Raw genomic sequence first — 144179 nt, forward strand, 5'->3', positions numbered from 1 at the left:
AAGAAGAAGAGGGAAAGTGAAATATGATATTATTTTCTGATGTCAAATTGATTCTTTTTTGTGATAAAAATGTCAAAATTTTTGCTCTCTCGCTTTGTTTTTTCTCAACTTAAAAACAAAAATATCTATAAATTTTGCCCGGTATGCCATAACTGACCCCCTCAAAAATTTTGGTTTAATGCGCCACTGATGTTTAGACAGGTCCCTGAGACAGGTAAGGTCTTTGACGACTGTTACTAGTGATTTATTTGCGTCGATACCACAGTTTTATAATTTTCTTGAATAATTTGTGTTTGTACATACACCATACTACAGGAAACTATTATTTTTTACTCGGGCTTAATTTGGTATAATTTCCATCAACTTTATGAGATCTTTGCCATCGCTGTCTACCTGATAAAGCAGAATATCAGCTCTTTGAACTCTTCAGAATCATTCGATACTACCTAGTTTTTATTAATGATGACTGCATCCATGTAAAAACTGTATTAACAATGGTAAAGTAGACCTCTAAAAATGATAATTTCACTTTCAGTTCAGTCCGATGTATTCAAATGTGTGTCATGTTTTTTGTTGTTGTTGGGCCTTTAATTAAAATATCTAGAATGATCTAGGCCTAAATAGATATGAGCAAAGAAATTGTTGACTAGTGAGCTTTTGAGAAGAAATGAGAAATCAAGTGTTGTTTATTTTATTGACCGTTTATTGTTAATCTAATAGAGGAGAGAGAAAGTCTAAATTATTTAGGCCTAGGCCTAAATAAAACAAAAAAAATCTTGATCAAATTAAATTTTGTGTGATGATGATGAGTGATGTGGAAAAAATGTTGCCTCGACTCGAGTCTCTCAGTGAGTATGCATACATATTTATTTGGTACTAAATACAATTGGTCTTTTTTTATCAGATAGCCTAATAGCACATGGGCTAAATCAATAGACTAAGTAAAGTTAGGGTAGCCATTGCACGGCACTCTAGGCGACACCCCAATACTTACCCGTGCTAATAAACTGGGACTCCACTCACGCGCATTTGGGCCGCCCTAGCTTAGAACTAAGCAATATTATCTAGAAATTGTTACATTGTAGTCATTAAATATGTTCTATTAAATAAATTGATAATGTTTAATCGGTACTCACCGGTTCTTTTGTTGCATTTTCAGACCATTTCTCACAATTCTTCGTAAATATTTGCGGCAAATTTTGTCGCCATAGACAGCTTAGCATCCATCTTTATTGATAAATGGAGCGCCCTTTACGATAGTTGTTAATGCCGCGGAGAAATCGTTAGGCATTTTGGCCTGTGTTCAAGGCGTTCTTTCTGTTTTATTTTTTATATTGAAGATTGTGCATTTGTTGAATAGCGCCGTCTACGTCAGGTATGAGATCGAGTGTATAAATAAACTCTTCCAAAATAATTATGATTCCGACCTGGCGCTGTTTAACTTCAATCTCTTTCACCTAAATTAGCGATGAATGCTAGCATTATAAAATATATATTATTAACGTCTGACGAAAAGAATAACCAACCGATCAGCTGACGAGAACGCGAATCACGTGATCTTCATATCAGCTTCGATCGCGAGTCAGAAGAGAAGAGCAGCTGCCCAGAAAATCAGGAAAAAGCCGTGAAAATGTAAGTTCCCCTTCATTTCTTTCATTTTTTGTTGTTGCTAACGATGCATTTACACTATAAAATTATAATTTAAATAAGAGAAAGGAATATAGCTTGTACTTGTGATATAATATATAAATATCCTGTTCTCAGAGATTTCTAACCAAAAATACTACTGATGTCGCCTATGAGGTCCATACATGTAATGTTGGACCTCATTGGTACTAGGAGTGTTGCACGGTAACCATTGGTAACTAAAGTCTATAGAGGATGTTCTTACAGACAAAGTTCTTCTAATTCCGTTGAGTATGGTAGTGGATCGTATTCGTATTACCAAACACTTTTCATGAATTCAATAAAATCAAACACATAATTGTCATAAAATTCACTAAACTTTCACCATAAATACAGATAGGCCTACCTACAAAATATAAATATGTAAAAAAATTTGCCGAAATCGTTTTTCTTTTTTATGATATCATGCGGACCCCTCTTCGCATGTGAAATATTTTAGTCACTTGAAAAAGGTATCGTATTACCGAATGAGTTGAGAAAACAACAAAATCACTGATGAGCTATTTTGACCATATTTTTTTATTTTGAGAATATAAAGACTTTAAAATGTGTTTTGACCATTTTCATATTTCTATCTAAGTTCCCTTTGGAAGGATGTTACAAAGTTTTTAATGTATGAAATTATTTTCTGATGCGTATGATGCGCGTGTTTGGTAATACAATCACTCACTATACAGTCCTCTTTATAGATATGGTCGTACTTGACTGAGGCTGCAATCACAAAACACATGATATTTGGTACAAGTAAAAATATGAAAGTTGGTTTAAAAGCAGAATATTGGTGATAGTTTGGTGAAAATCTGTCTAAGAAAAACAGAGAACAATGTATTTTTAAGTCTTGGTTTTATGCAATCACATACATACGATCATCTCCATGTGAGATAAATTGTCCCAAAAAAAGTAATTAAAAACATGATAGTGATTTCATCTGTGGGTTGGATATATCATCGAGACACATCATTTCATACCCTCTTCTAGAAAAAAAAATTGTATTCATCATTTTCCATAAAAAAATGAATTTATATTACTTGATATATGGGGCATCTTCTTGTACATGACACAAAATGAAAAACTTGAAAACTTAATATGTCTTTTATTTTATTTTTTCTAATTTATCTACTTTTAGTAAAACCAACTCAACTGCCTTGACAACGTACATTATTGTGTGGAAGCTAAGAATTTTTTGCTTAGTAAAAAAACAAAAAAACAAACTAATTTATGGATTAGTCCTAAGACCATGTTAAAATTAATTTATTTTTAAAGATCAGACAATGTCAGATAGTTATTACATGATGTTCATTCACTTTTGGCTGTACATAAGACACCTAACTCAGCATTAAAAACATGCTGTATTGTCATGAAATTGCGTCCACCACTAAGAAGATCTTGCTAGAACACAGTTTCAGTGCAGTGCTTGTTTGTTTTCAATTTAATCAAATATGGAAGTGCATATTTTGAGTAAATTCAAATCATGATTTTTTAAAGTGAATTTCAAATGTCAAATTCTATTTCATTTCCAACAAAACAGAAGTATAATACAGATTAATTTCATACATTTATAAATTCCACTACTGAATTTAGTTGATTTGGGTTTAGATTATTGAATTTTCACATCTTATTGACTGCATCCATTTCATGATTCCAGATGACTTCCCTAGAATACACTGGGCTTGACACCCGTAAGGCCCTGGGGAAACTGAAGGCTGACATCACCAAGGAGCTACAGATCTACGAGGAAGTCACTTGGAAGAGGCAGAGCTGCATTTCGGCCCTCGGCCACCAGTCGGGATGGAAGCTAGACCCGAGGGCCGCTTTCCACTGGACCAGTGGGGTGGCCATCGTGATAGCCATTGTCCTGTTGCTGCTGTCGAGTGTCTTCCGCTGGGATCCGAGCCTCCTGGTGGAGAGTGCGGTCCTCTTCATGTTCCTCTGTTTCAATGCCTACCTGTCGGGCTGGGACTGCAGGCTTCAACACCGAGAGATGGTCGACAGGACGAAGGAGTTGATCAAACAATTAGAAGGTAGAATTTATTTTTCTGTTTCTGTTTGTTTCTGTTGAAGTAACTCCCTTAGGAACTCGGCAAAGCACCTTTCCACCACATCAATGCCAAGCTGGTATATAACCAATGACATCTGAAACATTTTACTCGGCATAGCCGCTTTTCACCACATCACTGCCAAGTTGGTATTAACCTATTATGTATGACATATTTTTTGTCTAAATCAATCAGTTGTTGTGGCTGACCTTATAGACGACAGAAATTATGGAAGATGATCTTAAGCAGAGTACCGTATAAACGTTTAATCTTCATGGTATAAATCCAAATATTTTTGGTCTTTATAATCAGGAATGATATCACAAGAGGTATCATGGACATCAGATGACTACCTGCCTCTCTTCAGTCCACATACCAACTCTATCATGCTACAGTGGACATTGAGAGATGGTCAGCTGGTCAACCTTCCCTGGACACTGTTGGTCACCGATGACATCATCCTGATGAGACCGGGAAAGATAGCACCAACGAACATCAGAATTCTATCGGTGAGTTAAAGTCAGTGAAAAGATGATCAATACGATATGTTACAAGGGTGAAAGGGGTACTCCAGGCTTACAAAGATATGATTTGAACAGGTGAAGAAAAATCAGACAAACAAAACACTGAAAATTTGATCAAAATTGTGCAAGGAGTTTTCAAAATTTGAATGTTAAAGACTTTATTCTGGTGAAACAGTTCTGCGCATGTCCACATGAATATTCAATGCATAAACTGATGATGTCATATCCCCACTTGTTCTTTTGTATTTATTATATGAAATTATGTTTATTCAAATTTTTTCCCCAAGAAATAAAAAAGTTAAATTGACAACTAATCTAATGCATTATTTGATATTCATTGCTGCAACTTGTTTTGTAATAAGGGAGACATACCATTCACACATGTATGAAAAAAAGAAACATTTATGATTACATGTAATAACATAAGAAAAAGGAAAGTGGGTGTGTGACATCATCCGCCCACCTAATGAATATTCATTGGACGGGCATATCACTGTTTTCACAAAATATTGCTAAAATTAAAGATTCAATAACTTTGTTCTCAGATTTTGATGAAAATTTTCAGCATTTTGCTCTGCGAATTTTACTCTAGTTATATATAAATATTTTCAGCTTTTTCAGCTTGGAGTAGGCCTACCCCTTTAAAGGAGAGAAAGAGAGAGGAAAAAAATGAAGTGAGAGATTCTGAGAAAGAGAGAGGGGGTGACAGAGAAAGATGGAGAGAGAGAGAGAGAGAGAGACAGCGAGATGTGGGGGCATGGGTTGAGAGAGGGAGAGAGATATAAAAAATACAATATCAATATCTACCAAAGGAAATAATTATTCCTTTCCGGGGGGGGGGGGGGGGGGGGGGTCTTGTTGCGTCTAATGTACCCTTAGCCATGAAAGAAAACATAAATTTTATTTTGTATGTGTTAATTCACCTTGATATTAATTGCTCTATTATACAGTTCAATTTTTTGATTTTATATATAATTAATTGCATGTAGGATGAGAGTAATCTCGAGTTACAAGCAGGAGAGGTGTACCATCCCATCATTCCAGAGCCTCAATCAGAACCAACGGCGCGCCATCCGCTGAAACCTGCGAAATTCCAAGTCATGGACACTCCATTCATTCCACATCTCAGGTGAGTTAACTCATAGATGCACATAGCGTTCAAATGGGCAACAATCACTAATATTATATTCATATTCATACTTAAAAAAAGGAGAATATTTAAGTTTTAAGTTTCATTTATTTCTCTGTAAGAGATGAATGGATAAAAATACATAATACAGATAATCCATACAATTTTTGTGTACATCAATGAATTAAAGAAAGTGAGGATGGTAATGACCAAAAGGGACGGAACCTTGTAGGTGGCCAACTCACAACCAAAACAAAATATGTATGAATAAAGTATACCATGATATCAGAATTACAGGTTACAAAATATTTTGAAATATAAGAAAGAAAAAAGGAAAAAAATATGGATATAACACAAGTCAACTTAAAAACTTAAATAAGCATTGTTTGAATGAAAATTGCTGATTTGAATTTTTCATCAGGTATTTTGTAGTTTTCACTGTGTTGTCAATTGAAAGTGTGTAATGATTACCCTGACACATTAAACATCTTGTATTCCACAAATTACCCAGAAAAATTCATTTGGATGTAAAAAGAGTCAAATTGAATGATAAAAGCAATATGTTAATGAAATTACCGATTTGAGTTTTTCAGGAGTTATTTTGTAGTTTCGACTGTGTTGTCAATGTAGATTTTGTAATGACTATCTTTAATAGATTAGACATCTTTTATTCAACAAATTGCACTAGAAATTGGTATCAATATTTTAGTAAATTATTCTCGTTTTAATCATATGAGTGAGTGATTGTGGATATTCAGGACAAAGAGGAACTGCAAAAGTGTCTACAAAAAGAGACACTGTACACTTTATTGACATGTGTGAACAATAATAATTATAATGCCACTTATTAAGCACTTACTTGTATATCCATTCTACAGAGTGCTTTAAGTGCTAATTCATAATATTTCTCTTGCTGTAGCTGATATACATTTCAAGATAGGAATCTTCCCCCATTTTTTACACCTGGGCCATGTGTAGCACAAAGTGGATGATGAACAAGGAAGTTAGAAATCCTTATTACCTAATTCATAACAGAGTGGTTGTTTCTTAAAGCTGTCCTTGAGTTATGAGTGACTTAAAAAACAACTAATGACCCTTTCTTGTGGTAAATGATGTACACCAGTTTTTCATGGATGTTGATTTAGTTTCAAAGTCGTTTTTTATGTTGCTCGTAGCTTTATGAACAGCAAGACAAAATACCCTCCAGGGTCGCGTAACACAAAGGTTAGCGATTAATCGTACGCTTGATTTTCACGACTGATTGTTCATTGTAGTCAATGCAGTCAATCGTAGAAAAATGTTTGTCGATCATTGCAAAGCTGTGTGTTACAGGCCACAGGTATTTACAGTGCAATAGCAATAGCTTCAATGTGGGCGCGTCGCGGTCTAGTGGTTCTGACTCTCGCCTTTCAAAACAGAGGGTCGTGGGTTCGAATCCTCAGCTGTGGTGTGTTTTCCTTCAGCAAGAAATTTATCCACACTGAGCTGCACTCAACCCAGGTGAGTTAAATGGGTACCGGCAGGAAATAATTCCTCAAAAAGCTGTGTGCACCTGAATCGGTAGCCTTGCTTAGCTGGGTAATAATAATAGCAGGGCCCGCTGGGAGAACAGTTTTCGGAACTGAAATGGCTACCCTGGGTAAATATGCCGTTATTACTATTATGCAGACAGAAATGCTCTCATTTTTTTTTGTCCTCTCAGGACCTGTTTAAAAGGAGCCCAGAAGAAGCCCCTGTCATCATTTGATAACAAAAGAATCAACTGCACTGCTGCGTTTGAACGATGGCTAACTCCAGCTGCATTGGTGAGCATCATTTTCAAATTTGATCTAGGCCCTACTTGTTTAAAATTATATCCATGGCAAATGTTCGAAGGGTTTATATAATAGCCGCAATCAGACAACACAACATGGCCGTGTCCACTCAATGAGATTAAAAATTCATGCAAGAAAAGTAAGATGTCCTGCTAGGTACTCCTATTTCCAAAGCTTAATAATAAACATGAATATTATGCGTGCTCAATATTGGATGTTTCTCAATGAATTAAGCACAGATACTGCATGAAATCTACCTACGGTAAACCATGATTTCAAATCACAGATTCAAAACCACTTTTGAGAATTTCGGCATTTGAGAATATTTTTTGCTGCAGTTCAATCTGATGACCCACAATTATCTTTGCCTTTTGATGTATGTATACAGATTATTTCTTTTGTCATCAATATGATTCGCTATCTGATCTTTGAGCCTGACATGGGTCACTGGGCAGAGGTCTTCATTGCCATACCGGTAAGTAGGTTTAGACCTTTTCCTGAACTCCAACAAAAGTTTTAAAAGACAGCTCTTTACTGTCTGTCATATACCTCCTTAGTTCAGTCTCTGACCTGTTAGAAAGCTGATGTTTTGTTTTTTTAATATATGTACATATCTTTTTGTAAAAAATATTGTCAAATTTATTATTTTATTTAAAACTTGTGTAGGTCTACAAGTTTCTTGATGTATAATATTGAACTCTCTATATTTATTTATTCCCAGATTTAAACATACCGGTAAATGAAACCTAAGCCCCTGTATTTGTTGCATGATCAAGCTTGCTCACACTTGAAAGTAACTTGTTCATTATATAATCCTTAAGATAAATGCCAGTTGTGGTAACGATTTTGAAATAAATTCAAACAGAATCCAATGAAATGAACACCCAAGTGCGAGTATGAAATATGTGGCAAATGGCTCTGGAAGAAAATGTGTAAATGCTGAGAAATGAGCAATATATACACAGAATTCCATCAAATGTCTGGTATTTTTCCAAGCAATATTGATAAACTACCCCACATATGCTTTTCTGTGTTAGTGATCGTAAGTGTTGTCAGTTTTTAGCTGAGATCCATGATTTTCACCAAAAAAAGTTGATGTTAATGTTCCAGATCTAAATCTACTATAATAATGGGGCAGTTCATCTTTATTTTAAACACTCATGAAATAATTGTTTGATGCAACTATATTCTTTTACCTTTACATGATGATAAAGTAGTAATGTTGTTTATTTGTAATCCAAACCTTGTTTTTGCTTCTGATATGTAGGTTCACACTGTCCTACCACTGCTTCCGTTGTGTCTACCATTAATCTGGATCTCACTCAATCACTTTGGTTGTGCAAGGATTGTCACCCTCTTTCACAAGTCAAAACATCTTAAGGTACATTTTTCCCAATTGTTCCTTTACACTATAAATAATGCCATTCACACACGTGGCCAAAGGCCAAATTTGAAATGAATTTTTGAATCATTATTAAAAAGTTGATTCTGACTGCAATTCAAATGGCAGTTCTTCTTTCATTTTGATGATTATGATATTATTTACTTCAGCGACAATTGCTCCAGGCTATAGGGTTAGGGTTGCAATAGGGTTTTATGCTAGGTTTAGGATAGGGTATAGTGTTACACCCAGGGTTGAAGTTGGTCATTCCATATTGTGTGTGGTATCTATAGCGTGTTCATATTGTGTTTTGTAAGTTATCTTTATATATATATATATATATATATATATATATATATACTGTAATTATATTCCAATTGCAAAATTGCATGTTGTAACAACACCACAAAACAAGTCAAAACTGGTTGCTTACATTCATGTTTTCTTAATAGTAATCAAGTAAAAAAAAAAAACACCATATTAAGATAGATTTGTTCATGTGATCAATCTTTTTTTGTAGGTTCCGGAGTCTGATCGTGAGTTTCAGGACAGTGATGAAGACACACCAATCATTGTAAGTGTCATCTTATAGGGGCATTGTAACAAAATTGCAATCAATTGCAATTCAATTTTAGATGAGAACAAATCAATCATAAATCTTGTAATTAAGTGCAAGTATGCAATTGAGTTATGATTTTTCTCTTGCAATGAAAATGAAAATGAAAATTTATTTTTAATAGTTGAAATTGATAAAATGTCAATTGGCAACAGAAAAAAAAAGTTTCTTGCAACACTCCCTCATCCAAGTCAATGCCAGGAATATCTGACCATTCAGACTGAGGATGGTAAAGACAGTCTAAGGTGTCTTTGAAGTTCAAATTGTTTGATTTTTTTAATTTCATTTCATTCATTTCCATCTCCAACAAATACAATTTGTCAGTGAGTGTTGTACATTTTGATATATGTATGAAAACATAAACATATTGTAAAACAACATATTGTACATCATAGTCAAAATAATTGTTCAGCAGGTTGTTTATTTGTTCTTATTTCGAAATGCTTTTAATGTGATAATTTTATGAATTTCTTCTTCATCGTCTTTCATGAAAGTGGACTGAGCCTGAAATCAATACCCATTTCTTTATTTCCTTAGCAAAATATCAAACTTTTTGAAAATATACTTGAAATATAGCATATATGCTATTTTTTAAGTCCAAGTCCTTTGGAAGCGCATAAGGATGTTATATCATAATTTGATGGGCTTTACGAGAACTGTGTTGTTATCATTTTCTTGTTTCAAATTTTGATATGGTAATTTCATAAAGTATGAACAAGCCCAACAATTATTTGAACATCTGTCTCATTGTAGAGAAATATTAGAACAATATGTTTTGTTATCTTGTACATGTAGGATGAAAATTTGCCATGGTTACCAGTATGGTGGAGTTTCAAATCCAGCTTTCTGGGTACCTCGGCTCATCTACCAAGAACGGGCAATTTGCTTCAGGGATTAGGATCAGTTACTGTGAGTATACTATCAGCTGCATAATTTGTTTAACTGTGACAATTATTCTTTTTTCTATTTTGTTCTCAAATGTTTCCCTTTGTTGTGGTAATGATATCTGAATAGGAAACTGGTCGGATTCTCTTATTTCTTTTCTGTTTTCTAATGGTGTTTGGTTCATTTAAACAAATACCAGTATTTGTACTTGTTACACTGTTAATTATTGAAGTCACATCTCCACAATTTGCTGTAATTCTTACAATAGGCATTAATACATGTCTTACATTAGATTTGTGTCACAATTGGCTATCCATAGTTCAATCACAACTTGAGACCAGACTTTAAAGGTCAAGTCCACCCCAGAAAAATGTTGATTTTAATCAATAGAGAAAATCAAATCGCTGAAAATTTCATCAAAATCAGATGTAAAAATAAGAAAGTTACGACAATTTAAAGTTTCGCTTATTTTTCACAAAACAGTTATATGCACAACTCAGTGACATGCAAATGAGAGAGTCGATGATGTCACCCACTCACTATTTCTTTTTTTTTGTTTTTTGTTTGCATTATACAATATTTCAATTTTTACAGATTTGACAATAAGGGCCAACTTGACTGAACCATAAAATGTTATAACAATGGCAATACCACATGTTTAGGGAGGAATAAAACTTTGTTACACAGGAAAACAGGGAGAAAATTATAATATTTTATATTTCATATAATAAAATTCAAAAGAAATAGTGAGTGAGTGATGTCATCAGTCCGCTTATTTGCATACTGACCAGGATGTGAATGTAACTGTTTTGTGAAATTAAGCGAAACTTAAAAGTGTCATAACTTTCTTATTTTACATCTGATTTTCAGTGTTATGCTTGCTGCGTTTTTCTCTTTTTTTTCAAATCAACTTTTTGTTGAGGTGGACTTGTCCTTTAATCATTAAACCCTGGTTCAAATAGATGCGTTATATATGTTTTTATACTCATTTTTTTTAATGAATCCATGGATATTATGATTCATCCAGTGTTCTTGAACAATGTTAGTCAGTTTTGAATCTTTTACTGGAAATGGTAAAAATCTATAGATGTATCCTGCGCCTAGAAACGATGTGTATCAAGCGCTTTATAAATGTTGTTTTTTAAATTATTTATACTGGTACTCCTTTGATATGGTTTTCTTGCACACTCAGTCACTGTGCTGCGTTGACAAGAGAGGGATACTCTCGACCCCTGACCCCAACCCCGAGAAGGTGTTCTTCATGAGTAGTCTATCCGATGATGATTCAGACAGTGTTTGCAGTGAGGACTCGGTGTTCGGTGCCGAAGACCGAGCAGAGAAAGGGAAGAAAAGACAAAAATCCAAGCTGCTGAATGAAGGTATGATATCAGTCACACGACATATGCTCAGGATTTATTTTGTATAAATTTAGAGTTGCTATAGCGTTTTAGGGGGTTTATTTATTGTAAAAATCAAACATGCGATCAATCGTTATGCTTTGTATTAAGGAGCCCAGGTCATACATCTTGCTCTACTCAGGGTGATTTATTTCTGAATGGTGTCGAATTCTCCATGAAAACATAACAATAATCTCCATTGGAGATGCTAGATTGACTGTTTAGTGTGATTTGTGTTTACCTCAATTAACCCATTGCCTCCTGGAACCATTTGTTTCCTGTATAGAACCTATGGGGATCACAGCATCCAGTAGTCAACTGGTTAACCGATTGCATACTGGAACCAGGTGACCCATGTACAAAGCATATGGGAATCACAGAATTAAGTAGTCAACAGGTTAACCCATTGCATACTGGAACCAGGTGACCCATGTACAAAGCATATGGGAATCACAGAATTAAGTAGTCAACAGGTTAACCCATTGCATACTGGAACCAGGTGACCCATGTACAAAGCATATGGGAATCACAGAATTAAGTAGTCAACAGGTTAACCCATTGCATACTGGAACCAGGTGACCCATGTACAAAGCATATGGGAATCACAGAATTAAGTAGTCAACAGGTTAACCCATTGCATACTGGAACCAGGTGACCCATGTACAAAGCATATGGGAATCACAGAATTAAGTAGTCAACAGGTTAACCCATTGCATACTGGAACCAGGTGACCCATGTACAAAGCCTATGGGAATCACAGAATTAAGTAGTCAACAGGTTAACCCATTGCATACTGGAACCAGGTGACCCATGTACAAAGCCAATGGGAATCACAGAATTAAGTAGTCAACAGGTTAACCCATTGCATACTGGAACCAGGTGACCCATGTACAAAGCCTATGGGAATCACAGAATTAAGTAGTCAACAGGTTAACCCATTGCATACTGGAACCAGGTGACCCATGTACAAAGCATATGGGAATCACAGAATTAAGTAGTCAACAGGTTAACCGATTGCATACTGGAACCAGGTGACCCATGTACAAAGCATATGGGAATCACAGAATTAAGTAGTCAACAGGTTAACCCATTGCATACTGGAACCAGGTGACCCATGTACAAAGCATATGGGAATCACAGAATTAAGTAGTCAACAGGTTAACCCATTGCATACTGGAACCAGGTGACCCATGTACAAAGCCTATGGGAATCACAGAATTAAGTAGTCAACAGGTTAACCCATTGCATACTGGAACCAGGTGACCCATGTACAAAGCCTATGGGAATCACAGAATTAAGTAGTCAACAGGTTAACCCATTGCATACTGGAACCAGGTGACCCATGTACAAAGCATATGGGAATCACAGAATTAAGTAGTCAACAGGTTAACCCATTGCATACTGGAACCAGGTGACCCATGTACAAAGCATATGGGAATCACAGAATTAAGTAGTCAACAGGTTAACCCATTGCATACTGGAACCAGGTGACCCATGTACAAAGCCTATGGGAATCACAGAATTAAGTAGTCAACAGGTTAACCCATTGCATACTGGAACCAGGTGACCCATGTACAAAGCATATGGGAATCACAGAATTAAGTAGTCAACAGGTTAACCCATTGCATACTGGAACCAGGTGACCCATGTACAAATCCTATGGGAATCACAGAATTTAGTAGTCAACGGGTTAACCCATTGCCTACTGGAACCTGGTGATCCCTGTACAAAGTCTATGGGAATCACAGAATTAAGTATTCAACAGGTTAACCCATTGCCTACTGGAACTGGGTGATCCCTGTACAAGGCCTATGGGAATTTCAGAATTCAGTAGTTAATTGGTTAAATCAAATATCAACCACTTTTCTGTGTTTGACAGATCACTTTCCTGAACACCATGCTGAAGTGCTTACCCTCTCTCAAGATCCATCGGTAAGTCCAATGACCAAACCTGGGATGTGTTTCACAAACATTTAAGCGTGACTAAAAATCAAACTTTGATTCGCAATATGGATTATGGATAAACACATGTGGGGACAGTGTAGTATTATTTCTTGTAAAAAGACCCAACATTTGGCTAGAATACTATTCTATATTTTGACAATTTCTCAGCAATTACATGTTTTTTGCCAGAATCATTTGAGACATAAATTTGTTCATGCATACAAACTCATCAATGGTCATATTATTGGATTTTGTACAAACTAATTTTGAGATCGTTACCACAACTGGCATGTATCCATGGAAATAATTATTCAAGGACTCAAGGCTAATTTGCTCCCAAAATGCCCCAGGAGCCCTAAAAAACTGAAAAATATCCCATAAAGTTTCCAAGGGGTTCAAAGAAAACTGTAATGCAATGTATCAAATTTTGGCTATTGGGCTCAAAAAGTTTTATTAATGTTTTGCCTGCCTTTATCTTTAAGCAATATTGTCTTTATTTGTTTTCCTAGTTACTTTGGTTATGTGTACATGTCTTTTATTGAAAACTGTAGTGCAATGTAGCAAATTGTGGCCAGTGGGCTCAAAAAATAAGTACCGGAATGTTCTTTATTAAATCTTCACCTGCATTCATCTTTAAGCAATATTGTCTTCATTTGTTTTCTTAGTTACTCTGGTTATGTATACATGTCTTTTATTTCTTCACAGGGTGTGCATGGTGTTGAGTTTGATGAAACAAACTGGGATAGACACATCAGCTCATTAAAACCAATGGTAAGAAAATTGAGTTGTCTGTTATCCTTTCTCTGTGCTACATCCCTTTCTTCTCTTCATTAGATGACATAGCAGTATCCTTACTAGAAATGAACAAGAGTGGTTATGGTTAAGTGGCAATGAAACTAAATGATTATTAGGTGAACTGGTTTAGATGAAATGCAATAAAAACATTTGGGATGAATTACAAAAAGAGGAATTAGTCCATGTTGAAATTGACATAGCTTTTAAAATTTCACTCAAAAGCCACAGCTGCCAAGTAGTCCTGATTTCAGTAATTCGTACTGAAAAATTAGAAGAAAACTGATGGTTTCATGCAAAATACCGATTTCTTAGATCTCAGTTTTATGTATTGTCCTATGGTATATCTTTGAAAATACTGATTTCCTCACCAATATACTGATTTTCTGCTTTTAAAATTCTGAAATGATCTCGTTCATGTTGACAGCTCTGAAAAGTGTTTCTTGTCTTGTCGAAGACGCCCACAATCAATAGGTTGATTACTAACACTTTGCCACTATTAAAAGATAAAGACTAATCTTGACCTGTCTTGTATAATTGCCCCGTTTAGTTGATATTTACAATGATTTCTTTCTTTTAAAAAGCTTTAAACCCCTGTCTATTTTTATCTTTCATTTCTCTTGTTACGAAGGGTCTGACTATACTGATGAATACCTGTAATTCTAACACAGTCGAGACGTACTGCTCTTTCATGGATCATGTCTCATCGAGCGTCAACAATGAAGAGAGCAAACACTATATGCATGTCTCACAAAGAAGGTAATTATTACGACTTATTTGTTTGTGAAGTTAGATTGGCATTTTGCTTTTTTTTTTAACATTGATGTATTTTTTTTGGTGATAATACTGTCAGGTTATCTGACAGTGCTATTAGTTTGTATTCATTCTCATCATTAGATACATGTATGCCTCTCTGCTCTCTTTTTGTGTCTCATTTCCATTTCAATTTCTCTTCTCCTTCTCTTTCCTTCTTTCCCAATCTCTCTCCTTCTCTCTTTATTTCTTCCTCCCTGTCTCTCCCTCTCCAAATTCCTCTCGCTTCCAGTTCAGACCTCCTTTCTTTTTCTTTCTTTCTTTCTTCCTTTTTTTCTTTCTTTCATTCTTTCTTTCGTTCGTTCGTTCGTTCTTTCTTTCTTTCTTTCTTTCTTTCTTGCTCTCTTTCTTTCTTGCTTTCTTGCTTTCTTTCTTGCTTTCTTTCTTTCTTTCTCTCTTTCTTTCTTTCTTTCTTGCTCTCTTTCTTTCTTTCTTTCTTGCTCTCTTTTTATTTCTTTCTTCCTTCCTTCCTTCCTTCCTTCCGTCCGTCCTCCCTCCCTCCCTCCCTCCCTCCCTTTCTTTCTCATTTTGTGACTGTCTCTGTCTATGTCTATTCTCTGTCTCTCCCTTTCTCTATCTCTTTCTCTTACCCTCCCATCTAACTTATTCCACTTTTCTCCATATTATTAACCATGTTCTCTCACTCTTGTGCAGGTGTCTCTGTCAAATAGCTCTGGTGCTGGGTTTCACTGACCAAGCAACCGAGGCCTTTGAACTGAAACAGAAGTTGGCACTTTACAAATTACCAGTAAGCTCTTATTGGCTTAAACTTGATAGCATCTTTGCTGATAATAATGGAGTGATAGTGTGATTTGTGGATAGTGACGATGATAACGATGGTGACAATTGATTATTCTTAATGGCAACGATAGTCATGGTGATAGTGCCATTAGAAGGTAAATTATTATTGCGATGGTGGTTGTGGTGATGATATTGGTGGAGAACGAAAAGAGGGAGAATGAGAGAAGAGGAAGGAAAGAAGAGAAAGAAGGATATGAAGAGTCAGCAGAAGAAGAAGAAGAAATTTTTTACTTTTTTTACTTTTCAAAGTAAAAACTTTATGTAAAATCAAAATTTGACAAATAAAAAAGATGTAATCAATTGATGCACTTAACACTTACAGTGATTGCATTTCAATTATTAATATAGACATAACATGTAAACCAGCAAGCATTTTTAAAAACAAAGTAAGCATAATATAACAACACTAGTTACAAGCATTGAAGTGTTTTCCGAAGGAGTGATATCGGGAGATTGCTTCCTTTTTGCAACAACGTCTGAGAAAAGTCTCAATGGGGCTGGTGGTGAGTCCCAAATGGGGCTACCTGTGGGGGTTGAGATAGGGAAGTTTCTTCAAGGGGGCATTCTTCCCAAATAACTTGAGTGCCTTGAGAGGGGGATTTTTTTCTCACGGTATTCACGGCACTGGTCTGGCGCGGAGAGGTGGGCTCAGACCCACGGTCGGCACCACGAAGACTTGCATTTGAAACTTGGTCCCTATGTGGGGGTTCGGTTGTGGGTTTAGAAACTTTTGGAGGATGTCTCTCAATCGTCAGATTTACCTTTATTGTGCTTACTGTGTGCCAACAAGGGGGTGGGTTCCGTGGATACATTGTTAACTGCCTTTTTGCAATTTGTGCTCAGATGACCCGCCTTCCCGCATACAAAGCAGCGAGCTGCCTCCGTGGAAATGAAAACACGGCAGCTAATTCTATTGTGAATGAAATAAGTAAAATCAGGAGGAGTGACTTGAACTTGTCTACGAGAAAGACATGATGCGTGCAAATTCTTTGTCTTTTTAACCAATCGGTATGGGGCAAATTTGTGAAACAACTTTACAGATTGAACTTAAATGTGTAACTAGTAATGTATTCGGAATATCAGTATAAACATTTGACAAAGTGATTCTCGTCGTGGGTAGTACAAGAGGGGAAACCAAGATGAATGCTCCCCTGAAAGTAAAACCATTGCCCACAGCACTCACGACATACAGCCTCCCTTGATTTTAAATAGATTGCAATTCATTGGTTGCTGATGCGGGACGCAGAGATAAAGCTCTGAGCAGGTGTTGTTTCCGCAAAAGCCTTTACATGATCCCTAATTTGAATTTCATTCTCGGCGTAGAGAGAAATTCCATTATTCCTATTCACTCTATTAAACGGCTCAGAAGCCACAGGAGCTACTCCAGGAGTCTGAACCATACTTGGCCCCGGCGGGTCCCGGTAAGCCGTTACACTGACCATGATGGCAAGACACCATACAAAAAGAATCAGCAGCAATAACAGAAAATCACATATAAAACACGTTTAAGGTGGACTTGGATTGATAACCGAAAATGTGAATAATTATAATGTGTATATAGAAACTTTATATATACTGTCTAAAACACTACAAAAACTCACATAAAACTGGAGCCAGATGACCACATGTCCTTCTGCAAGGAAGAAGCAGAAGAAGAACTAAGAAGAAAAAGAAGAAGAAGAACGAGGAGGAGGAGGAAGAAGAGAAGGAGGAGGAGGAAGAAAAGGAGGAGGAGAAGGAGTAGGAGGAAGAAAGGTAGGGAGAAGAAGGAGGAAAAGGCAGAGGAAGAAATAAAGAAGAAAAGGGGGAGGATTAGACAAAACAAAATTGTCATATTAGTCACCATTTTTTATTTACCACACAGAGTGATGGTGATGAGAATGATGTAGGAGGCAGGAGATTTGCCAGGTCACGATCTTTCATCAAGAAGCGCATCCCAGCTCCACACACATTGTCTGTCCTTGTTGAACAACCATCTACAGGTACGTAACAACGAAATAACGTCTCCTATACAGAGTGTCCCATAAAACAAGGAAACCATTGTTCTCTGTCTTTTTTTTCCAACAGAAACAAATGGTTTGTGATATTTTACTTAACATCATTAGAAAGTTTATGTTTTCTGCTTTATATGGATACCAATATCATACGTAAGGTTAACGCTTTGACGAGCAAGAAGAGTTTGAAATTTCAAAGTCAGAGTCAAGTTGCAAAAAAAAATTGGTAAAGATTTATATAGCGTATGACAATCTGTTGTAAGAATGGTTTAGCATTTTTTTGGGGGTGTTCTTTGTTGTTTCTAACACTGAGAAAGATTCAAACATCCTTCCAGTGCGTTGGTTGTGATCATGTCTCGCTCTCTCTGTTTCACAGATTATCAGCAGCTTTTGACCCAAGGAAGTGCTAGCCTCCTCCTTGACCTGTGCTCGGAATTCTGGGATGGCTCTGACCTGTACACCTTGACAGAAAATGAAAGGTAATGGTTATTTCCCAAACCATGTATAGCCTCCCCTACAATATTCAGCTCTAAAAGATATAAGCTCATATTCTTAACTTTTGTTTGATTTAAACTCTGGTCTACAGTTGTGATTTAATTATGGTAAGCCAACTGTGACCCAAACAGTACAGGTTTGATTATATTAGCTCATCCGTAACTCAGAACATTTAAAACTGTTTGGGATAACTAAGGTAGTTTTCTTTGCCTTTATAGCATGATGAAGTATCACAGTCAACGTAAAGAAACATACATTGTAAACAAGATTTTGACATTTTTGGCTTCCCATAATTTTAGCACAGAGCTAGACCATTGCCCAAAAAGAAAGTAGTTGCAGCAAACAATTATTTCATGAGAAAGTCTTTAAAATTCATGGTTAATTGCCACCATATTATCATGGGTCTAGATCTGGTACATTGAAATAAGCTTATCTTTGTGAAATCTTGAATACCAATAATTCTGATGATCACTGACACAAAAAGCATATGTGGGACAGTGTAATAATATTACTTGGAATAATACTCAACGTTTTATGGAATTCTATGCTTATTTTGCTCATTTCTCAGCAATTACACAGTTTTTCCCAGAGCCCTTTGGCACATTAAAAAAAAATGTATACATACAAACACTTGGCTGGTCATTCTAAATGATTCTGTTCGAACTCATTTTGAGATCGTTGCCACAAATGGCATTTATCTTTAAACCCGACTTCAGAATATGGGTTTACATCTTCTTCAAACTGAAAAGCTAGTCAATTAGCAGATGTGATATCTCAAAAACATTTTGATTCTTTTCAATTTCAGAATCAAGTATGAAAAATACTTCTTTCATCTTATAAAAAGATTATTTTATATATTGTTATGCTTACAGGAAGAAAATTCTAGATTTTTATCAGCGAGCCACCCTATCATCCTATTGCACTGCATTTGCCTATCAACCCATGGCAGAGACCATTGATAATCGTCTTGGTGATTATTACATCGAGCTTCCAGCCAATCATAAACATACAGATGATCATTATATGAATGAGATACCAGGATTAGCCAGGTAAGAGTTAGTAAAGGAGAATGAAACCGTTCTAACCAGTTAGATTTCATAGAAGATGTGTTTTTCACACAAGGAAAATTTTCCTTCATCCCACAGACCTGCCAACCAGTACGTTTTTGGCATATCTAGTACATTTTTGCAATCAAAATACGGCAGTACGTTTCTTTAAAAAATATGTTTTTGTAAAAAAAATATTTAAAAAATTATTATTATGATTTTTTTTTTTAAATCGTAATATATTTAGAAAAATTATCTCTATATGTCTCTATTTCATAAAACTTACACAAATATGGTTATTAATTCAATGTAATTTCAGGTAATTTGTTTTTTTTTTCAATCATTTTGTTAAAACCAGGTTGAGATACACATGTTTAAATGTTTTTTTTTTCATCTGCAAGAGCAGTGCGCATTTTAGCTTGCATGCAGCTTGAGCGCCGCTATGAGCGAGTGCACCACGCATTTTATTATGAAATACACTTTTTTGGGGAAAATACACTTTTTTTATCACAGAATACAAATTTTCATTCCCAGAGGTTGGCAGGTCTGATCCCATAATATTGGTGGGGGTCAAGGGCCAGTTAGCTCCACGTATAGTGCGGGGTTTAGCTTAGCCCACTTTACTTTTCTCAAAGCGTTTTTGCAAAGTGGGCTACCACTAGTCCAGGATTACTGAATTTGTGTGAGAAAAGCAAAGCATTTTCGTAGTCGGTGTTAGGCAGAAAATTTGGCCTGTGAGAAAAGGAAAAGTCATAGTACATAAGCGAATGTGAAAAAAACATTGTTAGAAAAGCCTAAAAGAGAAAAAAATCAAAGAAACTGATCATTCAAAGTGTGAGAAAAATTGATTGAGTAACAAGAAAGTTATGAGCATTAGAAAATTGAGATTACTATTAAATGCTATGTTGATTCTCCTCATTAGCAATGTGACCAAGATCTGTGATGTCACACTTGTAAAGCCCCCCCCCCTCCCTTTACTTTTGTACCTATTTCCGCTCCTTCAAATAATTGTGTTGTATTTTATTTCATTTAATTTCATTTACTAGTAAAAGGACCTAAACATGTAAAAGATTCCTATTGTACATATTACAGTTATTTAGTGTTTGACACAAGTGCATTGATATTCATAAAACTTATACAAATTTGAAGCATGTGATTGATATTATATGTCAATATCGGAGATGTGTTTTCATATGAAGCACAAAGGGGATGCAATACATTTCAGGAAGGTCTAACATGAAGGGGGTCCGGTAAATTATGAAATAGTCCAAATAATGATTGTACTTCAAAGAATGTTTAGATTTACTCGAGTTATGACTTCAGCAGTGTAGGAAATACATAAGGACGCATGATGAATTCATCCACATCACAGCCCAAATCACCCCTAGAATTTCTTAAGACAAACACACTTTGGGCGACTGTCTTTCTAGGATTTGCCCTAAAATCTGCCTCAAAAACATATTCAAGAATATTTAGAAAATAAGTATTCTACATATTGCAAAATAATATGTGCATAATTGTTTGTTGCACCAAAAAAAGGTCCTTGAAATGAAACAAATGCCCCCCCCTCCATTTAAGTAATCTCCTCTATGTGAAAAATAGGCCCTGAGAAATGATATTTATTTCTGACTCTGAAATTTGTTTAGATCGTCTTGGGATATGGAGAGCAGTCGAGACCCTAATACAGATATCCATCGCACCAGAAAGTACCATAGTCTTGACTCTACTATGAACAAACATGGCAAGATTACAAATGCTGAAGAATGCTACAAGTAAGTGATAATGATGATGATGATGTTGCTGATGATGATGATGTTGTTGATGATGATGATGATGTTGATGATGATGATGATGATGATGATGTTGATGATGATGATGATGATAATATTTTGCTTTTATATAGTGCTTTATAAATTGGAATGTGGTCTCTAAGTGGGTTACAGATATATTATTACCCCGGTCAACGGATTCTGACATGCCCGCATACAGTGTATGCATTTCCTCCACTCCCTGGGGAGCATTCCAACAAGAGTTCCAAGACTCAATGGCTAATCATACTACATTGGCTTTTACTTTCTACTGGGTATCTATTTAGCACCTGGATGGAGAGTGATGTTGATGATGATGATGATGATGGTGGTGATGATGATGATGATGATGATGATGATGATGATGATGATGATGATGATGATGATGATGATGATGATGATGATGATGATGATGATGATGATGATGGTGATGATGATGATGATGATGATGATGATGATGATGATGATGCTGCTGCTGATGATGATGATGACGATGGTGGTAATGATGATGATGGTGATGATGATGATGATGATGACATTGATGAGATGATGTTGATGTTGAAGATGATGATGATGATGATAATGATGATGAATGATGATGATGATGATGTTGATGTCGATGCTGATGATGATGATGATAATGATGATGATGTTGATGATGATGATAATATTTTGCTTTTATATAGCGCTTTATAAATTGGAATGTGGTCTCTAAGCGGGTTACAGATATTTTATTACCCCGGTCAACAGATTCTGACATGCCTGCATACAATGTGCGCACTTCCTCTACTCCCTGGGGAGAATTCCATCAAGAGTTCCAAGACTCAATTGGCTTTTACATTCTACTGGGTATATATTTAGCACCTGGGTGGAGAGTGATGTTGTTGATGATGATGATAGTATTTCATATGCACGATAATAATAGCCCCCTGGTCCAGTATAGATATAACCAAAACAAAATATTCTTATAATTCCTTATGCCCATAACACCAAATGTCGTCTTATAGGCTATTTACTTTATTCTCTGTCTCTGAAACTTTACTAGTCTTCATAGACTTGCCTCCATCATTAACCATGGAAGTGTAATGATAACTTTTCTCTGACTCTCATTTATCTAGATCTCAGTGTGGTCAGATCTTCATCGGCATGGTAACGAGTAATTACCAAGCAAAAGCAGACATTGTGGCACTCATCGAGCAGCTGGACAATGCGTGTATACGATTCGTCCACTTCTCTAGAGACCAAGAACTTCGGAGCAGGGTAAATATATTTATGGAATCATTTGTAATTTCACTACTATATTGCAACAGTCCAAAATTTAGTTTGAACCCATGCCAAAGACTGCATAGCTGTCAGTTGAACATTAAAAAAAAATTGCATCTATCTAAAGCCATTGGCATGTCCACTATCCACCTGGTCAGAATAAGTTAGAAAGTTCAGAATACACTGTCTCAGAAGTCAGTGCATCATAGTTTACCTATTATATGGAATTCCCTCCCAAGTAATGTTATCGAATGTAAAACGTTATTACAGGTTAAGAGGGCATCGAAAAAATATATTTTATCTCTTCACATTTGAGTATTGTTACAATGTTTACCATTTATCAATTTACATTAATATATATACCTAACTTTACCTTGGCATCTAATTCCTCTGATAGCTGATGGATGTGTCATGTGGGGTGAGTGTGTTTTGTGTGTTATGGTGTGCGTGTGATGTACATGATATACCCATGTAAGACTATTCCGATATGTTTTTTAAAGGGGGGGGTATAACAAATTGAAAATTCTGATATGCCTGTAATGCAATGTAGAATGTAGTACATGTATTTGAGGCAACTTTTACCCACAAAGCCTTAAAGGCCTCTCTGTAAGTTCTCTTATTTCATTTCATATTTTCATGTATTTGTATATTGGCATATTATGTGATAATCGTGTATGTTATACTTTGTAAATATCTTTTTATCGAAATGAACTAAATGGATTCAATAAATCAATCAACCATTTCATCCAACAATCACTTGGTATAATAGCCATTTAGTCTGTATACAATTTGGTTTAATTGGACTAAGTGTTAATCGGGCGAAATGAATGAAAAGAAAATGGGTATTACACCAACTGGTTATGAGACGAACTGGTGATTAGACAAAGTGATGACTGGACCAAATGGTTATTGGACTAAATGGTTGTTAGACGAAATGTTGCTGGACGGAATTACATTAGACTTAATGAAGGTAGACCATGTGATGAGTGGACGAGTTGGCAATAGATGAATTGGCAATTTACTGATGGAATATGACATCTTTTTCCTGGACCAGGACTCTTCGTCCTCCAGCTCCTCTCACCTCCCCCATGATGATGGCCGTATCCCGGCATTTCTCCATTCACAGCAGCAGTGGACTTGATAGCACTGTGTTAAGCTCATTTTCATTGATTTTCTTCCAGGTTTTCTCTGAGAAACTTGGTCTTGAGGCTGGATGGAACTGCCACATATCTCTCCTGGACCAGGACTCCTCGTCCTCCAGCTCCTCTCACCTCCCTCACACCGGGGACGTATCCCGGCAGTTCTCCAGTCATAGCAGCAGTGGACATGATAACACCATCACCGATGGCGAGATGAGTAATAGACACAGTGATACCGGGGAACCCAAGTCAGACGGGACAGAGACCTCTCCTCACACAGCTGACGAGGAACAGGTGGGTGTATAACCAGGGGGTTGGATGATGGCAACGATGAAGATGATGATGACAATGATGATGAAGACAATGATGATGAAGATGATGATGACGAAGATGATGATGAAGAAGAAGATGATGATGATGATGATGGTGATGATGATGATGATGATGAAGATTATGATGACAGTGAATGATGATGATGATGATGATGATGACAGTGATCATGGTGATGACAGTGATTATGATGTTGATGACGAGTATGATTTTATTTTCCCATGTCATCTCTTTCATTCTTAGGTCCAAATTGAAGTGGAAGCCCAACGGGTTCGCTTCGACCCCGTGGAAGCCGTTGTCGTGGTTGACATGGAGAGCTTGATAGAGGATGAGGACATAGAAAAGGGTGATGTTGTTGCTAAACAACAGACAAGTGATGCAAGCCAACCTTGTGAAAGTGTTGAACTTTCTATGAGAGGATCTGAAGTTCCTAACTTATCAAGACCATGTAGTAGAGATGCAGACACAGAGGATGTGGATAATGATGATGAAGAAGAGGAGAAAGATGAAACAGATGGACTTCAGAAGCTTTCATCATCATCGTTCGAAAAAAGTAGGACAACATCGTATCCTCTTCCAGACACTTCTTGTGTGGTAAAGGCAGAACCGAAGGAGGAGGATGCGTTGCTAGGCGACCGACATCGGAATGTGGCATCATCAAATCTATCATCTCCATCATCAACAAACTCTCAATCAATTCCTGCATCTCCTCCTCCTCAAACAGAGGAAGCCAACGCCAACAACTCAGAAGATACCAAAGAGACCGACGCCCTCCTGAGTCAGCCGTCAACCAAGCCGTTTGATCTTTCTAACAGACATCGTCAGATCTCAGAGACTCAGACGTTTAATAGTGATGTTTCAGCCGCTGAGACGGATACGCTTAGCCATCACACGGAGAGTGAAACAGCTGGAGGGTTTGATATATCCAACAGGGTAAGTGCTGAGGCCTCTGTTTACTATGTTTTGTTTTTTTTGTCTTGCCTGCATAGCAGTGCAAGACTATAGGCCGCGCTTTTCCGATGGTGGCGTCAACATCAAATCTTAACTTAAGGTAAAGTTTTTGAAATGACATTATGAATTAGAAAGTATATGGACCTAGTTCATGAAACTTGGACATAAGGGTAATCAAGTATTACTGAACATTATGCCTAGGTTTTAGGTCACATGACCAAGGTCAAAGGTCCCTTAGGGTATATGAACTTAGACCATGTTGGGGGATTCAATATCGAAATCTTAACCCAAGGTTAAGTTTTTGAAATATCATCATAACTTAGAAAGTATATGGACCTAGTTCATGAAACTTACACATAAGGGTAGTGAAGTATTACTAAACATCCTGCCCGAGTTTCAGGTCACATGACCAAGGTCAAAGGTCATTTAGGGTCAATGAACTTTGGGCATGTTAGGGGTATTTGTTTAATTTCCATCGTAACTTTGAATGTTTATGGATCTGGTTCATGAAACTTAGACATAAGAGTAATCAAGTATCGCTGAACATCCTGTGCAAGTTTCAGGTTGCATGATCATGGTCAAATGTCATTTAGGGTCAACAAACTTTGATAATGTTGGGGGTATTTGTGGAATTGTCATCATAACTTTAAAAGTTTATGGATGTAGTTCATGAAACTTGGACATAAGGGTAACCATGTATTCCTGAATATGCTGTGCGCATTTCAGGTCACATGACCAATATCAAAGGTCATTTAAGGTCAATGAACTTTGACAGTGTTGGGGGTATTTGTTGAACTGGCATCATAACTTAGAAAGTTTATGGATGTACACATATAGTTCATGAAGTATAGACATATGGGTAATCAAGTATGTTTTGCACATGTCTTAAGTCACATGATCATGGTCAAAGGTCATGTTGGGTCAATGGACATAGTATTTTATTATCATTTGAGTGTTTTCTTTCGTGAATAATTATTCAATAGCTGTTTTCAAAGTTAGCACTGCTGCTATATCGAATTCCGTAATGCAGGCGAGACTGCCAGAGGCGTCCACTTGTTGAATATATTCAACCAGTTGAAATAATTATTCTCAATTGTTGTATTAAAAGTATTTCTGATAATCTGTCCACTGGAATGAACAATGTGAGGTTTACTTGGTTATGTTTTCTTTCACCAGGCTAAATTACCTCGAGGTATAGCAAACATCAGACCACACATAGAGAGGATTGATAATGTACCCCTCCTCGTACCCCTCTTTACCGATGTCACTCCAGAGAGTAAGTTATGTCGTTAAAAAGAATGTGAAAAGTTTGTTGTGTTATTATTATTATTATTATTTATTCGGCAAATAATATACAGAAATACATTTCAGTGTAAACAATACAAAATAAGAAATATCTACCATTGGAACGCCAGGGACAGAAAAAGTTAACTTAATTACTGTGGCATGAAGCCTCCTGTCCCAATTCCAATGGTTGATTTACAATATATGTTAATAACTAAACAATAATAAAATACTCGTAATTATAAAGGGGTGTAGCATGCGATTAATAAATATATAAATAAATTTAGTTACTTGTAACTGAAAATTAGTGGAAATGATGGGGGAAAGAGAAGAAAGCTGAAGGTGACAAAGAGAAAGGAAAGGAGAGAGTGGGAGAGAGAGAGAGAGGGGTGGGAAAGGAAATGAAAGTGACACAGGCAAAGGAATTGTGAACACACCCAAAATGGTACAATAGTACTTAAAATAAGACTTATTAAGACTTAACTTCTAAGGGATTAAACACTAAACAACTCATTTAAATTGGGCGCTGGCGGAGGTAACGCCCAAGCGCTACAAGCCATCTCGATAAGGAAGTCTCGACCACCCCGTGTGCAAGGACTCGGGGAGCTCATCCCAGTAATGGGGAAATGCATTGATTGCCGAACCATGCAACCGCTGAGTCCGCGCACGGAGGTGGACGAACCTCACCTCATCAGTTGGCGAGTATTTACCGAAATGGCACACCCAACAGTAGTACATTCAATTACACGAAACAATGACTTCATAACATAAGAGATAAGGCAATATTTACGGCAAGAATGTAGACATTGACAATTTAAGAGCTGCAGTCGGTCATCATAGCACATTTGTTGGCGCCTTTGCTTGAGTGCAATTCTGGTAGCTCGATGCTGTATTGATTCAATTTTATTTATCAGAAGTTGTGTATGCAGATGCCAGACTGGCTGACCGTATTCTAGTATCGGGACTACAAGGATTTATAAATAGAAAATATTGTGTGGGGTGCTAGTGATTTGGTAACCGAAAAAACAAAGCCTAGCATACGATTTGCTTTACGATATAATTTGACGTGGTTATGCCAAGTCAGCTTATTGTTCAAAACGACACCTAGATGTTTGAATTCAGACACTGGTTTGATTATAGTATCGTTAAGGGTATAAGTGGGAATTACCGTATACCTCCTCACTGGCATATATACACTATGCCTTCAACTGTGATTTATCAGTTTCATTACATTTTTTTCTGTTTGGAATAAAGGATAATCTGATATGTTAAGATCATGTTCTAAATTGAGGTATATATATTGTATCAACATTGTTGCTAAATTATTTTTAGGTTAGGGCAATTCTTAATTTTTATGTTGAATGACAAGATCTTTGTATTTAAAAGAACAGGGTCTAATTCAAGCATTGCTGATTCCAGGCCTTTCTCCCCTATTGCTCTTTGAACCTGAATATAATCTTGATAGTTCCAAAGTTCTTGATATTTTTTAGATAAAACAATTGCCTTTCGTGATTTTTAATGCCTGATGTTTAAAACGAGATGCAATTTTTCTTTTCATCTATGCTTTGGTTTAAATATCTCATGGATTGTTTTATATGCCGATTGTTGCTTTGTTACCATAGCAACCCGTGAGATGGTTGAGATCATGCAGGAGAATGGAGAGGTGGTGTGCTGTCTTGGGAGCAGTCTCAATATTACCAATGCACCAATCTTTGCTCAAGCAGATATCAGGTACAGTATACAAATATACCAGGGTTTGAGAAGTTCAGAGGGAAATTATCATCCTAGGTTTTACTGGCAAATACTATTTCTTTCCAGGTGGCAAATTTGTTACAGTCAAGCCTGTCTTATTGACCACTTGCAGACATGCCAACCATTCCCTTTTTAGAGTATTTGTTCCTCTTATGTGCTATGAATACGCCAATACTTTTTATTGTATGATTTGTTACTTTTAAAAAAATGTCCAATCATGGAGTATGTATTATACCCAGTGCGCGACACTAGTGCCGGTCCGACGGTCCCAGACCGGTAAAAATTACTCTCGGGCCAGTAGCTTGTTGCATGAAAAGTACATGTAACAAGTAAATTTTTTCCTACGAGCACATGTTTAAAATGGTGAATTATCGAGTAGAGTCATTTCACATGTTTTTTCACCGATCTCACTACAACAGGCTGGCGATTGTTGAGACAAAATTTTTTTGGTCAAAAATACTCTCTTTTTTTCCTTCTAAGAATACTTTTTTTTGTTGTAGAAGGTTGGCAGGTCTGCACTTTTCTATACTGATAACCTGCCTTCAATGGTCTCCAAAATGATCAAAATCGTGTCCCTTTCAAAGAATTGTGTGTTATTTAACCTGTCTGTAAAGATCACCAGTCTCGGATGGTCATGTTTTCTGTTTCCCTTTAGGTGACCTTAATAGACAGGTTTTATTATATTTTTAATGAAGAGTCTTCTTTGAATTGAATATGAAGGTGGCTGTAGGGGGAGGAAGAAATCAAGGGAGGGATGCTGTTGTGGAATACATAAATTCATTAACCTCTTTGAGGTATGAAAATACTGATTTAATAAGTATGGTGGTGAGGATATACTCACTGAAACTCTTGTATTGGTATTGTTTGATTGGACAGCATCGGCATGGAGCCCCTCCCGCCCCACATCTGCATGAGCAAGGAACACGCCCACCCCAAGGCTCCGCCCAATTGGACGTCGTCACACCCTCCCAGGACGCCGTTAGAGATCAGCAGTCTCCTCACCAGTCTACCTTGCTCGCTCTCTTTCCATCGCTTGAATAATATTAGTCTCATCTCACTCATCAGAGAGGTAAGGAATTTTTATATTATTTAAAAAAATGTATGTGAAAAATTATAAATTGATTCAAGACAAAGCTTTCAATATGTTGCAGTCATTGAGAAACTTATGTATTTATTATTTGCTATGCCTCTGTCCATGAAAGGTCAATGCTGGAAGTATTATGTTTCTGGGTCGTCTCTGCATTGGTCAGTAACGGCTTTTGAAGTTATAAACTTTCTGATTTTTTTGTGAGTTGATTTGTTTAAACTTTCACAAATCTGCTTTTGCTTTTCCATAAAGTTTTATTTGTATACTAGTCTGTCAGATGCACTTTTCCATGCCCCAATGCTATCACTTTCTATTAATTACGCTTTAATCTTTATGAGCTACATAGACCTGTAATGCCTCTATTCCACAGTTTAATAAATTGATTTAATACGATCACTTTCACGTCTTTTGTCTAGCTCCTTTGTTCCACTAAAACTCACAGAATATTTCATTACGTATTCTTTATTTATTGTTTCATGGTTTTTCACATCATTCAATATATGAGAAAACAGTGTTTATTACATAAAGAAAATATTACATGTGAATTTAATCTGTCATTAGTAAAACACAAAAAAGTCTTGCAACATAAGCTTGGAGCTTGAATGATTACAAAGACATTATCAAACCTGAAAACTGGTGAAAGTATATGTATATACAACATTTACCTAGAAATAATAAAGAGAGAAAATGAAACAAGAATAGAAAGGAAGGTACCTCAATGGGTGATTTCAAGTTTAATAGGTGTTGACCTTTTGGTGCTGGTGTTAGGTCAATTTTTCCATGAGTATAACACCAAACATAAAAGAAAGATGGTCCTGAAAAGTCACTCACTAGTTATTGAGGTAATGTGATCTGGATCAGTTTTACAAACTCTGAATAGGTTTTGGAGCAAGGGGAAGCAATCCAAATTCTAACACCAACACCGGACTTGAAATCACCCAATATATATGAAAAAATTCATAAATTTTCAAGTAAATACAAAAACACATTGTTTTTTTTGTTTGCTTTCTCCTCCTAGGCCCGGGGAGTATGCAATGGTATGGTCAATTGCTTCACGTTTTTCATGTTCGGTCTCCTGACCCTAAGTGCAATTCAACTCCTGTGTACGTTGCTCTTCTTGCCACCCCCGGTCAGCGGCCGCCATGTTCTCTGGCTGGCAGCGGTCATCATTCCGCTGCTGGCCATGGCCTTGATGGGGTCAAACTCCCAGTCAAAGGTCATGACCCAGGCCACGGGCAAGAATGTGAGGGAGCATAATTCTGATGTAAGTGAACCTGTCTGAAGTCATCGGCCCGTATTCTGAACTCGAGTTTAAATTAAACCCTGGTTTAAAGTTGTGGTTTAACTATGGAGAGCCGATTGGGGCACAAATCCCTAAGAGTACACATCCAATTTATTAACTCATATGACACCCAAATTGTCTGGGAATAACTGGAGTATTTTTCTTCATTGTGAAAGCAAAAGGAAACTAAATAGTAAACATAAGAAATATACAATATAAACATAATTTTTGAAATTTTGGCTCCCCATAATTTTAGTACAGAGTTGGACCATGGTCTAAGTTAAACCTGACTTAAAAATACGGGCCATTGCCTCGATTTTAAGAGATAATTTAGTGTTGAGTTATAATGATAACAATAAAACCATAACAATAGGCATTTATATAGTGCCATCTATCTACCCGTTATTAGTGCATGTGCAAACCCTTCACTCGAGGAAAGCAGTCTGGATATTTTGCCTAAAGTCTGTGCCAATGGCTTGTGTACAGAAGGTGCTTCTCATTCTCTGAAATTTAAAGGAGAATGCAACCTTTGGAACAAGATAGCTTGTGTGAAAACAGAAAAATCAAAGAAACAGATCAACGATAGTTTGAGAAAAATCCGACAAATAATGAGAAAGTTATGAGCATTTGAATATTGCAATTACTTATGCTATGGAGATCCTCACATCGGCAATGTGACAAAGATGTGTGATGTCACTTGTGAACAACTCTCCCCATTACCTTAGTATATATTTCACTTAAACTGCCTCTTTTATCACATCTATCAGTAGATAATGTGTTCTTTCTATAGGAGGGCATGTAATACAGATTTTTAAAGAATACATCATGGATAAAGAGTTTGTATCACCATAAGAAAAAGCAAAAAGAGACATTTTGGGGGTATTTTATAATCCATCAAAGGGAAAGTTGTTCACATGTGACATCACATATCCTTGTCGCATTGCCAATGGGAGGATCTTCATAGCATTAATGATTGCAATATTCAAATGCTTCTCATTATTTGTCCGATTTTTCTCAAACTTTCTTTGTTCTTATTATTTGATTTTTCTGTTTTGACACAAGCCTACTTGTTCCAAAGGTTTCATTCCCCTTTAAGGACGTTCCACAGTTATGTTTGTGCGCATTATGATCTGCGCATAGTTTACACTCTGCGCGCTGACGTCACAATGGATGAACAGGTGATTAATTAGCTGCGGGTATGTGCTGATTTTTCTCATCTTCTTCACTTTAACTGCAGATCCGATGCGTTATTTCATGAAGCTAAAAAATTGAATTATTCCATGGACCATTCAAAAAAAGATTCTCTACAATTTCAAAATACTTTACTCTGCTGTGCTGCCAAGAATCACGAATATTACCCCGAGTTTGAATAAATGGTAGAGTGGTTTTGATTTTTCTTCACATAGATACAAAGCATTCGGCGCATTTTTGGTGTTTTAAAAAGCACATTTGCTCTAATAAAAGTACTGATAGTTTAAAAACAAGCACATGAACCCCTATTTTTTAATGTGTGTTCCTCTTAGGTATACCTTCCTCTACAACTCTACAAATTTTGGTGAAAATGACATGGATTTTGAATAAAGTGCAGCATTTATTGTAGTTTGTTGCTGAAATTTCACATTTTTTAGATTGGGATTTTGTTATCTTTTACGTCATTTTTAAGAACTGACAGTGCTGTTAAACTTAAAATTGCAAACAAATAGCACTTTAAATATATTCTCCATTCTAACGATACAATTATTAACTCTCTTGCGAAATTTGATGACTTTTTCATGTATTTGGACTGAGTAATACAGGTTTAAACACATTGTAGTAATATTGGGCGGTCTAAAAATGCCAAATTCTTTTGAATGCGCAATTCTTAAGAACATCAATTTGGGTGAACTTTGAAGTTCTAAAGCAAAAAATCAAGCACATGGACCTATGTTAATTTTTATGAGGCGCCGAATGTACCAATATTATATAGAACAATTATTTGTTATATAATCATTATTTATTAAATAATAACTATTATTTATATATAATTTACATTTTATTTGTAAATAACTACTATTATATAAAATATCATTTCTAATTATTTATATATAATTCCAAGTAATACTTCATTATTTGTAAATAATAATAGTTCGACATTCCATTATTTATAAATAATGATTATTTGTTTTTCATTATTTATAAATAATGATTATTTGTTTTTCATTATTTATAAATAATGATTACTTGTTTTTCATTATTTACAAATAATGATTATTTGTTTTTCATTATTTATAAATAATGATTATTTGTTTTTCATTATTTATAAATAATGATTATTTGTTTTTCATTATTTATAAATAATGATTATTTGTTTTTCATTATTTATAAATAATGATTATTTGTTTTTCATTATTTATAAATAATGATTATTTGTTTTTCATTATTTATAAATAATGATTATTTGTTTTTCATTATTTACAAATAATGATTATTTGTTTTTCATTATTTATAAATAATGATTATTTGTTTTTCATTATTTATAAATAATTTGTTGAGTTTTCCATTATTTATAAATAATGATTATTTGTTAAATAATGAAAACGTCTACTTCATTATTTATAAATAATCATTATTTAATGTTCGAGTTTTCCATTATTTATAAATAAAGATTATTTGTTAAATAATGAAATATCTACTTCATTATTTATAAATAATAATTTTGTTTCAATATCCCATTATTTATAAATAATCATTATTTATAAACAATTTTTACAGTTTGCCATTATATACAAATAACCATTATTTATTAAATAATGCCATTATTTATTAAATAATGCCATTATTTATTAAATAATGCCATTATTTATTAAATAATGGAAAACTCGCTATAACATGCAAATGTGGGACCGCCCATGATATGAATATTCATGATGCGATTTCCTTTTTCGTGATTTTTCTTCACAAATTTTTGTCCATTTCCTCTTCATAATGACATTTCTTGAAGCAATTTTCTAGGGATATGGTCTGATTGTAATATTCTTCATTTTCTATATAACTTCGTCTTCGTAGAAATATCAAAAAGTGTAATTTTATACGATTTTTCCTACAGTTCACAATCCCCATAGGCGCGCGTGTACTGTAGGGACAACCGGTGAATCGACGGAGTGCTCTTCATCGAAATACTACGTTGGTTGGTCCCCGGAAGTGGCGGGCGGAATTTAGCCCGAATCCTCGATGGAAGTCGATCAAGTGCATATGAGCTGAGAGAGTGAAATATCAGTGTACTTGTACAGGCCCTTCTACTTTTTATAAATATTTCTTGTTGCTTTTTTTTAAGTTAATTTTTCCTGGTGTAGAGATAAGTTTCAGTTCTAATAATGCACTTCAAATACATTTTGGAGTGTCTGTTTGAGGCGTTTGGGGCGATTTCACCCTGGCCCCAAAATGCTCGCAACGACAATACGGGGGCATGATGACCCCTAAATTTTTAAAAACTTATTTTTCTATTGAAAATTATCACAAAATTCACCAAAAGTGTGCACGAAAGCCTTCGTATTTCACTTTTAAAACTCCAAAAAGTGCCCAAATGACAAGCTTGGTCGCTTCGCTGTCTCGCTTTCAACTTGAGAACGTTTACGCGTCTGCTTCCCCCCCCCCCCCCTCCTCCGAAAGAAATTCTGTATACGGCCATGCTCTAAAGAGCCTGGCACATTGATTTATGTATACTTCCATTTTCATTATTTTTATCTCATTATCAACATGGCCTTACGCAGAATTTTTTCCAGGGGGGCCGGGGCCGGAGCATGACGCGCGTAAACTTTCTCAAAAAAATCTTGAAAGCGAGACAGCCACGGGACCAAGCCCAAATGACAATTGCAAGCTTGGTCGCTTCGCTGTCTCGCTTTCAACTTGAGAACGTTTACGCGCGTCTGCCCCCACCCCCCGAAAGAAATTCTGTGAACGGCCATGCTCAAAAGAGCATATGGCACATTGATTTATATGTACTTTTCATTTTCATTATTTTTATCACATTATCATCATGGCCTTACACAGAATTTTTACCGGGGGGGGGGGGGGAGCAGCTAGGACGCGCGTAAAGTTTCTCAAAAAAATCTTGAAAGCGAGACAGCGACGCGACCAAGCTCAAATGACAAGCTTGGTCGCTTCGCTTTTTCAAGATTTTTATGAGAAAGTTTACGCGCGTCCTAGCTGCTCCCCCCCCCCCCCCCCCCGGTAAAAATTCTGTGTAAGGCCATGATGATAATGTGATAAAAATAATGAAAATGAAAAGTACATATAAATCAATGTGCCATATATGCTCTTTTGAGCATGGCCGTTCACAGAATTTCTTTCGGGGGGTGGGGGCAGACGCGCGTAAACGTTCTCAAGTTGAAAGCGAGACAGCGAAGCGACCAAGCTTGTCATTTGGGCTTGGTCCCGTGGCTGTCTCGCTTTCAAGATTTTTTTGAGAAAGTTTACGCGCGTCATGCTCCGGCCCCGGCCCCCCTGGAAAAAATTCTGTGTAAGGCCATGTTGATAATGAGATAAAAATAATGAAAATGGAAGTATACATAAATCAATGTGCCAGGCTCTTTAGAGCATGGCCGTATACAGAATTTCTTTCGGAGGAGGGGGGGGGGGGGAAGCAGACGCGTAAACGTTCTCAAGTTGAAAGCGACACAGCGAAGCGACCAAGCTTGTCATTTGGGCACTTTTTGGAGTTTTAAAAGTGAAATACGAAGGCTTTCGTGCACACTTTTGGTGAATTTTGTGATAATTTTCAATAAAAAAATAAGTTTTTAAAAATTTAGGGGTCATCATGCCCCCGTATTGTCGTTGCGAGCATTTTGGGGCCAGGGTGAAATCGCCCCAAACGCCTCAAACAGACACTCCAAAATGTATTTGAAGTGCATTATTAGAACTGAAACTTATCTCTACACCAGGAAAAATTAACTTAAAAAAAAGCAACAAGAAATATTTATAAAAAGTAGAAGGGCCTGTACAAGTACACTGATATTTCACTCTCTCAGCTCATATGCACTTGATCGACTTCCATCGAGGATTCGGGCTAAATTCCGCCCGCCACTTCCGGGGACCAACCAACGTAGTATTTCGATGAAGAGCACTCCGTCGATTCACCGGTTGTCCCTACAGTACACGCGCGCCTATGGGGATTGTGAACTGTAGGAAAAATCGTATAAAATTACACTTTTTGATATTTCTACGAAGACGAAGTTATATAGAAAATGAAGAATATTACAATCAGACCATATCCCTAGAAAATTGCTTCAAGAAATGTCATTATGAAGAGGAAATGGACAAAAATTTGTGAAGAAAAATCACGAAAAAGGAAATCGCATCATGAATATTCATATCATGGGCGGTCCCACATTTGCATGTTATAGCGAGTTTTCCATTATTTAATAAATAATGGCATTATTTAATAAATAATGGCATTATTTAATAAATAATGGTTATTTGTATATAATGGCAAACTGTAAAAATTGTTTATAAATAATGATTATTTATAAATAATGGGATATTGAAACAAAATTATTATTTATAAATAATGAAGTAGATATTTCATTATTTAACAAATAATCTTTATTTATAAATAATGGAAAACTCGAACATTAAATAATGATTATTTATAAATAATGAAGTAGACGTTTTCATTATTTAACAAATAATCATTATTTATAAATAATGGAAAACTCAACAAATTATTTATAAATAATGAAAAACAAATAATCATTATTTATAAATAATGAAAAACAAATAATCATTATTTGTAAATAATGAAAAACAAATAATCATTATTTATAAATAATGAAAAACAAATAATCATTATTTATAAATAATGAAAAACAAATAATCATTATTTGTAAATAATGAAAAACAAATAATCATTATTTATAAATAATGAAAAACAAATAATCATTATTTATAAATAATGAAAAACAAATAATCATTATTTGTAAATAATGAAAAACAAGTAATCATTATTTATAAATAATGAAAAACAAATAATCATTATTTATAAATAATGAAAAACAAATAATCATTATTTATAAATAATGGAATGTCGAACTATTATTATTTACAAATAATGAAGTATTACTTGGAATTATATATAAATAATTAGAAATGATATTTTATATAATAGTAGTTATTTACAAATAAAATGTAAATTATATATAAATAATAGTTATTATTTAATAAATAATGATTATATAACAAATAATTGTTCTATATAATATTGGTACATTCGGCGCCTCATAAATTTTTGCATATTTCGAATATTAAGGTTCTAAAGTATCTATGTGCAAAGTTTGGTGAAAATGACATGGATTTCACTTTAACTGTGGAACGTCCTTAAACAGCAAGTTGTATTCATGCTAGTCTTGTATGAAGACCATTCTCTGACATTTAAACAGCAAGTTGTATTCATGCTAGTCTTGTATGAAGACCATTCTCTGACATTTAAACAGCAAGTTGTAATCATGCTAGTCTTGTATGAAGACCCACTTGACGATCAGAGTTTCAATCAGGGTCTGTGCCCTGCAGACTCTATTATGTCTTCTTTTACTCCTTTCTTTCCTTGTTTACAGCATGTGATGTTATTCTGCTTCTACTTCATCACCAAGTTCTTGGGTTCCGTTATCATCTGTACTGTTTGCCATTTCCTCACTCTCTTTGCTTTCTGTAAGAAGACGGCAGAGAATCCCACAGATTGCCATTTCATACTTCATAACAGGTAGGAAAGAATTCATTATCTTTGATATACTATTACCACAGTCAAACCTGCTTTCACAAGCACCTGTTAAAGTTCAAGTTCACCCCAGAAAAATGTTAACTTGAATAAATCAAGCAAGCATAACACTGAAAGTTTCATCAAAATTGGATGTAAAAGAAGAAAGTTATGACATTTTAAAGTTTCGCTTATTTTTCACAAAACAGTTACAACTGTTATATGCACAACTCAGTGACATGCAAATGAGAGAGTCGATGATGTCCATCACTCACTATTTCTTTTGTTTTTTATTGTTTGAATTATACAATATTTCAATTTTTACAGATTTGACAATAAGGACACACTTGACTGAACCATAAAACAACGGTAATACCACATGTTCAGAGAGAAATAAAACTTCGTTTCACAGGACAACAGGGAGAAAATTTGAATATTTCATACCATAAAATACAAAAGAAATAGTGAGTGATGTCTCCTCATTTGCATACTGACTAGGATGTAAATATAAATTTTTTGTGAAATTAAGCGAAACTTAAAAACGTCATAACTTATTTTATATCCAATTTTGATGAAATTTTCAGTGTTATGCTTGTTGGATTTTTTCTCTTTTAATTCAAATCAACTTTTTGTAGGGGTGGCCTTGTCCTTAAAGTGTAATGCGACATTTGCTCTTACTGCAATTGCTCCTCCGCTAAGTACTCTGAAGATATGATGTGACGGTTTAGGATTATGATGGAGTTAAAATCTTGTTGAGAATCATGTGAGGATTATGGTTAAGGTTAGAGTAAGGTTTCAAGCTCAGGCCTATGTCTGGTGGAATGTGTTCATTTTCAGAAAAAGCAAGTGTTGCTGGAAGATACGTCATGGAACCCTGTAAAGACCATAGTTTGGATTCCCTTGAGTATTTACTCATTGAAATATGTATTAACCAAACCTATTCGTAAAAAACATTCTGCTCATAGAGACAACTTTTCTTTTCACTCTTGGATGGTCTTTGTAGAAAGGTTTCACTGTATATTTGTTGTATTTCTGGGTTTTCAGAGAGAATTCATTTTAACCTCCAATGCTTGCTTTTTGGTAATAGGCCTCATGGGTAAGAGCTGAGGATGTTTCACAAATTAAAGATAAATACCTGGGTCCAGTCTTACAAAGAGTTACAAGTGATCCAATCAATTGTAACTCTATGGAAATCCATTGGTGTCATAATTTTTTCTACAGGAAATTTACAAAGTGTCCTTTGTAAACAAAAGAGAACACACCAAATTGTCAAGAAATCAATGAATTTATGGATATACATTCATATCTAGAAATTTTTTTGAACAAACTTGCATTTTATATGTTGACTTTGTTAGCTTTCCATAGTTGCGATTGATCGGATCAATCGCAACTCTTTGTAAGACGGGCCCCAGTTGTCGTAACAATCTCAAAATGAGTTTGAAGAGAATCCAATGAAATTACCACCAAAGTGTTTGTATGTCTAATAAAAAAACATGCGCCAAATAGCTCTGGAAGAAAATGCGTGATTGCTGAGAAATGAGCAAAATAAGCACAGAATTCCATCAGATGTACAGTATTTTTCCGAGCAATGTTAACCCTCTAGCACCTACAGATTCCTATGCATAATGGCAATTACTCACTGGAGGAAACAATAAAACTGGTTATAAGTAGGCATTGTTCCAAACAAATGGAAATATTTTTTTATAAATTTACTTTTGTTCATTACAAGTTATATTTATTTTGTAGCATAGGACCTGTTGAATAGAATGGTACATGGCAAAGTTCAATCAGATATACGAATATTGACCTTTGACAATCGTTTGCAGAGCGAGAAGAAAAAAACACAAAAGTTCGGGTTTCAGCCGCCCCAGTCCCACGCCTTCAAAAAAATGTAAAGTATCACTGACAGAATACTAAAGTTTTCGCCAAATCTTGGATCAAATATGTCAAAAATTAATTCCAACTCACATCTAGATGTCACTCTGTGTGATATCCAACGTTTTGATGAACATATAGCAAGGCCTGAGCTTCTTCGGCGAAGTAAGTGGTTTTCCGAGACATGGACGCAGCCATCTTTGCTGAGATCGACTGCGCAACAGTCTGGAACTTGCTACACACCGATGCATGTCAATCGGTTTTTCTCTATTATACTCAATAGGAGCATACACTTTTCTATGCAGATCTATGTAGCAGCCAACCTATACGGTATGCACACGCAATATTACCACGGTAAATCATGGACAAGAGATACTATAGCGCAAAGAAAACGTACGGACGGTTAAGGGCGGTTCAGTGTGTAATAGGAAGGGCGGTCTCGGGCGGTTCAGGTGCTAAAGGGTTAATACACTGTCCTACATATGTTTTTCTATGTTAGTGATCATCAGAATTATCGGTTTTGAGTTAAGATTTCATGATTTCACAAAGATGATGATGCACAGCATTTGTATAGCGCTATATATCTGTCAAAGACATTCAAAGGCGCATTTTTTTGGAGGAGCCAGCCAATCTTGGTCGACAAGAAGGGCGCGCACACAGAACTGTGACCCGCAGATCTCTCCTCCCGATATAACTGATTGGGGGGATGCAGGTGGACCACTACACCAGGGTTTCCCCCTACTCTTATACGAATAGTGCAGTGGGTTCTTAACGTGCAAAGGTGGTGACTCTCCTCTACACGGGGCCTCCATTTAACGTCCTATCCGAGGGATGGAGTGTTTTCCACTGTAATATAGCCTGCATCTATGAAACAGGGGAGAGACGTTTACACACAACGCACTGGCTTCAGTCATCCGCCTGGGGTGGACTTGAACCCACGATCTTTGGTTCGACGGGCAGACACTTTACCGACAAAGATTAGTTTACATTAGTGTACTAGATCTATGATAATATGGTGACAATTAATCTTGATTTTAAAGACTTTCTCATTAAATAATTCTTTGCTGCAACTGCTATCTTTTGCCTACAAAGTCATGCATAAGTGTCAATGCACACATTATATTTAACACGCAATCTCATCGATGGATGCACAGTAACATGTGGGCAATTCCATAAATTAATCAACCTTTTTCTACGTCCGACCCCCATTTTTCTCAAGTATTTTTTCACTTCATAAACTGACCGAGTCATGGTCATTTGAGAGCACTACAGACTTTCAAAAGAACCACAAATCAGAGACAGAAAATTTCATAAAGGTCCCACAAATAGGGGGTCGGACGTACATATTTTAGGGAATTGCCCATGTGTCACCTGAGCACAATGTGACCAATACAGTGGTGCATTTTATACTGCATGTAATTGTGAATTTAAGACTTTTAGTCACACTTAAATCTTTGCAAAATGCCTCCAGGAAAAGGAAGTTCATCAGGGGGGTGTTTCACAAAGAGTTAAATATGACTTAGAGTCACACTTAAATGCTGATGTATACATGATATGCAATGCGCAATCTTATCGATCAGTACGCAGTATAGTGTATTATCTTGGCATGATCGGACCAATGCGGTCGTGCCTTCTAGACCGCACGCTACTAGGTCATACCTAAATCTTTGTGAAACAGCCCCCCCCCCAAAAAAAAAAAAAAAAAAAATTATAATTCTTACTAACGATGAGCTTTGTGAAACAGTCCCCTGGTATGATGAATTTTCAGTCTATAACCTTTCACTGTCAATTCTTTTCCCTTTTCTATCTTCTTTACAACTTTTTCAGAAACTTGACCTCATCATGGAATGGATGGCGAGATGAACTTTCATCACATCATGTACTGGCACAAAATATTCAAGCATTCCTTCTTACATTTTATTTCAGTAAGTAATATACCATCCCATAATGATAATAATAGCAATATTCAAGTTTGATTTAGTGCCTAATACATTGGAATCACGTCTGTATTAGAACTTGACAGATTTTTTATTACCCCAATCAATCGATCCTGGTATACCCGTATACAATATATGCACTTTCTCCCCCCCCCCCACCCCCCCGCCCCCCCTCCTGGGGAGCATTCCATGAAGAGTTCCAAGACTCAATACATACTACAATACATGCACTTTGAATCGTACCGTGTACCCAATTAGAACCTGGGATGAGAGTGGCATAGTGTGGATAAGCGCCTTGTCAAAGGACGCTACGCCACAGTGTATTATTGGAACACACGACCTCTCTCTTCTTTCCACTTTAAAAAGTCAATTTCTATCTCCATTTTCCCTGCACTTATTCCACCTTTTCATATTTGTATCCTTGTTTTCTTCCAGTTACATCATCAGCTAGTTTTGTTCATTCCTTACAACCGATGTGGAGGAAACCGCCATTCCGGAACCACTTATGGTGTGGAGTAGTCTGTGCTTTGTGAGTAAAGAAGACTTATTCTGGGGACTTATTTGGTCCTGGGGATTGGTATAAATAGACTACGTTATCAGATAATTTTCGTCACTTGATAAAGAGTTGCAGCGGCACTCGAAAGCTCGTGAAGTTGTAAGCTAGTGAACACTTTTTGCGAGAGTGATCACGAATTTCCTAGAAAGGTAGTGAACACTTTTTGCTAGAGTGATCACGAATTTCCTTGTTGACCATAGTAGATTGTGAGACAAATGAATACCCTCTAGCGATTATTTCAGTCCGCAATAATGAACCTATTTAGTATTAAGACTTATTCTTTTGAGTAGATATCTAAATTATCAACTAATTAAATCAGAATGACCTTCCCATGTCCAAAATTTATTTTTAGTTGGGGAAGATGAGATACTCATAGTTGTTAAGACTGGAGGCCTGATTAAGTCTTTTGAAATATTGATACTTGCATTTCTGAGGTATTATTTATAAATGAGACCAATTACAAAGCAATGGAATTTAACCCGATGGAGACTATGCCCACATATATGCTGGCTGAGTCTATGGAAAACATGTGTTATATGCAAAATCAATCAGTCTGCAAATTGTTAATAAACTTGACACTTGTTTATTGTAATTACATTTTTATGAACAACATGGCATGTTGAGTACTTAAATTCCCCAAACCTTTAAAAAAAAAAACTTTTTCTTTGATGCTTAAGAATTTTACCATGTGAGTCTTTTTAGATCAAGAGTAGAGAATCACGGGGGCCGGATGCACAAAAAGAGGTTTGAATGTTTCATGAAACCACCCAAATGACAAATCTCCTCCTATGTCTCATCCTGTACAGGTTTATACTGGAGATAGTGTTCTTTGCAATAGATATGAGTCTATGGGGTAGAGCGGATGCTGCAACGGGGATGCCTTCCAGCCTTGAGGATATCCCTCTTGAGGTCTGGCTGATCGGTTTCCTGTGGCCTTTGGTTGAACTGTTTATCTGTGAAGCTGTCAAACAGTATGAGATACAGTAAGTGATTTGATATCCTAGTATTTGAAAATGTGATATAATATCCAGGGCCCCGTCTTTCAAAGAATTGCGATGGATCCGATCAACCACAACTATGGATGTCCAGCAACGTCAACATCTAAAATGCAAATTTGTTCAAAACATTTTCTAGACAGGGTATATATTCATACATACATCGTTCTGTAGGAGATTCAGTGTGATTCTCATTGTTTACTAAGGAGATTGTGCAAATTTCTTGTAGAAAAATTATGTTATGGATGGTTTTCCATACATTTGAGATTGATTGGATCAATCTTAACTCTTTGTAAGACGGGGCCCTGATGAAGATATGAAAGATAGATGGATGAAATGTGAATAAGGGGGTGGGATGGCTGTTGAAGGAATTTTGGATGGACAGATGGAAAAGGTGATAACATGGGATAGGACACCAGGCAGAGACTGGTATGGAAGGAGATTGAGAGGTAGATAGAGAGAGAGAGAAATGGAGACAGACAGACAAACAGACAGGGGGAGGGACAGACAGAGGAAGGGGCGTTGAGACAATGGAGTAGGAGTGGGGGGCAAATTGTTTCATTGCACACTAAATTAAATTTTTGGGGAAAATAATTACAATTGTTTCCATTTTATTTTCTTTAATGCAAGATTTCCATATTTTACCAATTATACTTATTATTATTATATAGATATTATCCAAGAACTACTGCCTTTTATTAGCTTATCTAATTTGAAGGTAGGGGAAAAAAATGATTATTTTACGATTGTTGAATTTGATTATACGAATGTGCAAGATTGCAACATCAGATTGCGCAAAGGGTTAATACATTTTTCATCAAGCTGTTAACACATTACTTTGCTCTTGGAAGTCTTTTTGGTGCAAAATAAATAAACTGAATTATAAGGAACAGTAAAAACTCAAATTCATTGCTTACATTTTATAGATGCTGCTATCACACCCTAAAATCTCAATATTTACTGTTATAATAATTTTTTTTATTTTTCAGAGTTTTTGTGAGATGGCAGAAGAGGACCAAACTTCAGTTCGGAACCAAACTTGGGATGAACTCCCCATTCTGAACCTGTTCAGCTATGCAGAGTTTCTACCAAGATTATATATATACTGGGGGAAGTTTCACAAAGAGCTTAGTGTAACTTAAAGTCATGCTTAATGAAAAAGCACAAATGGTTTCTAACACGTAACCTCATTGAAGACTACACAGTAGTCAGACCTGCCAACCTCTGGGAATGAAAAACTGTATTCTGTGATATAAAAAACTGTATTTCTCCCAAAAAAAGTGTATTTCATAATAAAATGCTTGGCGCACTCGCTCATCGCGGCGCTCAAGCTGCATGCAACCTAAAATGCGCACTGCTCTTGCAGATGAAAAAAAAAATTAAAACATGTGTATATCTTCACCCTGGTTTTAACAAAATGATTGAAAAAAAAAGTTACCTGAAATTACATTGATCTAAAAACCATATTTGTGTACGTTTTATGAAATAGAGACATATAGAGATTATTTTTCTCAATAAATTACGATTTTTTTATTACAAAAAACGTATTTTTCAAAGAAAAAACGTACTGCCGTATTTTGGTTGCAAAAACGTACTAAATACGGCTAAAACGTACTGGTTGGCAGGTCTGAGTAGTGCGTGTCATCTAAGCATTATTTGACCAATGAGGTGATTCGTTTCATATCCCATGCAACTGAATTTAAGTGTGACTCTTAGTCACACTTAAATCTTTGTGAAACACTCCCCGGTGATAACTTATCAACCATTGTAAATTATTCCAAAATATCCCCAAAGTTTATTTCCTGATGAATAGATTGTATTCAAATAAATATTTGATTTATTATGTGTAATATGTATTTATTTTTGTTATGAAAAGTATATTTTGTTGTCTCCTGTTTAATACAAAATTATGTTCTGTCATTTAGATATGTATTTGTTTTTGTTTCTGCTAATGATCAGTCAGCCAGGAGTTTAAAATACGTAAATCTGGTTTTGTCCTATTGAAAAAGGGTAGCCAGATTCAACGCAAACTCGCGGCAATCGTAGCCCCACCCCTTCCCTCCACTTTGCATGATTCAGTATACAAATAGGGAATAGACATGAGTGCGATGGTGCGAGATTTCGCATGTGGTGAAAGAAAGATGCTCTATTCAACTCGGCTAACGCCTCATTGAATAGAGTGTCTCTTTCACCGAATGCGAAATGTTGCACGAACTGTCTTTTACCTTTAACCACATTCATCCACATCATATCCAAATCCTTCTTTGCAATTTATGCATGAATTAATTTTTACGCACCCTTCGCAATAATAATGATTTCTAACAAAGAAAACATCGGAAGAGAGAAAGAACACTAGCCGCCTGATCATTTCCAGAAAGAACAATTACAAAGCATTATTTAATGCATGTCTGTGTAGGCCTGCCTATATATCGGCCACTCTACATGTTGTAGACTCAAGTTAACTTGAAGTCTAGCGACAGTGATTTTCCGTTTTACCGGTAAATAAAACGAAGTTCCCTTTGGTTCATGTACTTTTCATGTAAAAATTCATGGAATTCATCTTTGCGAAACGGAATTCAGGTTTTTGCTGTGTACATTTTCAGTGACAAAACGGAATTTCCATATTTAGATCAAGTTGAAATGGAATTACAGATTTTCAGAAACGGAAAAGACAATTTTTTTTTAATGGAAAGTCACTGTCTCTTTGATGGGAGGGATGGAGGGGAGAGGAGAGGGGGGGGGTGCATGACATTTCGCATTCGTGTTGTACAATGCCTCAGAATTTTTCCCTGCATTACTCTATGAAAAAGGAGCAAATATATTGAAAGCCAAGAGCAAAATCCCACAAGCGCGCATGATATCTAGGGCAGCATTGCGCATTTAGCCAGCAGGCCATACACGTATTGCACTGATATTCAATATCAAATCCCCTTACAGCAGGGAACAGCAGCTAAAGGGAAATTGAGGTTTCCATGAAAGTTGCTATAATGGCAAAGTTATGATAACCATAAGTTTTATTGAAACAGGCCTTTGGAAAGTCACAATACCATCGTTATATCAAGTTCCAAAACAAAAATTATAGGAGGAAGGGCTTTGGCTAGTGGCAATGTATGTTTGGTGGCAAGAATCCATTATACCCAATTTCTATTCTATCTGTGTACTTACTTTTTTGTCGAATTAAAAGTTTTCCATTAGCACTTATTCGTTTTATATTATCCCTTCGTTTCATCTCCATTTTATTCTCTCTATTTCTTCCACATTATTTTCTTCTCAACCCCAAAACAAATACCTCTACATATCAAAAAGGATCACCTTTAAGTGGAAAGGTACATTTTTATGGATATTTTTCGACGAAACTTGAAAAAATGTGCAATAGTTTGTTTTTTAGGAACATTTTGTAAGAGTTGTATCTGTAGTTTTCGTTTTATTGTAAATACTGGCAAATACGCATTGTCTTGGGCTCTCTCTCTCTATATATATATGTTCATGTTTGTTGATGTGAGAATCATTGTGTTGTACATGATCTGGGGGGCCCGTTTCATAAACTTGTTATAATAACAAATTTGCAATAACAGTTAAAAGCTACTGAAATCATTTGATTTGATTGGCTGATCATAAACTTGTTATAGAAACTGCATTTGTTATTATAACGTCTTTATGACCTAGGAACCTGCTTGTTTGTAGATGTCATGGCCAGTCTTTTTGGAAATAAATAATAGTAGTAAATTATTTGATTAACATGTTCTATTTTTGCTGAGAGCAGTTTAAAGTTAATTTCAATGAAATAATATTTTCAGTATTTTTTTTTGTAATGAAGTAAAATTGAGATGCACACTAGATAGATCATAAGGAGTGCAATTGTCAAACATAAGTTTGTAAGATCTGTAACAATTAGTAGTGGTTTGTAAAACAAAAATGAAATAGTGAATTTTGCTCCACTTTTTCTTTTCACTAACTTTCAGAATTGACAACACAATGGAAACATGGATTATACATGAATTCATTGATGCAAAGTGGCCAATTTCTTCAAAAAGTTTGTAGTGATTGCCAATAAAAATAATTGTTAGACATTAATGTTTGATTTTCAAACTACACATGACAACAAATTTATCCAGAATTGTGAAGAAAGTAGATTATTTCAAAGAAGAAGAGAGGAAATGATAATTGCTGCCAATTTGAAGAGTGAAATATGATGAATAAAGACGTCATGAAAGCCCTGTGCCTCAATGGGTTGAAGTGAATACATTAAGGATGAAATAATAATTTCAGTAAATTTTTATAATGAAGTAAAACTGAGATGCACATTAAATAAATCAATAAATAAGTAGTGCCTTTGCCGAACATAACTTAACAAGATTTGTATCAATATGTAGTGGTGGTTTGTATGTAATGTGAATCGGAAGTGGTGAATTTTGCTCCACTTTGATAGAATTATACTGCTTTTTGCAAGAAAAATATATGTACACTTAATTTTCTATCATAAAGACCTTTCCACAGAACCATGCCCTAATACTTAATGTGCAAATTGTGAAGGATAGTAGGAGCTTGCATCTATTGTGTTTAGTAAACATTTAAAAATGGCTTCTAAAAGAGAAACCCCTAACAAGTGTTTATTTTCTTACATTGTATTGGTCATATTTTGTTTAATTGTGGGTCTGTTTTATGATTTATGGTGCAAATGTCACATCCTTGTCACTCTTTGGAATGAATTTTCAAAAATTCTCAGATAGATTGTGCCATGCACTAACTTGTAGTCTTGTAAATAAGAGTTTTATCTAATTTATTGTTTCTATGTACTTAAAAAAATACCTAGAGTTTTAGAGAATTAAAATTGTTGTACCTGCCAGTAGCGTACGCAGGGGGTGGTTACAGGGGTTCAACCCCCCTTAAATTTGTTGATACCCAACTCCCTCTATTTTTTTAAAGACCTTTTAATTTTTGTTGCTTGTCATTTTTTTTTTTTTGGGGGGGGGTAGGAAATGGCATAAAATTGGTGGTGAAGACCTTTTCTTTTTTTGTCAACATTTCATTCAGCTTGAACCCCCCCCCCCCCCTTTAAAAAAAATCCTGTTTTACCCATACGATGTTATGAATTTTGTACACTCGGTGCTCCTGCTGCAGTTTGAGCATTATTGGTTATGTCAGAATTATCCTAGAATGTATTGCCTCAACCTTGTGTGTGACGTCAGCATGTATATTCAAAAGATTTATGCAAGATTAAAATAGAATACCGATAATTGTCAATAGATTGTGTTACTTGTCTGTTTTTGTCATTTGAGTTATGCAAAGTCGGTATGTAAGTGAGTATGGGTAGTATTCATCCATATCCTCTCACAGTCAAATTTCCCCCTACCCGAATGAATATATGTTTTGACTCAACCCAATACTTCTCTCTTTATTTAAACCAAGGTTATTAAAAAGATTACCGTAAATGTTTTAATTTTTCATATTTGCCAAATTATTCTTATAAAATACATTTGTACATCTAATATACTTTGATAAGTGAATTTCAGGTCAACATGTGTCATAATTTAATTTTCTTTCTCTATAGAGTGTAATTTCCATTGTTCATTGTGTTGAACTTTTCATTTTGAACACAAATTATATACAGCTGGAAGTATATATTTTCTCACAATGCCCTTTTTTAACACTGTCATAGATGAGGGAGGGGGCTTCCCCCAAAGTTTCATGACCAAGAAACACAAGAATTAAAAGGAAAAAGAGTAAAAATTAGAAATTATTTTTTGTATTTTAAATCTGTCACAAAATTGGATTTTCATTTTTAAACAGGTTTAGTTTTGGCAATTTTTGCTTGCTCTGTCTATAGATCTCCTACTGTACACCATGTTCTGTCCTCTCAATTTGTTTTACTCATTGCAACACTGACTCTTAACTCTAACATGAAAATTAGCAATAAACTGAAAATAATTCATGTTTTTACTGTATTTTTTGAAATTCTATCATTTCATGGCCTCAAAAACTGAGTTTTCCATGAAATTCTGCGTTCTTCCAAACAGGCCCCCGATCTCTATTTCTAAATTCACAATTACATCAGCACAAGAAACAAAACATCGCAGACAAGCACGTTTTAGATTATTTTTAATACATTTTAATATTTTCAAAGTCATTATAAACATTTTTTCATTCACCACTTCATTGATACAAGATAAACTTATCTTGTATCTGCGTTCTGTGAATTCCTCTTTTCCCTCTCGCTGAAAACTTACAGGAATCAAGTGATACTTTAGTTACATAATACTGTACAATGGATTAAAACTTTTTTTCCTTAAATGATATGAAACCATGATGTACTTTTCATATGTAAAATCTACCTCTTTACACAATTTCGCAATTATGTATGCACTATGTTATGAAAAAAAAGTCATTGGTTTCAGGGAAATGCGGAATCTTAATCATTATCATGCATGCTATATTTTAAAATTCATTATCTTTCGATAAGATGCATTGGTGGATTAAATGTCTTCTCCATCAGACAAGGATGATTCATCCATTTCATCATTTGTCATAGTTTGGGGTTTTAAATCAAAGTCAATGACAGAAGACTAATTCAAACTTCCCAAATGTACATTCCAAAACCCAATCACAGTAATTTTTATCAGTTTTTAAACGTTTATTGAAAAAAGTGGGGGGGGGGGTGGGTGGGTTGAAGCCCCCACCTACCTTCTCTCAGTTCTATGACCCTTGAATGAATAAATAAATACAGTATAATGTAAATGTTAATAATGTTACAGGGCTCCCAGCTTTTCAAGAGAACAAAATTCCCTGATTTTTCCTTGATTTTTCCCTGATGAAGTTTCAAAATTCCCTGATAATCATTTAAACCCATTCCCACTTTTGCATCTTTTCTAAGTTGTTGAAGTGAATTATATGTATTTTCAGTATAAAATCAATAATGTAAACCTTATTAGTACCACCATAACCAGTCATTCAATGGATGTTGTTTGGATATGCAATAAAATATAACAGAGTCTGTCTGACTACCGTGCTTTCGACTTTTGGGCCGATCAAAATTCCCTGATTTTTCCCTCCTTTGAGGCATTCTTCCCTGATTTGAAGTATTTTTTATCAAATTCCCTAATTTTCCCCTGACTGGAAAAAAGTAAAATAATTTTCCCTGATTTCTCTGACGGGCTGGGAGCCCTGTGTTATCAATGATTAGTTAGAGGGCTATTCTGGTAAATTCACCCAAAGTTTAAGCATTACAACTCCTAAGCATCTCCAAAATAATCGACTTCCACCCAGGGTTTCCGATGAATGTTCAATAAGCATGCAGACACCTCCAGTCTTGAATACCTCCAACATTTAAAAAGCGGTTCTGTTATTCACTTCTGAAACTGATCCTCAAAGATTGATTCCAGTCTCTTTGACACTGTCACATTCCAAAATCGCTTTTGAACGCCATCTTCTTGCAAAATTCCATGGATCATTGCAAATGTCTTGAGGTCCATCCTCTTTACATTGAAGCAAAAGTTCATACTTTGTTTCTTCGTCAGGTGTGGTGTGTATCACCACCATCTGAAGTGTGCATACGCTCTGTTTGCTTCACACTGCCTGTGGAGATCATGTTTCCTCTTCACTACATTGCCCTGTAACCACAGCAGAAAGAACAAAGAAAATGTTTCATTAATCATATATATATCCTGAAGTGAACTCTTCTTTCTTACAGATGAATCGATAGGCTCTTTCGCCATTTTAGCTCTACGTCATAATAGTTGCCTGGACTTTACTCATTACGTCACAATATCTTCTAACAATGCACCTGTAGCGTTATGTTGTTGTGCATTGTATTTATTGCGTGTTGGTATCATCACCAAATAGTGCAACCTGTTTTGGATAATATAATCATCCCTGAAGAAGGTCTATGACCGAAAATTTGGAAGATTATGTCTCCTCACGGCGTTTTTCTTAAGTCTTCTTTTGTTTCTACATTATGACGCCGACGCAGAACTCTTTGATTTATATATATATATATATAGTAGGCCTGGGAGTAAAACTCAATCAATGAATTCAATCAGCAATTAAATACTACTTTTTACACTAATCAAATGATCGCCAAATGTTGATTACTGATTTGAGAAATTCAATTGAAAGTACATCGTTATAATATTTCATATTTGACAACGAAGTGCAAGATAAATGGAATATGTGCTAAAATTTAATGAATGAACAATGACATTCATCACCATTCAGCTATGTAAATGAGCATACCCTAGGCGCTGTACCGGGACACTCTACTGAGTTAGCTCGCTCATATGATTGACTGGTAGGTCATGTAAGTAGGTCAATTTTTTTGTGATTTCTCATATTCCAGGAATCTAGATTTGAACCATTGTTTACCCTAGTGAACAATTGAATAGCAAAAAGGGTATTCGTCCCAGGCCTTATCATCATCATCAAATTTATAAAACAAAACCTGATTGTCTTGACTACTAGTATCACATTTACATACCTGATTATGAAATGCATCGAGTAATTCTTGAGCTAGTTTCTCTGGCATGTGCATTTTGAGTGGTTTCTTCTCACATTCCTGTATTATCCATTTCATGGCGAGAAACCGTCTTCTATTATCCTTCAGAGGTGATGGAACCTGGCGTAAAAAGGGGAAAAGGGGATATGATCGTGATCACAATGAGTAGAGGAAACGATCATTCTCCTCGAAAACAGAGGTACAAATTATTTTTTTTAGGAACTAAATTGACCAACCCCTCCCCCCTTATGGTAGCAACAATTCTAAATTTTCACTTCAACTTATTTGAATAACCATTTAGGCATTTTATATCAAACAGTTAGATGGATTCTTGACTGTGCAGTCAAACTTTATGCCAATGTCACTGAAAGGGGAGATAAAGAATATATATACACACACCCAACTTCTCATACTTCAAAATAATAAGCTCTGTTACCTTTGACCCCCTTCTAAATTTAATCTAGAACAAAAACAGGACGGACAGACCGACCGAGGGCCCGAAACACAATGCCTCTGGCAACTATCTAAGGTCGACGGAGGCATCCAAATAGGAATGAAAATTGATGATGATGACAATGCAATCAGCTCACTGACATTCAAATGATTCATAACTGTCTAGAAATAATAACTGAAAGAGTTTTCCTCACCATTAAAGAAGGAGAAAAGAGCACGGCTAACTTAAGATCCACATAATGTATACATAATGTTGACATTTTTGGCTTCCCATAATCTTAGCACAGTTTAGACCATACCGTATTAAAGTTAAATCGGACTGCATAATACGGGCCCATGTCTTTTGTACTCACCTGATAGTTCTTGCCTCCTCGCTTGATAGTAACGAGACCTAGGGAAGGCTTGCAGTTCTCTATGGCCTTAGTAAAGATGACTCTCGGATTGGTCTCTAGACTGGACTTATCCATCTCAGATGCCTTGTTGTACTTCTCAACCTGCTTCGACTTGATGATTTCAAAGGTCTGGATAATAAAAATAATAATAAGCATTTATATAGCGCCATCCATATGGAAATAATCTCTTCCAAAAGCACTATTATCATTACCCCAGCTTTAGCTCGAGCTACCTTCCAGTGCTCAGAGCATTCAAGGAATTAATCCTGCCGGTAGCCATTCACCTCACCTGGGTTGAGTACAGCACAATGTGGGTAAACTTCTTGCTGAAGGAAAACACGCCATGGCTGGGATTCGAACCCATGTCCTTCTGATTGAAAGTCTAGACCATGATGACTCAAATGGATGAGACAAGGGATATCAGACTACCAAACAGCTTTAAGTCATCTATACAAAATTGGTTTGCTATTCACATGAAGCCCTTTGACAAAATCATGCACTTGTTGTTAGACTTTCATAATTGCATGTATAATTTACAAACTTTGCTCATTCTCCTGAAGACGACAAGAACACACTTGTCGAAACGTCGAGATTGGATGGTCCTTTTCAGGACCAACACTTGCCCAAGAAAGATACATGGTGTACCGTGAAATCTACTACACTATTCTTCTTCGCCATGGAATCTTTCAGAAGTTACATAATTGCATGTGCTAACTGAATTCATGAAATCTGCCTAAACCACTTTGTGAATTCAAGTCCTGTCTGTGCTCCAATTAAAAGCAGGGCTTATATAATTACATTAATTCTAGGTGATTGAAGGCCATGGAAGTGGATGCCCTGTTGACTTGCATCAGTGCCCCTCACACTGGCCTTGAAGATTTTATGTGCCCCTTTAAAAATGTTTCCAATATGCTTTGATATAGAAATATGCTCAATGGAAAAGTGGCCTTGTGTCCCCAAAATATTAAAATGTAAGGCCTGTAAAGGACTTTAAATGACAAATAACCATACAACTGAATGTCCATAGCTGACATGAATGTGATCAATCAAAATCTGTACAGCATAATGACATGAACAAATAACTTGGTGTATCGTCAATCCCTCAAATGAAACAAAAATTGATATATTCTCACCTTCTCCATGACCTTAGAAACAGTCTCCTTTTGTCCCTTCTTGTTCATCACATTCACAAATTTACTGGAAAAAAAAGAGAAATAATAATCTTGATAAAATAGGCCTATAGTTTCAACACACAAGGAAGGTAAAAATTAGCTTTTTTATGTGCAGGAAGCAAACATAGTAAGATAAAAGGAATTTCCTTCATAACTATTTTCGTACACTTGACCCTTGCATGGTATGCTGCTTCAAAATCTAACATTTCCCTCAACTATAAAATGAACTAAATTAGAGAATGAGAGTTGGCTTTAATCGCTGTTTTACTGTATAAGCATCTCACAGAGAAAGGGGGAAAGAGAGAGTGAAAGACAGAAAGAGTAGAGAGACAGGGAAGGTGGGAGTGAGAGGGGAAGAGACAAGGGAAGAGAGAGAGATGAAAGGAGAGAAGAGGTGAGTGAGATTGTGTGAGACTAAGAGACGTATAAAGAATACTGACATATCAAAATATATAAGCACGCTGGGCTTGATATCATCAATTCCATCCCAAATTCTTTTCTCCTCCAACCACTGCTTATGATGGTTTAGTGAGATAACTTACTGGACCAATGGATCATAGGTGAAGGCTGATGTGATGTCTCCTACGGCCGCCTTGACCGGTGTGCTGATGTCAAGTGGAAGGGAACCATCCTCGTATGACTGTCTGTCGACAACAGGAGGAACGTAGGCTGGTCTGTAGCGACTGTACCTCACCTGGGTAAGCCTTTATGACAAAAGAAAATAATTGTTCATAATCACATATTAAATTTTAGTATTTGTTAAATAATAAAGCAATATTGACTGGCCTCGGGGCGATACGACATATATCGCCCAAACTAGATTTATATCGCCCGAGTCGTAGACAAGGGTGATATCAATTTAGTGAGGGCGATATATGTCCTTTCGCCCCCATCAGGCCACTCAATATTGCTATTATTAACCAAATCAGACATCTAGAGCAAAAATCGTTAAAATTTTGATATTTTAATTTTTTTTATTGAGAATCTATAGTTTCTCATGTTGAGCAGATCGACTGGGCCACTGAACTTTCCCATTGTGACGTAATTGAAATGACGCGTCCCTGACCTGGGGACGCAGTATCTAGCATTGTCTCAACTTGATTACCATTATGACGTATAGCACTGCGCGGTTCAAGGACGCGTACAAAAACGCGTAGAATACCCGGATTAGCGCTGCCTTTTATTGCCCGCTACATTTCCATGCATTTTCTCATTGACTTTCCTGAGCGGGGAATAAATTGGGCCCGTGGATAAACAATTGGAATTTTATTGACCAGCCATTTGATCCCAGTCTTAAGCAGGCAACAATGTTTCAAAGTTGCCCTGCTCAGATGTATGAAACGGTTAATAATAATTTTTATCTATAAATTGTTCTTCAAAACGGCATTTTGTAACATCGCTAATTGAAGGTACGTCATAACGTAGCGGTTCAAGGGTCAGACCTAGACCTATTGTATTTGCTTTGTTGACAAACGGATCGAGGGATCTACACGAGATCGGTCTGGTAAGAAACCTTCAATTTTTCACCTTTTCATTCACCAATTAGGCGTATGAAGGTGTAAAAATAAATAAAATCACAAATATTTACCGGTACGAGATTTCTATCTACAAGTATGATGGTGGGCCCTAAGTCTGCGCACCTAACAATTTGAGTTAAGATTTAACATGAATTTCTTCTTATTTCACAAAATCTTTTGGATAATAATGTTCCTTATATTATTGAGAGTAAGTATACCAAATTTCTCATTAAAAAATGAAAGAAAATATAGGATTTTCTTGAAAAAACCTCGGGCAGTCATTTTCAGATTGAAAAAAAAAATGGTACCCTATGTCTGCGCACTCATTCACTTTGCACACGATTCGGGGATTTTGATGAGAACGGCTGTATTTTGAGGCCGTCACATGAAATGCCCTGAATTCATTATTTTTTCCCCATTTTGAGTCGGATTTTTTTATGAATACCCGTCTATGTATTGCACGTGTAAAGTTCATGCTCGTTGCGTATCTTCTTTTACTAGAATCGCGCAGATACGCGGGTGCGCAGACTTGGGAGACCGCGCAGACATGGGGGAACTGACCATACAAAGATGGATTTCCTAGGGAAATCCATTTTTGTTTTGATGTGTCTCTAATACATATAATATATGGGAGGCGGTTCAAGGCTCCATGATGAAGAAGTATATGTCAAAATATTACAAAATATCATCATGGAGTCCTCAAGTCTAAGGTTATAAAGTAATTTGAATGAATTCTGTATGACAATGAACTAATTTTTTTTTAAATTAATTTAAAACTCTGAGTCTGACTTGACTCACTTCTTAATTATATCATCATTTTTACTTTTTTAGTCACTTTTGGCAAGAATTCATGGAAGAAATGTAACAAAATTTCATACACATATCTTGTTATGCATTCAGAGTAATATGATAGTACAATCATCAGGATTTGGCGTTACTTTTCGATCTTGGGCAGGTTACTCATGATGGGCAATCACACACACACACACAAAAGTCAACTTATGGGACCACACAAAGGATTTTGCATGATGAAGGAATAAAAATAAATCGTAACAGAGTTGTTTCTCGCATTCAAATGATAAAAAAGTGTGGAAAAATCGTATTATACGAACACAGTAATTCAATAATAACTTTTAATAGTTAATACTCACAGAGGAAGCCATGATTCCAGTTTTGATGACAATCCATAGGCTCTCATGGGCAGCGCCATTTTGGATTTCTTGAACGACAGATAAAAAGACGGATGGATATAGATAGATAGATATATAGATAGATAGATAGGCAGTTATAGAATTAGATGACTAGTTTTCCCAGCATTTTATGAAAATCGGATGCAATATGACTTTTGCAACACAATTAACCTATATTTTTTCAATGATTAATTGGGCAGAGCTAGACCAAATAATAAAAAGAGATAGATGAAATCATGAAATTCAGTGCCCTCTTAAATTATGATTTAATGGTTGCTTGCCATGCATGAGGCCTATTGGCCTATTTATATATAATTCGACCCTCTGACTTCGGTTTTAGTAGAAGTTTTTCTTTGTTGACTCATGTCATTTATTTTAATTCGTCCCGTAACATGACTTAATTGTATGCATAAATGGAGAACAGCTAGCTGACCCCAAAATATTCATATATGTGATAGGATATGACTAATAAAATTTTCTTATCAGCAATTCAAAAATTAGTAAGGGAATGATAGAGTTAATTAGAAGGCTGTCGAGACCTCTCTTTTTATTTTTCCCTTTTTTTTGACGGGGGGGGGGGGGGCGGCCGGGGATCAATAATTGGGGCCATTATATTTCCATTACTCCCTTGCTAAAAATTTTGGTGCCCGACTTAAGGGAACATCATAGATATTCATGGCAGTGATAATTAATACAAGGGCTGAATATAGTGAAAGGGGCTTGCATGGCCATGCAATATATCACAATCATATAATTTCAAATATTTTTGTACACATTTATTTTTTTTTAAATAGGGAGAACCCTGGCCCTCCCCTGCCCCCCCCCCCCCCATGATACACATACACAGTAGGCTATATAATATATTATCCACAGAGATATGAAATCAACAAGAACAGAGATGCATGTGATATAGCGCACAATAAGGGGGTCCGATGATAAAGTCCTGCCCATATCACCCCATCATAATTTTTATGGCCTTTAATTTCAAAAGTTATCAGATTTTTGGTTTATGTTTCATCAATATCTTTGCATCAAACAGCAGAAGTTTAAGTCCATGGGATGTTTACAAGAATATCAGAACAAAATGTTTTTGATGTCCCTTTTTTAATATGTGTGTCCAATCATTTCTTTATTTTTCAAAAAAAAAATTAGTTTTACTTTATGTTTTGGGGTTGTGTTTTTGATGTTCAAGTTTTTTGCTATCTGTGACAAATATTTGGATTTAGAATTGGTTGGTAATAATCTTGCAAGTTTCAAATTTAAATATGGTATTTATTTCAGAAAAAGTAATTACATCGGATGATGATGATAAGACACAATTTGGTATTCATCATATCACAAATATTGTATGTAATGAGAAATGGATTCATTAATACATTTTTGGTCAGAGAGGATACCAGTGTACTGTATAATTAGAACGAACTATATATATAAACATGTACAAAAATCAATGTTATTCCACAATAAAACAACAAGAACACACACAAAAAATAATGAAAACGCATTCATTTTATTTACATAAATTATTTGCAAATGTTTTCCATGACAAGAAGTCTAGCGCCAGCTACAGTTAAAAACCATTACATGTTTTCGTCCCGATCGGCTTCTGCGAAAGATGGCGAAACCGGCGAGCCGGAGTTGAAGATCCTCCTACAATCGGGACCATCCCCAGCTTCACCAAATAGTAATCAGAGAAACAAGCAATTCATGACACTCGTAGATGTTTGTCAAACTTGCATAGTTGTATATTTTTGTGATTCGTAAAGTGGTGAAGGTAAGATTCATATTTTAATGAGAGATTGCAGTTTGTTGTTTATGTTGCTGTGTCCATTTTCTTCTTGTAGCGACGACGACAATCAACGAAGATGACCCAGCTGTTTACACTAGACAGAGTTGGATAGACTGATTTGCCAATGCACAATTAACACTAACAGCACTCATATGTGTACTATTCTGAACGATATACATGATATAGGGTCTATATGTTGGTTTATTCGAAATCATCGGCATCATTTGTATAATGAATGATGATTGTTTACCTGGTTAATGTTATTCAATGTTAAGTTTATGTTTTTTTTGTGATGACTGAATGTGTTCATCAACTTGTCTTGATCAATCATCAGATCAAGTTCATTCATTGTTTTTTTCCCTTTAAATTAACGTTATTCGTTAAGTTACTCAGTCTAGAATCTAGTCTAGGCTATTTGAACTTGAAATTCATAAACAGTTGGACATCGGGATTTGGTTGTATGAAACAGGAGTTAAAAAATGAAAACTGAAAATGGGAAAGAGAAATTAACCGTTGTGAAGTTGAGTTTGTCAAGCACAGGGGCCAGGCAGTAACTTTTTTTAGAGGCGTGGCGTGATCTGAATTCTGTCTGACAATATTGGAGGAAAGGAGAGCATGCAATTAAAAAAATAATAATTGGAGACTTGCTGTTCAAACTAATATTATTAGGGTTTTTAAAAAGTAGACACCAAGAACAAAGCAGAATTACCATCGTAGACTACGGTGTCTGAAACTTTAAATTTAACGATACCTTGTCCTTAGCTTTGTAATAAACTCTCACTGACTTAATTTTGGTTGACTATAGGCCTACATATTCCCTACCAGGATTTTGTCTCACTGAGGTCAAAAGCCCATTTGTTTTGTGTGTGAATGATATTGAGGATTTGAGGGAAGAGTTCCTTTTGGCTTTTGTGCATATCAGAGGGTGTGCATTTTGTAACTTGGCGAAAGACCAAGCAAAGATAACAAGGTGGAGACGTAAATGTTGCGGCAAGTCTTCCCCTTTATTTAAAGATATATATATTTTTTTTAATGAATTCTTTGTTTAAAAATGGAATCAATATTGTATAAATGTAGGAAATGAAGATTGTATCCCATTTACTACCTCAAGTGATGTTCATGCAGGCACCACCCACTTCACTATCGCTACACCTACCTGAACCTCGGCCTCAAGGACCAAAACTCGCTCTGATACTCAGAGTGGCAATGGTGGGAAAAAATGCATATTATAAAAATTCTACACCGAAACTAGCTTAAAAAGAATAAGAAGCTTAATTTCTTACTTTTCAACATCCTAATTTCACTCCATATCCATCCTCCTGTTAGCATCAAAATTGGTGACTTAGAGCCAACATCGAGTTACTCATACGTATAAATAATTCGCTGCCGATTTCAAAACATTGCATGCGCGAGGCTCTGAGCTCGGACCCTCGTCTCGTGCATGTGCATGCGATGTTTTGAAATCGGCTGCGAATTCACGCGTATAAATATTTTGCTGCCGATTTTAAAAACTGCGCATGCGCGAGGCTCCGAGCTCGGACCCTCGTGCATGTGCATGCGATGTTTTGAAATCGGCAGTGAATTATTTATACGTGTGGGGAACTCGATGCTGGCTCTAAATCACAAAGTTTGAGGCTAACCGGAGGATGGATATGTAGTGAAATTAGGATGAAAAGTAAGAAATTAACTTCCTTATTCTTTTTTAAGCTAGTTTTGGTGTAGGATTTTTACAATAAATTTGCATTTTTTCCCACCTTTGCCACTCGAAGTATCAGAGCGAGTTTTGGACCTTGATTGATGTTCGGGTAGGTGTAGCGGTAGTGAAGTGGAGCCTGCACGAACATCACTTGAGGTACCCATTTACATGATTTAGGGCTAGATCTTTTTGAAGGAAAGCAGAATTCTCGGGGCTAAAATTTCAGTTTTTTTCGCAGTACACGCACATGAATGGGACGCAATCCCTGGCTCGGTGCAGAGTAAAGCATGTACGTTAGTGAAAGATTTTTACTCTCTAGAGATATTGATCTCTGCTGATATTTGCCTTTCTAGCTTGTCCAAATTGGCAGGTAAGATCATAAAAACCTTACGCTTGAGGTATCCTCACAGGAAAAATATATCCAAAGGGGTCATGTCCAGTGACCTTGCTGGCCATGGCATTCTTCAAACAGTTCAGCCCGATTATGTGTTCTCTAACAGTTCAGTGAGCTGCTCGGACGATATGCTCCTGTGTGCTGGAGCATCATTTTGAGCCCACCAGAATAATGTGTCAAAAGTTGAAATGGCCATTCTCTTAGATGATAGCTTGGTGTAAGGTTAATGGCTAGAAGAGCCTCATCATTGATCATTCAGGTGTACTTTTCCCCATCGTCATTGAGACTGTCTCTGAAGATGAGAGGACCCCCCCCCCCCCCGACAATCAAACTATTATCCCCAGACTGTTACGTTGCCTCTGTTGTTATTCCTTTGGTAGTTAAACTTACAAGATGATTTTTTGGGTGATCGTTGTGCTTGTACATTAATAGGTGTTCAAACTGTTTAATCGTATGTGAATTCATGGCAAATCATGATTCGTCACCAATCACTAAGTCATCCATAAAGCTTGGAGCCACTTACAAAAGTGTGACCATCCAAGAAGATCTCTCAGAAGAATTTAATTATGCTTGACGATTCGTATGGATGGAAGCAGTAAATCTAGGGGAGTAATTTTGTTGAATGTTGCTGATGGCAACCCATGTTTTGGGGGCCTCTATTTATAGTGGATTTACAAACATTGAAATCTAAAAGTTTTCACAAAAATGACAAAATTTGGACTCAATTTTGAACTTTGTTCTCATCCAGTTTTGTTCTCATCTAAAATAAACACAAATACATAATAATAATAAAAAAAGATTGTTGAGATCACACATTTAATAATAGCTTTTTTTACCTTACATTTTGGACATAAATCGTGAATTATCGATTGTAAAATTCTTCTTGTCAAGGTAGCATGATACAGTTTTTCACATTCCGAACATGATAGGAACTTTGAATTTGGGTATATTTCCCCAAAATCTCAAAATAATCACTGCTACTGTACACTGTTTAATAGTGCGGTGATACTCTCTTTACCAAGAAAGATCTCTGCTGGATAGTCTGCACTGGTAGTTGCAAGATAATTGGGGATCAGACAGGGCTGCCATATGTCTAAGCGAAAAGAATATACAGGTATGGTTCCTTGATAGTGTTAGATGTACAGTTTCCTTTACTGTATGGTAGTTACCAGAAAGGTAGTATGTAATTGCATTGATCTCCTGAATGATTGTTTTGACCCTGTAATTTTCACACTGTTTTCTGTCTTTATTTTCTCTTTTGCAAAGGATGGAGCTCAGAGTTGGAAATAAGTATCGGCTTGGTCGCAAGATCGGCAGTGGCTCCTTCGGAGACATCTACCTAGGTAAGTTATGGTTGCTACCCTTACAGTTCACGTTGTGTCCCTGTGTTTGTGTATACCTGTATAATCTTTGTCATCTGAGTGATTACCTACATGTATTGTACACATCCATGAAGGCAATCCTTGGCGGAAAGCAAAGACCCTACCGTACATGTGAAATGATCAGTGACAGACGAAATTGAAAACTACCGGGAATTAAAATGCTTCCAAACTTTTTAATAGGTTAAATGCACTTGTTAATTTCTATGGGTGCAGTAATACAGATTCAGATACATTAGAATGAAAATAATCAATACAAAATCTTGTATACTTTGAAATCAAGGAGATAGCAAGCATTCATTGTCATGTTGAAAAGGGAAATCAAGGTAAATCATAACCGTTAAATGCTACTAAAATCATGTAAATCATGGACTTTGATAAAGATTGTCATTACTAAAACAAGCTTCATGAAATAGGTCTCTGGATCGATCGTGTTTTGATATTAAATAGGAGCCCTCTGTAAAGCCCCCATCACACTTATTCGGAATCAGCAGGAATCAAGCAGAAGCTGGAAAGAAAAAAATATTTAAAAAATGTAGAAATTTTTGGGAGGAACTTATGAATTCACCAAACTGGAGTTGAAATTCAGTAAATTGACCAGGTGTATCATCATACACTAGTCAAAATGAACCGCAATGGAGTCAGATTGATAATTCGTGCTACGTTCTTGGACATTATAGGGGCATTCTAAATATCCTGACTGCATTCTGAGTGCATTCGAAATATTTCTGTCATTTCTTTTGGCCGTCCCGAAGGTTTTGGTCATGTTCAAAACATTCGAGGGATATTTTCGAACGGTGTTCGAAGTAGATTTAAATGACCAACTGGTGGTCAAACATAGTCCTTTCATTCAGGCCAATTCTGCTTGATTCGGAATAAGTGTGATGGGGGCTTAAGTATGAATATCATCACCTGAAGCTGTTTTCTGATTGTGATTATAAGCAAGTGCTGCCTATTGTGATAAAATCACAGCACTCTGAGATTAGTCATAGATGCCTAATGGGGTCTGTTTGTCTCAGGATAATACAGGTGAAAGATCGTTAGTGTTGTGTGTGCAAACCGACTGTGAACTGGATATGAATCATACACTGCGTTTTTGTGTACTCAATGACTTGATGTTGAAATAAACTTTGTTGTAAAATCATGGTAGTCTTGATTCGCAAACTATATTTTTTCACTGTGGACCATTAATAGTACAAGTTACGACATGTAGTGTTTCCATTAAAAAAAAAAAAGAAACTTGATATGAGGTGCTGGTTGTGCCCCCAAAGATTATTGGTGATCTTCATTCAACTGCACATAGTTTAGACCATTCCTGAACCCAGATTCAAGCCAGTAATATTCTCATCGGGAAGATAATTAGCTATTATTTTGTTTATAAATTGGTTGTAAACTAAATATCAGTCAGTTTTATATTTATAAACAAAACCTTGTTTGAACAATACTTGAAAACATACATGTATTACCCTATGAAAAATGCTGAAACTTGTAAATTAATGAAAAATGTTACCACGAAGCAGGAATACATCCTTGATTGTCTGTGTTTGTGGTATTAAAGGAGAATGAAACTCTTGGAGCAAGTTAGCTTTTGTGAAAGCAGAAAAATCAAAGAATAAGATCAACAAAACTTTGAGTAAAATAGGACTAGCAATAAAAGAGTTATGAGCATTTGAATGTCGAGATCACTAATGCTATGGAGATCCTCCCATTGGCAATACGACCAAGATCTGTGATGTCACACACGTACAACTCTCCCATTTGGACACTGAAAATATACCCCAAAACATCTCTTTTTGCTCATTCTAATCATATGACAAGCGATTCATCAATGATATAATGTTGTGAAACCTCTGTACTTGTCATCTCATAAAGAGAACACCTCACCTTGTGATAGACTCTATAAAAGTGAGAATATAAGTGAAATAAGTACTAAAGTAATGAGGGAGTTGTACGTGTGTGATATCACAGATCTTGGTCGCATTGCCGTTGGGAGGATCTACATGGCACTAGTGATCTCAATATTCAAATGCTCATAACTTTCTTATTATTCATTCAATCTTCCTCAAACTTTCAACAATATGTTTCTTTGATTTTTCTCTTTGATATGGATTCAGCTGGTTTCAAGGGTTTCATTCTCCTTTAAGATAAAATGGTGTGATCAGGCGGAATGGCTTGCTGTGCCTCAAATCATGCAGGAAATGTCAATCCTGATCATGTATGATTTAGCATTATGATTCCTCCTCATGTGCTATACTCCTTCCATTTTTTTTTAAATCACAAATATGACCATCTTGTAATTTATGCTTTAAGTCTTTTTGCTTCACACCATTTTGTGTACATAAGCAGTAGATGTGTAAAATGTGGACAATTACCTTTGTAAAGAAAGAAAATAGGATCCGGAACGTCAAAGGTTTTCATCAAAAACAAAATTTGCTGTTTTTTTTTTTAGCGTCTAAAGATTTTATGTTGCAATATATTGACCTTGGCCAGATTGGCACCCATCACATTTCCACTTCTATACTGCAGACCTACATGTTAATACACTTGATTGTTGGATTGGAATACACATTGTCATGCACCCCCCCCCCCTCTCCTCTCCCCTCCATCCCTCCCATCAAAGAGACAGTGACTTTCCATTTAAAAAAAAATGGTATTTTCCATTCCTGAAAATCTGTAATTCCATTTCAACTTGATCTAAACATGGAAATTCCGTTTTGTCACTCAAAATGTACACAGCAAAAACCTGAATTGCGTTTCGCAAAGGTGAATTCCATGAATTTTTACATGAAAAGTATATGTACCAAATGGAACTTCGTTTTATTTACCGGTAAAACGGAAAATCACTGTCGCTAGACTTCAAGTTAACTTGAGTCTACAACATGTAGAGTGGCCTATATATATAGGCAGGCCTACACAAACATGCATTAATTAGTGCTTTGTAATTGTTCTTTCTGGAAATGATCAGGCCACTTGTGTTCTTCTTTCTCTTCCCCTGTTTTCTTTGTTATAAATTATTATTTATTGCAAAGGGTGTATATTAAATTCATGCATAATTGCAAAGAAGGATGTGGATATGATGTGGATGAATGTGGTTAAAGGTAAAAGACAGAAGTTGCAGCAAACAATTATTTCATGATTAAGTCTTTTAAAATCAAGGTTGATTGTCAAAATATTATCATACATCAAGATCTGGTACATTGATGTAAACCTATCTTTGTAAAATCATGAAATCTTAGCTCAAATTCGATAATTCTGATAATCACTAACACAGAAAAGCTTATGTGGGACAGTGTATTAATATTGATTTGAAAAATACCAGACATTTGGTGGAATTCTGTGCTTATTTTGCTCATTTCTCAGCAATTGCATGTACACATTTTCTTCAAGAGCTATTTGGCTCATATTTTTTATTTATAATACAAACACTTGGGTGGTAATTTCATTGGATTCAGTTCGAACTCATTTTTAGATCTTTTCCACAACTGGTACAGTACAAGGTGAGGACTGTTCAGTTAGCTTGACCTGTTAATCCCCCTGCGAAGTTCATTTTAATGTAATGACAGCTTACCATACAAGAGGATTAAGTGGCTTTGTGATGGATGATCCTTTATTGTAATTCTGATAATCACTAACACAGAAAAGCTTATGTGGGACAGTGTATTAATATTGATTTGAAAAATACCAGACATTTGGTGGAATTCTGTGCTTATTTTGCTCATTTCTCAGCAATTGCATGTACACATTTTCTTCCAGAGCTATTTGGCTCATATTTTTTATTTATAATACAAACACTTGGGTGGTAATTTCATTGGATTCAGTTCGAACTCATTTTTAGATCTTTTCCACAACTGGTACAGTACAAGGTGAGGACTGTTCAGTTAGCTTGACCTGTTAATCCCCCTGCGAAGTTCATTGAGAATGTAATGACAGCTTACCATACAAGAGGATTAAGTGGCTTTGTGATGGTTGATCCTTTATTGTATGGAAAGAAGCCATTGCATAGGCCTGCATGGTCCGTTTGTTTCTATTGTATGGTGTATTGATATTTCACATTGATCTATATGGTTTTAATAGGTTTGGGTGAGGAAATTCATTTTGGGCAGAGGATAAGATTTACAAGAGGGGCAGATGTTGTAGATGTCCAAAGTTCGAAGTCTGGTTTTGTTCCCGTGTAACAGGGTGGCTGATTTCACCTCACACTTGCCACAATCACCTTTATCCCCCCCCCCCTGTTTCTTCCATGTCTTCTTTGGTCTTTTCCTTGAATCACCCATCTCAAACACATAATACACATGAAGTACATATTTACAATGACAGGGACAGTCACATTGCATATTAATAATATATTTAAAAAAAAATCAAAGTAAGAATACATGTTGTTCATCCGCAGCCATGTTGCATTGCACATATGTAGGCAATGCCTTTGGTCCTTATGTGCTCATCATATATTGTATCACCTATTTTATTTTGTTTGCCTATTACTATTGTGATCTCAGCAGGGACGTGAGCAGTCCCTGATCTCAGTGAGCAACCCAATTGGTGTTGTAATGAACAGGTTCCTAAGGCTCATTGTCACAAGATCGAAACTCCTATATGATCTTTAAAGAATCCCCTACCATGTCATTGATGTGCCCATTGAGAGCTGCTAGCTATTGTTTCAGGAAGTGCATGCATGATCTTTCATACGTGGAGGAATTCATGTGAAGTTCGTACGACAAATAACTCGGCAAAAAAAAAAATATGGCATTGGTTTTTATTCAGAAACTTGCAGTGATAGTCTAAAACCCCTGCAAAGAGGTTTTTTTTTGCATTCAGATACTTCACGTTCATGTAACAGAAAAATTGATAAAATTTTTTTTAGATGAAAAACACTCATGAACGAACTTTGGTCCAACAAATTACTGCAGAAGTAATAATTCATTTTAGCACTACATGTATTTAATAAAGTACAAATGTGCTTCATTAGCATGGCTAATACATTTCATTTCCAAAAACGCCTTTTTTACAAAATGTTTATTTGACATATTTTGTTGAAGAACACACAAATGTATGCAAATTTCTACAAGATAAAAGCATGTCTAAAGCATTAATAAAGGGTCAGTAGTCTGAATTTTACTAGAGTAACATTGAACAGTACATGTACAATATTACAAAAACGTAGTACATGTAGTCCTTGAACACATTTTTTTACCCATAGAATTGAAATAGGCTCTATAGGCCCACATGTACATAGGCCAATATGTCTTAATTTTGCAAGATCAAACAAGTTTTTGAATAAGTACAAATATTTTTCAAACAACATATTTTTTGTATCAATAAGTTTGTAGGAAGTCTTATGCAGGCTTAGAATCGAATTTCCCGTTTGTATTTTTCAGTGTTATGATATCAAGTAATCTACCCTAGTTTTAAAGTTAAAATCAGGATAGGAAGACTACATTTTATAAAAATAGTTCTTGGAAATAATTTGATTGTTATTGTGTCACATTTACATGTTCTGCATGTTGAAACAATCTTCATTGTTGGAAATATTCTTCAGAAAAGTTCATGTTGTATAATGGCAAATAATAATACACGGCATTCAGTCAGATTTTAACCTTTATCCGAAATGTTTCTTTGTATAACATGAAAAGAATCAGGAAAACTGACCTAACCAGTATCCACACCCATGTTTATCCACACGCCCATATTGCACTAGCTTGCATTGTATAGTGTGCGACTGTGAGTATGTACATTGTATGCTCAGCAATAGAGGCAGTCGTGACACACAGTGCTCTATTGCAAAGTGATAAGTGCAGTTATGCATGCACCGAGATGACATCACCAGCTTATTTATGCCCAACCGGGTTCTGTGTTTTGATCAGCAGTGCGCAGGAGACTGCTTGCTTGCTTCCTTGCTTGCAAGCCATAGGGAAGCAAATTGGCTTCTTCATGGACATAATAATAAAGTGTATACACTGTACATGTCGTATAGAGTATATCTTTATCCTCATGTACATGTATTTACTATGTGTACATGTTCGAGTGTATTACTGGTGGAAAAATAATTCATTAACTACATGTAGACTATAAAGTGTATTGTACTTCTGATGTGTAAACATTGGCAAAATGTTATAAGATAAATAAAATGTGTAAAGAAGGTTCATAATAGATCATGGTAAATTAAATAAATTCATATCACACTGGTAAATTACATATTGTGGATTGCACAAAAATATAAATCATCATATTCCTATATGTAGTCAGATTATTAGCGTCCCAGGCTGAGAATATGATGTCTGAATGAGAGACTTGGCTGCATTTATTATGATAAGGTATGGATTTAAAACAACCATTATTTAATACATGCACATGTAGCTTAATTTCTTAATAGCGTTGAACAAGTTTTTCAAATATTGTCTTTTACATTTTCATTCATTGGGTCATTTGGGAAGCAATACATTTCACCAACCAAGGGATCTCACTTGGAATATATTTTGTGTATAAATGCATATGGTACTAATCATGATTTTTGAAAGTGCTAACTACATGTGGAAATTGAAATCTTAATTTAATTCATGTTAATTGAACTTTAAGGGGAAACTAGAATATAAAAACAAGATTTTTGAGTCTATTCAACAGCCGCTCGTTCGACAGTACACAGGTCCATGCATACACTGTATCAACGCTGTACTTACCACTTACATGCTAATTCATACTGTCCAAAGACTAAATTGTGCCTTACTTCAGAAGGCAAGCCAAGGCCTAGCCCACTTTTTCGTGTCGATAGCATGTTAAATGAAAAAAAAAGAAACCTGATTGCTTTTCCGGCTGTAGTGTGATCTGGGTCTGTCTCATTCTCTTATAAGATCAGCCTTCAGAACTGATGATTTTCTCTCTAAAGTCTGTAGACATTCTGATTCTAAGCTGGAATTTCAGACAGTATGCAGTCTCCCTACACCGTCTTTCTCTCCATATTGTCCATTGTAAAATCAGCAATTTAATATTTTCTATTAAAGACCAGAATCAATGGCTGCTGCACTCTCTTTTCGCTGCTTTATTAATTTTTTTGTATAAATTTTCTAATGCAAATCTGTTCTGTATTAAACATTTCTGAACCCTATGAAATTCTAAAATAATGCATCGCTATGATTCACAAAATTTTGGTGATCTTGCATACAATGAATTTTTTTCTGTCGTATGCAAAATGTGATCTGAACAACAACAAAAAAATACTGAATGCATGAAATATGTGAAACTCAGATTTATTTCTCGGATACTTATGAATGAAACACTGAACTATGTTGAAAATATTAAGCATGATGATCATCCGTATGGATCATTACCACTGTAGATGTTGTTTGTTTTCATGCATACACAGAAGTAATTTCTGCACGGGAGTGCTTTGCTATGTGGAATCCATTCTTAAAATAGTCAAAGGCTTCAAGCAAACAAAGAAAACAAGATAGCAATTATTTTGCAACACATTTGTTGTCAACAAGAAGGAAGCAGGAATATTTTCTTTGGGTGCATTCAAGCGATTTCCTGCGTGAAACTAGAATGAAAACCATGAATGAATTACAATCAAAATCACAGATTTAGAACATGATAAGTGCTGGAGAGTATTCTGGTGATTTTTTTTTCATCAACATTAATTTCCTGCACATTTTATGCAGTATACCGCACAGTTTGACTTAGAAGTATACAGAAAGTCAGCTAGTAGTATGTAAATTCACATAAGACTGGGAGCAGTCCCCAATTATGACATTCCCTACGGAAATGTAGCGTGCTGCATGCTAGTAACTCGCTAGTGACTAGCTGGTGGCCTGCTTAATAAGTGATTTTAAGCTAGCAAACAGTACATGCTCGCTAAAAGATCGCTTAATTTTTTTCTCTGCATTCCTATTACAAGCTTATTAAGCTATCCGCTAGCTAGTCGCAAGCTAGCGACTAGCATGCGGCTAGCTTTAAATTTGTGTGAGGGAATTCTGACAGAATAATGAATGAGATTTTCATTATTTTGCAAGTGATTTTAGTAACGTTTGTTGTCAAGGTCATAATTAAAAAAAAAAACACACCCTTTTTTATTATTTCATGTTCTTATTAGAACAAGTATTTGTATGACCGAAAATGTCTTTGAATACTGATTCAAGGTACAGAATGGCCACTTGAATACAACCTATGGTGTATTTTCTTGGCAAAAATACTTCAAGTTTGATTAATGCATGTAACAACTTACAAGATGAGAAAACAAGAAATGTTTAGTTGTAGGCCTACATGATTACAATTTATATTCCTTTTGATGCATATATATGTCACAAAGGTCAATTATGACAATAATATATTTTCATTGTTCATTATCATTACAGTGCATGATCATGGAGGAATTATATTGATGTATGTTTTTGTTCTAGGAAACAGAAAAGGAAGAAATCAAACACTTTTTTAATAAATGGAAGAAAGTCTATACCATTTGTTTTCTATCTTTGTCTTTGCAGGTACCAACATTACAAACGGGGAGGAGGTAGCAATCAAATTAGAATGTTTAAAAACAAAGCACCCGCAGCTCCACATAGAGAGCAAATTCTACAAGATGATGCAGGGAGGAGGTAAGTGAAAGCAAAAAAAAATCAATTTCCTAAACCCCTAACTTGATTTACTATTTCATACCCATGGAGCTAGTAGCTCCATGCTCATCCCCATTTTCCCTCTAGCTAAACATTTTTTGGTTAAGGGCAGAATTCTGAGGGAGATGTCGAAAAGGCTTTGTCAAGGCTCTGTCACATCTTCCCATCGCACACCAGGGCCCTGTCTTACAAAGAGTTGCGACTGATCCGATCAATCACAACTATGGACGGCCAGCATCGTCAACATCTATTATGCATGTTTGTTCAGATATTTTCTAACTATGATGTATATTCATGCATTTATTGTCTTGAAAATGCACTATGCTTCTCTTTGTTTACAAAGGACATTGTGCAAATTTTCTGTTGAAAAAAATTATGACACTGATGGATTTCCATAGAGTTATGATTGATTGGATCAATTGTAACTCTTTGTAAGACGGGGCCCTGGCTTGCACGGAACAATGTGACAGAGCCATAATGTGTTTGTTGCATTCTTGTATTGTTTATTGGTCATTTTGACCAGAACAAATACTGGCTGGTTGAAATTGTCTGAACATCATTTCATGTAAATTACAGACCAATTGAGCATCAAAAACTAAATAAGCTACTGAAGTTGAACCAAAAAATGAAAACTTATTCCGTGATTCATGCCTCCAGCGCCTTTATTCCCTAACAACAGAGCTATTGAATAAGAGCAGCACAAAGGTCATCCTGTAAATGAAGAAAAAATATCCAACCTCCATCCAGTCTCAAACTGGCCCCACTCTCTTTTAATGTACTTGGAAGTGTCAAGCATCAAAAATACTTCCAAGGCTGAGTGAGCTCTTTGGTTTGAACCCCGAAGCCATTCGCTAAGTTTTAACGATAACATGCACTCATACATTTATGCTGGAATTAAGCATCCAAAGAAAATAACAATTTAACAGTGCTGCATTCAGTGCATTCAGGCCTCGTGCGTTTTTCATTTTCTTTGCCTAGCCCAAGTTTATTGTGAGCAACGATGACTAACTGGTGGCGATGGGGCAAAACGCATCAGAGTCTGAATGATATTGATGCAAGGTAGTCTTGGGGTTCAGTCTATTTTGTCGAATCAAAAACTAAATGAAAGAACCATCAGAATGAGAAATTTGTCAGTATTTCTTTATTCCGATTGATTGACTTCTGAAAATGTCAGTCGATGCTAAAATGAGTAACTGGGATAAATAAATGATCTTTATTTATGAAAAGAATCCTTAGGTGTCGTTTTGAAATACAAGTATCATTTGCAAATACATTTTCTTATCATATCATAGTAACTAAACAAATGGCCTAACTCTAAGTCTAACCAATTTCTCAAAAATTCACATATTATACTTATAGGATCCTTTTTTATTAACATTGAAAAGAGAAACCTGAGATATTGTGAGGTCACATTTTAACAGCTGTCAAATATGTCATGTAATGTAAATTTTGTAGATTTAACTATGGGTGGCCCTCAGAAGGGCAAGCCAATTGTTGAAAACTTGCGTAAGAACCACTGCCACTAGTATAGAGGTATTGAGAGGGTATCAAGTCAGTTGAGGTGAGCACTAAAGCCAGGCAACTGCCTTTAACGCTTTCAGTTCATAATTCTGTTCATAAGTTTCAAATTATTTTATGCATGACTGGTGACCCCTTATGGAAAATGATCTACCCCACATTTTCATTAGTACTAGTAGTAATTGATTTAGCTCGTCATTCATAAATTTGCTCCCATTTTATGAAACACCCACCGGGTTATGTTCAAAGGGACCTGCATGAATACATTGTTCCTACATGTAATAACATGTACAAGGGCAGCTGCAATTACATGTACACCTATTGGGTACATGTAGCTTAGTTTTTATTTAGATATAAATTAAGAGACATTTGGGACTGAGGACCACTTTACTTTCCTTTGGATCTATGAGCTCAGATGAGCCTGGGAATTTGGCGATCTAAGAACCTTGTGTGCCAGTCCATCACATAAACATCACTGATATTTCACAAGTTTGACACATATCTAATTGAGTCTATGGTTGTAGTCAAGTCCATGAGGTTATTCAAAGGTCATGTAAGGTCAATTTATATTGTTGCAGGTTGTGCATTCCTCTGAACTCTTCTGAGATTTTGACACCGTTCTCACTACATTCCTAAAACTAGTTCTTTAGTGGAAACTAGTTTAACGTGTAGTGAGAACGGTCGAAGCGATCTTGGATCGCTTCCAAACCGGTTCAGAAAACCACCTCGCGATGTAGTTTTCAAGATCGATTTGCCTAGTTAAACTGGTTTAGTGTGAGGACACAACTGTTCTTCGGGAAGCGATCTTCGCACATTTTGAGCGCGCTACTCCACAGGACAGGTGTAGAATGCCTACGCTGCGGTTTGGCGCGAAAGGTGTCACCTCACTGAGAGCGTTTCCATAGCAATAAGATCACTTTACGTGAAGTGATTTTGAAAACCACTTTCATGTGATCAAGTGGGAACGCTAGCAAAGCGATCTTCCAAACTGGTTTCCCCGAATCGGTTTCCATTAAACTAGTTTGAGAAAGCATAATGAGAACGGCCTCCAAGATTTCATCGCTTGTGACCTGCAAAGTGTTTCTTTCAAGCACAGTGGTCACAACAATATTGGGCTGTAAAAGTTGTGAAATTGTTTGCCCAAGCTTGTAAGCAAATACCAGTATTGTTGTGTAGAATCTATCAATGAAACCGATGCATACTTGAGCTGCCATTTGTAATCAGATGTCAGGGATTGGTGAATACATCCAGTTGATGTTTGGATTTATATTTGTATTCTAAAATAACATGGTGTCACACCCTAATGCTATTAACTGTGAATGTAGGAATTTTTTCGAGAGAGCCACACCCATCTGTCTATACAATATAAATGTGAATTCTGGTAGCGGTAGCGCGAAGTACAAGTTGCTTTGTGTACTTTTTAAATAAACATACTTTGTAACACAAAAAGGCAGTGAATTCTCTTTTTTTCCAGTAGGCATAACAATATGAATCCTTAACATCGAGCTAAAAAAAAACTGGAGAGTAGACACAAAGTACCTACATGTACATTGTGAAGGCTAATATATTAGTTTTCTATTATTGAGGACCGATATACAGTATATGCAATTTCATAATTTCCATAGTGTAACTTGTGAATGTTGGTGATAGTACATGTAGGTCTCTGCAGCAATTGGTACACTTGACACAAGCTTGTTGAAGCATCATTAAAACAACGACAATAACAGGTCATTTCTTTGTTTATAGAAAATAGTAATACATGTCTTTGATCATTCTGAAAGCGCACTGAACAGGTACACCGTTGCCCTTTTTCCCCTTTTCCTCGTCATGCACAGTAAATATAAAATATGTTCAATTACTGTGCTGCTGTGCAGTGCGCAAGCTACAATGTGTAATTGTTTGTAAACTCCAGTGTAGCCTTGCACAGTTTGTTCAGTACATTGTAGGTGTCAGTTGTGTATTCCTTTCTGGCCATTCTTTCCTTTCTATCCATCGATATCCAACCAGGTGTTGGCCTACATATACTTGTAGGCCTAATTTATACTGGTCAGAAGGCATTTTCTGGTTTTGACAGCATGTACATGTAGGCCCAAAAACCTACCCACCCCCTTGATTAATAAAACATACATCCACTACGGCAACAATTAATAGCGTCAAATAAATAATCTTACATGTATGAATAGCAATATTTGATGTGTTTTTTTATGGGGGGGGGGGGGGTGGTGGGGTGGGGTTAGTCAAGCTTGAAGTGATACCTGGAAAAAAAAATTTCCAGGGCAACATTAGAGCTCACCAGTCCAAATTTGCAACATTGTAATTTTTGTATTAAAGTTTACATTTGACCCAATGGGAATTTCAGGGGCTTTATTTTTAGTTTTCAAGGGCTCTTTAAGGCATTTTGGAGGCGCATATGCCCTGAGCCAAGCCCTATTGTAATTTTCCCCAGGCCGTAACACAGCAATGCATCATGAAAATGAACTTTAATAGAACATGTACATGTATATCAATTATGCATAAAAAATGTATTTTTTTTTTCCTGTCTGAATGGAGGGGGGGGAGGGGGGCAACATCAGAAGAACCTCTCCCCCCTATTGCTAATCCTAAGATTAAATGTGTCAGAAATGGACCCTGCAGCTTCCAGGAAATGCCAGTCATGTGTGACTGTATCTACTTGTTTATGAGTGGAAAGTAGGAGTTGTAAATGTCTTAGGGCCTTTTCACACGTGAATCTTGAATTATTGTAATGAATGCAATTCGTCTTTAGAATCATCGGACCTTTCACACGTTCACTCGAAAACTGATTTGAATTTGAATTCCGAGCGAAGGCGGTATGTGTCCCTGGTGATTTGTCATTCAAAGCACTGCATCGCAAATACACACTACGATGAGAGCATGACAATTGTATTATCTACGGAAGTGCTTGAAAGGTCACGTAAGCTCCGCCCCCCAAAAAAAAGATGTTTTGGAGGTCAAGCCTTTCACGTGAAAAATTTTTACCGTAATTTGAGTGAAACTTAACTGGAATTCACCTCCGGAGTAGAATTTGAATTCGTGATTGTAATTAGTGTTGGTGATTCTAATAATGTTCTGGTTTTGTTTCACACGTGCTAAAAAATTGTCATTAGCCTTATGTTTTACTTGAATCATCCAAATTACAATTTTTTACCGTGTGAAAGGGCCGTAATTATTACTGCCTTTGCATGACATTTGCAATGACCAGATCCTGGTTCATGTAGGCCCTACACATTTATAGGGGATGATAGATGGTGTGAGTGGATTTAGAGGGCACTTACAGCTGCTTATCTCTTTATCTGTTGAGACTTGATCCAAGCATATTTAATCCTTGGCTTCCATAAAAGCTCCCATTTTACCTCCTTGGTATTTCACTCCAGGAATTTACTGTACCATGTACATGTAGTTAAATAGGCCTACAATTTTTTTATACTTTTTTTATTTTGAAGGAATTATTTATCTAAATTTATTTTTTGATATAATTATTTTTTTATTAATTTATGTACATTTGTTAATTTATTATTTTTTAGGCAGGGAGGGGGTTAAGCATTATAAAGGGGTTGAATATTAAATAGGGATTACCAGTTCATGGTTAAAGATTGAACAAATGGCAATAAACCACAATACTCTTTTGGTTTCTGGAATATCAGTATACAAAGTAAATAACTGGACTGTTAGATCATTATATGAATTGAATGAATGGGTAAATGAAAGGTTTGAAGAAAGCTTTTAGAAATTTAAAAGGTGAAGCAGTACTCTGAAAGTACCTTGACTTGAACATTAATGTAATATCAGTTTTTCTCTGTAATTAAAAGTACAATTTTTTTATATTGTTTCCATAGAATAATAGGCGTTTGTGGTGTGATCGTTGATCATAATGATCTTTATGCATTTATATACAATTATTAATTTTTTTTTTTTGGGGGGGGCAATGATTGGATGAAAAGTGAAGTTCAAGTGTAGGCATTTACATGTACAGTACATGTAGGCCTATGTAGCTTATCATTCACACATCCACTTTGACACCATCTCGAAATGGGTGGGGGGGGGGTTGCATAAACGTCACAGAAGTCAGTGGGAACCGTAAACAAGGACCATAATTTACTGAGGTCATTTGACCGGGTCATTTGACCCTGCAGCTCCCATAAAAAGATCTATTTCTCTAAATTGTTTACGAAATATACATGTATGATGTGATTGAAAATGCAGGATTGTGACGTACAGGAAAAGATGGGAAGCTAATAGATTGGAGTGTTTGGTTGGGCTTGTTATGCCATAACAGTGTGTGGAGTATGTGAGTGGACCGAGTGTTGATCAAAATGTGGCTGAACAGGAAACGGGCAAACTGCGAAGGAAATAGCAGAAGGATTTGATGGGAAACCCATCACTGTGAAGTGTTTGATTTGGGACATAGTCATAAAATCAACAAGAAAATATACATCTATACATGTATGGGGGTGTCAACATTGGTTAAAGTGTATGCAGGAAAGAAATGTAGGCCTAGATGAAGCAGATATGTACATGTACTTCTACAATTTAATTTTACATGTTTATGTCCAGATTTCAGGTTCTATCTATCACCCAGCCTAGCAAACACCCTCTTCTTTCTGCTTTCCTTCTGTTTACATAATTCTCGATTCATCCACATCCTCTTTTCTCCACCTTTTCACATTTTCTCCCTTCTGTAGCTGCTATTTCCTTTCACCACCTATGTCCTATTATTTTCTTCACCTACTCCATTCTGCTCCTTGCCCCATGTCGTTGTAGGAACCCCATGCTAATTCACTCTTGCTCTCACTTTTCCTTCTCATTTTTTTTAAAAAGTATTCTTTTATTGCTTCTTCCAGTGAATAGTAAAATAAGAAATTCATAAACATATGCATAAATTAATGCATTCATTTTTCAATTCACTGAAAGAAATTAAGAAATGTGATCCAGAAAATAGAGAAAAAAAGAACAAACACACCCGCACATCCCACTCACAAACAACAATAATTCCTTGTCCTCTTGCAGGCCTTCTCTTTGTGTTATTGAGCCCCCCCCCCCCTCCCCCAATTTCTTTTGTTTATATCTGTGTGCAACCTTATTTCTGTTCAGGTTGACAGTAACTGTAGGCTTACTTAAGAATTTTTCCGTCTGGTTCATAGGGAGATCAACGTTGAAAAGGGTCACTCATGATCAGGATTCATCATCATATCGATGATGTCAGAATTACTGTGCAGTTAGACTCTCTCAAGACATTATTGAACCTTAACCTGTAATCAATAACGCAAGGCTTGTTGCCATGTACCAGTTCATACTATGTGTCATACGTTGGTCACTCATTTGCCATTGAGATCACTTCGTTATTTGATGGCTTCTGACTTCTTCTTTCTCTTTATTTGAGATATTGAATAGGGGCCTCAGTGACTGTAATGTACACATTCCATACATGGACTGTATAGGCCTTTGTATTCATGGTCAGCATATAACAGCCCTTGAGAAAAAAAAACCTTTTGTAATTTCTAAAGGATTTCATTGAAAGAAATGAGTTTCCTTGAAAATAGGCCAGAAGAAGACAGCAAGGAAATGAAGGCTAGCAAAGCTTAGCAATATTTTGTGTACAAAGTCGATGGGATGCAAGGCAACAAAATTAATGCAGCAGTAGCATTTTTTTGTTGATGTTGTTGCCTGGCTACAACAAAAAAATTTGCCCAATTCATATTCATTAAAAAAATCAATGCAAAATAAGGTTTGTTGAGTTTCAGACAGACAGACTCATATCATTGAATTTGACTCGTTGCAATGTCCATGATCATAATCATATATCATTGTGATGTCATGGTTACAGTCACACAACTTCAGACATTTTTTCCATTAACAGTTGAGGCATGATATTGTTTGTTTATTAACATATCAAAGTTGCCTGTTTGCCCCCCCCCCCTGTCTGAACACTATGGCCTATATTTTGTGTTGAATTTAAACTCTGGTCTTAAGTTGTGGTTTAACTATGGAAAGCCGACTGAGGCACAACATAAAAGACATCAAATTTTGACATTTTTGGGCACAGAGTTAGGCCATGATCTACATGTATTAAAACCACGTTCTCATCTACTTTCTTGAACTGGTTTCCGTAAAATCAATTTTGGAAACCAGTTTAGAAGATCCCTTTACTAGCATTCTCATCCCCATTCACCAACACCAACCCCCAGGGATTGGGAAAATCATGATTTCAAGTTCGGTGTTGGTGTTGGCAATCTCAAGCTCGTGAACAGGCGGCGAACATGATGAAACATCCCCGTAAAATTAGCTTTTACAGTTAAGATGAGGCCAAATCATTTGAGCTGTATATATTTTGATGAAGAATAATGTTCACTCTTTCGAATTCTTCAATTAATCAAAACATTGGTATTCTGTACGATGAGAATTTAATGCATTTCTCTCTGATTTCATTTTCGTCGTCGAGACTTCTCGCGTGAAGTTGAGATGATTTAGCAGCGCAGAGGCGTGACGTCATGTGCTATCGATAACGCAATCGGTATCATTCCTCTGAACCCAGCTCGGTGTTGGAGCTTGGTTCAGCTGCCTTTTTACGCTCTCAACACCAACACCGAACACCGAACTTGAAATCACCCATTATCGACTGTCTCATTTGAGTTGTGCATATCCCTATTTTGTGAAAAAAATTAAGCAAAACTTAAAGGTGTCATTACTTTCTTTTTTTACATCCGATTTTGATGAAATTTTTAGCGTATTGCTACTTTGATTTTTCTCTATTTATTCAAATCAATATTTTTCTATGGTGGACTTGACTATAAAAAATGAAATATTGTATAATTCAAACAAGAAATAGTGAGTGAAGGACATCATCGACTGTTTCATTTGAGTTGTGCATATTATTGTTTTGTGAAAAATTAAGCAAAACTTTAAAGTGTCATAACTTTCTTTTTTTACATCCGATTTTGATGAAATTTTCAGCGTTTTGCTACTTTGATTTTTCTCTATTTATTCAAATCAATATTTTTCTATGGTGGACTTGACTATAAAAAATGAAATATTGTATAATTCAAACAAGAAATAGTGAGTGAAGGACATCATCGACTGTTTCATTTGAGTTGTGCATATTATTATTTTGTGAAAAATTAAGCAAAGCTTTTAAAGTGTCATAACTTTCTTTTTTTACATCCGATTTTGATGAAATTTTCAGCGTTTTGCTACCTGTACTTTCATTTTTCTCTTTTTATTCAAATCAACATTTATCTTGGGTTGAGATGACCTTTAAATCAATTTTGGAAACCAGTTTAGGAGATCCCTTCACTAGCATTCTCATCACCATTTCCTTAATTGGTTTCCAGAACCAGACTTGCTCTCGGCCATAAAAACCAGATATTTTATTTGTATGCAAATTAAAAAAAAAATATCAGGCCACCCTTTGCTGTGCACTGTTGATGCATACATGTACATGTATGTACAGTGTACTTGTTTATTTTGCTTCATTGAATAAATGGGTCAGAGACAAAATTAATGTAATTTTCAGGTTATTTTATGTAGAATTATGCTGTGAGAATTGTAAACCTAAAAAAGGAACCTACGTGTCTTGTTCAACGATAATCATTCGCCTTTCCATTACGAGTCAACTGAACTCGTACACTGATACAAGTAATACATGATGTTTTATGTGAATGGTCCTCGTTGAATTCATTGACAATATCTTTCATCAGTGAGGTAGCTGGACCCGGAATGCATGGCACACAGGCCTCAGTATCTCTGGCATGCTGTTAACCTCCCCTTCATAAGATCTTGTTTGTTAACGCACTGATTGTGCTTCCTCCCTCGACCGACCCGCTCTGCTCTAGTGACTCATGCTGGTTTCCTTCATTTGCCAAATTAAAAACGGGCTCTGCGGCGCTCTCTCCTACTCTCTCGTCCCTCCTTCATCTCGAGCAGCCGGCGGTTTCTTGAATTCATTATTGGTGGGAGCCGTCTCCATGTGTACTACGTGTGGTGTGAGATGCTGGCAGAAAAAGAAAAAAAAACACAAGGCCCCAAATCCTTTAGCAAGTTCGTTAATGCTTGGCTTGTAGGTTATTTTTTTAATGACCTGTGTATGTAAAGCAAGGAATTTGAAGCCTGATGTCCTCTTGGTATGGATAGCATTGATCAAGGTTTACTTGATAATTGATTTGTTGCTTTAGGGATGAAAATCTACTCCACCTTTTCCTCATAAAAGTAGTACGTAGTTAAGTTTGAGTGTGTATCAGTTGTGTGTGGTAGTATGTAGAGGGATGTATTTTTCTGGGAAAAAAATTCAGATTATTTCTCACCAATTTTTCTCACTCATTCTTTCTCACTATTCTTTCTCACTATTTTCATGAGTAACTGAAGGCATGAACTTGAAATCACTGTATGATTATCACATTATAACCCTTCCTATATTTATATATATTCCCATTGCCTTTGACCATTACATCCTTGATTGAGATATTTCCCCTTACTACTCGATTACAAAGAACATCAATGTGTTTGTATGGAAAATGTGATATTGAATCAGAGCATGAAATGGTCTGTAATGTCGTTTTCTCTGGAAACATTATTTGTTGACAACGCAATCAGACAAGAGACGGATGTGCGAACAACAGTCAAATTATGCAGATCAATGCGTGATATGGAGTAGCAATCTTGAGAGTATTTGCTCTGCGGACTGAGCAAATGTTTGATATTGCCATCCTAAATCAACCTGAAAAGTTGAAAGGTTAGAAGTCTGCCGAGCTGTTCCTCTTTTCCAAATCAGTGTTTGCCAAGCCCGGCTCATTGGTTAGTAGACATTACATCCACTCTGTACCCATGTACAGCAAAGTTGTGCGGCAGTCATGCATGGAGATAGATAGCTTTGACTTGGGGCCGAGAGTATGATATTTTCATGGGCAGTGTGGAGGGTCCCTAATTATCTTGGGTCAGACCCGGGATCCGGGACAAGAGACTAAATTGCAGATTAAACGAAGGCACTGGATGAATCACTTACTAATTGGGGTTACAGATTGGCAAATGGCAAATGTAATTGATCACAGCCTTCCTGGCAAAGAATCATTGAGGAAAACATGTTGTTATCATGATTGTATTTATCATGTTCTTATTCCGCTTTGTTTTGTCATCATAATATACATGTACATGTAGGTCATCAATAATAAAGTACATGTTTTGCTCTCTCCATGTATGTGAAGATCAACATCTTTACCATGGTGATGGCAAATTCTGAATGCTAGCAAGCATCGGTGCACACATCAATTCCAGACAACTTGAATTGTTCAATCTCCTACTGTGTCATGCATGGGGTATATTATTTCTCCCTCTTGATCGTAAACAGCCATGTCGCACTCCATTTGAGGACGAACACGCACTTTAGTTTAGCTGTGTCCTCAAGTAAATATAATGCACTGACGTAGGATATGACCAAAAAGAAGAGCGGGATCGGTGATGCTGACTGGAAAAATAGAGAGCAAACAAGGATTGTTATTGCGCTTGTATTGCAAAGATTCACCATGAATAGGTTATTTTTGTAATTGATATTTAAAGATGGGAATTATCTCCATCTTAAAATTAAAACCCACTAGAATGCTTTGATATTTAGGTCTACAATGTGCGATGCATCTCATATATTTTACTCCATTTCTATGTCTATTTATTCATTTTTGTTTATTTCAGTGGGGTAGCTCATCAGTAAATGAAATACTGTTTTACTTTGGGCACAGCATAATATTAAAAAAAAACTTATGTTTACATGAAGAGAATTTTTTTATGGGACGTAAACATTTTTCTTCTTTATTAATAACACACAGATATACATAATCTGTATTATTATTAATAGTCCACAATTTCACAAATTTAAGCCGACATTTGCATCTTTAATAGCACTGTGTAGTAGATGTATGTGCTACTATCACATGCATGACGTTCATTCTAATACGCAGTGTGCATTTACATCATGCATTCCATGTACCACTGGCGAATGATGGTAATAAAAAAAGCCACCCTCTCTTTCCAGACTGCCTGCATTGTAATTGAAACCCCACCTTTCTTCAAAAGTTCACCCGCAGTTCATTTCAGGCCACTCTACCAGTATCCAGATGCCGATGAAGGCATCTTGTGACCAAACAAAACAATGGAACAGTTTTGCGAGGTGTTTTCTCTCACAAGAAGTGCCTTGAATGACATAATAAATGATGGAGAAAGTGTTATTTCCATTCATTTTTTTAATCCTTTTTCTTTCTCCCAAATCTTCTTGAGCATTTTTTCCAGTTTGTGTTTTATTTCCAAATTTTCATGTTTCAGTTGCTTACTTCTATATATATATCTTTGATTTTACTGTATTGGTTTATTTGTTCTCGTTTAAGTATGAATTGCCTTGTTCAACCATCTCCTCTGTTTGGACAAACTGTTGGAATGACCAAATAATGTCAAAAATATACCCACTCTAATTGTCTTCTACATAATTATGATTTTTTTTTTGTGTAGATGGATACAGTGTATTTAAATGAAAACGGTCAAATGCAAATATTGAATTATTTGTTTTGTTTTGCTCTCTTTTCCCTTCTGATTAACAATTCAATAATTTAACCATATAAATATTTTGGGGACTAGCCTGTTGTTAAAAGGCCCTTGGCCTTCATGGCCTTATAGCTTGTTCCCTCTGACTCTCAATTAAAGGTATTGTTTAACTTTGTGAGCAGCCGATTAAAAAAATTCTCAAACCAAGATGAAACATGTGTACAAGTGCATGTATTAGAACTAATAAACCCTGAAAACAACCATTATCGAGAATGAAAAGCTAAAACTACAAGGCAAACCCCGATTTTGTAAATACATGTAGGCGTCTTATAGACGCCTAAATAGAACACATAAGTGTATGGGATGAAATTAAGATGGTGTTTTCGGTCACTTTATATTTCAATTTTTGAAGCACTAAATAATTATTTTCGAACGCAATTTTTTCTGGGCTTCATTTTTGTAACATATCACAGACACAGGTGACAAGTGTGACCTTCTAGCTCAGATTTGTTAAAAGTCAAACCAATGTTAACCAATCACTTTAATATGGGGGGGGGTGTTAATAGATACATGTTACTTTCATTGGCCACATTTTGAGCTCACCATTTAAACCTTACATTGTAATTTGTATTACAGTTACATTGGACCCCATTGGAATATTCAGGGCATTAAAAAAAAGTTTTTTTCTTGGCTGATTCAGGCATTTTGAGGAAAAATTCTCCCTGACCCCCTGTGTTTTTCCCCTTATATGTTTCTATTACTGTTCTTTAGAGAAACTTTACATGGGGGGCTTGGCAATTTTGCCACTAAAAAATGAGCACTGGAAATCACCATTCATTGCAATGTTAAAGCTTATCCAATGTTCCAGATTTAGGCAGTAAGTTGTGATATTAAAGGTAAATGCTAGTTTTGGTAACGATATCAAAATGAGTTCGTACAGAATCCAATGAAATGACCACCTAAGTGTCTGTTTGTATAAATAAAATGCATGTGCCAAAGGATTCTGGAAGAAATTGTGTAATTGCTGAGAAATCAGCAAATAAGCACAGGATTCGGGTAGAGCGTCGGGCCCGACGCTCAAAGCAATAATTATACACTGTCCCACGTGCGCTTATCTGTGTTGGGGAAGTTCAGTCTGAACATTTTTCAGCGTAGATTTCAAGATTTCACAAAGTTCAGTTTATGTAACTGTACCAGATCTAGATCCTCGATGATATACTGACAATTAAGCCTGGTTTTACAGACTTTCTCATGAAATCAGTGTTTACTGCAACTACTGGAATTTCTCTTTAAGTGGCCCCCGAAAATATAAAATACATTTTTTTGTCTTCTCTTCTTTTGTTTATGTTATTTCTACTTGATGTTTCTAATGATATTATGAACATATAAACATAATTGATTTGAATCATTATCATTGATTTGTCCCCTTCTTTCTCTTTGCAGTTGGTATCCCGACAGTCAAGTGGTGTGGGGCGGAGGGAGACTACAATGTAATGGTTATGGAACTACTGGGGCCAAGTCTAGAGGATCTCTTCAATTTCTGCTCAAGGGAGTTCTCATTAAAAACAGTGCTATTACTGGCAGATCAATTGGTAAGGAGCAGCTGATATATACTGTATTTAAATATTTTTTTCAATTTGTGCATGTACAAGTTGCGCCCTATTTTGACGTACTTCACGTTAATCCTGAGAGATTGGTCGACCAGTGTACTCCACACTCTCACTGTGTTTCCCTCTAAAAGTGATTACAAATCTCATTTAACAGGGAAGTTCACCCTGACGAAAAATTTGTTGTAAAAATAACAGGAAAAAATCGTAAAAAATATTGGTGAAGGTTCGAGGAAAATCCATTAAATAGCAAAGTTATTAGAATTTCAAGTTTTTGATTTGTGACGTTATAAACGAGCCGCTGCCCCAATATGTGATGTAATATAAAATTCATAAATTTTATTTTTTGATGGTTTGTCTTATTTCCTTTTTAGGAGTGCATGTGAACTGATTTGTATATTGATATACTGAAGGTACAATAGAACCATTTTCAATTTTCTGAGAATATGACATTTCATTGACTGTTTTACCATACAATATCTGCTCGGATATGATGCCACAAATAAAATTAAATTGTAAGAACTTTTTCATTCTTTGATGGATTTCCCTCAAAACTTCGCCAATATTTTTCATTATTTTTTCTGCTATTTTTACAATAAACTTTTTGTTAAAGTGAACTTTCCCTTTAAATGCTTTTGTATTCCTGGCAGCTCATGTCTTTCCACTGATTAAACTGTATTCTTGACTACACTAATGACCCATTGTTCAGTCTTTAAATTTTTCAATTTGCACTCACAATGCACGGTATATACAACAGACTACCCTGATCTTGGGAAACATTCTCGACCTATAGGCCTAGGGCTCCCACAATAATGATGGTGCTTGTTTAACTTTAATGCAATGCACAAATTGGTTGCAGTGTCCAATTTATATTTGGTAGCACTTTGTTCTAAGAAAAGAAACAAATAACATTTCACCCTCTTGATATAGAAGGAAAAAAAAAACATTGTACAAAACAATTTAGTGAGAAATCTCTCCGTCCATAACTCTGACTGAAAAGCTTGAATGTCAACGATATATAAATAGAACAAATATCACATTTTTGTGCACTTCATCTGCTGATCTTTTATACTTTTTTAAACACCATAAAGATAGCACATTCTAACCAAATAAAAAAGAATAAATTTAGATGCTTGGGGGGAAAGCATCACTGCCCATTGTAAACTGAAACCAGGGCTTACACCCTTGTCTGATGTGATTTATTACTCACAAATTGCAACTAGTATTTTAAAGTTATATTTATATTCACGGGAGTGAGATGATGCAATATTAATTTGATTTGTATTTTTGTAAGTTTCACTGTACATATACATTACATGTATGCAAGGGTGATTTTGCAACTTGCCTTACTTGACGTATTTTTAGACAAATATAGGACACGCTGAATGTTATTTTACAAGTACGTATTATCTTTGATGGAGATATTAAATTAAGGAGCAGATACAAAACTTTCAAGACAAAGTGATGGGAACATCTTTTTATTGTGTGTGTGTTGAAGTATTCCCCGGGGCAGTTATCAATATGATTGAAGGGGAAGTTCACTTGGACTATAAGTTTGTTGTAAAAATACCAGAAAAAATACAATATATTGGTGGTGGTATAAGTAAAATGCATTGAAGATTAAGAAAGTTATTAGAATTAAAAGTTTTAAATACCATTGTATATGACTATACGAGCAGCCGCCCCATATGTAAATATAAAATGAGTAAATTTCAATTTTTTAGTGGTTCATGATGACTAAAAATTCTCATTGAGGAGCGGGGGATAAATAATTTGTCTGTTGATACACTGAAGGTACAATAAAACCTATTTTCAATTTTATAGGAAATGACAGTCTCATTGATTTTTGTTTATTCATGATAAATGGAAGCTGGTCACATATGATGTCACAAATAAGAAAAATTAAAATTCCTATAACTTTTTTTTATAAATCTTTGATGGATTTTCCTCAATCCATATTTTTCATTATTTTTTCTGCTATTTTTATAATAAACTTTTTGGGTGACCTTCCCCTTTAACATGTTTTATGTACATTGAACATTGGAAGACTATTCCATAGAAATCATAACTTTTGTAAACTTCCTTCAATTCCTCCTTTTATATTCTGATTATAAACATAACTTGAAAATAATCAAAAATTACACACTGACATGTAAACTACATTTGTTGAAAAGTAGTTTAAGTCAGGACTCAGTGAAATTTTGATCACATTTGTATTATATTCATGAAAATTCTATACGTCTCGATGCATGGCAATAATTTTCCATCATTGAATGAAACTTTCAAGAATATTTTAGGGGTTGTTGTTGCTGCATGCATGCACACGTAATTAGAGAATCCCCATTGACTCCAATTACATCAACGCAAGAACCTGATCACTCCACGTTCAATAAAGCATGTATGTACAACTGCACTACATAGCCTCCAGTTTTATTTTCCATTGCCTTCAGTTGCCTTGTCTGCTTTTAGACTAAAGCTCTCAGACTCTGTGGCCTGAATTCACAAAGGTGATTTTGAAAGCCCATGGTTGAAGCCATGGTTTATGCAGATTTCCTGTATAAATAACGCTTGATTTAGCGCGTATTGGGGGCGTGTATAATAAATGTCCAATGCTGATGCGCGCTGTTGTCACAGTGCGCCAAATTGACGCCTGTTATCATGGTTAGATACGTTATTTTATTCATTAGTCCACTGTTTGAGGAGTGGACTCAATATTCAAAACAGTGGACTCATGAATAAAATAGCATGGATAATAACCGGAACAGGCGTCAATTTGGTGCACTGTGACAAAAGCGCGCATCAGCATTGTACATTTTTTAATATATGCGGTAAAATAAGCATAATTTATACAGGAAATCTGCATAAACCATGGACTCAACCGTGGGTTTTCAAAACCACCTTAGTGAATTCGGGCCTATATGTTCTCGATATTTGTTAGGATAATGTTCTTTTTTTTTTTTAATTCAATTTTTAGTTTTTGCTGGATGAGGGTTGGAGGGGAAGGGGGGGGGGGAGTAAAACAGAAGATTGATAGATATATCCTTTTGAAGCAGTTTGAGCTTTCATACACTAGTTGAATAACTCCTCTCAAATCCTTGGCAAAATCTTTTTGTTTTAATCAAGCAGTTATCTTGGAAATGTGTAGAGCTTTGTACAGTTAAGTGGATACTTATACGAAAAAAAATACATTGTTTTGCTGCTTTACTAAGTTGAAATTATATTGTGAGGTATGACAGCTTTTGATCTCGAAAGATCTCAATTTACCTACATGTGTCAATAGGTGGTTTCAGACCGCCTCGAAGTTCGTCAGTTCCAGGTATTCTGTGATCGGGAAATTTACCCCGATCAGAAAATACCAGGTATTTTGGTAATGTGAAAGCAAACTACGCGTAATTTCCCCGAAAGAAAATACCCGCTAAATAGTAGGTACTTGGCGAAATTACGAGAACTTACGCGGGGATTTTTCCAAGGTCGCAGGTATTTTGGCAATGCAGACCTTCACGTTTATAATTTCTTGGAGCTCAATAAATCACTCTCCTTATTTTTTTGAGGAGCTCAATTGAGCTTCTCAGAATCGCTCTCCGTGAGGAGCTCAAATCAATTCATTACAATACATGTATGATAAATTGTAGATTTTTCTTCACATTGTATATATATGCAATAGCTGTGTTAGCTATTAATTATTCTGTGGTGAAACTAGGCCTGGGTCACGTCAATACGTTTACAAGATGTCGTATGCACTACTGCTAAAAAAAAAAAAAAAAAATTGAAAAAAAATTGAAAAAAAAAAATTGCTAAAATTTTACATTTTACATCTTTAAATCCATGAAATGGTCTTCTTTTTTCCATAATACCTTGAAATTACTTTGATTTAGTTGAAAACTATCAGAAAAATGAAGAATATTCACCTCTTTCCCGACTCTGATTTGAACTTACCTCAGTAAATATTGTAGTCCCACATGTAGACTTCCATGGTGCTGCCATGAAAATCTACATATGGGACTACATGGGACTGCAAATATTTACGGAGTTTAAATTAAAATCAGAGTCGGGAAAGAGATGAATATTCTTCATTTTTCTGATAGTTTTCAACTAAATCAAAGTAATTTCAAGGAATCATGGAAAAAAGAAGACCATTTCAAGGATTTAAAGATGTGAAATGTGAAATTTTAACAGTTTTTTTTTGTCTCACCTGCATAGCAGAGTGAGACTATAGGCGCCGCTTTTCCGACGGCGACGGCGACGGCGGCGTCAACACCAAATCTTAACCTGAGGTTAAGTTTTTGAAATGACAGCATAACTTAGAAAGTATATGGACCTAGTTCATGAAACTTGGCCATAAGGTTAATCAAGTATTACTGAACATCCTGCCTGAGTTTCATGTCACATGACCAAGGTCAAAGGTCATTTAGGGTCAATGAACTTAGACCATGTTGGGGGAATCAACATCAAAATCTTAACCTAAGGTTAAGTTTTTGAAATGTCATCATAACTTAGAAAATATATGGACCTAGTTCATGAAACTTATACATAAGGTTAATCAAGTATCACTGAACATCCTGCATGAGTTTCACATCACATGACCAAGGTCAAAGGTCATTTAGGGTCAATGAACTTTGGCCGAATTGGGGGTATCTGTTGAATTACCATCATAACTTTGAAAGTTTATGGATCTGATTCATGAAACTTGGACATAATAGTAATCAAGTATTACTGAACATCCTGTGCAAGTTTCAGGTCACATGATCAAGGTCAAAGGTCATTTAGGGTCAATGAACTTTGGCCAAATTGGGGTATTTGTTGAATTACAGCCATAAATTTGAAAGTGTGTTGGTCTAGTTCATAAAACTGGGACATAATAGTAATCAAGTATCACTGAACATCCTGTGCGAGTTTAAGGTCACATGATCAAGGTCAAAGGTCATGTAAGGTCAAAGAACTTTGGCCACGTTGGGGGTATTTGTTGAATTGCCATCATATCTCTATAAGTGTATTGGTCTAGTTCATAAAACGTGGAAATAAGAGTAACCAAGTATCACTGAACATCTTGTGCGAGTTATAGTAGTTTTCAAAATCAGCACTGCTGCTATATTGAATCGCGTGATGCAGGTGAGACGGCCAGAGGCATTCCACTTGTTTCATTTTTTTTTTTCATTTTTTTTTTTTTTTTAGGAGCGCGATTTTTTGCTCTCCTTATTTTTTTTAAGGAGCGCGGTAGGAGCGCCGGCGCGATCGCGCTCCTCAAAAATGAAGGTCTGCAATGTGAAAGCAATTTACGGGAACTTTTAGCCCAGCGTATCGTTGGGGCGGGCGCCGTGGGTGGCTGCTGGGCTAGTGGTTTTGAATCTCGCGCCTTGCCTGCTTATTAGACCATACTGCGCATGCTCCTAACTTCAAGAATTTATCCCGAAGGGTATGTTTCGGGGCGGTGTGAATGCAGGAATATTAATGGGTATTTTTTAGCCTAAAAATGTTCTCGTAATTTAACGGGGATTCTTGTGATCGAGGCGGTTTGAAACCACCTAGTGATCCTCTGACCATAGACATAGTGACCACAAACATCAGAAAGTAATTAGAAGACTCGTCTCGTAAACAGTTTTACATATGTACATTTAGAAATATAAGGTTTCCTTCAGGTATTGACTGTTAGTACATGTTTTGAATTGAGGGTTATAAGGTTTCCATGCCATCCTTGAAATCAAAGATGCTGAACATTGCATTGAACAGATTCAGAATTGAAAAAAAAGATGCAACAACATTGAGTGTGGGTTAAAAACTTGACGACTGGGTTCTGCATTTGCCCAACAGAATCCGATAAAAGGTCTTTTGTGTAGTGTAAACAAGAGCTACAGGACCATTGTTCGAGGAACATGCCTTTCTTGAACAGGCTGTCCACACTTGGTGTTCATTGTCATGTAAAGTAGGTTTGAGGGAACAGGGCAGTGCCTTGTGTTCTATGTACATGTATATGTGAGGGAAGTGTTACAGGACAAGTGTGGGTTTTGCACTCTCATTGTTTTTGAGGAGGTGTCCATCTTACTTAGCAACCATCAGATCACCTGCATGTTATACTTGTACAGAGATTAATACATTTGTCAAACTATCATTTAAAACAAGAATGCTGCTGTCAAATGTACAAATAGTCCTGTGTTTATTTTCCATTTTATTAATCTTGGTTGACAGATTAGAAATCAGAAAAATGTGTAATTCATGCTACAGTCACATTTCACCTACGGCGGCCATACGGCGAGTCGAAAGCAGCAGTTTAGTCAAAAACAGTTTTATTCATTTTTATTTAAACCACCTATATGTAGCTGGTACAAAATATGTTAAAACGACTGTTTTCGACTCGCCGTACAGCTGCCGTAGGGAAAATGCGACTGCACCATTAGGTAGATATTTTAAATTGTTTTCAGCTTTAATTTTTTGCTATTTGAAAGGCAGTTGTACATATTTCTTGAATGACAATCCAGAATCCAAAAGGAAAAGTTAAAATGAAGATCAGTGACTTGATGGAAAGTAATTAATTGTCTGTAATTATTCAGGAAAAATGAAACCAATCATGTAGTCCATATCATTCGGAGAGAACGTTTTCAATGTCGTGTACATGTACACGTATATACAACATAATGGAACTTAAAGGATAAATGGTGATGGCAAAATCAAAATATTGAGAATTAATTTAAATGAAAGAAAGGACGTATAATTGATTTAAATGAAAGAAAGGACACAATTAATCAATAATTGTGCCTTTCTTTGTTATCATTATTAGGGTCTTTAATTCTCTTCTACTTTGTTCTATGTACAGAGAATGTGAAATTAATAATTTAATATCTCTTTGCTTTATGGCACATTTCATTATCTTTTATTTCAAGATGATAGAAATATAAATAATATCAATCTTTTCTTTGCTTGAAACACAGATAAGTCGAATAGAGTACGTCCACAGTAAGAACTTCATCCACAGAGACATCAAGCCAGATAACTTCCTCATGGGGCTGGGCAAGAAGGGTAACATGGTGTACATCATAGACTTTGGCCTCGCCAAGAGGTATAAAGACCCTCGTACCAAACTACACATAGCCTACAGGGAGAATAAGAACCTCACGGGAACGGCCAGATATGCAAGCATCAACACTCACTTAGGAATCGGTGAGTAGTTGAAACGCTCCACTCTTGTTATAGAGTGCTGAAGTGATGACATCGCTAAAACCCTGTTTTGATTTCGGCATGTTTGATACCATACTCGTTTTTCGGTAGAGAAAAACCCAAAATTCTTGGAAATCGGTCCATGGGGGCCCGAGATATCAGCACATGAGTACATTATTAGCCCAATTGTAATCGTGTATTGATAGGCCTGGTGCTAATAAATGTTTTGAACCAGATAAATACCTTCAGTGGGGCAAATTATGTATTCATGAGGTCATATCTTGGGGCCCCATGGACCAATTTTCACCCAATTTGATTTGTGGAGGTATTTTATCATACTCTTCCGAAATATGGTATCAAAATTGCTGAAATGCAAAAAAATGAAAATTGATGACGTCATACTTCGGTACAGTAATAAGCTGTACATGTAACTTTCAAAAAGGATCTATTCCGAGTCTAGGCAATACCATGTTAAAAGTTAAGACTAGTGGTGATAATGATATGTTGCTGTATCCGCCATCCTCGTTTTATTTCACGTGGCATTCCAGTTATATTTTCCACAATATCCTGCAAAGAGATATTGCTGACTCACTTTGAAGGTCCTTTTGTCAAAGAAATAGCCACCCAGTGTAAGTTATTTCTTCTCCTGAACGGTGATTAATTATCAAGAAAAAGGATATCTTTCTGAAAAATAAAGAGGTATGTCAAGTTCTTTATGACTCCCCATAATACTCTATAATGCACTGGGTGTTTATCCTTGTATACCAAGTTTGATATGTTGGGATATTTTATAGAAAAGTATACATGTCCTTAGCATATTACAATACATAGTAGTGCACTGTAACTTGTTAAAAAAAAAAAAAAATCACAAGCATTTTACTTAGCAGTTCACGTAGGGTCTTGTAGCAAAGTGAAAATGGATAGGGTACCGTACCAAAGCCAGAGTTGTAACTTTCATGCAAGAATGCTTTCTGCAAGCGTTTTTACATCTTTAACCTCGCAATCGTCACAGACAAAATTGTGAGAAATGCAGGAAAACGCATAGTGCCTATGAAATCCTTCTGTAAAGCTGCTGTGCAGGTGTCGGGCGTCTTTCACACATTGTCCATTGAAGTGTTGAAAAGACGCTTGCACAATTTGTTTGTGATAGACGCTTAACTGACTAACGGGGAAAAGGAAGTTGATTTTACTTTTCAGTTTGACGGTGCACTCTATATGGGCCCTTGAGTACATTGTCATGTAATAATTCTCTTTAATATGCTTTTCACATTGCATTTCCTTAACCCCATACTATCCTTAACCCCGGACTATCCTTAACCCCATACTATCTTTTTTTGGATTCACACCGTCTTTCTTAACCCCATACTAACTGCTTAGCCGGGGTTAACGCCTTAACCCTGGACTATCCCACAGCTCATGAATATTGATGATTTTACCATACAGAGCGTGATTAACGTGCAATTTCGACTTCTGTGATTGGCTATTGCTTAGCCACACTTTTCCTTAGCCCAGTTTCGTTTCGCACTGCATCTCTTAGCACCGCAATTGTGGTGCTAGCACCACAATAAGCCGGCTAACCCTGCCTTTTTGCAGGGCCAGATAGTACCGTACTATTTACCGTGCTAGCCCACTTTGCTAAAACGTAGTTTGAAAACGAAGTGGGCTAAGCTTAACCCCGGGAAATTGGAGGGACTAAGGCCCCCCCCCCCTTAGCCCCACCAATTTCCCGGGGTTAAGGGAAAAAAGTACAGAGTAAAAAGCATATTTATAGACATTTTGTGTGTGGTACCCCCTGATATTGTAATAGTGTTCTTTTGCACAGCCTTAGGAGTTCAAAACTGAAATCCCAGGCAATGTCCCCCCCACACACAACCCTCTATAACTTCACCAACCAGACCTTCCCTATTGAAAAACTAAAATCTCTATAGAGAGATTTTCTTGAAACACAGATCTGCATGCATACTTGACCCTGACTTTTCACCTACATCCAACACCTGCCAACCTGCCATTGATTTGTCTGGTAAATGGTTAAATTCCAGCAGTAAACTGCGCTTTTTTCCCCTCTCTGTGCATTTGGTTCCTTTCAAATGTCAAGCTGAAAATCAATCCTTTGGGGAGTCCATTAAATCTCAACTCTACTAAGAAACTTGTGCAGAAGATGTGCCCGTGCATCCGAATTGGAAGCGTCGTCTGTTTGACAGCACTTTCAAGCAAGGAACAGAATGTTGGTAAACCTGGTATTAGAATATTATGGGGATGGGTTGGAGTGCGGCAAAGATTACCCTTTTTGAACAGACCACAAAACCGATATTCAATTTTTGAAGAAAAAGTCAATATATTGATCTGAAAATGATTAAATAGTATTTCAAATTATTACGTTTAATGATTGACATGTGAGATCATGGGGATGTTTATGCATCATGGAAGTTGTCAGCATTGACTTTAACTGTCAGCTTTGCCAATTTCAGTGAAATCTTTGGTTTTTAGTGACAGATGCGACAGGTCTCTGACTGTTACCATGGTAACTGTCAGAGAATGGCAGTGCTTACAAGCTTGATGAAATGATGCCTTGGGATATGCCGTTCACTGACAAAAGGGAGCAACTCTGACTTTTTTTTCTAAAACTGGCTTTATTTTCTTGATTTGGGATATTTGTTGTATGCCCTTGGACATAATGCTTTTAAAGGAATTGGAGTCAATTAGCCCCCAATTTCTGTAATCTAGACATTTCAAAAGCAAGAAACTCTACATTTCCACGTAAAACAGTGACGCATTTTCCTCATTCATACTGGAAACTCATTCTACGGAGTTGCTTCCTTTTTTCATGGGATGGCAGTATTCTACTCGGTGCTTTCCAGTTAAGTTCTTAAATGAGTTCAGTATGTATTCTAGCTAAGGAGTGAACCTCTTTTAAAGAGATCTTAAAGGCCACTTCACAATGTGATCTTTTTCATTAGTCCAGAGGGTCGTTTCTTGAATCGGTGTGAGAAAATGACTCTCAGTTGGGGTCAAACACTGATCAATTTCAGCGATGTCTCCTATGACATTTCAGATACATGTAGGTACCTCTGAAATGTACAAGCAGTAGGCACGGGGAGCATTTCATGAAACAGATTGCAGTGATTTTCACCGAAAACTGTTATAAGCTACTGAAATCCTCGCATCTGATTGGCTCAGAACAAAAATAGTCTCCGAAAATCATAGACTCTTCGCTTCATATAACAGTGTCTATTGTTTCAATTTGTTTCAATACTGGGTTATCAGTATAAACCCCATTGACAAAAATGTTCGGCAATTGGGAATGTCTCATCGTAAAGCCGCTTCTGTCCTACCGAATCCGTGCAGCTGTAGAAACGTTCGGTACCAGGTAATTATTTGGCATGGACCAGCACACAGGATAGGAAGCAGAGGAGAAATGCTGATAATCGAAAGGCAAATGGGTCCAACAGATGTGTCTGTCTGTATTGACTGCTATCAGTGTGTCTGTCCTGCCAGGCCGTACAGCTGACAGATGATCCTGTTGACAGTAGTTTGGTCCGAGTCCATCTACTGTGTGGCAGAGTATGGCAGGCCTACATGTACTACTACATATGCCACTGACACCTACTAGGAGGCATTGCATTGACTTGTCATGTATTTACCCAATGTCCATGCTATATGGTTCCAATGTACATTATGTTCCAAAATTATGACCATTCATGTTAGCATGACTTTTAGTTTGCTTATGTTTTTCTGGTGTCTAGAAGGTGTAATATGACTTGGTGCTTTAAGTATTGCTACCTAGGCCTACATGTACATTTAGGATATTGTAGAAGTTCTGACTCGAGACAGGAAAGAACCAAAGGTTGATCAATCTCCGTTTTGGAATAGGTTGATAGGCCAAAGGATTGACCTGTCTCTGTACAGGCCTATATGCCAGCATACTTCTTAAAAGACATTCCATGGCCTAAACAAAATGTGCATTTATAATGAGTAGGTCTCGTTATACATAGCATTGAATTAATGCTGGGAGCCGGGCCGGGCTCAACCTGGGAGCCTGGCGAGTTGGGGGAATTTCTCCCTGGCCAAGCTGGTCCGGGTTGAGAGCTAAAACAGCAAAGATCGGAACCAGTTTATGTCTTGGAAAAATACCAAATAAACAGCAAGATAATGTTGTTTGAACTGAGCATGAACTGAGCTCATATTTCTTCCTAAATAATCTAACTTAAATGGTCATTAACATGTATTTCAGCCACTTTGAGCATCAGAAACGACCTTATTTTGGCTTTGATCTCGACGTTTTTGTTCAAGATTTCACCAAACGAACGTAGAGGGCAGCAACATTGATTATTGACTTTGTGTTTGCCATATATAATCACTAATTTCAGCACATATCAAAATAAATAAACAATGGACGGAGACCCTAAAGCTGAGAATTCGAACGAAGAAATCTAGATCTAATGCTAGCGTACACCTTGTGAGGCCAGGCTTCTAGGCGCTGCAGTGGCGGTGTTGTGTGGTGGCTCTGAGTTCTGGGCCAGGGCCCGGGCCCGGAAATCTTTTTGCTAAACTTTCTGGTCTGGGTTCAAGCCGGGTTCTCCTTCCGGGGCCCCAACGTTACTTTGAATGATATGTCATATGCTGTGGTCTCGGAAAACAAGCGTGTTGGACCCAAGGGTTTGAAAGATTTGCCTTCTGCTGTGGTGTTGTGGTCGACTGAATCATGTACATGTACAAAGGTTTCATGTTTGTTCTTGAGTCCCTGTAAGAACAGTTGAAATGGCATCTTTATAATATTTCAGTTGTCACCAGGAAAAGTGGGAGGAAGGCATGAGAAAGTGTAAAGGGGAGTCTTTCATGAAACTAATAGACAGTGATTTTCTTACTATCACCTGTTATAAGCTACTGAAATCCTTGTTTCTGATTAGATGTTAACAAAGTAAGTAGTCTATTAAAAATCACTGACAAACTCATGAAATGCTTTCCAGAACTAATAGATAATGAAGGTACATGTATGATAAATGGAAACTGAAGTCATGAGATGATATCCCCCAAACCTACTGTACATGTATGAGAATCTAGAATATCTAGAGTTATACTGATTTTTTTTAAATATAGATTTATTTAGTGCTTTTTGCATGCAAATTTTATTGATTTAATATCGGTGACATTGAGGTCTTTTGAGATTAACCTTAACATAATTTACTGAATTTTAGGAATGTTTGATAAAATCCATGTACTTGGAAAGGCCTCCATATGATGTCTCCTTTTCCTGGCTTGTTTGTTGGCTGGCTGGCTGTCTGGGCCGGCTGGCTGGTTGGCTTTCTGCTTGCAAGCATTCTCCCAATAGCAGAGATTTGAGGTGATCAGTGTGGACGATTTGATCCACTCGGCTGGTATGTCACACGAAATAGCGAGCTAGACCAAGCAAGAAACACTGGGAATTCAGATTTGTGAGAAAAAGGGATATGAAAATTATTTTGTAATGTCCATGTGAGCACTTTGAGCATATTTGATAGAAAGGCATATTCGACGTTGCCTCACAGTCTGAGTCAGTATAGCTGGGCAGAGTCGAATTTGGTACCGTATTTGGTATTTGCATTTTTGGTCTGCGTCTGTTTACAGTGAGAAAAGGTTGGGTTGAGCCATGGCCGAGACACGCTGCTGAGACAATCTCCAGAATTGGGCCAAATGCGCGGCCAATTTAGTAACATATTTGGCCTTTCTTTTCCATACGGGGTCCTGGTCAGTGTTGACATGACGATATCCCACAAGTAATGAAGATCAAGGAATTTCCACTTTTTTCAGTATTTTAGTATTTTTCTATGCTTGGCACGTCGTGGTCTAGTGGTTCTGACTCTCACCTTTCAAACAGAGGGTCGTGGGTTCGAATCCTAGCCATGGCGTGTTTTCCCTTTAGCAAGAAATTTATCCACACTTGCTGCACTCAACCCAGGTGAGGCTCATGGGTAACAGCAGGAAGTAATTCCTCAAAAAGCTGTGTGCACCTGAATCGGTAGCCTAGCTTAGCCGGGTAATAATAATAGCAGGGCCTGCTGGGAGAACAGTTTTCGGAACTGAAATGGCTACCCTGGGTAAATATACCGTTATTATTTTTATTATTATTATTATGCTGACATTGCAACATACCTGACTCATGGCATGTTCTTTCTATCTTTAATGCTGGAGTTTAGAAGCCCCCAGATATGGCTGATATAAGTTACAGTGTTTTGAAACCAAGTAGTGACTGTCTACTCTTTGTAGTTTTCCAGTAAACTGATGCTGAAAAAGATTGAATATCATAGGACTTTGTATAAAACGGTACATTTGTATTTATATAGACAACGCATACATTGGCTGTAATGGTGTTGCCAGCGGGCAGACATGCTTCACTTCAGTTAACAGAACTATTGGTTTGTCTTGTATTTCCCCTGAATGGGCATAATATATTATTTTAAACAATTTAGTGATGAATAGGGTAGTACTCCGTAGTATACAAGGTCACCAATTATGAAATACTTGCAAATGTATAAAAAGAACATATTATTTTTACCTAACTATAATTTGATTTGTGTTGCTGTTATTTTCTGTGACTTTGTAATTGTTCATGATAATTTACTTTGCCTTCTTGGTTAAGTTTGTGACATACAAAAAACCAACACCTGAATTTCTTCGAAATAATGTATAAACCGATGTGCTGAAAACTGGATACTGTCTATATACCAATAGATCTAATATGTTATGCAGTGTAGGTTACTTGGTGTGTTAATGGCCTAGAATTATTCACTGGCAACAATGATACGATTGGCCTCCTTTCACCCAATCCAGCATGTGTCATGATAAATTGAAGATCTTGAGATTAGTAAACATTAGATTACATTTGATGTCATCACAAGGTCATACATGTCTCACATGGCAGAGGGTAATTCAGAGTGATATATGAGATGATAAAAGCCACTCTCTGTACTGGTAGATCCTCAACAGCTGGGGAAACTCAGTCACCGCCTGTTACAACCGCATAAATTTGATTCACCTTATGCATAATTACGCAGAGGAACACTGTGCCAAATGATTTCAGTCACTCATTAATATTTTTTTTTACAAACATTTACCCGAGTGTTGTTGATTCAAACTTGAATAATTATGACGGATTTTAATAGCTTTCGTGGTTCCGATATTCCTGTTTTGTTTTTGTTCAGATTCCAATGATAATATTGTTTTTCCATGAGGTTTTGACCTATTTAGGATTTAAATCATCAATAGCAAGGTTATTTCTGTAAACCTTGTGGGCATTTCTGGAAATTAAAATTAAATTCAGCTATGTTTTTTTCCCCATTTGATTGAAATTACATTGTATTGTGTAGTGCTAAATTTGGGGAGCTTAGAATGTCAGGACGACCCATAATTTATTTTTACCTTTATCAAAGTTATGTTCAGGTGATAACTTTTGCTTGGTGGAGCTTGAAGTTATGTTTTTGCTCATGTAATGTCTAGATATATGCCCAAACAGCTGCTTCTGTATGGGGTCTGTCCTAGCAAGGACTACCTTTGTTTTCTTCGGGAACTGCTGTCCAGTTGTCCAGTTCCTTCATTGGTCATTCGCTTGGACCACAGTCAAAATTGAAATCCCTTGATCAAGGTCCAAAGGAAAAGGACAATCTCAAACTCAAATCATTAGGCCTAGTCTTTAAATTCTTTAGTACAGCCCTGGGATTAACCCCAAGAGAACTGTTCCTCTAGAGAGCAGAGGGGAGGGGTGGTACTGGTAATACGTGGTAGGCCTATGCTATGGATCATTTTCCAAGGAAACTTGTTAATATCGGTTTTATGAATCACTTCTAGATGATTCATATTGAACTCTGCTCAACCTAAACCCTTATATATTCAAATCCATCTATTTTTTTTTTACTACCAGAGTATTCCCCCCTTTTTTTTACTACCGCAGTAATCCCCCTTTTGGGGGGAGAGGGGGGGGGGGCAGGTGTCATCCTCAACTTCAATATTAGTTTTTATCGATTAAAGTTAGTGGAACATTTAAAAAAATTCTTAACATCTATCTTTAATGTACTATATGGTCTCTAATTGCTGCCTTTCCCCTGCGCAGAAATGCTATTTTCAGGATTTGTTTAATGTTTGCCCCTTCAAACAGATTATAAACATATGGGGCTACTCCTCAAACACATTCATCTTTATTCAAAGAAGTTTCCAAGAAATTTCTATTAAGACGGAACAGCCGCCATGTATTCCCATGTATTGCGAGAGCAATCTTTCATCCGGTCCTTCGTGTGTGTACACAAGCATGAATGTACACAATGATGAGACTTGTCTATTGAATGCCGTGTGATGCTCGGTAGCCAAGTCTCCAGTGTATTTCATGGACATGTAATGTAGCAAAGCTCCTTTCGTAACGGTGTGGGGCTTGATGTGCTACTGTACAGTGGTGAACGGAGGCAGGTCTGTACGTTGCGGTACATGGCAGTGAGGGGCAGGCCCCTCTGAAAGCTCTTACCATTCCGCCTTGAGGCCGGTACATGTATGTGTACCAGTGTGGCCGTGGAAGGAATGAAGGATAATAAACATTGAATAGTGAGGCACAGGTCATATACTTTTCTCGGGAAAGATAGTCAGATGCTTGAGCGATGATATGACAGCAAGGGCATTGTAACGATATGTCCATGCTATCTGGTAGATGAGGCTCTAATACCAAGAAAGAATTCATCCCTGATGAGTATTAGATGGGGAGGATGTAGGAAGGAAACGATTAAGGGAAATTATTTGCCCTTGCATGCTATGAAGTAGATACACAGGTTAATTTAATCATGGTGATAGAAGTGTAAATGTCATTTGTTTTTCAGGCTTGTTGGACTTAAAGGGGAAGAAGATGTAGACATATATTTGATGAATCTGGGATGAAAATGAAGGGGGGTAATTATTTGGACATAAATGCCATGTTTAGGCTATGCATTAAAAATATATATACATAGTGATGTAGGGCTAATTCATCCCCAAAATGAATAATAATGATAATAACAATAACAATGATAATAGTAATAATGATAATAATAATAACAATAACAATGATAATAGTAATAATAATAATAATAATAATAATTAATAATAATAATAATAATGATAATGATAATGATAATGATTATAATAATGATAATAACAATAATAATAATAGATGATAAAAAATAATAGATAATATTAAGATTAATAATAATGTATATTGATAAAAAAAATAAAAATAATAATAATCCCAAGGTATTAAAGCAGCCCCTGTTAATAATTACCTTCCATTATTATTTTGAATAAACGGAAACAGGAAAATAGTAATCCCCCCTACAAAAGAGGAACAGACTCCCCCCACAATATACACTTGTACAGTACCTACATATAAAGTACAGTACAACCTGCAAAGGACTATTCAAATTCTAACACCATACATTGCACACCAGCCTTATTTCCCTCTCAATTGTGCTTCATGTATATTTTACATGTCATCCCAATAAATGAAAAGGAATGTTGTATGCAGTTATGGGATTCACAGCAATGTCTCTATTATGAAGATTTTGTATAGATCCATAGGAATAGAGGATACTCCTTTGCTATAATAATGAGTGAAACCAATAATGGTATTACGAACAGAGAGACCGAGGAGGTTTCTACAACATGATGTGATAAATTTGATAACATTTGTAACATGTACATTGAAACAACTGTACTACGTTCCTAGAGAAATGATTAACGATGCCAAGATAAGGTGCAGGCGTTTGCTTTCCGAGCCTGGCATGTCTACCATTGTCAGAGAAGGAATCTATTTTATGATTGATAATGTACTGTGTACTGGACGTGATGAATGAAGAGTATCGACGAGTCTCCGCTAGCAGTTAGTACATGCATGCTGATGTTTACATGAAGGGGAATGGGTGCGATGAAATGTTAAATGGCTACTCCCTCCATCATGAGTGCAGTCGAAGTTTTGTCAAAGTTCGCTTCCATGTTATGTGGTATGATCCATGTATAAAGTAGTCATTGGACATTTCCTTGTATTATCATGTCTGCCTTGTATAAATGCTAATATTGACAAATCGTTCGGCACATGAAAGAAGGGAAGTGCCAAGAACTTTCTGGAGTGGAGATGATGAAATGCTGATAAAATCCATGACAAATAATTGCCAGGTACAGGTACTTTGATCGTTGTGTTTTGTAACTCTCCCTTTCCATCAATGATTTTTCAATTTTTTCATCAGAGTTGCAGACTTTGCAAAAAAAACAACCCAAAACATAACAAAAAAACCCAGGCAAATTTTTTTGCTGTAGAATTAAGTGCACACACATTAATATTTGACTGAAATTAAGATTGAAGAGGACTTATCATTTCGTTTTCCTCATTGTAGAGATCGTTACAAAAATGAAACAAATGGTATTGTATTAAGTGAAACACATAGTGAACGTACTACAGTCTTGCACTTTACTGGTATTGGGGGAAATGCTGCAATCCAATGGGGAAATACACATCTGAACTCGAGGCCTAGCTCATGATTCATATTCCAAAGTCTGTGCCAAAGCCGTGTCCCTCAACTCTGGTTTTCGTGCAGAAATTTATCATTTATAGCTCATGAGAGGTGTAACATTTTCATACATGTAGAGTAGTCTGCAGGCACAGACCCTGATTGAAACTTTGATCAACAAGTATGTCTCCACGCAAAGACTAGCGCATACAAAACTTGCTGTTTCAATTCAGCAAGAGGGCCTACAGTACACAAGGCAAGAGTAGGCTGCAATTCAGACCCTTTACTCGAGTGAAGGGTTTGCCCAGCAGACTACATGTCGAGAGGCTCAAAGACGCAAGGCAATATACCCTGGATTTTTCATGGAACTCCTAGAATAAACAGTTACATGATGTTGTGTGTATTAATAATGTAATGTGATAAATTGGGGGCGTCTTTTCGCAACCTATTGCCTCAATCTGCAGCATTTGAAAAGCTTTAACATTGCATTGAATGGGGGATCTTTGGGGTTCCTTTTCAATTTTCCATGGCTCTCTGGAGCATTTTGGGGGCAAAATCGCCCCGAGCCCCCCCCCCCCCCATGTACTGAGCGATATTGCTTTTCTCTGAAATGAACCATTTCCCTTTACATTTAAAAAACACTTTCTCTGTGGTATAATTGATCTTATCTCCCTGATAGAGAAAGTGTGTGGCTAAATGCCACTGCCTTCAGAAGCCACCAGAGACTAAATATAGACATGATTATCAATTTTCATTTCATTTCCATTTTGGGTAGCATATGACACTATGATAATAGCATTTCACATTTGTAAAATTCTAGATGGCCAGAAATGGCAAATGAGTAATTCTGTCGGACCTTTGCTTCTACATGTATATGTACATGTACATGAGGACAAAGAAAACCGATATTGTATTTCAGGCGAGAAAGAAACTTGATTCTATATATGTGATGAATCATTGCGAGAGAGATTTTTGTTGGCCTTTAGTAGATTTACCATGATGAAAGAATTAGATTAGAAGCTGGTGGCTAGTAGAGGCTCTTTTTGTGTCTTGGATAGTTCCTTGAGGTTCGGGATTTAGCATGCATCTTTATGATTTACATACTTGGCAAGTTTTGTATAAAAGAGAGAGAGAGAGAGAGAGAGAAAAAAAATCTTGCGTTGATAAAACACAATATATGTATCGATCCGAAATGCTTGTATTTTTTTTGTTCATCAAGATCACTACCCAACAAACTATACTAAATTACTTCTCATAAATGAAGCATGTTTGAATGCCAACTTGACAGTTGATAAATCACAATATATGTATCGATCCGAAATGTTTGTATTTTTTTTGTTCATCAAGATCACTACCCAACAAACTATACTAAATTACTTCTCATAAATGAAGCATGTTTGAATGCCAACTTGACAGTTGATAAAACACAATATATGTATCGATCCGAAATGTTTGTATTTTTTTTGTTCATCAAGATCACTACCCAACAAACTATACTAAATTACTTCTCATAAATGAAGCATGTTTGAATGCCAACTTGACAGTTGATAAATCACAATATATGTATCGATCCGAAATGTTTGTATTTTTTTTGTTCATCAAGATCACTACCCAACAAACTATACTAAATTACTTCTCATAAATGAAGCATGTTTGAATGCCAACTTGACAGTTGATAAATCACAATATATGTATCGATCCGAAATGTTTGTATTTTTTTTGTTCATCAAGATCACTACCCAACAAACTATACTAAATTACTTCTCATAAATGAAGCATGTTTGAATGCCAACTTGACAGTTGATAAATCACAATATATGTATCGATCCGAAATGTTTGTATTTTTTTTGTTCATCAAGATCACTACCCAACAAACTATACTAAATTACTTCTCATAAATGAAGCATGTTTGAATGCCAACTTGACAGTTGATAAATCACAATATATGTATCGATCCGAATTGTTTGTATTTTTTTTGTTCATCAAGATCACTACCCAACAAACTATACTAAATTACTTCTCATAAATGAAGCATGTTTGAATGCCAACTTGACAGTTGATAAATCACAATATATGTATCGATCCGAAATGTTTGTATTTTTTTTGTTCATCAAGATCACTACCCAACAAACTATACTAAAAAATTACTTTTCATAAATGAAGCATGTTTGAATGCCAACTTGACAGCTGTGCCTAAGATTTGTTCTTGTAGGCCTATAGATAAATAGATCTAATAGGGTATATCGTATGTAGTTGGCAGGTGCACATATTATTTTGTTTCTTCTCCTGTACTTGGGAGGTAAAATGCAAATTGAATAACTCACACCCGTGGGTCTCTCCCCCTGATGTACATGAACTTGGGTGTATACAGGTGAACCACTACACTAGGGATACCTGTACTCTCATGAGAATAGTGCAGTGGGATCGTGCTAGGTTTGTTTTAACATCCTATCTGAGGGATAGTGTTTTCCACTGTATATGTAGCTTCGCCTGCATTTATGAAACAGGGAGGGGCATGTTAACATACAATGTAGGCTTCGGTCGTCCACCCGCAGTAGACTTGAACCCACAGTCTTTGGTTTGACAGGCAGACACCAAAACTGACTGAGCCAAGTCACTCCTTGAATAGTCATGTATAATCTGAGTAAAGATGTCTGCCTCATGCTTTTCCTATCAGCGTTGACTGATATCATTTATTGGTATACAGTGTAAATTTTCATTATTTATTTGTTATTTTAGGAGCTTTTATACATCACATGTCATGTACCACACTTTTCCCTTTGTCTCATTGCTTTGAACTCAGCATTTGGCACTGTACTCCTCCATAACGAATATAATGTGTCTTGTTACTGCTTTCAGAGCAAAGCCAGATTAATGACCTGAACTTGTTAGGCTACAATATTTATGTTATTAGTTATTTTAGAGTTGTTATTCAATCTGCTTTCATACAAAACATCTCTCCCATTGTCTTTTTACTTTGAACTCAAGTTCCGAATCGTGTCTTGTTATTCTTTCAGAGCAAAGTCGGAGGGATGACCTGGAGTCGTTAGGCTACATGTTAATGTACTTCAACCGAGGCAGTTTACCGTGGCAGGGCCTGAAGGCAGCTACCAAGAAACAGAAGTATGAGAAGATCAGCGAGAAGAAGATGTCAACACCTATTGAAGTCCTCTGCAAAGGATACTCACGTGAGTATTAATGGACAGGGAGGGACCCAGTTAACAATTACCCTTTTAGCTCATTGCCCTAGTAACGGGTCAAGTCTAGCTGTCTGGAAAGGTTGGTGTTTTGAATTCATGAAGGTCAGTTCACACTCAAAGAGAAAATGTGTATCGGCTGTATCATATTTTAAATCCTAAAGGCGCATTTACACATAAACATTTTTGAACGTGTACATGTCTCTTTTAAAAGATTTTACAACCTTTTAGATGGGGGATCTCACATCGGGGGTTTAGATTGTGGTTCACAATTATTTTCCTTGGTTTCTGCCCTTCCTGTTGATAAATTTCTAACTAAAGCAAGACCTAAACGTAATATCAAAGCTAAGAAATTTGTGAACTTTGATGCTACTAATGTTGCAGAGGTAACAAATAACTCATTGTTTCTCAACTAGACATTGTAACACAGAGCAGTTCAGATTTTTTTTTGTGAATACAACGTTGGCCTGGAATCAACTCCCTAAGAAAGTTGTCAGCAGTACATCACCAGAGGTGTTTAAAGCCAAGATCAAAGAAAGCCACCTACGTTTCGACTAAAATCATGTGCGCCCTCTCCAAACCGCTGCATTATACCTAATTGTCCTGCACTGTATCACATCCAGATACAGAAATTGAATACTACCAGAGCCTTCTATATGTATTGCTTTGTTAGGCAAGCACAATTTAAGAGTAAAAATTGCTAAAAGTTTTGGCCCACTTTGCAAAACTCTAATAATGATTAAAAAGGGCTCTAATTGTATCAAACTTTGATGGAAAACCGTTGTGAACTGCCAATGTGTGCTCGCCAGTCCCAAACTTTGTAAATTGACTATTGATATTTTCTTTTAAAAGAACCAAATACATTTAAAAATATTTTCAGGTCATGAAAGGACTGCTAGGAAATGAAATGTCCACCATATTGGCTGGTTTCCAAAACCGTTGTGATAACCGTCATGTCTAATTGACCATTATGAAGAGCAGCAAGAAAAACATTGTTATTTCAAGACAGAACATCTTTTGTGCAATTATTAGCATTGCCAAGTATCGCTTTACGGTGATTTGTAATAAGTAAGACAAGTTTATCTTATTTGAGTTCAACCTCTTGTCAGCAAAGTTATTCTAAAGCTACATGAAATGAAGAAGATAGTGTTTGAAAAATGCAATTAACTCGAAATGTAAGTGAAAAACAACTACTAATGATACAAGTGATGAATTGAATATCAATCGTTGAAATCCATGAATCGTAAGTTACATTAGTTGTCAAAGATCATTATAATTATAGAGTACACTACTCACAAATAAAAATTTGTAACACAAAAGTACATACAGGCCTATGTTCAATTCAATTCAATTTGCATTTATTTCATTCTTGGTTAAAAAAACAATATAAAGCAAGGTATGAGAATTTATTTACAAGCAAGAGTAAAATGAAATGGGGTATTGCATAAATAAAGCCAAGAGGCCTTGTATTAGCACAGTTCCCAGAACATTGATAACATGACATAGCAAAGAAACGATAAGATAAAGAAATAAACATGATATATTTATCTAAAAAAACAAACGCATAAAACATGTTGAAAAAACAACATGAAAGGTGTCAATTTACAAGAGAAAAATAATTATACATATTTGAGATATACATGTAGAAACTGTGTAATGTCTTGATTTGTGTTTGATGTCTATATGTACGTTTAGAAGAAGAGCATGTGAGATAGCTGGAAACCACATATACATGTAGGGTACACAAATGATATTCACTATTAACTCATCTCATGTGTGACATTAGATCATTCAGGCATGATATTCTCCCTACTAAAATTGGAATTCCAATTTTTTTTAAATAACAATTTTGGCTCATTCATTGCTCACTCGTTAGCGAGCATGTCAAGTCATGACAGCATACTGTTCTGTGATAACAGGATACCCGTAAATGGGTACGAGCTATTACTATCACGGGATGCAGTAATAAACAACACCTTTTTGTGAAAACCCTGATGGGTACAACGTAAATCCTGCTTTGCTCAACTCCTAGTCTTATTACCCATGAAGCCTCAATAACCCTACACATTTGTGACTACGCCTTGCCATGTTTTTTGACACTTTTTTCTTGGGGGCGGTTGCATTGTCAACAAAAAATCTGAATGAAATTCCGGTTTAGACTGGTTGTAGAATTGCCAATTGAGAATATAAAACAGCTCTTGGGATCAAGGTACTTTGATATTGATACTGACTTTTGTAACATAACATTCATAGTACCCTAATTTTAATTGAAATCTTCCTTGCCTTTCTAGTGTACAGTATATTATATAAAGAATGTACATGTATGGCACACAAGATATTGGTTTTCATGGCAAGTTACGAAAGTAAAGAATGTTTTTTTTTGGGGGGGGGGTAATAAAAAAAAAATGTATAATACACCTATTTCATTTTCCATGTAGATGTTGGAATATGCTGTATTTATTACTGATTACAGTGTTTGTCCACAATATACACATTGTACAGAGTACAGATCCAGGCATTGGTTTGTGGTAGACCACCTCTCAAACTGCCACTCTGTGGTCCACTTTAGGTTGGGGTACAGTATGGGTACTACACACTTGGGTACAATATCGTTAACACACATATTGCACATTTATCTGCCAAGGGGATCACAGAGGAGCTTTTCATGAAACAAAATATCAGTGATTTGTCACTATTTGTTATAAGCTACTGAAATCCTTGCATCTGATTGGCTCAAGAGTGAAAATCACTGAATTTTTTTTCTTCCATGAAATGCTTCCCATATTTACAGGGTTGTTATAGGTGTAACTAGTTGTTTATCTCTTGGGAATTTTGTAATTTGTTACACTTGCCATTAAAGCCCCTTTCACAATTGATAGTTCGAATGCTTACAACTGTTGCAATTCTGTGCAACATATATTGTGACCAAATGATTGCACAAGCAATTGTGAAAGCCCCTAAACAGCCAGTTTATAAACTATGGCCAAGTTACATGTACCTACATGTATATTTCATGAGGATACTCAATTCATTTTCCTTTCCTACTTCCTACATGTAGGAGGTGGGGGTGGGGTGGTAAATGTTGATTTATGGATTCTAATTCAAATAATTAGTTCATGCCTTCATTGAAGGCTCAACTTGCGGCTGCGAAGTAAATTAGGAGATGTCGGGATGCTTATCTGCTGTCGGAAGGACTGATTTATAAATAAGTTTGGGAAACAAAGACTATACCGCATGCCTTCCTTGAAACTGGGAGAGAACACCCAAATTAGAATTGCTAATTGCTGAACAAAAGATGTGTCATTTTAGAGCGCTGTTTTCGATCACTCTTCTTTTCTTTTTTTCAAAGTCAATCAACCCAATCTGTCTGTCACTGCTTATTGGGTGATAAGTCAAAATTTGGGACATGAATTATGTTGAAAACATGAGGTTGTTTCACCAGGAGTTTATTAGTGCAACTTAAGATTCATGCTTAAACACCAATATGGATGTGATACTTAAACATATAATCTGATTGTAGGATATGCGGTAGCATGTGTCCCGTGCACATGATCCAAACAATGCTGTGGTGCATTATACCGAATGCAATTGGGAAATCTAAGAGCGATTTTTAGTCAGACTTTAATCTTTGTGAAACGCCCTAGTTAAGGTGCAATGTGTTTTTATAGTGTCAACATGCATGTAGACCCAAACGAGAAACACCGATCATTTCTCCATAGTTTGAATGATTGTTCACTTCCACTGTTTTATGTTTATGTGGTTTCTTCCTGATAGAAGCCTAATAATATTTACATTTACATTGCTCAGACCTAAAGTTGTAGATATCCTGTTTTTCGCAGTCACACTTTCCTTTTTCGCAATAGAGTCAATATCGTGATCGACTTCCTACCGTAGATAAGAAAGAATCATCCAGTTTCTATCAGCAGTTGAAACCTAAAAATCATCAACTCTAGGACTCGTATTTAAACTAATTTAAGTTATTTTTTCCGTCAGATTGAGGAGGGTTGTTTGAATAGCTCAGGGTTGATGTATCCCGTAAGCCTTGATTATAAAAGTGATATAGTGAATGACTCACACAGCTACGGGAACCAGTGGAAAAATCTATACAAAGGCATTGACCGAAGGTTATCATGACAAAGCCCGGTGATGAAGAATATCTGTACGAGCCTGTTGACCTACCTGATCCTGCTCTGGACTGTTGTCTATGAAAGATCACTATCATTATTAATACAGGTTATGTTGTGACAAATTACATGTCTACAATAGTCTACACATTTGATATTGCGAGAGATTAAGGGATATGCGGTCATTAAACATTTCTTCATTCTAATATGTATGAAATGAATGGAATGTATTTTCAGATACATGTACATATTTATAGCATTGTAATCAAATTCAAGACAGTTGAAGGGGAAGCTCACCCCGACAAAAAGTATTGTAAAAATAGTTTGAAAATATTGGTGAAGGTTTGAGGCAAATCCATCTCCATGTAAGAATAAAAGAAATGTTATTAGAATTTTAATATGTGATTTGTGACATCATATACGAGCAGCTTTCTTACATACATGTATCATATGGTAAAAAAAGTCACTGAAATGTAATTTTTTCAGAAAATTAAAATGGTTTTTATTGTACCGTAAGTATATCAATACAAAAGTCATTTCACACTCGCTCCTAAAAAAAAAAAAAAAGTCATCATAAATCATCAAAACATGAAATTCATGCATTAACATATGGGGTAGCTGCTTGTTTATGATGTCACAAATCGAAAACTTGAAATTCTAATAACTTTCTTAATCTTAAATGGATTTTCCTTAAACCTTCACCAATATTTTTTTTAATTATTTTTTTCTGCTATTTTCATATTCTGCTAAGTTTTCGTCAGGGTGATTTCCGTTTTAAAGATTCTTATACTCTGTTGATCGTGATAAGGGAATAACTGCCAATGAATTCCAAGAGTAGCATATGTATGCATTGCACAATGACTACTGTCTGTAGGGCAATATCCTCTCCCGTGCGTTACACAGTCTTAAACGATTTACATGTATGTAGCTTGGAGGCTGTCACGATGTATCAACCGACTAACATAGTTTTCAATGTGAACATGTTGCTCGTTTTGAAACACCAATGAATTAAGGGATTAGTGAAGGTATCTGTCCACGAGAAGAAGCCGAGGTAGTGACTCAAGCAGAGTTGATTCCTTGTCAGTAACAGTTGCATCCTTCCTAATAGAAGATGAGCTCCAAAACCCTGACACGTAGCTGGCTGATGTCATATCCAGATGAAAGAGTGGAAGGGGGGGGGGGAGTGAGAGAGAAAGAGAGACAGACACAGGGAGATACATGTATATAGAGATACAGATGTACACAGAAAGAGAGGGAGTAGTATAGAAAAATAGACTGATTTTCGGTTTCAAAAAATGTCTTTTCCGTTTCTGAAAATCTGTAATTCCGTTTCAACTTGATCTATAAATGGAAATTCCGTTTTGTCACTCAAAATGTACACAGCAAATACCTGAATTCCGTTTTGCAAATGTGAATTCCATGAATTTTTACATGAAAAGTATTAGAACCAAATGGAATTTCCGTTTTATTAATTACCGGTAAAATGGAAAATCACTGTCCCTATAGAAAGGAGAGTGAGAGACGGACAGACAGACCTAGGCATGCATACTCAGAGAGATGGTGCCAGGAGGAGGAAGTGGAGAGGGAGAGAAAGGGGAAGAAAATATAAAAACAAACGAGGGAGGTCCACTGTAGAAAAGAAAGAGAAAGAAAGAGAAACACTTCTGAGGAAGAGAGAGGGGGAAAGTGAGGAAATGTGATCTAGACAAAGAGGGCGAAAGTAGGGAAGAGAAACTGAAAGTGACAGAAAGAATGAGGCAGCCCAAAGCTTTGCAATGACCCCACAATGACCTCGTATTCACTTCCTATTTGACTTGTATTGGGAAGTTTGTTGCCAGTACTGAAGGTTTCACTGATCACTACAAAGTGTAAAATATAAATTAGAAAACCATTAAAATTACTAAAATATACATTTTTGTACATACTTTATTATGTCCATGCACTTGTAATGAAACTTCAATCTGATAGTGTATTTTAAACATTAAATGTGACTACGAATGGTTGAATGTTTTGAATAGCTCTGAAATGTAACAACTTTGATTTTAGAATGTAATGTATCCATAATTTATTCATTAAAAAAAAGAAAACTATTTGTAGATTACATGTATGTGTTGTGTGTTTTTCCTGTAATACATGTACCCCAACTCCCTATTCAAACTGTATGTCAAATTTACTTCTTCCTACAGCTGAATTTGCAACATATTTAAACCACACAAGAAATCTTCGATTCGATGAGAAGCCAGACTACTCGTTTCTTAGACAGTTGTTCCGCAATCTTTTCCACCGATTAGGCTACACATACGACTACGTATTTGACTGGAACATGCTCAAATTTGTAAGTATTCTTTTCTTTCTTCATCTTTAATAGTACGATTTCATTTCTGTCAGTCTCTTATTTTCCACAAGAGCAAGATAGTAGATGTGAGGGTGATGAATAATTTCTTATCTGAGGTCAAATTTATTGGAATACCGACAATTGAATTTTTCTGGAAGGAAACGTAAACCAAGACTTGAAGATAATTCTAAAATGGACAAAGAAACATTACATGAAGGCGACAGATGATTTTGCCCTCATGGCCGCCAATATTGCTCCTAAATTTTGCAAAATGGAATCGTTTGGTGCAACTTTATACTGGATGGTTGCTACAAGATCTGCCATAAACAATATTTAAGAACATTTATGAAATATTCTTCATACAGCAGAGGAATGTGACTTACTTCGATAGCATAATTGTTTGTTAGCCCCCTAAGTAGCCCTTATAATGAAATGAATACCTAAATGCTGACAATTGAAAAAAGTTACATTTTTTAAGAGTTTGAGCATTCTGTAGACTCCTTCGAGGACAAGCATGATTTTTTTTTCCCAGATTGAGCAAGTTTTTCAGTTTTTTGTGGCTCCTTTGAGTTCACCATACTTTTATTCCTTTTAGATTTAGAGGCCAAATAGAATTCACTTTTATTATTTGTAATCCCTACGTAATCCATTCCTGATACTACATGAAAATCAACCATTATGAGACTTGGCTTCACATCAGATTAGATGGCTTCTTTCAGCATAATGATTTTATTAGCGCTCAAGATCTCCTAAGATAGGATTGCGATCTTGTCTTTCTTTTTTACAGAGTAGGCAAAGGTTAAGTTTCTGGCATTCAGTATATCAGATGATTTTAAAAGTATAACATAAAATCACCAAGGGATGCTTCGATCTAGGTTTTGAGCCAGATATTTAAGTCATATGATATTACAAGATGTTACTTACTCTTGAAAGGTAGAAATGATGAAATTTAGGTTTGTAGAAACCTGTGCGTATTAAGCTTCTTTTTAGTAAGTGCATTGAAACGGCAATCCTATCAAAAGTGGCAATTTTTTATGATGAATGATTATAAAGAAATGTAGGGAGGTAAACCCACGCTGAAGAATTACTCAAAATAAAAATGGCATTTCGTCATTTATTACAAGATAGTGCTGTTACAAAAATCCCCAGACATATTTAACTTTCTTTCAAGAGCTTTAGAAAGGGCATTCGACATGTTTTAATACATGCGGTTAATAAGCGTAATTTTTACAAGAAATCTGCATAAACCCTGGATTCAACCAATGGTTTTAAAAACCACCTTTGTGAATTCGGGCCAATGCGTCTTGAAATAAATTATTTCTAGATAGATGGCGCTGTGTAGATGCATATTATTATTATTATTGTTATTATTGTTATTAAAACTTGATATTTTTGTCATGTTTATTTTGTTTATAGAGCAATGTACCAGAGAGGGGAGGCAAACCACACCCCCAGAAAGAGGCAGAGAGGAGAGATCGAGAGGAACATGAAAGACACCACCATCCCAGGAGCTCAACAACGAGGGCGCTAGCAGGTACTGCCGCCACGGTCCGGCTAAGAAACCAGGAGCCCGCTGCAGTCGTCAACCCTGTGGCAGTCGGAGGTAATTTGGTTTGATTTTATTTTTGCTTTCTTGAGCCTCTTTCATACTTTTATTCAACTGCCTCAGCAAGGGACCTAGCATTTCTATAGCATACATGTAGACTAGATGGTTGAGTCTGATCAGGGGTCCGTTTCATAAAGGACTTGCAACTGTTGTAACTTTGCCATAATGGCAAATACCATGGTAACAGGGCTCAGCAGCCATTCAGAATCAAGGTTCCCATGGTAGTTGCCATAATGGCAAAGTTACAACAGTTTCAAGTCCTATATGAAACAGGCCCCTGTATTAAAGGGATGGTTTTTCACAAAATATTGCTAAACTTTAAACTTCAATAACTTTATCATTTGTTATCCGATTTTGATGAAATTTTCGGCACTTTGCTCAGTGAATTCTACTCTATGTATGAAGATATAAATATTTTCAGCCCGGACCATCCCATTAAACATTTCACATAGGGGGAAGAAATTTGGAGATGGGCATTACATTCTTCTACCTAAAAGTGTCGAAAAAAGTCTCTTATAAGTTGCAAGAGATACTCCATAAAATGCCTTTGGATTTTTGTAGGAAATGAACTTGGGTGAGAAGTAGCACCTGTACCAATTAAAGGAGAATGAAACCTTTGGAACAAGATAGCTTATGTGAAAACAGAAAAATCAAAGAAACAGATCAACGAAAGTTTGAGAAAAATCAAACAAATAATGAGAAAGTTACGAGCATTTAAATATTGCGATCACTAATGCTATGGAGATCCTCACATTGGCAATGCAACAAAGATGTGTGATGTCACTTGTGAACAACTCTCCCCATTACTTTAGTATATATTTCACTTAAACTGCCTCTTTTATCACATCTATCAGTAGATCATGTGTTCTTTCTATAGGAGGGCATGTAATACAGATGTTTAAAGAATACATCATGGATAAAGAGTTTGTATCACCAGAAGAAAAAGCAAAAAGAGACATTTTGAGGGTATTTTATAGTCCATCAAAGGGAAAGTTGTTCACATGTGACATCACACATACTTGTCGCATTGCCAATATGAGGATCTCCATAGCATTAGTGATCGCAATATCAAAATGCTCATAACTTTCTCATTATTTGTCCGATTTTTCTCAAACTTTCTTTGTTCTTATTCTTTGATTTTTCTGTTTCGACACAAGCCTACTTGTTCCAAAGGTTTCATTCCCCTTCAAGAAAGACAGAGTTTTATAGTCCTTAAAATTGGCAACAAATTAGAAATTAGTATCATGTCTTTTAAATTGAATTGGCCATCCCACCAATTTGTTTGGCTTCATTCTTGTTGGTGAAAGGTGTGAGACATTGCACTTTATTCCAATGGCGATAGAGTTATTATGTTGCCAATTGAAAGATATGTCAAGTAAGCAATCCTACACTGAAAGGGTAAATCTGTCTTCTTTTTTTTTTTTTTTTTTGCATGCGACTTCTTTTTATGCCTGTGCCCTGCGGGGGAAAAGGTACTACTACCACACGAAATAATGCACAAATCGCTGCGAGAATTTTTGGGGCAGTTGATGATTTCATTTGAATGAGGCTTTAGAATGAGAGAGTTAAGGTGCATATTTCAATGATGTTCACATTAAATGTCCGATAAGTATTACAGTGGTAATGTCGGGCTCTTTGCCTATTTATGACTCTTGGTCACGCAGATCCCATAAAGTTAAACAAAACGACGATTATGAATTGCTTTACGGTTTTCAGTTTTTAATCATTAATCATGGATTGATCATTGGGGTAGCTAATCATGATGTATGATGGCTGTAGGGCTCATACCAATTATTGATATTTCACAACATTTTATTGTTTTCTGTAGGTTTCCATGGTGAGTGAGTATTTCACACATATTTTGTTTGATGCAAAAAAAGAATGAAACAAAAAAAATTATGCTTTTAGGCTGGAACATGAACTCTGTTTAGAGTTTAAAAAAATTATAAGCTTAGCTAAATTACCGATCAGATTAGGAAAGAGGGATATATTAGTTGCCATATTTTTTTCTCCAAATTTTGCGTTGAAATGCTTCAATTTTGCTTTACTTCTGCAGCTACATGCTTCTAACACATTGCACAACAATAATTGACTAATTTCAAATTTTCATGAAAGGACACATTCCTGAAACGTTGTCAATTGGAAAGGGGTTTCCCCCTTCAAGTACCTGAAAAATGACATTAACATTTTCCTTTTATGTGTCTGTTGTATGCCTGTGTATCATGCATCTATTCATTACAGTTCTACTTACCACCATGACTATTATGGTTATTATTGATTGTTTCACGGCTTAACTTGCTCACACATCTTTTCTTTTTCTTTCCCTTTGTCATCCACCATCACCACAATCTCCCATCTCTTCGATTCGATTCTCAAAATGCCCCACCCTCTTTCATTTGCTCACCACACCGTCTTCCAAATTCTTTTACTCTCCTCTGGAAATCATTGATGTGTTATGTATATAAATGACCCCTTCTCCTTCAATTCCCATCACCAACAACCAAATGATGAAATTTTGACCCCCACCCCCCCCCCCCAAAAAAAAAAAAAACACACACACACACATAAAAGAATCAAGCCTGGGGCGGGCGGTGCCATCGGTTGGGTCCTCCAAAACCGGCCGCAGTGCCCGAAACAAAACGGGCCTCATGGGGGATGCAATAGTGGGCGGTGGCCCGTCCACCTCTATCTCGGGGGGCGGGGCCACCCCCGTGACCAGGGGGCCGGCTAGGCCCTCTGTTCCATTAGGTATCCAGCCCGGCCAACCACCTCGGCGAAGCACACAAGCCAGATAGGTAGGCAGGCAGGTGGCATGCTCTGGTGATTTGCCGTCAATGTTGCTTTCTCCCTCTCTTGTCTTAGGGTATGGTAGAGCTAAAACAAAAAGTTCCTTGACAGTAGTTGTTCTGTTAGTGTTGGGGCATGGTTATTACTCTATTGTTGATTGCATTTGAAGTTATTTCTGTTTTTCAAATTGTAGCGATGGGTTTAGAAGTGGCAGTAGCAACCCTTACTCTTTGTCTGTGCATGGTATTCTAGTGAAATGTTGAAGATGTTGCCCTTTTCTTTTTAAATTCCTTCAGTTTGCTGCCTTAGAGTTGTTGGGATAGTCTGTCATTGTTGTTCTATGAGGAAGCTATAGTAGCATAATAACTGTGCTTGTAGAGAGGAGTCATTCTATTAGTTCTATAGATCTTGTCATTCATTTCAAATATTCCTCTAAAACATGTTTTTATTCTCACTAATTTTATCTTTTCTATATCATCTCTTCTGTTATATTTTCACTATTGATTTTTTAAACACATTTCAAATTCATTACATGCATGTTGAAAAATTTCCAGATGAGCCTAATAAAAAATATAACCTCTAGAATAACTTTGCTATTGGAAGTTTTTTTTTATCTTAAATGCTTTCATTTTTTGTTGTTGACTATTCTCGTGCTAATTTTTCAATTTATTCTTGCTATTTTTTTTCCATTTTGCTTGGCATTTTTCAGTTGTAACATCTGTCACCAAAAGGTTATGAAGTCTCTCTTTTTGTATATCACATGTAAAATCTCTCTCCTGTATGTCATATCGGTGATGGACAAGCATCACTTTTCTTTTTGATGATGTTTCAGAAACTTCAATTTCTTAACCTTTCCTTGCACTTGGTAGTATAAACATTTTAGTTGGCATTTAGTTGATCGTTGTACTTTCTCTTTCTCTTGTTCTAGCCACATCTCCCCGTCCAGTTTCGCGAGCTGAGCAGCAGCGCACCAACAACCGGCGCCTGGTGCGAGGTCTGGCCACCGGACCCACCAGCGCGGACCAGGTCCAACGTGGAGACTACGGCCGGCTGGCGACTCCTTACTCTGCTTTCAACGGTGCCACCAGTACTGGCATGAAATCGGCCGACGAGGGCGCTGCAAGAACGTCATCGTCACGTTACATACGCAAGTGAAAAAGGACACGATGCTGTACATAAATGTTTTAAAATGAAAACACAAAAGATATTTTAAAGAAAAGATGGAGAGAAGACGAGAGCGTTGGCCACCCGCAAGAGGTGAGGTGATGACGAGATGTGCTCAACATTGTCATCAGGGAGATGGGCCAGCCGTCCGGATCCAAGGCCGCCAATGACTTGTTGCAATAGAGTTGCCTGAGCCAGATTGGATCCTCCGCGTCCCGCTGAACATGCATCATGAATGCTCGCCACAGAGAGACTGCGTCAGACAGAAATGGCACGTCATGTTCTATATTCAGCGGCCTCCTTGAACGTGGGATACACTTCGCATTTCTCATATGATTTGAGTTTTTGTATATTTTCACACCCAAGTTTTTTTAGGATGACGTTAAGAGTGATGCAAGACAGACTGAAATCAGATTGCTTGAGGATTGTATGCCTTGACAACGATTGACAGTTTCTGAAACATGGTATCGACCAATTCAGTTTGGAGTATACCGTAACTGCAGTTTTTATGGTAATTTTTAACTGGGGGGCTTTAAGTATGCCCAATGAAAGATAAATCATGAACTGACATAGCAACGCACCTGCCTCGTTGCATAACCCATTAAAAACGTTTTTGCTCTTAGGAAACCCCCCCTAAATATGACCACCATAAGATACAGTGCTCTAAATTTCGATTTATTTATAATACATGATTTAGAGCTTACCTTATGCATCTTATCCATGCAGGCCATTCCAGTTCTGATATAAGTTCAAATGCGAATGCCAATGATAGCATGGCAGTCAAGAGTGCCCATAGTAGGGATAGGTATTAGTATTCCTTTCTCTCATTCATTACAAGTGAATAATTTAGTTGTGCTGGATTCTGCTAGGTATACATCTTACACAGTATTTACTGACTGCTCCAATTGTCCAGACTGATATTTGGTGTAAAATGGACTACTGCATGAAAATGGTTGCCAATTTAATGATCACACATGATAGTGATTATTAAGATACATGTAAATCATTGAATGATATAAATATGAAAAGGGTTTTAGAGAATAGGAAGATCAATGTACAAAAACATATATATCTACCTAGTACGGGTGGTCTTAATTATGTTTGCCTGCCATTGAAGAGTCTGGGTTCAATCTGTGAGTCATGTATGAATTCCAGGTTACAGATGAGTGCCAAGAAAGTGGTTTTTGGCACAGTATCAGCTGGAATGAATGGTAGACCAAGATGTAATGTGTTTAAGCACCATCCAACTCCCACGCTTCTCCAGTTAATAGACATCTTGGCGTGCTTTTGAATATGAGAGGTTACGAGAAGTCATTTCTTGCATAGGTCTTTGATTTTCTTTTCCTTCTTAATTTGCTTACTTATTCAAGCATGCAATTCAACATGCATATGTACCTTTCATCAGCATATGGCATTAAAAAGTTATCTTAAGTCCTCTGTTTTATGGCATTCTGGGATTGTTTGTTTTTTCAATTAACAATGTAATTAGAATTTAGACATTCCAGCTTATGTGAATTGGTTAAAAGCATTGCATAGATGCAACTCATCTGACATGGCTGTTAGTAGTGTTATTATTGCAAAAAAACAAAATGCCTGTTATAGTTATTTTTTCTCCCCCCCCCCCCCCCCCCCCCCCCCCCGTAATGACATTTGGCACAGGTGAAGATATGAGAAATAAGAGTGTATTACGAATCTATATCATTTTTCTCTTTAATGCAGGGATGGTTTTACGTGTCAGCAACTCTTTAAATGTGATGTACATTTCACTGTATAACGGTTGCTATCTGTAATGCACTATCGAGATGGTGGCCCGCACGGCACGACTATATGAAATATACATTTCTATATCAAACCACTATGTCCGATGATTATCACACATGTATGTCCACAAGCATTTGTTGAGCTGTGAAAGTGTTGTAGTCGTGAGCTAAATAAGCTACGGCACTTTGATTTCCCTTTTTAATATAGTAATGTATAGCTCTAAGACGTTATAGATATGCACCGGGTATTACTGGAACAACATAGTTTATTGATTGTGATTTGATGTGACAATATGCATTGGCCATTCCCATAACTTTTTGCACACAAGAGGCATGGCCTGCATGTCCTGTTGGATTTAGGGAAGCTATTTTTTATGTAAAAGTAATGAAGTATGTGTACGTGCATTTTTCTTCATTGTATAATACATGTATAAGTGGCTGGCCACCATATAAATTTCATTCAATTTTCTTGTCTTCAAACGGAGCACCCAAAGTCTACTGTCAACTTTGAGTATTGTCTTGTAGTACAATGATACAACACAAGTATGCATTCATCATATTGCAATGCCCTTATCGCAATTTTTGTTTAATTATCGTAGATGTAACAAATGCATGCCTACATATTTGATGTATCATTTGTGAAACATGGTTTCTGGACATGTTGTGTGGGTGTATATTCTTATAAAATTGATAACATCTTGAGGTGGAATTAAGTGCCACTAGGTACAACCCATTTTCCAAAGGCAGTTCACAATCATGCGGCATTAGTTTGCACATCAAAAAGCTTTAGTTGTCATAGTTTTTAAATGACCACCCAGTAGACATTCTGAAGAAATAATGCAGTCATCGAAAATTCAACCATACATTTTCATAGAAAGTAAAAATCAAAATCATCTACTGTGAATTATCTCTGGTCGAAGCCGAAAAGGTGCTGCTGACATATACGATTAGTCACATATGTACTAATAATAGGTTTGTAAATAAAAATCACAAAGGCTTCCACTCTAAAGCATGAAGCTGCAGCCACACCCACGAAACCGACACCAAACCGACCAATGATGCGCCATTAGGAATAACACAGTAGGATCGTTCGGTCCGGAACTGGTTTCGCCGGTGTGACAGTGGCGCGAGTGAGTGATGAGAGAAAGAGGGGGATGAGAGGGTCCTGATAGTATGACAGCTTTCACCAAATATTTCTGTCTACACTTTCACATTTATGTAACCAAGCTGGGGGGTGTTACACAAAGATTTAAGTATGACTTAGGTCGCACTTAAATGCCGACGCGTACATGAAATGCAACGCGCAATCTTATTGATCAATACGCAGTTGTGCGCGTCCTCTTGGCATGATTATGACCAATGCCGTCGTGCCTTTTATACGGCACGCAACTAGACATTTAAGTGCGACTCTTAGGTCATACTTAAATCTTTGTGAAACACCCCCTGGTATTATAATCACTGTATCTTCAATTTGTATATACGGTCTTCTGGCAGATAGCCTAATTCTCAGACTCTGCAGGTCGTCTTATACCTACATGGCTAAACCTATCAGTCTAATCCCCTAATTGACCTAATACTTTATAATTTTGTCTCACTTTGTTAAATGAAATTTGGTTCATAAAAAGTATATCTATTCCAGAACACACATTTCTTACAATAATAAAGGCAAATTTTTTTAGTAATGTCAAGCATATTTGGGGGCAAATTTTCCTTATTTTCCTGGAATTGTTGCCCTTCTGCAGTTTTTTTCGGAATATCAGCACCAATCTCCACTTTTACGCTTGCATTTTCGTTATATTAATGGCCGTCAGTGTCAAATATATTTTTAAGAATCTCAATATATTTGAATTTGCCAGAATATGTTTGAATTTCATTTTACTTTGGTCATTTGTTATACTTCATAATTATATCAGTGATCATTCAGTTGATACATTTGCTATTGGGATGGCCCCCACAGATTTACAATTTTCCCTTTGAAGTCTTTAATCGATATACTGTGCTTTTGATACATTGCGAGGAATGACCGGTATACATATTTATGTCAAATTTAATGAGATAGTTGGTGTAACTGCAAATCTCTGCCCGTTATCAGTAAATTTTGTGTGATCTGTGTGTCCTGTTTTTTTAATCAGCTGTAGCATTTGGTATGGTTTGCATGTGTTTTCCCCCAAAACGCTGAAGGTTTAGGATGGAATTATGAAATTGTATTGTGAGTAGTTCTTTTAAATTATTATTATTAGGTCAGGAATTTTTATTATGTGTCCACCATGAATTGAGACAACTTCAGTCAAACTTGCATGCGATGTATCCTGCATAAAAACATCGACAAAATTTGATTTACTTGGGTTATGAAAAAAATTGAATAGAAGTCTTGTGATTTCGTAGGAAGGAAGGTTTTTTGCGATGTGGGTGCCAAATTAGGGACAGTGATTTCAAAAGCTGTTCTTGCCTGTTTCTGGAAATTCGTAATTCCGTTTCAAACTTGATCTAAAATGGAAATTCTGTTTCGTCGTAAAAAAAAATGTAAGAAGTAAAAATAATGAATAATAAAGAACCAACACAGATTTTCCATTTTGATTTACTGGTACATGAAATAATAATAATAATGATATGTCCATTTATATAGCTCAGTTACTATGTGCATATACTCAACTGCGCTTTGATACTTGGTATCATATTATTACCCCGGCTTTAGCTGAGCCGCCATCTAAATTAAGCGTTCAAGGAATAAATCCTACCGGGTACCCGTTCACCTCGCCTGGGTCGAGTGCAGCACGATGTGGGTAAATTTCTTGCCGAAGGAAATTACGCCATGGCTGGGATTCGAACCCACGACCCACTGTTTCAAAGTCCGGAGACTAATCCTCTGGGCCACAATGCTCCACAATGTAAATGGAAATCAGTATCCCTACAAATGCTAATACTGAATGGAGAGTAATACTGCAGTCACACCAATGATACCGTCCCCATATTGACCAACGGTGTGTCATTGGTATTTAGTGAAGTAGCTCTTTTTGGTTCGGGGGTCAGTGTTACTATTGTGACTGGAGCATAAGGGCTTATCGCCATGTGAACTCTGAATAGGAGATCATCTCTCATTCAAACACATGACAGTTTGTAGTTAGTATTCCTTTCCTTTCTTACCAATCTTTAATGTTAATGGGTAAGCTGACATTTGCTATGCAAAATGCAGTTTTTTTACTCCGGGGAGCAATTCTCCATTCTCTACCAACGAGGTATGGTACTCGGCATGGGCGACTTCAAGTACATGTGTAGTGTTGAATGCTGTCGTTGATGTTGGGTTCAAGCAAACAATAGCCATGATAGCACCAGACATGAAACCTAACAATTGATTGTGAAGCCGATTTCTGCGATTAATTGCATCGATTATTGTGTATGATCAATCGTAAAAAGCAGCCCTGCGATTATTTAAAGCCTTGTTCAAATACGATGCGATGAAGCTCAGCATAATTATTTGTTGTGCTATGACAGGGGAAGGCAACGCCCCACTCTGCGAATATATGTGCATTAGCCTCAGAGGAATGGGGATGTGCGTCATTGCTTATTGCAGGTTAAGGTGTGAAAATGTCTTCATCATTCTTGGAAAGTTGATAATTTTTTTCTACTTTCTGAAAAGTTACATTTATATTGCTTCTATTTGGGGAGTTTAACGTGAACTACCAAATTATTGGATTATTTTTTTTGCCTCTAGGTATTGCAGCTCATGTGGTAGAAAGCGTAAATGGTTATCTGTTTGAAGTTTAAAGTGAATGAATACTGCATGCCTGCATAGATGAGACTGATAACTTATTAGATAATCAATATTCTATGATTTTATTTGTATCTTTACATGTTAGCTATCAATTCTATCCGACTTCAGTGGCATTCATTTCCAGATCTAGTTTGATTTGTAGTGATTTTTGGTGTTGTTTTTGTCCGTTTCTTTTTTTTTCTCTTTCTCTCTCTCTAGATATTTAATCAGGATGTTGACTGAAATTTGATGATAGGGTTTTTAAAAAATTTTGAAGGTATTTAAAAGTGAGAGAATGTTTTTGTACTTCCACTTCACCATCACTACCACCATTGTCATTATCATCATCACCGCCATACTCGAAGATAATACAATGATAATACACAATTGTGTACATTTTATATTTTATATGGTATTACATTGTACTCTACTTGATTAGGCTTATCTTTCTCGAGTATATAAACCTTAACCCATTCAATACCAGACAGTCCTTAAACCTGTAAATGCATCTAGTTAGAATATTATCTGGTGTTTAATGAGTTAAGCATGAACATTTATAGGAAAATTTGCTACGATAGAAGAGAAAGGTAATCCTAATTGATTCATTGCATTCATATGTACATTTCTATTTCATGAAAAACAATAAATGGAAGTATTTGTTGTGCGAGGACAGATGTTATCGAGTTCCACTATATATTTGTGCTCCTGTATGTTTATTGCGAAGTGCATGTACAGAATCACATCCCCCAAATAATTTAGAATGTCGTTCTCGTATGTCTGTCAGGATATGATTTAAATTGATAGAACTAATATATTCCTGTGGTAAAACAGTTTTTAAACTCATTTTGGGGAGGAAAGAAGACAGATTTATAATGAATTCAATCAAGGAGTAAGGATTACTTTCCTTATTCTTTTATAATTCTTTTATAAGTGTATCAAGATTTGTTTTCCTTGTACCAATGAAATGGATGTTATTATATAATATATGCATATTGTTGCACAATAATTGTTTTATATCATAACTGTTCCATGAATTGTAAAATGTCTGTAGATGTTGTTAAGTAGTCCTTTTTCCTCTTTCTATGTGTATATGAAATTTAGTCAATGTGAGAACATACTTATGTAGATGAACTTTCTCAGAAAGGATTAAAATTTAAAAAAAGCTGTACAATAAACCATAGTTTACCTTGTCGTTTCTTTTCCTGTCCTTTATATTTGATTTGATTCTATGGTTGGGAAAATGTATCTTAAAGGTCAAGTCCACCCCGGAAAAATGTTTATTTCAAACAATAGAAAATAATCAAACAAGCATCACGCTGAAAATTTCATCAAAATTGGATGTAGAATAAGAAAGTTGACAATTTAAAGTTTCGCCTATTTTTTATGGTTATTTGCACAACTCAGTGACATGCAAATGAGAGAGTCGATGATGTCCCTATCTCACAATTTTTTTGCTTTTTATTGTTTGAATTTTACAATATTTTAATTTTTACAGATTTAACAATAAGGACCAACTTGACTGAACCATAGAATGTTAACAATGGCAATACATCATGTTCAGGGAAGAATAAAACTTTGTTTCACAGGATAACAGGAAGAAAATTTGAATATTTCATATAATAAAATACAAAAGAAATCGTGAGTGATGTCATCAGTCCCCTCATTTGCATACAGACCAGAATGTGAATATAACTGTTTTGTGACAATTAAGCAAATGTCATAACTTTCTAATTTTACATCTGATTTTGAGGAAATTTTCAGTGTTATGCTTGTTGGATTTTCCTCTTTTTATTCAAATCAACTTTTTGTTGGGGTGGACTTGCCCTTTAATGAAAATCATGAATTTAGAGCTGGGTAATTCTATAAAATGTTTAAAACATTTTTATATGTCGGACCCCAGCCATGAGAATTTGTGAGCATTACAACCATTCATGTGGACTAGAAAACAGGGACACCAAAGGCGACCGCACACCTTACGACTGGTCTGCGACCAGATTTCAAAATAAAATGTAGTAGAATTTGATGCTAATATTGAGACTTGGAATATCTTACTGTGTAATGTTCTAAATCATTGTACGAATACCTATGATCAAATCTGAGACTATGCTATCATCCTTCTAAGAACAAAAGCGCCTTGAGCACCTAACAAGGTGGATATGTGCGCAATATAAATACCCTATATTATTATTATTATTTTTTAATATCTAGTTGTAATGACGTCATAGCAGTCGTACGATTGGCTACGATTTGAAACTAATTTGGCCTATACTCCAAAATAAAGGCTTGCAATCTTTCAAAATGGTTATATTATTTTTTCAATTAATTTTAACCTCAAAATGATATGTTCCATTCACATCTTCAGAAAATGAGCAAAATGCGATGTGTTCCAAAATCGGATCGCGAACAGTCGTAAGATGTGCGGTGGCCTTAAGACCTGCCAACCTTCTACAACCAAAAAAAAAGTATTCTTAGAAGTAAAAAAAAGTATTTTTAAAAATTTGTCTCAACGTAACAATCGCCAGCCTGTTGTAGCGAGATCGGTGAAAAAACATGTGAAATGACTCTACCCGATAATTCACCATTTCAAACATGTGCTTGTAGGCAAGAATTTACTTGTTCTTTTCATGCAACAAGTTACTGGCCCGAGATTGATTTTTACCGGTCTGGGACTGTCGCTAATGTTGCGCGCTGTGTATAATACATACCGGTACTCCACGATCAGAAATTAAAAAAACAGTAACAAATCATGCAAAAAAAGTATTGGAATATTTATAGCAAAAAAAGAACAAGTACTCTAAAAAGGGAACGGTTGGCATGTCTGGACACACCATCATCACCACCGCCACCATTATTGCAGCATCACCAACCCCCTCCCTTTACTTTGCCTGGTTCAGTGCATCCAGAACCCAACCCTCCTACTCTCCCTTCCACTGACTTGACTCTTCCATGTCGTCTTGGGCTGTCTCCTCGACCCACCCACCTACCTCAAACTCAAAAGCCCTTCTTAAGGGTCAAGTCCACCTCAGAAAAATGTTGATTTGGATTAATAGAGAAAAATCAGACAAGTACAACACTGAAAATTTCATCAAAATCGGATGTAAAATAAGACAAAATAGTTATATGCACAATTTAGTCACATGCACATGAGAGAATTAATGATGTTTCATATTTCATATAATAAAATACAAGAGAAATAGTGAGTGATGTCATCAGTTTCCTCATTTGCATACCGACTGGGATGTGCATAAAACTATTTTGTGAAATTAATAAAACTTTAAAATGTCATAACTTTCTTATTTCACGTCCGATTTTGGTGAAATTTTGAATGTAATTCTTGTTAAATTTTTATCTTTTTATTCCAATCAACTTTTTGTTGGGGTGGACTTGTCCTTTAAAACATCCTTCCTTGGCACGTGCCCATACCAATGTACCCCATTCACTTTCACTGACCGGTCCACTTGCTTCTTCCAATTCCAACATCTGCATCAAGTCCTCAATCTTCTTCTTATCCATCAACTTCACATCATACATCGCTCTCACCATTGCTCTCTGCATCCTCAAAATCCCCAGTTTCGCTTAGACGCCATGGGTGGGATTCTGATACAGTAATTAAACATAGGTTTAACCCTAGTCAACTAAAATTTGATGATAATGATGATCCACAGCATTTTCATTGCACCATATTTCTGTTAAAAAACATTCACAGGTGCAGGCTCGTTCAATAAAGCTAATTATTACACATCTGCTGAAGTAAGCAAGTTTTGAGAGACGATTTGAAGAGTTCAATATCAATTTAACAGTGTGAAGAAGGGAGGGAGTTCCAGAGGCATGGAGCAATAGATGAAAAGGCACGGTCTCCATATCCCTTTAGGAGTGTGAAATGTTAAAACCACAGTTCTATGGAATGCTAGCTTCATGATATTTCTTCCATATCCGTGATGATTATTATGTTACAATTGATGCATTAAAATACATCATATCTTTGTGTTCTTTCCACTTCACGACTCGAATAATTTTTGATCACTTTCTGCAGCAGGATAATTTTTAATCGGTGAACAAGTTGATAACTGGCACTCGACAAGTGTGGTCTAATTTAGCCCAGGTTTAACTAATCCATGGCTATAGTACCAGAATACCACCCCATGTCTCGCTTCCATACAACATTACCAATCTCGCACAACTCTATACACCATTTCTTTCATTTTAAAATATTCTTGAATTATGAAATGACCCTCATGGTGGTTGGATGTAAACTGTATATACTTTACGGAATTGCAGCTGCATAATACTGCAACATACTATCACTGCTGTGAATATTCTGGACTTTTCGCAATTACTACGGAGACACTCTACAACCCGCCAATTCCTTTGAAAATTCAAATCAATTCACTACGGAGAGCTGAGACGCCTTTGTCGAAAGTTGGACCAGGACAGCATCGGACTCTGGACAACGACATTATTTGCAATTGTTCGTCCGGTGCAAATCTTCAGATAATCTGTTGTCCCAGTCCACCAACTTTTGACAATAGCCTCTCAGCTCTCCATTGTAATTTTAATTGCATTTTTAAAGGAATAGATGCGTTGTAGAGTTTCTCCGTAGTAAAAGCGAAAACTAGCTATTTACAAGATGAAGGTGAGACAAGGCCTAAAATCATGATAAGGACAGGAGGTTGTAAAAATTCATACTGCTTTATTCACAAAATTATTTACATATACAATGCCATGTGACCATGACAGAAGTTCATTCAAGATTCAAACATAAAAAGAGAAGAGGAGGTTGGAGTATTACTAGGGGAATCCTCTATGCCCATCTACCTCACAAACAAAAAAATTAAATGCTCTTGGGTGATCTCAATGTTTAATAAGAGACATGAGCTGAAATCCCAGGGGGGACGTGACGTGTCCCCCCTAACAAAAATAGTAGGGGGACACAATATCAAATATCCCCCCTACTATTTTTGGTCTTTTATGATGGAGAAAAATACATCACTTCACAATCGAAATATAATACATGTATTTTGGACTAAATGACCTTCCACTTTGGGTGAAAACCTTTTTTTTTTTGGGGGGGGGCTTGTCAAATTTTCCAGGCCCTGGTCCCCCTAACTTTGGGGACAGATTTCCGCCCATGATAAGAGACATGCAAATGTGAATAAAAAGTGCTAATGTAGTATGAACACGACTCTCCAGAAAGATTGATTTTGAACTCTTGTCTTTCCCTGTACACCATCAAGCTACTGCGTTATGCATACAGTCACCAATGAACAAAAAGGTATTATTATCAAATACCCAAAATTTACATGTCTTTGTAATTGGGAAATGATAGAAATGGCCAAACATCTTTAATAATGTTAATAGAACTAAAATCACATTCAAGACATCCTAATAGACTGATTTCAGATATTCCCATCATAGGAACTACTGAATCTTCATCAAAATGTAGCAAATTATTGATACAAACATTTATCTCTTAGTGGACCATATTTCTTATGAATTCTGTAATCTGATTGGTCGATTTGTTTGTAAGACAAACCCGTATTTACCTATTTTACTTGGTTACAAAGATCAAACAGGAAATTTGAGCAAGTATTACCTTTTGATGTTTAGCTGTTGTTGTTTTAATGTTTTCATTGTTACGCGCATGCCCAGTGCTGATTTCAGCCACGTAATATGAGGCTGTATTACGTGCGTATTTAAGCATCGTGCTGCGCACTACTATTTGCACATCAATTTCAATGGCAAAGTGCGCATTATTTTTACTGTGATCATTGCAATGTCATGAATGACTTCCTTTCAAAGAACACTCAAAATGCAGGGTTTTGCTTCTTTTTTTAAAGATCTATTCTATTGATTTCCCTTATTCTGCAATAATATAAGGATACACTTAAAGAGATAAAATCATTACACCCTGCTTGTTCTTACAACAAAAGGGAAATACTACGTTCTGGTTCCATATTCCATTCAGCCTCTGGCGTCATGGAATATGGAACCAGAACGTAGATATTTCCTGTATGACGTGAACAAGCAGGGTGTAACTAATAGTATTGGAAATCTACCAATGTCATGCCTCTTGGAATCTCAGAAAACCTCTTCAATTTGAGGGGAAATGACTTAAAGATGTTATTAATGAATGATTATCATCTTTATAGAGTGCTTTAGTGATACATTAAAAATGCGTATTTTGTTCTGCATCAATGGCCCGTTCAATATCAGAGTGAATCCCTAAAAGGACCAAAATCTGACAAATATCCCAAAGGCTCCTGTACAAAATTTGCGGTTGAATATGACACTGCATTCAACAGTCTAGTGCACATGCGTGAAATATGCATTGCATCTAACAATGAAAGCAATGCGATGCGCAGCATAGAGCATGATCACACTCGATGACGTCATAATGAAATACATGTAAGTCGCATGTCAATGACAAAATTGATCTTATTAAGTGATGATGCCAAGGTTAAGTGACATGACTAGTTCAAGCAAATTCATCCCTCTTGTTTAGGGGGGGGGGGCGGATAGATGATATGAATTATATTGGATGGCTTTACTTCATGGAATACCGGAAATATTCCACGAATCGTAAACTCTTGAAATATTTCTGGTATTCCATTCTGAACCATCCAATATCATGTAAATAGTCTGAATTTTCTGAGTGCAATTCACAAAGAGTTAACCTTTATTTAACTGGGGGGATCATTGGGTTAAATCTCTGTGAAACACCCCCTGGTATGAAAAATTGCTTCCACTTGACCCGTTCTTAGAATTATAGATTTGATTTATTGTTTTCTTCTGCATCCATGGAACATTCGTATAATACATTTTCGATAACATAATAAACATAATATGTTAGCATTTTTGGCATGAATCATAAATAAAGTGTACTAAAAGATATAATTCCAGACAAAAATGATTAACTACCAAATCATTATATGATATTCACAATTTGCAGGAGGATTGTCATCATAAGCAGATTGCTTGAAGAAAAATGACAATCCCAATTAGATGGTCAACGATGGCAGACTTAACTGAACTTCCAAAAGCAGGAACTAAGTCAACGCAAATACCAGTATGACAGTACACCAGACGGTGGCCTGTACTGTTTCCGGAAGAAGAAGAATTAAACTGGAGAGAGAAAAGATGATATCCACAGTAAAACCAGTTGCCTGTAACACAAAGGTTGGCAATTAATTGTATGCTTGATTTTTACGATTAATTGTAGATAATGTAGTCAATGCAATCGATCTTTAAAAAAATGTCCCACGCTGATTGCTAATCTCTGTGTATTACTGGCGTCAGGTCACGCTCCTCTATCTCTTGTAGTTGCGATGCTGTTTTGAATCCGTTTTAACTCCTCTCCCATAGTCCATACCACTCTGTTTGATTGCACCTCTGTCGTAGTATCAACCTGAACATCCTCTGCATCCACAGTGTACACATTCTACTATCCTGCCCTGTGGTTACGAGATAGAGAGAGAGAGAAAGAAAAGTAATTAATGGTATGTGCCATGAGCGTCTTTTATGATGGACACCGGCGCATCACAAATGTTCTTCATCATCATCATCATTATACAAAGGGTTTATAACCACTTATGGGTTGTTGCAAGAAACTTGCAATTGATCACAAGTCAATTTTAGGTCTCAACATCAATTGAAAGTCATGCATTTCATTGCAAATTTGCAATTGATTGATGGTCTGCTTCTTGCCTCAACAAATGTAAATTGGTTTGCTTTAGTTGAAATTGATCTATCACTAGTAAATTTGCTTCCGGAATTTGCTTGATTGCAAATATTTTTTTGCAATGCCCCCTATGTCTACTTTTTAGAAAGTCACATTAATAAACCACAAGGGCCAAACCTAACTTGGTCTACTCTGCACTTGGTCTTCACAGTAATATCCACTTAGTCTAATTCCATTTTGACAATACTAATTATTTTGCACTTTGTAAAATGACAACTTGATTCATGAACATTTTAACAATAGAACAGTTGACAGACAAAATGTGAATATCCTGACTGGAAATTTTGACCAAAATGTTAGTAGATAGTAGACAAACTATTCAGGGGCTCGTTGCAGAAAGAGTTGCAATCAAACGCAACTCTAAAAATTATGCGCAACTTGATTTTCAACCAATCAACAGCGCGCATTTGGGACTTGCGATTGATTTTTTGGCTTGCGTTTAAACGCAACTCTTTCTGCAACGGACCCCTGGTCTGATATAATGCTTAGTGTTTATGTTAGGCGATAATTTGACTTTTGGAAGGTCAATTTCAATTTTATGCAGTCTACTGCATTATCAAAATACCCTTGTTAATCACTTCACACTGGGTGGGTGTTTAATAAAGGTGTTTGCAAGTTAAAAGCGATTTTAAGAACGACTGGTGATCCTTTCTTACGTGCAAAACCCTAGCCAATGAACGTTTTGGTGTATACCATTTACCACGAGAAAGGAACACCAGCCATTCTTAAAGTCATTCTTAACTTACGAACAGCTTAATGAAACAGCACCCTGCACTTTTTTTTTTTTTTTTTTTTTAAGTAAGAGAATATAGAAAGAACAACAGATCAATATAGATCCTCCTTTATCATCACTCATTGGTTTGATTGGCTTCCTGTTGGGGGCTGGTGTCTTCATTTGCTAGAGCTCCTGTGCCGATCGGGCTTTGTCCCTTTAATTGTTGGTGAATGGAGCAGCAAGCAGAAGGGGACTCGACCCCATCAGAAAGTAGCTAAGAATTCTGGTGAGTGATGCAAGATTGTATGCACTAACAAACGGTTGTAACTTGTCCATCATGTAAGTTTAGGTTTAATAATAACAAAGTTATTTTGATGGCTTGTGCACTCTTTAAATCCACATCATTTACCGTAGTGGAAATGGGATATGTAACACCTCTCATAATATTATCTGTACATTTCAAATTATATGCAATGATTAATTCATTCCATTTACATATCCAACTCTAATTTAGGAAACTTGATGAAGTGCTTTTTTTTTCAAAGTGATATCAACGACAGCTTTAACTGAATATTTTCTTGCATTTATGTTACTCTAAATAATTTTCTATATTGGTACGTGTTACTTGTTTTGTAATCCATGCATTGACCTGCCATTTGTTTGGAATGGAAACGGTGGACCTGGTCTCTTTATGTATATCAAGGAGTGTATATATCTATCATATCAGTGTCTTTGAACTGGAATAAAGCCATGATGAAACAACAACATTATCATTCTAAAGCCCAGCAAGTATACGACATGATCCAATATGAGATGATTTTAAAAATCTATTGAATTTTGCACTAAATATGAAAGCTCAAAGGAGTAAGATTATTTTACTAGAAGTTTGGCATAACTACTTAATCTTAATTTAGCTTTGCAGCAAGCTTTGTGGTCAGAGTAAAATTTAAACTGGCTTCAAGTTGGAGTGGATGATGATGTCATTATGATTTAGAACTGAATTTGCTTCTATTACTACAGGGGACTTGAAAAATTACTGGAATTCAGATTTCAATATTCATACCACTATTCAGAAGTTTGATTATTAATATTTCATATGTTGGAAAGTTTATATCAAATGCTACTACAATTTCTTTGAAAATTGGATCACAATGGATCAAAAAGTGTGTTCTGGGTCCCGTAACACAAAGGTTAGCGATTGATCGTACGCTTGATTTTCACGATTGATTGTACATTGTAGTCAATGGAATCAATCGTAGAAAAATGTTCTACGATCATTGCTAAGGTTTGTGTTACGAGCCCTAGGGCTTCATAAAAACAGAAACACCAAAACATAATTACCTCCTCCAGCTTGTTCTTGGGTACTCTGCATATGCAGTTGGTTCCAAAGTTAGTATCCCTGGCCTGGATACAGCGCAGACAGCAAAGGTTCTCGTACCCCTGCTTCTTCCATTTAGCAATCAGATTCTTATCGGCATAGCCCTCCTTGATGCAGAATTCATACAAGTCTTAAAAGATGAAAAGATAAAAAACAATTTGTAAAATCCATGCCAAAACAACTCTTTGAATATCACGTGGGTGTTTCATGGAGCTGTTCAACTTTAAGTATGACTGGTGAACCTTTCTTACACATCAAATAATCACCAATGAACATTCAATGAATATCATCAACCACGAGAAAGGATCACCTGTCGTTCTTAAAGACACTCATAAAGCTGTTCATACAGTTACGTACGACTTTATGCATAACTGGAACATGTTCTTTTAAGGTGCTAACCCAGCTACATACATAGGGATCTACTATGTAGCACAAAAAGGGGTCACCATTCATGCGCAAATCATTCGTAACTTACAAACACCTATATGAAACACCCGCCAGGGGTTAAATTAATTCAAGGCTATCAAAACCTTGAATGCCTCTCTCATTGGCCTTCGATATATTTTGTGCCATTTTTTCCCATTTAGGCTATAATACAGGGATACAACCTATGGAAAAGTGGCCATGTCTTATAAAAAATTGTAACCATGCTAAATGTAAAATGATCATATATGTACTCTTTGAATTTGTAAATATATTTAAATATATGAATTCAAAGACCTGAAATTGTTTAAATATTTAATCTTTATTTCATTGACCACTTGTTCTTTGTATCTTACCTCTACTAATAGCTTTTCTTCTGTAGAATAGATCATATATGTATCTTGATTTCTGATGATGAATCTTGAATATCGGCCAGAGTGCTTCGACCTTACGCTTGCCTTCGTGTGGTTCAGTCTCAGCTGTACAGTAAAAGACATAGAAACATATTCTTAAAATAATCATCAATAAACTACACTCCGAAAATTAATTCTAGATCAGTTAGGTATGGATTCGAAAACACCATGATCGCAAGAATGAGTGGCCAGTAGACACGTCGATACTTGGAATTGCAATGTTTTTTAATTGGCAGGGAATTTTTAAAGTGTGAAGAAATAGGTACAGGTTTCAAATCATTTTTTTCTTATTAATACTAAAAATGCTGATTTTCTTTTTCAAATAAAGAGTCAGCAGTATAAAGAGTCAGTTGCGTTATCTATACAAATAGATTCAAATAATGTATTTAAAAAAATAATCCTCTCTTACTCTTCATTTGAAAAAAAATCAACATTTTTAGAGTAATTTGAAAAGTTTTTCCTTTTAAAATGAAATTTCAATGTTTTTGACACCGTAAGTGATCGCAAATGTGATGGTCCGCTAAAATCAGTTCATTTACAGCTGACGGAGTAAACAATTGCCGGCAGTGGTGAGTGAATTCCAATCTTCTAAGTCTTTTTTTAAATTTAATTATTCGAAAATAATTCTTTTTGAAATAAACTTGATTCACAAAATACATTTTCAGCCATTTACACATTTTAGGGCTGGATTCATGATAGGGAACATGGAAAATCGGGGAGTAAAAGGTGTCGTCACTCATTCAATGAACAAGGTTATATGATATACATGTAGGTCTAACCTTGTGTGTGTCGTTAGACCTCGGTATACGCACATGAGTAATGAATGAAATTCAATGGGGCGCAATGCCGCAATCCCTGGCTCCGCATGCATCGTTAGTGAATTGGTATGAATGCTGCGGGACTTTAAACTTGAAAGAGCCACCTGGCTAAGTATACTTTCGCTTGATTTACATTTGTTTTTGTTAAAATTTATTTATTTATTTTGTACTATATTTTTGTCAGCCCACTTTTTACGAAACACAAGATCAAACTCAAAGTTCAAAGACAAAGTAGACTAGTAATAAGCATTACGCAATATTTAATATGTGGGACAACGATGTCTCCTCGACCATTCTACTTCTCACTTCTCGTAAATTCAATTCGTACTTTAATGATATTACCTTCTCGCATTTTCTGATCTAATTCATCAAGGGTAGGTTCAATTAGTTCCCATCCTTCTGGAGTCCTTTTCCGACTTCTCCGAACCTTTGGCATGATGAAATTTGGTGAAATATCAGCTTAGTTTTTCAAGAGCAGGTTGATGCAACGGAGCACGCTAATAACAATAATAAAGAGGTTGACGCCATCTATTGGCAGATAGAAGAAATTTTCAGGAAGGGGATCGGATCGAGGGGGGGGGGGGGCACTGCAGAATACGTGGTCCCGTTTCATAAGTGCTCTTTTGTCCTACAATCAAATGGATGAAAATGATAGACACATTATCGGTTTCCTCTTTTTTTTTAAATAGAGAATAAAAACTACTGTAACTTTGACAAGAAGAAGAAGAAGAGTGAGAAGAAGAAGGATGATAAAAAAGAGGAAATGGACACACAAGAAAAAGATAGAAAGAAAAGTAAAATATATGTGAAAAGGAAACTCCGTTTACTTATTTTGGGACTTATTTTAAAAAGACAGGGGGGTGAGACTCGATGGAAATATAATTTGGAGAACAAAGTGAGAAAATTACCTGAGCTAATATCATGAAAATTGCAAATTGCGGAGAACTAAAAGTTATAGGCCTTATGTAATTTGGACAGATAAACTAATTTCGTAAAACAATAAAATCACACACACAGAACCTGATAATTTCGGGAAAAATTGACAATAAATTGGGCCTATTCAACGCATTGCATTGTTCCTGTGGGGGGGGGGGGAGATAAATCTAATCATGTTCTCATGAATATGTAGAGAACAAGCTGATGATGTCATATCGCATTCATTTTTTAATTCAAATTTTGATTGACAAGTGACAATTGGGATAACGCATATTGCTGCAACTTCATTTACAAGAGCGACATGTAATACACAGTCATGATTATGACTTCATGCAATGTTTAATATGAGAAAAAGGAAAATAGGAACATGACATCATCAGTGCACCTGTGCGTGAAAATATAGCTGCATGGGGCTTTCACAAAATATTGGCAAGTATTAAACTCAGTAACTTCGTTATTTGTTATCAGATTTTGATGAAATTTCAACGATTTTTTTTTTTTTACTCTATTTTACCCATTTTAAGTGCGTAGATTAGATTACCAAAAAACAGCAAATTTTCATCACGACTGAGCTGTCAACATTTAAACTCTAGACCCCCTCCTCTAATTTTCTTTCTGCTCCGCCTTCTTAACCCTATCCGACCTTGGCTCAATGTACAATCAGACGACATGCGCTGGAAGGAGCTCCCGAGAGTTCGTTACCCTGGCAACGCTTACTAACATTCTTCGTTTGCCTCGGTATGACAGTATTGCTGCAACATGTATGATTGGGAGTATTATCACACATCGTTTTATTTCTTTATTTAATCAGAAGATGAATATAGTTAACCTAGAGCTAAAATGTGATTCGAGCTGAAATGTATATAAGTTCAAGATTACAAAAAATAAATAATTACCGCCTCCATTCTTTTCATTCATGATACACTTCAATGAAATGCAGTGATTCGCAGTATTTTCAACGCCATTTTCCTTAGAAATATAGGCTATCAAGGCTCAATATGCACAGGGCGCGGGGGAGTCGAAATTGTTTGAAGGTAATATGGTCATTGTTTACTAACTGAAAACAAACTTTTATTACTTGCTGTGTACATCGTTTACTATTTCCTCTCTTTATTAGATTTCTGTCTGCTTGTCCCCCCATTTCTCCTACCATGCATTTTTTTTTCGTGCCCTCGAAATCACTTGCAGGCGTTTAATTCGCAAACCTTTTGGTTTACATAAACTCTTGCTTCAAGCTCACACTAACAGTAATAATACTTTAACCGAGGCTCTTGAAAGTATATATAATATGGCGTTACGAAAATCATTGAACTGGAATATATTGAAACTAACTCGAAAGAAACGAAAGTATAGCAACCTGCAACATTTAAATGGCGAATTGCTCATACTTTGACCTTCGGTTTGGATCAATACCAGTAACATTACATGTATTAATCTTATATATGCATCGACCCCTTCCAGCCTTCTCGAGCGAGATATATTATTGACGTTCTGTTTTCTAGTGTTCAGCGAACCACCGAAATTCCTTTGTGTTTGTCTGTTTGATGATATCAAAGAGAGCGTCAAGAGATCGCAGGAGTTCATTCTTTTGTTGCAACCTTCATGGGGGAAACAAATTGTTAAGAAATCGAGCGATAGTTACAGTACTGGTACAAGAGAGGGGGAGACAATTACTTGTCAATAAAAGTATTGTTGGGAGGGAGAAAAAAACGCCGGGGCCTGAAAGATTAATGAGTGCGATAAGGATTCGACGAGAGAGTCAGTGTGCCAGGCAACGAGATCAAATCAGCCGTCCATGGAAAGTTGCAAGAACTCACTGCCCGAAATCGCAAAGAGAATGATTTCGCGGTAAACAGGCAACTCGCAAAGGTTTAACTTGAATTTATTTTGGGTTTGACACTGAGTTTCGAGATTTTCTCTCATCGCGTATAATTGGGAATAATAAAGCACATCGGATGGAAATATGGAAGGAGCTCCGAGGCAAATCAGCGTAGCTCTACCAAGTATGAACAGTCCTCGAGCAGCAGTGGCGCGACAGAGTGTCCAGACAGCGCTCAATCGATCCATTCCCGCACAGGGACAGGGATTAGAAGACTTCACCAAACCACTTTCCCGGACCAACAAGAGGATACCCTCCCCGAGAATGGTCAGAACTGCACCCAATGTCAACCCAAGTGTTGCCACAAATGAATTTGTCGGGAGAACAAGGACAGGTCCGAGTCGGCAACCGGCAAAGACCAGTGTGGTGGACTTTGGAGGGATCCCCCTGCACCCTCGGGAGAGGATGAATGTCCGGGGAATCGATGGCTTTTATCCTCCACTCCGGATGAAGTCGGGAACGGGAACGGGAAAATTCGCAGTGTCCGAGCCGGTGTCGACAGCGTGGGGACCAAAATTTGGACCACAGGTTAGTTAGTCACATTTCTTTGAATAACATATCAAGAATTTTATCTTCCCAACAATGGGCATCAATTTAACTTGATATCTTAATATACATGTATAGCAGTAATGCGGTAAAAACGCTGTATACAATCCTGTGTTCTGTAACTGATCAGGTATTGTTTAAAAATATACCGCCATGTTTGATTTCAAAGTTGAACATAATTGTTTGATTTTTTTAAACCTTTGTTTGAATAATTCTCAAAGATCAAGTGAAAGTTAATATAGTAAAGTAGGTTGTATGAAAAAAATAATAAAAAGAAAAAACAATTTGTTTATTTTTGTTTACTATATAGTTAGAAGTAGTGTATACTACATGTATGCTCATTAGAATAAAGTTAATACCCATCTCGACCACTCCGAATATAATATATAGATTATGAATTAAACTAAGTTCTTGATATTAGGAACCAAGCAATTTTGTTTGAATTTAATAAGATTTATTTCTTATTCCATCAGATTTCGATTTTTAATCTAATCTTTGGCTTGCTCCCTTTATAATCCGAGGAATAAAAATTTATAGTCTACGAGCCCAACCCCAAATTGGTTTATTTTGTTGGGTGTTTTACTATAGGTTTGGTTATTTCTTGAAATAAACACGAACTTAATTCTAATGCGAGTAAGTAGAACATAAGACACGATTGTCTATATGGGATGACACAAGTCCGCACATTTCCATAATAAAGAAAATTAAAAAATTGACCATTATTTTGTTTGTTTTGGAACTCTTTATCCTATAATCACAATTTAGTATAAAAAAAAATAAATTATATCATCTGAAAGAAAGAACGTGATTGTGAGAGACACTGGAATATGTGTAACCTTTTATCTTTGAATTTTGACGAGGAAATTAATTTTGGGTAAAATAGTGTTGTTATTTGTGACTTTCTTTCAAAAGAAATTTTCTTTAGTTGGATTTCGAATTGGGATTGTTTCGAGGCCAGAACAATCGTCGTTGGAGGTGAGACTGAGATTTACCGGGGTACTGTTGCATGGAGTGGCAAAGAACATTGCTGATTTACTTAATTTGAAAGATATTTATTTTGATAGCTTAGGCCTACTTTTTATGGCTTAAATTGCACCGACAGGCCTGGAGCCAAGTTTGAGAGGCAAATCACTCTTTATGGTATTAAGTTTATTCAATCTGTTTGTTGTACTTACAGTGATTGTGTATTAATGCAGTGATGGATGGACATGGGTACACTGGTGACAAGTTTTAGGTCAACATTTTCAGTTTACGATCTTCTCTTTTATGATATCTCCCCTAATTCCTTTACCTTCAATCTTTTTTTCTTTTGTAATTGATGTGCGTTTTTTTTTCAAAGACAGTGATTATAAACACAGCAAAATTGTTGATGTATTTCAAAGTTCATAGTGACTCTTTGCTCTTTTAATGTATTGGGCAATAGGTGCTTCCATTGTAAGTGTGTTACTGAATGTGAACATTGAAATTTTTGATGAAATAATTTGGCCTCGGTATGATTTCTTAAATGAAAAAAAAAATCATTTATTTATTTCAGTTATTTGCTTTTGATTCCGATCAAGTTTGCGACATTTTCCCACTTTGTTGCTGTTGTTGATGAACCTTGTCCAAGACTGGAATTCATATTGCTGCAATAAAGAACAATATGTCTATAATGTAAATATTAGGGGCCGCGGAACGCGTTGAAAGTGGGGAGGGGGGGGGGGGGGCTGGAAACGATTTTTTGATAGGGGTGTTGTTTGAAAGAAAATTTGGTAGGCAAAGATAAAGGTTTTCACTACAAAATTATGGTGATTTTGGTTAAATTGCAACTTTTTAGCATACCAATATAATGGTGTATAACGCACGCAGTATCCCTATATAAAGACTCTTCACAGGGCCTGGGGGGGGGGGGGGGTGAGCCAAAGTCTGGGGAAGCCCATGCAAAAAAGAACAACAAAACAGTACCAACGGACATAGGCTTTTGTTGAGGGCAATCCCGCCCCCCCCCCAGTTCCGTGGCCCCTGAACAATGTTTTTAAAGCTGATGGTATCCAAGCAAAAATGATCCTGATCCAATAGGGAGGATGAATGGGAGGCCCCATGGGGATATATCGGGAGTGGAAGGGGTCCTCCCGCCACCCCCCTAATCGGATTGGGGGTGATGGAGGGAGGGGATGTCATTTTATCAATCAGCTATCGTGGGTTGTCACTTTCCTCTCGGAGGGTTCGATATCAACCCTTGTTTTTAAAATTTAAACTGACACGACGTCTGCGGGGTTTATTGTTATATTATATAAATTTGATCGATAAACCCTGATTAAAAGAACACGCATATCTCCATACTCTATTTCCGCGCTCTATTCAGACGAACACAAGCTCTCGTGACAATTATCTTCATGATGTCGTTATCATTGATTACCAGGCAACAATATGTAATGTTAGAGGGCAGTGAAGTAATAGACACGTGATAAGAAATGCAAAAGTGTGAATTTACACACACACTGCAGCCACGAGGGTTGATTTGGAAAAAGTTATGGATCGTTTATGAAAAGGAGATAAAATGATAGATATTTCCCCCAATGATGTGCACAATGTGTGAGTATTCGTCATCATCATCACCACCGTCGTCATCACCACCACCGTCATCATCACCACCATCATCATTATCACCATCATCATCGTCATTATCATTATCATCATCGCCATCATCATCATCACCATCGTCGTCGTCGTCATCACCACCACCATCATCATTATCACCATCATTATTATCGTCATTATCATCATCACCATCATAAGGCTTATCCATCATCATCATCATTATCATCATCACCATCATCATCATCATCATCATTGTCATCATCATCACCATCATCATCATTATTATCATCACCACCATCATCATCATCATCATCTCGTCATTTATCAACATAAACATAAACATCATCATCATTATTACTGTCATCATCAAAGTGAACATCATTAAAATCATCGCCGTCATTATCATTAGGCATACATTCTTTTATTTTAACGATGAAGTCCATATTTCAGGCAATCATAATTACAAAAACCCCGATCCCCGAGATCATGAACATTTAAAGTGATTCTCAATTACTTTGTTAATAAAATAGCCTTTAAAAAGTAAATTAAAAAGAATTTAAAAGAAAAAATGCATTTTGTCTTGCAAGTTTGATTTCGCTTTTCAAAGCGACTTAATTCTCATAATATCAACCAAATTGGAATTTCAATATTCAAAATGTCATACTTTCTTATACAACCTGTCACTTTCTTCCATTATTGTTCCGTTATTGTTTGCCGGTGTATCTACTGAGCAAGCTATTATGAATGTTAATTGAATTTCCCTTAAAAATGAATTAAATTATTGATTTCGAGTAACATAAAGAGAAGTTGCTCACAGCTCATGCCTGGGGCACAATGCGTAATTTTACGTCTTTTTGTTCTTTAATAAGTGCCTAAAATAACAAGGCCGATGGTTTATTAAAGTATGATGGTAAAAATCGTTCGTAAACAGTTTGTTTACAAAATAAAAGGTAATGAAAGATGCGAAAATGAGTGGACGTAACCTTAAATTAGTATTAAAAAAAAAATATATATATATATAAAGCTAAAGCCTAGTTCACGACATGGCCCTGGGAAGCGGGGGTTCTGGGGTCGAAGCACCCCAAAAGTTCCTGTGGAGGTGCCGCGTGTATTATTCTCCACAATGGGAAGCACCCCCAGGTATTCTGGTAGATGTGTAAAAGTGGGAATAAATGTGATAAAAATGACCTTTATTGTGTAGTGAAACCTTTTTTCTTTTTCTTTTCAAATTTCTCGATCGGGACCAATTTCTCAATTTTGTAGTGAAAATATTTTTTTTCCTCTCCTTTTTCTTTTCTTTTTTCTCCTTTTTTTTTTCTTTTCAAATTTCTCGGGACCAATCTCTCCATTCCATTCTGTAGTGAAAACCTTTTTTTTTTTTTTGCTTTTCAAATTTACATCATGCAGCACCCCCAGTAAAAAAAATCGTCCCCAGTGACCTCCTTCACGGCCGCTGCCTCCCGAAAATCCGGGAAGGAAAGAGTTAAACTCATTATTGTCATTTTCTGGGCATACATCATCTTATGACAAAAATGACAAAAGGATGCACGTGACTTAATCAACTAAAATAATAATTATTATAATTCTAACTGAAATTTATCCAGGATATTACTACTTCGGCTATTATGAACTGTTCTCCTAGTTAGCACTGCAGAACATAATATGGTGGTTATCAATATCATTCTCCGTTTTAATGCGTCGAGCGCCTGACACGTATGCAGGAGAAGGGCACAATTTCAGTCTTTGGTACTTTGACACAAACCCATATTCAACAAAATTCTCCCACGACGTTTTGATTATTTAATAATATTTTCTCTTCCTCTTTTTTTTTTGTAGGAAACCGACCTGTCGTCACCATCAACAACGTCATTGCAGCAATACAACATAGAACTCTCGCCCAATCAATCCGATCTGGGGCCTGATAGCATACCAAACTCAAATTCCAATACAAACTGGTTACAAAAACGAAACAATGAACAATCAAACAACGCTGTTAACAACTCTTCATTACAAGGTAAGATAAGTTGTCAATCAATTATTCACTCCTTGTTTTATTATATAGCTTAATAGATATCTCGCGTATACAAACAAAAAATTATCCGTATCAGTTTTGAGAATAAGATCTTCAATTTGCTCCTACTGTAACTACGAAAGCTCCAAAACATAATTTTTGTCTATACCGAAAGTATTTATTCAAACCTTTTCCCACCCATGTTACTTTGGCCAAAGTGTACTAAAGAGCTGTACCAAAATTGTTTTGACTACAATGTACAACCAATCGTAAAAAGCAAGCCTACGATGAATCGCTAACCTTTGTGTTACGATACCCTGGACTTTATTTATTTTTATCCCCCAAAGTGCCCAAAATGAATGAAAACTTACCAAAAATCATCAATGGAGTTACAAAAACCTTTACCCCTCGATTTACTTGAAATGAACTATCTGGACTTGGGTCAGTTTTGTGAAAGGAATTATATAGCAGATATTTATTTTTTTATTGAAAATTGTATCTGGATGTTCAGTTTTATCTTGGAAAGTAGGCTATTTGATGTAATTTTTAATTGGAAAACCTTTTCTATTTTCAATAGTATATAATTATGTTTTAAACAATGAAAGAGTAAGTCAATGTAATTTGTGTTATTTAATTTAAATTGGTATTTAATAAGAAGGTATATATTATATATCATAATCATTTCCAGGAATCAGTTCCCTTTTGTCTTTGGTTTCATCAAACTATATAACCTTACATCGATCGTTGGCATGCATCAACAAAGGAATGTCCTTTATAATGAAGGATTTTTCATTGTATCATAAAATTGATTGAGGGTCATTTGAAGTGTGGTTTGAAATTACAAAGGGATGGCCACGACGTTCCTGTGACGTAATTGTGTCTATCAACACTCTTGCTTTCTCTCTCCCTCTCTCTTGGATGGCATGTTTTAAAATTCTGTTTTCATTTTCATCTTCATCTTCCTCTCCTCTTTCCCTTCTTCATTTTCCCTTTTCCTTTTCTCCTTCTATTGCCCCTCAATCCTTTTCATCATTTTATTTCCTTCTTTTCATCCTTCGTGTTTTTTCATCTCCGTCTTCACATTTCCCCCTTCTCCTTCTCTGCCTTCTTCTTACTCTTCTTCCCCACGACCCCCCTCCTTTTCCTCTTTCCCCTCCTCCTCCTCCACATCCCTCTCCTCCTCCTCATCCACCTCTTCCTCCTCCTCCAATCCCTCTCCTTCTCCTTCTTCTTTTTCTTCTTCTTCTTCTGTTCTTTGTCTTCTTCTTCTTCTTCTTCTTCCTCTTCTTCTTCTTCTTCTGTTTCTCGTCCACTCCCCCTCCTCTGTACTCCTTCTTTTCCACCTGGCTCTCCTCCTTACCCTCCTCCTCTTTCCCATCCTCCCACAGGTAATACTGCCAAAACTTCTCGGAATACTTACCACACCTCTCCGTCCCCTGACGTGACCGGACTCCAACAACCCAAGAAGCCTGATGCGGCCTGGGTGAGGGCCTTCAAGGTCAAACAGCATCGCAACAACCGCTACAAGGAGATGGAGACGGGCGCGAAACCGACGTCGAGTTTTGAAGATGGAAATCGGAGATGGGGTTTGCCTGACTGAAATGGACCCAGAGTGACTGATCATTATTATTTAAAAGAAAAATCTTGCATGCCTCGGATTTGTACAACAGGAAATCTCAAGATCAGGGAAGCAGGATTCCATGAAACAAATATAGTGATTTTTTTACTGACTATTTGTTATAAGCTACTGAAATCCTTGCATCTGATTGGCTAAGAGAAAATAGGTCAGTTAAATCACTGACAAAACTTTTTATGAAAAACCTTCCTGAAATTGGTGAAAGAAAACTGGATTTCTGACCATAAAAATCCCCCAAACAAATAAGTTTTTAGAAAGGAATATAAAGTGCTAGACCGTTTTCGATACTTGCATGGTAGAGTGAACGGTAGACTGTGGGTTAGTCTCTTGACAATTAATAATTACTGAATAGGGGGTATCATTAGGTATTTAATTGTTGATATAGATTTGGTAGACTTATATTTCATAGCAATAAGTGAAGGTAAGTTAATATTCAAGACAGGAACATATATAGGCAGCTGCACTATTATGCTACAATTAAAATAATATTTATTTTTATATTTTTGAGTTCTATTTTTATTTTGATTTCGTCTTGATAAGTAATATTCAGAATAAACATTTACATTAACATTCATGAAAACAGTAAAATAATAACAAGAAATAATATTTCGATACAAATACTATTTACATAGAAAGATTTTAAGTTATTTTTGTTTAATGAGTAGAAATCACCTATTCAAAGGAGGCCAAGTTATAGAAAGAGCATTTTTCATTGTGTTGTGGGTCGGTTTTTTTTTAATGAATGTTTGTTTTTGTAACACATATTAGTGCTTCTTGCTGTCCATGATTTGTGAAATGTGCTGAGAAAAAAAAGTCTGTCGCAAGTTTTGAAATGTGATTTTGTATTAATTTTCTTGACTGTAATTTTATAACAGTACATCCATAATGATGTAATATCCCTTAATCAATCAAAATTGTTAACTTTAAAATTCGATTTCTGCACGTTGAATTCATAATTTTATTTTACACTTTGGGTGTAATAGTATTCTTTTTTTAATAAAGAGATATGATAATGATTTTGACATTTCAAATCTTAAAATGAAGGAAATCATGTTATTTATTATTTCGTATACATGAAACTATTTTCAAATTACTTTAGTTCTTTGGTGTTATATAACTTTAAATGGCTCAATTTTTCAATAAGTTTTAGAACTGAGCAATTGAGAGGTATTTTGTGAGTGTTAAAATGGAAATAACAACCTGTTTGTATGTTTAGATTAAAATTATCATATGCAATATATTTTTATCACTGTTATAGCTTTGTATTTCCAATGCTACGATAATATAATTCCTAATCTGATATATGAGTTTTAATACTATTTCGTTTGTAAATAAAGGAATGAATATAATTCTGCATATAAAATGAATAGACACTGTGTTATTTTGCCATCCTTGGTCCTATGTGTGGATGTAAATTGATTTTATGTTTAATCTGTCTGTATATCTCTCTTTAGACATCGACGTAATAAAATGTCATATACCCTTATTCACGAAATATTGACGGGAAAAATGACCGTCACTTGGTCTACCATCAGTTCGTCCACTATTCGCAGGGTCTAATTGCCATTTCGTCCACTCACCATTTCGTCTAAATAACCAGTTTGTCCAATAGCCATTCAGTCCATATAGGCCTACCATTTGGTCTAATTGGACGAAGTGTTAATTGG

The 144179-nt window shown here is 36.2% G+C and overlaps 5 protein-coding genes and 1 long non-coding RNA gene across 7 annotated transcripts; 4 read left to right on the forward strand and 2 right to left on the reverse strand.

Moving 5' to 3' along the window:
* The first annotated feature begins 289 nt into the window (after positions 1–289).
* On the forward strand, positions 290–47588 carry LOC129269010 (transmembrane protein 94-like). The gene is made up of 30 exons (XM_064105188.1): positions 290–497; positions 3332–3707; positions 4035–4231; positions 5236–5375; positions 7078–7180; positions 7578–7664; positions 8457–8570; positions 9091–9144; positions 9982–10095; positions 11264–11450; positions 13348–13400; positions 14118–14183; positions 14836–14963; positions 15672–15765; positions 17683–17800; positions 18189–18291; positions 19180–19356; positions 21000–21125; positions 22280–22421; positions 23606–23857; positions 24137–24826; positions 26021–26120; positions 27751–27859; positions 28757–28949; positions 29986–30231; positions 36837–36982; positions 40679–40776; positions 41224–41317; positions 42151–42327; positions 43329–47588. Exons 1-30 carry the CDS (start codon positions 495–497, stop codon positions 43399–43401), a joined length of 4560 nt encoding a protein of 1519 aa, XP_063961258.1. The 5' UTR covers positions 290–494; the 3' UTR covers positions 43402–47588.
* An 837-nt stretch (positions 47589–48425) lies between these two features.
* Positions 48426–55805, reverse strand: LOC129269778 (small ribosomal subunit protein uS7m-like). Its single transcript, XM_054907268.2, has 6 exons — positions 55513–55805; positions 53387–53548; positions 52806–52869; positions 51634–51801; positions 50810–50947; positions 48426–49946 (listed from the first exon to the last, which is right to left on the reverse strand). Exons 1-6 carry the CDS (start codon positions 55569–55571, stop codon positions 49866–49868), a joined length of 672 nt encoding a protein of 223 aa, XP_054763243.2. The 5' UTR covers positions 55572–55805; the 3' UTR covers positions 48426–49865.
* Positions 55806–57152: 1347 nt separating this feature from the next.
* On the forward strand, positions 57153–70504 carry LOC129269777 (uncharacterized). Its single transcript, XR_008585430.2, has 3 exons — positions 57153–57325; positions 60697–60773; positions 69284–70504. It is a non-coding gene; the product is annotated as an uncharacterized LOC129269777 (long non-coding RNA).
* A 33197-nt stretch (positions 70505–103701) lies between these two features.
* On the forward strand, positions 103702–122614 carry LOC135155620 (casein kinase I-like). The gene is made up of 4 exons (XM_064105189.1): positions 103702–103903; positions 110223–110371; positions 111788–111974; positions 115693–122614. Exons 1-4 carry the CDS (start codon positions 103771–103773, stop codon positions 115917–115919), a joined length of 696 nt encoding a protein of 231 aa, XP_063961259.1. The 5' UTR covers positions 103702–103770; the 3' UTR covers positions 115920–122614.
* Positions 122615–126109: 3495 nt separating this feature from the next.
* LOC129269012 (protein BUD31 homolog) lies at positions 126110–133447 on the reverse strand. The gene is made up of 4 exons (XM_054906463.2): positions 133267–133447; positions 132050–132172; positions 131234–131400; positions 126110–128890 (listed from the first exon to the last, which is right to left on the reverse strand). Exons 1-4 carry the CDS (start codon positions 133358–133360, stop codon positions 128840–128842), a joined length of 435 nt encoding a protein of 144 aa, XP_054762438.1. The 5' UTR covers positions 133361–133447; the 3' UTR covers positions 126110–128839.
* A 1563-nt stretch (positions 133448–135010) lies between these two features.
* LOC129269011 (uncharacterized) lies at positions 135011–143879 on the forward strand. 2 transcript variants are annotated; one of them, XM_064105190.1, is made up of 4 exons: positions 135413–136267; positions 137198–137260; positions 140702–140879; positions 142265–143879. In XM_064105190.1, the coding sequence occupies exons 1-4, from the start codon at positions 135824–135826 to the stop codon at positions 142474–142476; spliced, it is 897 nt and encodes a 298-aa protein (XP_063961260.1). In that variant the 5' UTR covers positions 135413–135823; the 3' UTR covers positions 142477–143879. The 2 variants fall into 2 exon arrangements, with proteins under 2 accessions (XP_054762437.2, XP_063961260.1); XM_054906462.2 differs by lacking the exon at positions 137198–137260 and having other exon boundaries at positions 135011–136267.
* Positions 143880–144179: the final 300 nt, after the last annotated feature.

This window comes from Lytechinus pictus, chromosome 10 (genome assembly GCF_037042905.1).
Source record: "Lytechinus pictus isolate F3 Inbred chromosome 10, Lp3.0, whole genome shotgun sequence".
Taxonomy (NCBI): Eukaryota; Metazoa; Echinodermata; class Echinoidea; order Temnopleuroida; family Toxopneustidae; genus Lytechinus; species Lytechinus pictus.

Coding starts and splice junctions, on each gene's coding strand:
- LOC129269010 (XM_064105188.1), top strand. Junction 7,181..7,577: donor GGCTAACTCCAGCTGCATTG/GTGAGCATCATT, acceptor GTATGTATACAG/ATTATTTCTTTTGTCATCAA. Junction 17,801..18,188: donor TGTTGAACAACCATCTACAG/GTACGTAACAAC, acceptor TCTGTTTCACAG/ATTATCAGCAGCTTTTGACC.
- LOC129269778 (XM_054907268.2), bottom strand. CDS start 55,571: ATGGCGCTGCCCATGAGAGCCTATGGATTGTCATCAAAACTGGAATCA. Junction 52,870..53,386: donor ACCTATGATCCATTGGTCCA/GTAAGTTATCTC, acceptor TTTTTTTTCCAG/TAAATTTGTGAATGTGATGA. Junction 49,947..50,809: donor TCGATGCATTTCATAATCAG/GTATGTAAATGT, acceptor CTGTGGTTACAG/GGCAATGTAGTGAAGAGGAA.
- LOC135155620 (XM_064105189.1), top strand. CDS start 103,771: ATGTTAATGTACTTCAACCGAGGCAGTTTACCGTGGCAGGGCCTGAAG. Junction 103,904..110,222: donor CCTCTGCAAAGGATACTCAC/GTGAGTATTAAT, acceptor TTCTTCCTACAG/CTGAATTTGCAACATATTTA. Junction 111,975..115,692: donor CAACCCTGTGGCAGTCGGAG/GTAATTTGGTTT, acceptor CTCTTGTTCTAG/CCACATCTCCCCGTCCAGTT.
- LOC129269012 (XM_054906463.2), bottom strand. CDS start 133,360: ATGCCAAAGGTTCGGAGAAGTCGGAAAAGGACTCCAGAAGGATGGGAA. Junction 132,173..133,266: donor AGATCAGAAAATGCGAGAAG/GTAATATCATTA, acceptor TTTACTGTACAG/CTGAGACTGAACCACACGAA. Junction 128,891..131,233: donor CCAAGAACAAGCTGGAGGAG/GTAATTATGTTT, acceptor TCGTAACCACAG/GGCAGGATAGTAGAATGTGT.
- LOC129269011 (XM_064105190.1), top strand. CDS start 135,824: ATGGAAGGAGCTCCGAGGCAAATCAGCGTAGCTCTACCAAGTATGAAC. Junction 136,268..137,197: donor GACCAAAATTTGGACCACAG/GTTAGTTAGTCA, acceptor TTCTTTCAAAAG/AAATTTTCTTTAGTTGGATT. Junction 140,880..142,264: donor TAACAACTCTTCATTACAAG/GTAAGATAAGTT, acceptor ATCCTCCCACAG/GTAATACTGCCAAAACTTCT.